Below are 144,179 nucleotides of genomic sequence, written 5' to 3' on the forward strand. Positions count from 1 at the left end.
CTGCTCCTGCCATGCCTCCATTGTGTGGGAAGTGCATTACTTGTTGGAGCAGTGAGGCTCAACCAATGTGGAGAGCAGGCCTGGGAGGATTATGGTGAAGGGCAGTGAGGCTCAGCTAATGTGGAACATGGGGAGAGGTAGAGAGATGTCTAACAACACAAGCCCTGCTTTGCCTCACACAACCAGACCCAGTTGAAAAGCCGGTTCAGATTTTGGTGGACAACTCTATCGGCAAAAGACAGCTAAAGTTTTTCCAAAGCTGTTTCTTTTGAGCTCAGAGGAAACAGTGTTAGGAGGTGAATACCATTCTCTTAATTTCATTTATTGAAAAAAAAGGTGTGTGTGTGTGTGTGCATTCATCATTCCTTATGTTGGCATATAAACATGGAAGTCTTTTTTGGAAATAGTCATAGAGTGCTATGGGATAAAGGTATTTCATTGATATTCTTCTTGCACATAAGACACGTAATTTAACCTGATAATCCTTTCCCATGGAAACTGGCAGTCATCAAACAATATAGCATTGGTTTCTGATGATAATTAGGGTGTGTGAGGGTCCACATCTTGATTTAAGAGTTTATCTACATGTAAAAGCAAATAGTCTATAGCACAGTTAAAACAATCAGTATATATTGACTATGAATTTGAAATAGTTTCATAAAAATCATTATTTGTTAACTGAAATAGATATGCTAATCACATTGATCATGAAAACTGGCCTTAGAAAACCACAGGGATCATTTAAAACATGCAGAATTTAACAAATTTAACTAGATCCACTCATAGATGATACCCCACTTTTCTTCATCTCTCTGCCAAAGAAAAATTTAAATTCTTCAGTTGAGAATACCAAGTAAAAAGTTCATAGTAGCTTTTACTAGAGAATCTCACATGCACATTTTTTTTTAAGAGACAAGGTCTCTCTCTGTCACCCAGGCTGGAGTGCAATGGCACAATCATATTTCACTGTGGCCTCAAACTCCTGGACTCAAGGGATCCTCCCACCTCAGCCTCCCAAGAAGCTAGAACTACAGCTGTGTGCCACTATGACAAGCTCAATTTCTTATTTTTATTTATTTATTTATTTTTGTAAAGATAGGGTCGAGCCATGTTGCTCAGGCTGGTTTTGAACTCCTGGCCTCAAACTATCCTCCCACTTCGGCCTCCCAAAGTGCTGGGATTACAGATGTGAGCTACTATGCTTCACATGCACTTTAAAAAAGGAGCATTGAACAATAACAAAGGCTATTAATAAAAATAGCTACCATCTACTGAGTAACTACTGTGTGCCCTACATAGTGGTGTTTTACATATGTTATTTCAGTTAATTATCTCAAAAACCCTATATACTGATGAGGAAAATAAAGCCTATAGACTTCAAGGTCATATGGCTAAACTAAATGTTGGATTTAGGAATGCAACCAAAGAGGACTGATGCCTGGAGCTTGGCACTTAACCATTACTCGATCTTAAAGTCACTAACACGAACAGAATGCACAGATGTAGCAAAGGGAGTTAAATGGCTTGTCATATTGATAGATCTGGGGCAAGAGTTTCCAGATTGTCATTAAGAGTTACTCAGATTACATAAAATCAGCATTAAAACAAGCCGAGTAATCCTTCTTTTTTGCCAGCATGATATCAACAAAGAATTGACCAGGGAGATTAGATTTCCAGTTAATGTTTGTTAAAGCATGGCTGTTCCTATAAATATACAATGTAAGCACCACCTCACTGTCTAAAAGACCCCAGACATGCTCCATTACAACCTCCTGAAATTACTTTTAAATTAAGATTTGCTGTTTAGAAATATACTTTCATTATTTGAAAAAATATATATTCAATAAAAAAACACCTATCACCTCATCACCCAAAGACCACTGTTTACTTTTTGTTGTTCTTCCAGTTTGTTTGTATACTCTTCTAGTTTATTTCTGTGCCTATATATGCCTACTTTTAAAATAAAAACTAGATATGTCATAATATTATTTCATTTATTGTCTTTTATTATCAATATATGCATGATGTTATTAATATAGTACTTGCTTCCTCTACAACAAAGTATTTATTTGTTACAGAGTGCCATATGAATTTACAACCATTTCTTTCCACTTTTTTATTATAGGAACAGAGCCATAATGATAACTTCTTGTGTATATACATAATTACTTCTCAAGAATTTATTTCCAAAATTAAAACTATTGGATAGTGCAGTGATTAAGGACACTTAGATTCTGTAGCTATAACTCAGCTTCACACCTTAAGAACTGTGAGATTTTGGGAAAATCACTTAGCTTCTAAGTGCCTCCACTTGGTTTTCTACAAAATGAAGATATTAGTACCTACCTTATTGTGTGGTCATTATTTTGTTTTTTAGTATATGAAAAACACTTAGAGCAGTGACTGGCACACTGCAAATACAACGTAGATGTTTGTAAAATAAAAAAAGTACTGGGGCAAAAGATATGCATCTTTTAAAAGACTTTAATAACATATTACCAAATTACCTTCCAGAAAGATTCCACCAATCTTTATTCCTTACAGCAGCATGTAAGTGGAGTACTCATTTTCCTGCCCCCATGGAATAGTGGTTAAGAGTATGAGAGAACAGATCACCTTATTTCAAAATCTGGCTCAACCACCCAGTATCTGTGTTATCTTGGGAAAGCTATTTGAACATGCTAAGCTTCAGTTTTCTTTTTTTGTAAAATGGTGATGACAATAAATAGCTACCTCATAGGATTATTGTGAAACCAAACTGAGACAATATAAAGTGCTTTAAAAAGTGCCTAGTGTAGGCCAGGCTAGGCGGCTCATGCCTGTAATCCCAGCACTTTGGGAGGCCAAGGCAGATGGATCACCTGAGGTCAAAAGTTCGAGACCAGCCTGGCCAACATGGTGAAACCCTGTCTCTACTAAAAGTACAAAAATTAGCCGGGTGTGGTGGTGGGCACCTGTAATCCCAGCTACTTGGAAGGCTGAGGCAGGAGAATCTCTTGAACCTGGGGGACGGAGGTTGTAGTGAGCGGAGATTACACTACTGCATTCCAGCCTGGACAAAAGAGCAAAACTCCGCCTCAAAAAAAAAAAAAACAAACAAAAAAAAAAAACGGTGCCTACTAGTAAGGGATCAATACATGCTGATATTCTATATTTTTAAAAATGCCTAGTATAGAGTAAGGGATCAATAAATGCTGTTAGTCTATGTTTGCTGTCTCTTCATTTCAAAGATGAGGAAAATTAGGACCAGAAAATATGGCATCTATGGCTGAAGTATTCAGGTAATAGATCAAAATGATGCAAGAAACCAAGTGGGAGAAAAGAAATATTTGGTTCTGGATGATAAATATTTTCTGCTTGACTGGCTAATATGGATATCTTTTAAAAAATGTCAGGATGCCTTCCTGTGCCTAGCGCTCAGCATGTATTTATCGGAGACATGTACGGGGGAACTGAAAGGATGGTTACTAAACTTGTCACTGTGCGTTCAGAAAGGAGGGAATTTCATCTTGAAAGAAAGAATCAAGAAAATATGATTTTACAAGGAAAAATGATAGTCTATGTATCAGAGTCCTTTGAATAAAATCAGTTTTCCAAGTATTAGATGTGGAACTAGTGATTGTGCTCAAACCAGTCAGCAAAGGTTGTATTAGCCATTCTGTGCAAAACAACAACTACAACCATCTGACAATAAACATAATTCCACAGATAAAATTTACCAATGATACTTGAGTAGACAGATTGAAACTAGGTAGTGTTCTGTTCTTTTTGGGTGCTGCTGGCCAGCTTTCTATGAAAGTTAAGAGGCAGGACTGGATTCCCTAATTAGAGATGGTCTTGTAGAGTATAAGACTCATCACAGGAGACCTACAATTCCGATGGTTTGAAAGATAAAGGATCTAGCATTATTCACTTTGGGGAGTTTAAGACAGATAATTTTGTTATTTTTCTCAAGTTTGGCCAAGATTCTTAGAAAGGAAAGTGTACAATGGTTTATTTCTACTGAGAATGGAACTGTAGGAAGCAAATTTCAAGCTGCAGCGTGAAAGATTTGTTAGAATGATTGAAAAAATTTTATTTGTAATATGCTCTGAGAAACACTGCAAATGATTAACAAGGAAAGCTATGCAAGATCTTCAGAAGCATATAAAATAGGACTGTTTTTCTGTTTGTTTCACATTATTTTTGTGGGTCTTAACTAAAGGCAGGAGAATAGGCTAGGTAGATGCCCAAGGTTCCTTTCTATGATTTGACGATAAAAAAAACTTGATTCTATAAAGATTGCTCTGGTTTCTTTTCTATTGCAGCTACCCAAGGAATAGCTGTTGCCTTGACAACAAGAGACATTCTTAGGTTCCTCATATGCTAATAGGAAAATGGCCAATTTTCTTGTTCATTAAAGAAGACTGTTGGTTAATGTGTGCATCTCTCTCTCTTTCTCTTTCTTTCTTTTCCTCTTTCTCTGTCTCTCCCCTACCATTACTAGCTACCCTTCAATGAACCTTAGTGAGAGTCAGGGTTAAAAGAAAATAAGAAAGGGTAGAATAGTTTGTATCTTCAGAAATCCTCACTGAAGCTTAAAGAAACTCACTCATAAAGGAGTTTGGAGTAAGATAATGATATGGGAATAATAAGAAATTGGCGTTGAGTGTGGAGAGAAGAAAAAAATTTGATAGCATAAAATTCTCAGCTTATGGTAGGACATGGTAGACACACTGACCGGATTCCAGGATGGAGTCAATGTAACTTCACAGATGTGTCAACATGTGATGGCATTTGTAAGACAGTTTTTCAAATAACTGCTTCCAACTATCTAGGTACATGAATACAGACAGTTCATCTGCTTTTGAATATACTGACTAGATTGTACTCAGCTTGAGCTTTACATAGGATTTATGTGAATAAAACCATAGAATATGGCAGAAGAACAGCAATTACTTCCACAAACAATTCACTAAAGTAACAAGCAACAATTAATTCCTCCAGGGCAAGAGCCATGGAATAATCCCTGTTTTCTCCTTTGCTACCTGAAATATAGCCAAATACAAGCTAAGAAACAGATTGACAGCTGATAAAAAGTGCTTTGAGTAAACTTACCCATATATTATGTGGAGAGCTATAGCTCATAGAATAAAAGCAAGCCACCTCTCTGCAGTGTCTCTTAAAGCCTTAGCTGTGAGAAAGCCAAGTGTCTTAGCCCAGTGGAGGGGTGCTTTTTCCATATAGCAGCATGGAATTTCAAGCTGAAGCCTCATACCAGCCTTGTTTTTGTGCTGTGCTCACATGGATGATGTGTACAGTATCATGACAAACACACATTTCCTTGTATCTTTACCCTGCATTTTTCCATATAGTGGTTACATGGTGGGTATGTTTTTTGTTTGCTGTTTTCACTACTTCTTGTTGCTCCAAGGACCTTTTTTTTTTTTGCATATTATTGTTGTTAGAAAGTATTTTTCTTTTAATTATAGGAGCAGTTCATGCTCATTGTAAAGAACATGAAAAAAGTTCAAGAAAGAGTAAGGAAGGAAATGAAAGATAGTGTAATTTCGAAGAGCAACACTGAAAGCAAAGAAAGCCATTGCCAATATTTCTTTTACTAACAACTAGTGCAGCATATGGGGCATAGAATTCCTGCCCCTTTTTTCTTTATTTCCTGTGCTGAGGCCTGGTCTTCCTGTGGACCCCGGAGAATTAGCTGATGTTTACAAACATACAGGTACTCCTAGGTGTTAACAGATACTCTGATGCCTTAAAGAGTGTGGTTGTTAGGAACATTGGAGAATATATAAGCATTTGAAAAGTTAGGCAAAACCATGTTTACACTTTATAAGGTGATTGTAAAGAGGTTTTGAAAACTTTGCTACTTGTGGCACAATATTGCTGGCAGATTTGGGGGTTAGTTTTTTCACCCCAAATCCCCTGGTCCCTGACATTTCCCATACAATGAGAAGAGCATCCTCTTGGTTGGCCCCACTTTAAAATAGTCACAAAGTCTTGCTTTCTGCCTCTTTTCTCTTCTCCTATTTCACATTCTCCTTTCCTCTCATCTTTCCCATTTAAAATTATTCAATTTATGCCCATTGTCTACAAGAAAATATTTTTGTGATCTGGTATCTTTCAGCTTTTCCTGTCTTATGTCATGTCATTCTCCCAGGCAAATGTTACCCCACAAAAGTCACCCTGTGACCAGCAGTGTTAAACTACTTGTATTTCTCCACTAATTACAAGTAGTTCCTTGGACTCCCCCAGCAAACTCAGGAGTTTCTACATTATTGTCTTTTTATTGTTATTCCTACCACCTGGAATGCACTTTCACCCAACTTTTTATGGGAACCTTTGTATTCCTATCTTAAAAGCTTCAGGTAAGAGGCTTTTCTTCCTGGGTGGCTCCTCTGCCTCTGCTGCCCTCCCACCTGGAGACATAGAAATGCTTGCCTTGATGAGTCCTGACAGCCTTGCTATACTGTGTGCACTTGGTCTGCTCTTGTTAATTTAACAAAAGTTCTGGAAGGCAACATTCTAGTCTTTTTTGTTCACAGATACATGTCCCCATCACCCTCTACTGAGAGCATGTCACATATTAGGTGCTCAATGACTGTTAATACAATGAACGCATGACTGTCTACTGGGTACCTCGTGCTAGGAAGCCAGTGCTAAATAAGGTGGATGCTGTCTGACTTATGTTGCTTTTAGAGTAATAGAAGACCAGGAGAAATAAAAAGTATAACAAATTCAAGGAGGCAGGACTGTGCCATGATATCAAAAATAATGTATTTAGGGGGCACATATAGGTTAGAGAAGGTTGGCATTAGCTGGGCAAATGAGAGAAGAGTACCCAGGCAGAGGGAACAGATGTGTAAAAGACTGAAGTGAGAGAGAACTTGAGGAAAAAAAAAAAATTTAGTCAGGCTAAAAATTGTAGTGTTAAGGTGAAGGTGAGTGAAAGATAAGGCTGGGGAAGAAGCAGGGCCCAGTTCAGTTCAGGAAGGCCTTATATGCCATGTTAGTGGGGTCACAGAGAGCCATGGAGGAGTTTTCATGGGGAAGGGGTGATGTACTCAGATTTGAGGTTTGGAAAAATCACTTCGACAGAGGTATGGAGATGATGTTAGAGAGTTCACTTATGGAGGTCAGGAGTTCAGATAGGAGGCCGCTTCTGTGATCAGTTCTCCACTTGATGGTAAACTCAAGGGAAAGGATAATCATTTTTTTCAGTGTTGTAACTTAAGGGCTTAGATCACTGTCTGAATGAATGCAACGTTTCTTTTATAAATGAAGAACTTTACTTATAACAATTATCATATCTCAAAAAAGTAAGAATTTAAAAGCTACTTCACTTGGGAAGTTCTATCACTTTACAACCCATCTAGTCATTGGGTCAATGTTGCCACCTCTAGTTAGGCTAGTTACACAAAGGAGGTGTTAGCAGCACCCTACTCTGACCACATCTACCAAGAGATATTTAAGTTGATTTATGTTATCCACTTTGCCTATATTATAATTGATCATTTAAATTGTATATATTTTTGGTCTTTTTCATTAAGTTGTCATTCTCTTGATGAAGATCATGTGCTTTTCTGTTTTGTGTAACGTACCTAGGGTTAACCGATTATTTCCTGTTTCCTTGAGTTTGTTCAAAGATAGGTAAAAGAGTTGATGGAGATATGAATGAAGGAAAGCATAAATGATAAGTTATCTGAAAGGTTACTTCTGATTTTCCTATACTTGTTTCAGAATTTAACCCTTAAATGGGTATAGTTCATCAACTAAAGCCATTTTATTAAGCCTTGTGTCAGCAGATTATGAATACCTGTATTATCTATAACACTGATTAGTGACCATAGCTCTCATTTTTCTTTTGAGTCAGTGAAAAGAGCAAAAGCATTTTCAAAAAATTTGAAAGAATTTCATGAAATTGCATCATAATGAACTAAATCAAAATGTAATATGGTAAACTAATACAGCAATGAAAATATTCTAATTTTTATTGTAATAGTTGATGTCTCCCTTATCCTTGATTTGCAATGCAATGACACTTTCAAAGCATTTTGAGTGTGTGGGATAACATAAATTTGCAAACTCAAAAGAGGCAAAAAAGGGGTAACTTCTGATTCAGATTATATGTCAAGTTTAGTTGTATTTAGAGTAAATAGGAAACATAAATTAATTTTTTGTAGGTTGCAGAGTGATATGGACTATTTGTGCTGACACTTAAATATCATCACTGCTTTTCTAAAGCTTTCTGTTTTTTATGATCCATAAAGAAACATTAATTTATGTGACTAGATTAATCACTGATTCAACAAAAAACTTCATGTTTATAAATTTTTATATATCTAAGTTTATAACTTGAGTAACAAGCTGATTTATCCATTATGATCCTGAATTTAAACTTTTATTGCTAATTATTATCATTATTATGATTGCTTTAAAACAATAGCAACTAGCAGTTTTTAGAAGAATAAGAGGGACTATAATTTTGCATCTAGATGTTTTTCATGGATTGACACAGAGTTCTGTGTGGGGTCAAAGATTTGTCATTTTAAAGTAAAAATGAACTGAGGGGAAAAATGTTAATAAATTGTTAGGTTGGTATCTGGTCCAAAATTATTTCTAGGGGGTTTTCTTCTTAAGTACATCTTTAAAGCTGCACCCAAAGATTTGGCTCAGATGTCAGGAATAATGATCTTCATTATAATAGTAGACCTTGATGAGAGTTCTGGCTTAAAAGAAAAAAGAAAGAAAGAAAGAAAGAAAAAAGAGAGAGAGAGAGAGAAAGGCACTGTGGTACTTTACATATACAGACATGTAGCACCATCTACTGGATTAGAGTAAATGAATAAAATCTGTAAAGTGTGTTTTTTTCCACTAGTAAAAGTGTGGACCTCTGAATATCAAAGCTTCTTAGAGTATTCGTTTAGCCAATTCCTTTGATTTCTAGGACTATTTTACTTGTATGTGAAAATACTTTGATACAAAGAGTCTTCTTTTCTTCTTTGTCTTGGGTTGTAGGAAATAGTCACAGAAAGTTGTTAGCTTTTATTTCAAGTTACTCATCTACAGAAATTAATTACACACACACACACACATGCACACACACCCCTGTACCCAGGTTAATTACATAATGATAGACATACACATCCTTAAAAATATTAAGTAAATTACATAATTTTTTCACAAGGCAATGGTTATCATGGGCAAAAACAAATTGTGAATGTGTATTTCCCAGAAAAGGATATTGAAAATCTGTAATTAGAGAGGTCTTTACTGTACCTCTGCATTAGAAAATTTTTTAATGTATTTATGTCTCTCTGTTATTAGGAGAAATAAATCCATAAGAATGATCCATTCATTAATTCATTATTAATTCATTGAGTATTAATGAAGAGATTACTATGTGCCAGGAACAATGATTAAAACACTGAAAAAAGTAACAATGATTTCAGAAATATTGCATAATATTTGGCTGTGAGTTTAATGTCCCTTTGTAAAGACTTACATCCATCTCTTTCATTAACAGTGCCCAACAGAACAGCCAACAATCTGATACAGCCTTGTGAAGTGTACACGTTTAAAGATTTTTATACTTACTGGTCAAGATAATCATCACTAAAAAAGCACTTTGTGTAGATAAGGAAATTATGAAATAGGACAATTACAGGACCCCTCTGACATTTTCCCTGTGTGACTTATTTCCTTACCCAAGTCATTATCTATTTCATTATCCATTGTTATAAAATGCATTTCCTCAGGAGGTAGTGAGTACCTAATCAGTGGAAGTGTAAAAGCACTGCATGTTGCTGATGTACATTTTGTAGTCGGGGCAATCTTGGTCGTTTCTTCTAATTCTGGGGTTATAGGAATGCTGTGAATCTGGTCATGTGCAACTATATTAAGAATTAATTACATAAAAGAAGATCTGAACAAACAGAGACATTTACATATTTCTGGGTAGGAAGACAATATGATAAAATTTCAGTTCTTCAGTTATTCTGTATATTCAAGAAAATTTCAGTGAAAATGCCTAGGGCTCTTAAAAAAAACTTGACAAGTCAATTCCAAAGTTTGTTTGGAGGTGTAAGTGTGTGATACTAGACAGAATAATTGTGATGGTGGTGATAGTATGTTTTGCACTACCATACTAAAAAGCTATGCTACTCAAAACAGTGTGGCACTTTTGTAAAGATAAATAAATCAATGAAACACTAGACATCCAGAAGCATATCTTTCCATGTATGAGAATTTAATATAAAAAGGATGCATTTCAAATCAAAGGAGAGATATAAACTATTTAATAAATGGTCTATTGCTATTTGTTTTGAAAAAAGAGTTATGAATCTGCTTCCTCTCACACACAAACATACATTTCACGTGCATTATAAATTTTGCTGTAGAATATGTAATTATATAAATATGAGAAGAAATTATTGGAGACTTTTAAAATAATCTGGGAAAGGCCTTCCTCAGTGTAGCACAAAAAATAAAAATCACCAAAGAAAAGACTGACAGATATAACTACGTACAAATCTAAAACTCTTGTCGTTCTCTTGTCATGCCTATTCTTTCTACGGATTTTTATTGAGCACTGTTATGTTCCAGGCATTACTCTAGATTCTGAATATAGGGTGAACAAAATGCACATGCTTCTTGCCACTAAGCTTAAGCAAATTTTTTTAAATGCATATGGTTCCTGTTGTCATGCATCTTGTAGTCTAGTGGAAAATACAGAAAATAAGCAAATAGAAATGTAATTATTAATTGTGGTAAGTTGTTTGAAGGTAATTACTAAATGTGGAAAGGTTCCCAGGAGAGAACATAACTAGAAAAAACTGTATCAAATTATATGGGCAGTTTAAATTTATATATAAACTGAAGAATATGGGGCCCTGGTGAATAATAAGGAACTAGCCATTAGGGAAGGAAAATGTTGTGGGAAGAGAGACGAGCATATCTGAAGACACTCCTTTTGTTTGTTTGTTTGTTTGTTTTGAAACGGGGTCTCACTCTGTTGCCCAAGCTGGAGTGTGGTGGCGTGATCTCACTGCAACCTCTGCCTCCCGGGCTCAAGCAATCCTCCCACTTCAACCTCCCGAGTAGCTGGAACTACAGGCATATGCCACCATGCCTGGCTATTTGTTTTATTTTTAGTAGAGACAGAGTTTTGCCATGTTGCCCAGGGTGGTCTTAAACTTCTGGCTTCAAGTGATCTGCCCACCCCAGCCTTCCAAAGTGTTGGGATTACAGGCATGGATCACCATGCCCGGTCAGTGTTTTGAGGCTCTGGAGAAACAATTTTGAAAAGTCGGTGTGGCTGAAATGTAGTTAGTGAAGGAAGAGTTGGCAAGAGATGGGATGAGAAAAATAGGCAGAGGTCAGATCACATAGGACTTTGCAGACCAGTTAAGGAGTTTGGATTTAATTCTAACTAAACTAGGAGTCCATTGAAGAGTTTTAACCCAGGAAAAATTTGATTTAACAAAAGACAACTCTTAAAATGGCACAATTACTTTGGAAAAAGGTCTGGTGTGTTTTTATAAAACTAATCATGCATTTATCTTTTTAAGAACAATTTTATTTAAGAAACAGGGTCTTGGTACGTTGCCCAGGTAGTCTCAAACACCTGAGCTGAAGCAATCATCCTGCATCAGCCTCCTGAGTAGCTAGGATTATAGGTGTGTGCCCCATGCTGGCCCAAACACCTATGTTTGATCAGCAATTGCACTTCTTGGAATTTATTCAAGAGAAATAAAAGCATACGTCCATGAAAACACTTGTGCTGGAAGTACAGGTTAATAATTCTGAAACTACTTTAAATGTATACTGGGGCTGAAAAGTACATGAATAATGGATCATAGGAGCAAGATTTCTCAGGACTAGCAGGGAAGTTATAAATAAATAAAAAGGGAAGGCTAGTACAAGCTTTATGGTACTGGGTGAGAGTCAGAGATAGCAATATGTGCTAGTGTTTAGCTTATGCATACAGAGGCAAAAACAATGATAGATATGTGTGAATTCATGGGTTAATAATGTACATATGTATATTATTTAGCTCTGACTCTGAGAGGACCTGAAAGCAATGACACCACCACAAAAACAAACATACCCAGATTCCAGATATTGGTTTCTACACACCATTCTCCCATAAAAGGAACCAGGGCTCCTTGGAGAAATAGCTGATTCTTGAGCTGGGTTAGGAGAAATACAAGATGAACCTGAAAAGTCATGCAGTACCAGAAAGTAAGGAGGTGCTCAAAAACAAACCAAATGAAACAAAAACAAAAGGATGAAGGCATGTCAAAGACACACAGGGGCCAATGGCCAGGGCTGGAACAAATTGAGCCACAAAACGAATAACATTGTTTGGATTATAACCCCAAATATAAAATATACATTTGTCCATAGTAACATAAAAAGACTGAGCAAATAAGTGCTCAGTCTTTAAATGCCATGATAGTTGTATTAGTTTGTTAGGAGTGCCATAATAAAATATCATACACTAGGTGACTTAACAGAAATTTATTTTCTCACAGTTCTGGGAGCTAGCAATTCAAGGGCAAGGGATAAAGAAGAAATAGTGTTATTTACAGAAAAATTTTAAATAATATATGTAGATACTATTCTTTTAGGAGATAGAGCTTAATCTCCCTCTTTTGAGACCAGGCTGAACTTAGTAAATTGCTTCCAAGGAATTGAGTATGGATGGGAAAAAATAGTAACTTCACAGTGAAGAAACCTGGCAAACATTATCATAACAGAATGACTGAAGGTAAAATCACAAGTGATGTCATGGAGACATCATATACCTCTGATATCATGTGATGAGGACACTTCACCTCTGTGGTTTTCTTTCCAAAAACCCCTAACTGCAGCCTAACCATGTGACAACCATCAGACAAAATCAAACTGAGGGATATTTTACACAATATTGGATGAGTCAGTGCTTCTGAATACTGTCAAGGTAATGAAAAAGAAAAAAATTGAGAACTTATTACAGACACAAGGGAGATTAACGAGATAAAACAATAAAATGCAGTGTGATATGCTGGATTGGATTCTGGAACAGAAAATGAACATTAATGGAAGAACTAGAAAGTCTGGGTTGGGCGCAGTGGCTCACACCTGTAATCCCAGTACTTTGGGATGCTGAGGTGGGCAGATCACGAGGTCAGGAGTTCGAGACGAGCCTCATCTCTACTAAAAATGCAAAAATTAGCCAGGTGTGGTGGCGGGCGCCTGTAATCCCAGGTACTCTGGAAGCTGAGGCAGGAGAATCACTTGAACCTAGGAGGCAGAGGTTGCAGTGAGCCGAGATCATGCCACTTCACTCCAGCCTAGGCGACAGAGTGAGACTCCATCTAAAACAAAACAAAACAAAAATTCAAGTGTAGCCTATAGTAATGTAGCACAGCTGGCTTCTTCATTTTGACAAATGTACCATGATAATGTGAAATAATAGCATTGGGGAAACTAAAACTTGGTGAGGGGTATCTGGAAACTCTGTTTACTATCTTTGTAAATTTTATGTAAATCCAAAACTATTCTAAAATAAAAAGCGTGTTAAAAAGACTGGTACAAGGATGTTTATAATAGGTTTATTCATAGTTGTCCAAACCTGGAAACAATACAGCAATAAAAAGAAACACAAACTATTTCTATGTACCACAATTATGGATAAATATCAAAAACATTATGCAGAGTGAAAAAAAGTGTGTTATTTCAAAAAGTACAAACTGTCCTTGTATGAGTCTGGGTCCAGTGAGGAGAAAGAAACCACATAGTAACTTAATAGAGAAAGTTTAATATAAAAATTGTTCATTATAACAGACAATAAGAGTCACAATGGTTGACTATTAAGATGTAAAGAACTCTAAGGAATATAAAAATAGCAGCTATAAGGAGCAGCCAGTATCCCTAAAGCTGAAATACAGTACCTAAGGAAGAGACCTTTCCTCCCCCACTGCAGGGTTCAGAGAATGGCTGAGTTGTTTTGGTGCAGTGGAACTGACTGAAAATCTATTCTTTATGATGCCAGGAAATCTGTTAATTGGAAGCTGTCTCACCAGAGGCACTCTGCTAAGGAACTGCCCAAGTGAAGAGTTCAGAGTGGGGTGGGGTGCTAAGGAAAGCTTCTGGATGCTGCTGCCTGCTACACACTGCAGGAGCTGGGAACTGGAGAAGTCACAAGCACTGCAGGAGCCTAATGCTGGAGAAAATGCCTGTGATGCAGGGGCTGGACGCTGGAGAAGCTGTGTGCAACACAGGAGCCAGGAGCTGGAGAAGCTGTGTGTGCTACGGGAGCCTGCCAGGTGAGCTCATGGAAACCAGAAAGAAAAACAAAGCAAAAAAAAAAAAAAAAAAAAAAAAAAAAAAAAAAAACCACACACACAATAAACTATTTTCCTTCTGCAAAGTATCTCCTGTACCCTCTGTTGATTTTATGCCAACAGCCAAAAGAGAACTCTGTAAAGAGCCCATACTGTTTTAACAGAACAGGCAAAATGGGTGAATTTGGAGCTGAAAGGCAATAAATTATTAACTGGTACAATATGGTACCTTTCTGTTTATTTGGAATTTTAAAAGAAAGAAAACTTAAACAATAGAAAAATAAAATCCTGGAAAAATAGTTGTCTCTGGGGATTTGGGGAGGTGAGAGCAGAGACTGACTAGAAAGAGGCATGAGGGAATGTTTTGTGGTAGTGGTAATATTCTGTATCTTGAGAGTAGTTTAGGTTAACCAAGTCATGCATTTGTCAAAATGCGAGATTTGTGTATTTCTTTGTGTGTAAATTTCACCGTAGAGGAAAAATGTAAACAAAAGTAAACATATGCATGGTAAAGTATTTAAGAAGGAGGCATATTGATTCTTACAATTTATTTTGAAATGCATGAAGAAATAATATGGATTGATGGATGAATAGAGAGATAAATGTATGATAACACAAGAAGAGGCAAATATTAATGGCAGGATCTAGGTACCAACTAGATCTAGAGGTCATTGGTGCTCATGGTAAAATTATTTCAGCCTTTTTTATGTTAAAAACATTTTAGAATTTGATGTCAGAAAGAAAAGATTACCTTAATTGCTGAGGGGAGGATGGATTTTAGGAGAACAAGAGCAGAAGTGGGCAGATTGATGGGGAGACAATTTTGGTAATCTAATGACAGGTGATGAAAGCCTAGATTAGAGTAGTGGCAGTGGAGATGGAGAGCAGTAGGATCAGTACAGCTTCGGGGGCTGAAAGTGAGATGTAATAGTGATGGATTGAAGATGGGAGGTGAGGAAAAGGAAGGAATCAGTAATCACAGTCAGGATTTGATTTTATACAGTTCAGTAGATGGTGGTGTGTTGGCTGTGTAGAGAAGACAGAGAAAGAGGTTTGAAATATGTGCAGTTAAAATCAAGAATTCTTAGACCTGTGAATCGGGTTTAAGATATCTATGAGACATCTTGACGGAATTGTTTAGTAAGCAGCTGGATGTACGTTTGGAGAACAGAAGAGTGATCTGGGCTAGAGAAATGTTAAGAGTAAAATCAAGAAAATATCAGCGATTTTGGACTGAGTTGGGCCCTTCCCCTGCCCAAATCCATATGTTGAAGCCACTCCCAATTTGACTGTATTTGGAAACAGGGCCTTTACCAAGGGAACTAAGGTTTAAAGAGGTCATAACTGCGGAACCCTCATCCAACAGGACTGGTGGTATCCTTATAAGAAGAGAAAGAGACACCAGCAATGCATGTGCACAGAGAAAAGACCATGTGAGGACACGGCCATCTGCAAGCCAAGGAGAGAGGCCTCACCAGAAACCATCCCTTGCCCTTGAATTGCTAGCTCCCAGAACTGTGAGAAAATAAATTTCTGTTAAGTCACCTAGTGTATGATATTTTATTATGGCACTCCTAACAAACTAATACAACTATCATGGCATTTAAAGACATGAAAATGGATATCATCACCTAGGAAGCAAGTGTAAGAAGAGAAGAGTAGAGGGATCAGCTTTGAGTCTTGAGGAATACCAATGTTGAGTGGTCAAATGAGCCAAGATAAAGCAGCAAAGGAGATTAAGAAAGTTAATGGGAAACTGACAGGAAAAAAAAAGTTATAAAAGCCAAGAGAGGAAAATGTTTTAACAGGGAAGGAACAGCTGAGTTTAATGCTGCTGCTAGATTGGGTAAGTTGATGATGAAAGAGTTCGCTGAATAGGAAGCATGCTGATGGCAACAAAGGTAGTTTCTGAGCCGTGTATGGCAAAATACACTAAAAACAAAGTTAAACAGAAGCCTCCAAAAACAGACTGGGAGAAAAATATTTACACACACACACACACCACACCACACAGAAAGAGACAGAGAGAGAGAGAATACTCTCCGTAACACAGAAAGCACTGCTATAATTCAATAAGATCACTGAATAGGGAAAAACTGGGCAAAGAATATGATAAAGAAATTCTTAGAAGAAATTTGATGCTCGGTCTCACTTATTAGGGAAATGTCCATTAACTACGAGATACCGTATTTTGTTATTTATATTGTAAAATATTTAATATTTCATAATATCCAGGTATGCAAAGATACTCTCATATTTTTGGAGAATATGTAAAGCCTTTTTGAAGAATAATTTAGTGTTACCCATCAAAATAATATTGCTTATATCTGTTTTCCATTAATTTTACTTCTAAGAATGTTTCCTGCAGAGACATTTACATAGGTATGCAAGATTATATCTTATTTCACCAAATCTAACTTCATTGATTAAAAAGATGCATCTCAATTTCAGAGATATTAAAATGTGAAAATAAGTATAACCAGAATTGATGAAATGCAGTATTATCAAGATGTGCATTGCAGCATTGTTTAAAAGTTATAATTGATAATACTGAATTTTAAGTTTCTATAAAAAGACTAAGGTAGATTCAAATGTACTGACATGGAAACATGGCCACTATTGTTAAGTGAAAATAATGGATTTGCAGAAGAATGTTTACTATATGATTATATTTATGTAGGACAAAATTGACATATGTAAATATTTAAACCTTCATTTAAAAATGCTGGTTAGGTAAACACTAAACAGTGGTACTCTCTTACAAGGAGGATTGGCATGGAGGTGAAATATATCTTTTTCTTTTACTTCATAAATAGAAGTATTTTTTTCTATCTTTTTAAACAAAGATAACATTATTTTTGCAGAACAAATAAACTTTATGTTTTAGTCTTAGCAACTTGATCTGGTAAATTTAAGGGGATAAGATAGTAAAAGGGTAATACCTTCTTTAGCATGTTAGAAATACATTGAGCATTTCAGCAACAAAGCTTATAAAACTATGGGTTTTGTTTCCAAAGCTAGATCTGGATGAATACAAATAGAGTTATGGTCTAGAACTTGAAGAATTCGAGTGAGAACTAGGTTATATGAGATGTCGTGATGATGAGGTAGAGAAGCAGGGATACCATTTTAAGGCAGAATTGTAGAATTTGGAGAAAGCATGGACATTTCATCTAGAAGTAAATATCACATAATTGTTATCCTCAAATTCAGGAAATGGAATCTTTGAGAAATAAGGCATGGGACTCTCAGAGCTTCAGTTGCTAGACTTCTTATGCCCATGTGGTGTAAACGCATGGAACTTACCTATGTAACTGTTTCTGCAGGACATATTCCTAGAAGTAAAATTAATGGAAAGATGAAAAAGACTCCACAGTCATGCATTTGGCAGCTACAGCTGACACTGAGAGGGGTGCTTCAACTCATTGGCACAAGTCAAGGCAGCTCAGTATTCATATTAAAAACTGGGATGGTAAACTAGGTAATTTTAAGATACATGGGTGGTAATAATACCAATTATTTTATTTTATTTTTATTTTTTGCTTTATTAAAATGTAATTAAATGTGACTGGTTTCCTTAGCTCTTGTGAAGGTATTTTCGTAGGTGCAGAGTTGTTCAAATGATGTTTCTGTGAGGGCTGATTGCTGGAAGTCTTTTGTTCTGCCATTTTCCTCCCCACCTTTGACCCAACATCAATAATTGTAGGAAGCCGCATTGCCACAACAAATCTCAAGTATAAATAACTATGTACCATCTTAACATAAGCTGAATACTAACATTTTCATTAGTTGGAATGACTAAACTATTATAAAATAAGCAATGATCATTTATAAAGGATTAAATATCATTATATCTAAAATTCCACTATTCCGTACAGGTCAAAATTTCTTCTACAAGTTGAGCCTTTCTCCCCAGCCTTTAATCATTGTAGAAAGGGGAAATAAAATGCTTTGCTAATTCTAGTCTTTACAGGCACAAAGTCCACAAGATTAAGTTTATGGAAAACAATGTAGGCACAAAGAGACAAAGCTCCTACAGGAGGATTCAGAACTATAGTAACAAATCGACTGTAAAAATACATTTTTAAGACAGTCGAAATATGAATCTGAAATGGTTATTAGATGATATTGAAGAATCGTTGATTTTTTTTTTAGATCTGATAATTATATTATGCTTGTTAGATAACATTAACCACTCTTCTACCAATACATGCTCAAGTATTTAGGGATGTAATGTCATGATGTCTGTGATTATCTTTTACTTGAGCAAAAGATACAGATGATGCTAATATGGCAAAATATGAATGCTAAATCAAGGTGATGCGTATATAGCAGTTATTTATACTCTGCTTTCTATTCCCATATACATTTAAAATATTTATAATAAAAGTTTAATAATGTCTAGGTAAAATAAAATTCGAAAGAGCAAAAAAAGGTTAGAGGTGGCTATTGGATACGTAAAATTAATTCATGCACAACATCCCTTCTTTAATCACTTTGCCTAAAGAAGCCTCAGTTTAACTTACCCAGAAAATGAAAGGATTAGATTAGTTGATTGTTTTGTCCTTTCCAGTTCTGAGATACTATACAAGACAGACTATAACTCAAATGCCTACCCGTGCCAAGCAGGTAATTCAAATTAGTGAATTGGTAAAGTGCTTGTCGGTCTAAAGGGGGCGGCTCTCTAGCGGAACATTGCCTTTTGATAATGGGGATTGTGTCACCTACCCTTTTTCTAAGCGGAGGAAATACAGACGTTTATGCGAAATTCCACACTTAAATGTTAGCAAACGAAGATGCAAAGGAAAATGCAAGTATGGGAGTGGTGCCGGAGGGGCCACCATACCGCGCTACAAGTGTGCGGCCTCCCAGCGGACCGCGTCTGCGGTCGACCGCAACGGGGTGAGTAAGCGCGGTGAGGAAGGCTGGCCGACTGAAAGAGGCGACGATCAGAACATCCCAGTGATGCCAGAGAAAGAGTTCCGTTTCCAAACACCAGTTCACCCCAGTCTACTTTCACCTACTGTAGTAGCTGAAATCTACACAACACAGCAAACACAACTTGAAATGAAACGTAGTTTATTATCTCTGTTGGCTTCCGTCTTCCCCCAGGCAATCGGAGGATCTTGTGGTTTACTTCCAGTCAGCTGCCCCGTGGTCCTCCAGCCCGCTCCGGGGGCCACAGGTTTCACACGCTCCGGGAGCGATCCGAGAGCCGCCTTTTCGTGGAAAGTTATGCTGCCGCTTGGCAAGCTCGGGAACCTCGGGAGGGGTAAGTTGCTGCTCTTCCCTCGGTGCTCAAGGTGAAAAAAATAAGGTTATGTGGCCTGGAGGCGGGGAGTTCTCAACCGGAAGTTTCGCCTGTGGTCTGGAGCGCTTCCTGTTTGGTAACTAAGGACGCGGGAAGGTTGGTAGGGCTCCCGCGGCAATTACCGCGGCGCTGTGCAGGTGCCTGGGCTTGACGCGGGTGCTGCTCACCCGATGTACAAGAAGGCGGATCTTTGTTCTGTACCTTCTCTATCTGTTTGCAGTCATGAGTAGCGAATTCCTGGCTGAGCTGCACTGGGAGGATGGGTTCGCCATCCCGGTGGCGAACGAGGAGAACAAGATACTGGAAGATCAGGTGAGATCAATTGAAGAAGGCGGGAGGAAGCAGAGAGGGCCTGCTGGGGGGCGTTTTCTGGTTGGCAGTACTACCCCAGCCCTTTTATTTGTCTCCTTTCCTAATCCTGTGCTTCCTCTAAAACTCCCCCCACCATCGCCCTCGTCCCTTACCCTATTTCAGTAATTGTTAAGCGTTTAAAAATGTTATTAAAACCATAATTGACATTTAGGGTTATAAAGCTCGAATTATTACTCCCTCATGCCCATTCCTCTTATTTCATTCCTTCTGGCGGGAGAGAAAGGCTGGTTCTGACGCCCGCTTTTTGCTTGCTCAAAAATTAAAGAGCTGCTTGGAAAAGAACTTCTGAGGTTTGCATAGCAACGGTTATTTGCACACGTTTATAAATTAAACACTAGAAGGTTCATATTTCTTTGTGAGTTTCCGTCTATAATGTTTAAAGCTGAAAGTGACTTGAGATGTTTTCAACAGGAGCAGCCCAGTAAGAATGTGAAATGTGCAGGTTACAATTTTTCAAAGAGAAGATTGAGTTGTCACAGATTGACATAAGAAATTTTACGTTGTAAGGACGAACTTATACTCACTACAATTCATAGCAGTTGTTAAAAAAAAAAAAAAAATTGCAGGCCGGGCGCAGTGGCTCACGCCTGTGATCCCAGCACGTTGGGAGGCTGAGGCGGAGGGTCCCTAAAAGCCAGAAGTAAACCAGCTTGAACAACAAAGCGAGACCCCCCACAAACCCCTCCCACCTCGTCTCTACGAAAAAATAAAAATAAAAAAATAAAAAGTTGCAGCCGGGTCAGCAAATTTTGAAAAACTGTGGTGGTGATTTGTGTAGAAGAAGGTCCAAGAATAACAGATGATGCTTACACAACTTTATAAAATGGAACAGAAAGTTTTCTCAGCTCTAAAAAAGGAAAATGAAAATCCCGTGACTCTACCTTTTGAAAAGAATGGAAATATTTTTTAAAACGTTCTGACCTATTTACTCATGTGTAATTTAGAAGACTGCAATTTTTCCCCAAAGAAGGGCAAATATTAAGAAATAGAAGAAATCTAGCACTGAGTACTGAGGAATTAATACTAAGTATCCAGCCCTGGGTTCAGATCCTACTTACCAACCCTAATCCTGCTTCTTTTTCTGTAAAGTGGAGATGGAGATAAACAAACTAATTACTTCGCAGGCTCTAGGAACATAATATGGGTTAAAGTTCCATCCAAATTTTAGGTTTTAGTGTTACTGCTTATTGTGTCTCACAGAATTTTTATGTACATATTACCTATATTAGCCATTTTTAAAAATTACAGAGCCGTATAAAGAAGAAAAAAGAGGACCACAATTGCATTACATAAATAAACTCTGACATTTAAAAAGCAACTCCTGTAAATTTAAGATATTCAAACAGAATAGAAGGGTATGAGATAAAAACATAAGATATTCCCTCCCCAAAGTGTCCGCTGTACTGTAGAAATGACTATCGTGGCATTAAACACACATTTCAGACATCTTGGTATACAGATATACAGAAAGAAGAGAAAAATGAGGAGTATTATAATGGAATTCTATTATATATATGCTGTTTTTAACACAAAATATTAATTTTAGTATTTGAGAGAAGAAAAAGCAGTTGTTGAATTTCAGGTAAATATTACTTGATCACAAAAGGTGCTGATAGCTAAAAAATTCCTCTAAGTTAAGAAAAACTACTTAAAAAATAGTTTTTAAGAACTCTATATTTCAATTATAGATTACTGAATGTCTTTGATTTTAAAGAATAAGTTAGTACTCTTACACATTTTCCCATGTCCTCTTCCCCTATTAAAAATAATGGTTTTATCATTTTTAATATTATCAAGTTTTATCTGCATTTGATCCAATGCCCTTAATTTATTACAAGTGTTTAGTGTTAGTTTTATACTTGATTTGCTTTAATGGTCCTTACTGCAGTCACTTTTATTCAGTTTATCTTTCTTGAACTTTTCTTTTGATTTGTCTTTTGGCTGGCTGGATTTTATCCTCAAATGATTGTTGCAAGAAGGGCTCGTAGTACTGTGATTTTAATTTCTTGCATCCTAGATTGCCAGTCTACTTCCTTGCATTGCCTGCTTTAATTTATACATCTTAAATCAAAGTATCAGATCTTCAAGGTACTCTTCTATTCCTTCTGCCCCTTACTTCCCACCCACTTCCTTCTGGAGTACCTTATTTTCCAATATGTACAGATTTCCCCACAGACCTGTTTTACAACTGTTACCTTAGAAATTCTCTTTATTCTTCTGCTGAGTTGAGACTGTATTTCGTAGATCACATACCTCCATTTTTCTTGTATAGGCATACCTTCAAGATACTGTGAGTTCAGTTCTAGACCACTGCAATAAAGCGAACGTTGCAATAAAACAAGTCACACAGTGCATGTAAAAGTTATGTTTACTTTTACTTCAGTCTATTAGGTGTTCAATAAAAAATTAAAAATGTGTACATACCTTAATTAAGAATACTTTATTGTTAAAAAATATACTAACAAGTATCTGAGCCTTCAATGAGTTGTAACCATTTTGCTGGTGGAGAGTCTTGCTTTGATGTTGATGTTTGCTGACTGATCAAGGTGGTTGTTGAAGGTTCAAGTGGCTGTGCCAATTTTTTAAAATAAGAGAACAATGAAGTTTGCTGCATCAATGGATTCTTCCTTTCATGAAAGATTTTTCTGTAGCGTGCAATAATATTTGATAACATTGTATGCACAGTAGAACTTTCAAAGGTGGAGTCAATTCTCTCATACCCTGCTGCTGCTTTATCAAATAAGTTTATGTAATATTCTAAATCCCTTGTAATTTCAACAGTGTTCACAGCATCTTCACTAGGAGTAGATTCTATCTCAAGGAACCGCTTTCTTTGCTCATCCATAAGAAACAACTCCTCATCTGTTCAAGTTTATTAAGATTGCAGCAATTCAGTCACATCTTCAGGCTCCCCTTTTAATTCTAGTTCTCTAGCTATTTCTACCTTGTCTGCAGTTACTTTCTCCATTGAAGACTTGAACCTCTCAAAGTCATCCATGAGGGCTGAAATATTCTTCTAAACTCCTGTTAATACCGATATTTTGGTCTTCTCTCATGAATCATGAATGTTCTTAATGGCACCTAGAATGATAAATCCTTTTCAGAAGATTTCCAATTTACCTTGCTCAGATCCATCATAGGAATCACTATCTATGGCAGCTATAGCCCAACAAAATGTATTTCTGAAATAAGTCTTGAAAGTCAAAATTTCTTCTTGATCCATGGACTGCAGAATGGATGTTGTATTAACAGGCATGAAAACATTAATCTCTTTGTACGTCTCCATCATAGCTCTTGGGTGACCAGGTGCATTGTCAATTAGCATTAATTTTTTTGTTTGTTTGTTTGAGAGGGAGCCTTACTCCGTTATCATCCAGGATGAGATACAGTGGTGTGATCTTGGCTCACTGCAACCTCTACCTCCTGGGTTCAAGCGATTCTCCTTCCTCAGCCTTCTGAGTAGCTGGAATTACAGGCATGCGCCACCATGACTGGCTAATTTTTGTATTTTTAGTAGAGATGGAGTTTCACCATGTTGGCCAGGCTGTTCTTGAACTCCTGACCTCAAGTGGTCACCTGCCTTGGACTCCCAAAGTGCTGGGATTACAGGTATGAGCCACCACACTCGACCAATGAGCAGTAATATTTTGAGAGGAATTCCTTTTTTTCTGAGCAGCTGGAATCAAGAGTGGGCTTAAAATGTTCAGCAAACCAAGTTGTAAACAGATGTGTCATCCAGGCCTTTTTGTTCTATTTATAGAGCACGGACAGAGTAGATTTAGCATAGTTCTGAAGGGCCCCAGGATTTTCAGGATAGTAAATGAGCATTGGCTTCAACTTAAAGTCACTGGCTGCATTAGCCCCTAATGAAGAGTCAACCTGTCCTTTGAAGCTATGAAGCCAGGCAATGACTTCTCCTACTGAGCTATAAAAGTCATAGATGGCATCTTCTTTTAATATATGGCTGTTTCATCTATGTTGAAAATCTGTTGTTTGGTGTAGCTACCTTTATCAATGATCTTTGTTAGATCTTCTAGATAACTTACTGCAGCCTCTGCATCAGAACTTGCTATCTCACTTTGTATTTTTGTGTTGCGGAGATGGTTTCTTTCCTTAAACATCATGTACCCAGCTCTGCTAGTTTTAAACTTTTCTTCTGCAGCTTCCTCACCTTTCTCAGCCTTCATAGAATTGAAGAAAGTTAAGGGCCTTGCTCTGAATTAGGCTTTGGCTTACAGGAATGGTGGTGCATGCCTGTAATACCCGCTACTCAGGAGGCTGAGGAAGGACAATTGCTTGAACCCAGGAGGTGGAGGTTGCAGTGAACTGAGATCACACCACTACATCTGTAAGCTGATTGTGGCTGATTTGATCTTCTATCTGGACCACTAAATCTTTTGATGCAGGGAAGGTGAGCTCCAAAATTGAGGCTTAGCCCTGGAGGGTTCTTGGCTCCATTCAGGAAAGATTTCAAGGGTGAGTCAGTGGTGTTAGACAGCAACTTTTCTTGAAGTGGCAGGATGCAGCAGCAGAGGTACTTTTCCTTGTGGAGCAGGGATACTTGAAAACAGGTGCCCAGAGTAGCAGCTCAGAGGCAGTTCTGCAGTCATATTTATACCCACTTTTAATTATACATATACTTAGGGTCAGATTATGCAGCAATTTCTAAAACAAGGGTGGTAATTTCTGAGTCATTGGGTTGTTACCATGGAAACAATTTTTTTTTTCGAGACAGTCTTGCTCTGGGGACATTATGCAATTATAAATGGCATAACTGATGAAGCAAATAAAAGTCATAAAGCTCTATGCACTAAACACAGCAGCTAATTACATAAAAGCAAGACCCATTATAAATGCAAGTAGAATTTGACAAAAGTACAGTTACAGTGAGCTATTTCATTGAGCACCTCAGAATTAGACAACTCTACTAGACAAAAATAAGGATATAAGGGATATAATACAATAAAAATAAAAACATAGAGACATCTATCTCTTGAATAGAGAATATACACTTTAAAACATACCCATAAAACATTTACAAGAGTGGATCATATACTATACCAAAACAAAAATCTTAATGCGTTAAGTCAATGATGAAACTTGAAAGCATTATGCTAAGTGAATAAGCCAGAAACAAAAGGCCAAATATTGCATGATTGCACTTATATAAGGTACCTAGAGTAGTCAAATTCATAGAGATGGAAAGTGGAATGGTGATTGTCAGGGGCTGAGAGGAGTAGGGAATGGGGAGTTAGTGTTTATAGAGGTTCAGGGAAGATGAAAAAGTTCTGTAGATGGATTGGTGGTGATGGTTGTATAACAGTGTGAATGTACTTGATGCCACTGAACTGTACCCATAGCAGTGGTTAAAATGGAAAATTTTATGTTGTTGTATATTTTACCAAAATTAAAAAATTATAATCCCTAAAATGCTATACAAACAAACATTTTGTAGGTCACATTATTTGATAATAAGCCAATATAATTTATAATAATTTAAAACTTATTTTTAAAAATTATGTATTAAATAATTAAAAATGATCCTCCATATTAAATACTTAGGCATGTTTCTGAGAAATATTCTTTGGTGGCCCTTATATGAAAAAGAAATTGAAACGGAAAAATCACCTTTTAGAAAACAATAAAAAGAGACTGCTTCATGCCCAGATCCATGGGAAACAGCAAAAATTTTATTTAAAGAAAACATATAGCCTTAGATGCCTTTTTAATTCAATCATTAAGACAAAAAGTAAAGAAACTAAGAACTCAGTTTAATAATTTTTTTAAAAAAGAACAAGAAACGAGAGGGAATTAAAAGTAAAAGTTTGATGACACAAGCAAAAAAATATGTATGTAATATTAGTATAGGACGTACAAATGAGTAAATTAGTATTTTTTTCTTAAATAGAAATTCTGATATTTCCTTTCACACTGCAGTGGATTGTGTTGTGTACCCTCAGGAGATATCTCTGACTGTGGGGACTGTAGCTCCAGACCTTAAGAAAACATATTTTTATTTTGTTGAGCTTATATTCTGCTTTGAGGGATAGTATATTCTAATAATCCTGAGAATCTGTCTTACAATTTCCCAAGGATTTATTTTATTTGTTTAACATTTACACAGTTTTGTTTCTAGTCAGAGTTATAATTCAAAGGTAAACAAAATAAGAAACAGTTTCTAGGTACATGAGAGTCAGTTGTTCTGTTCTCTTAAGCTTAGCCCAGTTCAATGGGGTTTGAAAAGGAGTTCTTGGAGAAGAAATCATGCTTGGTGCCTAGCGACTATTCAAATTTATGGTTCCTGCTCTGTGTTTTTGTTACATCTTGTTAGTATGCTCTTGTTTACTTAAGATACCTTGTGGTTTAGGCCGGGCATGGTGGCTCATGCCTGTAATCCCAGCACATTGGGAGGCTGAGGCGGTCAGATCATCTGAGGTCAGGAGTTCAAGACCAGCCTGTCCAATATGGTGAAACCCCTTCTCTACTAAAAATACCAAAAAAAAAAAAAAAAAAAAAAAAAAAATTAGCCAGGGGTAGTGGTGGGCACCTGTAATCCCAGCTACTCAGGAGACCGAGACAGGAGAATCTCGCTTGAACCCGGGAGGCAGAGGTTGCAGTGAGCTGAGACCGCGCCACTGCACTTCAGCCTGGGTGACAAGAGCAAGACTCCATCTCAAAAAAAAAAAAAAAAGATACCTTGTGGTTTAATAATGGAATAGAATCTCATTTTTGCCCTATAAAAATATAGTATTGCTGTATGAAAAATGCGTTTTTGAGTAGATCTACTACTGCTGCAAATCTGAGAGATTTCTTTTTTTTTTTTTTTTTTTTTATTTATTTATTTTTTTTTTTATTATACTTTAAGTTCTAGGGTACATGTGCATAACGTGCAGGTTTGTTACATATGTATACTTATGCCATGTTGGTGTGCTGCACCCATCAACTCGTCAGCACCCATCAATTCATCATTTATATCTTGTATAACTCCCCAATGCAATCCCTCCCTCCTCCCCCCTCCCCCCTCCCCATGATAGACCCCAGTGTGTGATGTTCCCCTTCCCGAGTCCAAGTGATCTCATTGTTCAGTTCCCACCTATGAGTGAGAACATGCGGTGTTTGGTTTTCTCTTCTTGTGATAGTTTGCTAAGAATGATGGTTTCCAGCTGCATCCATGTCCCTACAAAGGACGCAAACTCATCCTTTTTTATGGCTGCATAGTATTCCATGGTGTATATGTGCCACATTTTCTTAATCCAGTCTGTCACAGATGGACATTTGGGTTGATTCCAAGTCTTTGCTATTGTGAATAGTGCCGCAATAAACATACGTGTACATGTGTCTTTGTAGTAGACTAATTTATAATCCTTTGGGTATATACCCAGTAGTGGGATGGCTGGGTCATATGGTACATCTAGTTCTAGATCCTTGAGGAATTGCCATACTGTTTTCCATAATGGTTGAACTAGTTTACAATCCCACCAACAGTGTAAAAGTGTTCCTATTTCTCCACATCCTCTCCAACACCTGTTGTTTCCTGACTTCTTAATGATTGCCATTCTAACTGGTGTGAGATGGTATCTCATTGTGGTTTTGATTTGCATTTCTCTGATGGCCAGTGATGATGAGCATTTTTTCATGTGTCTGTTGGCTGTATGAATATCTTCTTTTGAGAAATGTCTGTTCATATCCTTTCCCCACTTTTTGATGGGGTTGTTTGTTTTTTTCTCGTATATTTGTTTGAGTTCTTTGTAGATTCTGGATATTAGCCCTTTGTCAGATGAGTAGGTTGCAAAAATTTTCTCCCATTCTGTAGGTTGCCTGTTCACTCTGATGGTAGTTTCTTTTGCTGTGCAAAAGCTCTTTAGTTTAATTAGATCCCATTTGTCAATTTTGGCTTTTGCTGCCGTTGCTTTTGGTGTTTTAGACATGAAGTCCTTGCCCATGCCTATGTCCTGAATGGTACTACCTAGATTTTCTTCTAGGGTTTTTATGGTATTAGGTCTAACATTTAAGTCTCTAATCCATCTTGAATTAATCTTCGTATAAGGGGTAAGGAAAGGATCCAGTTTCAGCTTTCTACTTATGGCTAGCCAATTTTCCCAGCACCATTTATTAAATAGGGAATCATTTCCCCATTTCTTGTTTCTCTCAGGTTTGTCAAAGATCAGATGGCTGTAGATGTGTGGTATTATTTCTGAGGACTCTGTTCTGTTCCATTGGTCTATATCTCTGTTTTGGTACCAGTACCATGCTGTTTTGGTTACTGTAGCCTTGTAGTATAGTTTGAAGTCAGGTAGCGTGACGCCTCCAGCTTTGTCCTTTTGACTTAGGATTGTCTTGGCAATGCGGGCTCTTTTTTGGTTCCATATGAACTTTAAAGCAGTTTTTTCCAATTCTGTGAAGAAAGTCATTGGTAGCTTGATGGGGATGGCATTGAATCTATAAATAACCTTGGGGAGTATGGCCATTTTCACGATATTGATTCTTCCTATCCATGAGCATGGTATGTTCTTCCATTTGTTTGTGTCCTCTTTGATTTCACTGAGCAGTGGTTTGTAGTTCTCCTTGAAGAGGTCCTTTACATCCCTTGTAAGCTGGATTCCTAGGTATTTTATTCTCTTTGAAGCAATTGTGAATGGAAGTTCATTCCTGATTTGGCTCTCTGCTTGTCTGTTGCTGGTGTATAAGAATGCTTGTGATTTTTGCACATTAATTTTGTATCCTGAGACTTTGCTGAAGTTGCTTATCAGCTTAAGGAGATTTTGGGCTGAGACGATGGGGTTTTCTAAATATACAATCATGTCATCTGCAAACAGGGACAATTTGACTTCTTCTTTTCCTAACTGGATACCCTTGATTTCTTTCTCTTGCCTGATTGCCCTAGCCAGAACTTCCAACACTATGTTGAATAGGAGTGGTGAGAGAGGGCATCCCTGTCTTGTGCCAGTTTTCAAAGGGAATTTTTCCAGTTTTTGCCCATTCAGTATGATATTAGCTGTGGGTTTGTCATAAATAGCTCTTATTATTTTGAGGTACGTTCCATCAATACCGAATTTATTGAGCGTTTTTAGCATGAAGGGCTGTTGAATTTTGTCAAAAGCCTTTTCTGCATCTATTGAGACAATCATGTGGTTCTTGTCTTTGGTTCTGTTTATATGCTGGATTACGTTTATTGATTTGCGAATGTTGAACCAGCCTTGCATCCCAGGGATGAAGCCCACTTGATCATGGTGGATAAGCTTTTTGATGTGCTGCTGAATCCGGTTTGCCAGTATTTTATTGAGGATTTTTGCATCAATGTTCATCAGGGATATTGGTCTAAAATTCTCTTTTTTTGTTGTGTCTCTGCCAGGCTTTGGTATCAGGATGATGTTGGCCTCATAAAATGAGTTAGGGAGGATTCCCTCTTTTTCTATTGATTGGAATAGTTTCAGAAGGAATGGTACCAGCTCCTCCTTGTACCTCTGGTAGAATTCAGCTGTGAATCCATCTGGTCCTGGACTTTTTTTGGTGGGTAGGCTATTAATTGTTGCCTCAATTTCAGAGCCTGCTATTGGTCTATTCAGGGATTCAACTTCTTCCTGGTTTAGCCTTGGGAGAGTGTAAGTGTCCAGGAAATTATCCATTTCTTCTAGATTTTCTAGTTGATTTGCGTAGAGGCGTTTATAGTATTCTCTGATGGTAGTTTGTATTTCTGTGGGGTCAGTGGTGATATCCCCTTTATCATTTTTTATTGCATCTATTTGATTCCTCTCTCTTTTTTTCTTTATTAGCCTTGCTAGCGGTCTGTCAATTTTGTTGATCTTTTCAAAAAACCAACTCCTGGATTCATTGATTTTTTGGAGGGTTTTTTGTGTCTCTATCTCCTTCAGTTCTGCTCTGATCTTAGTTATTTCTAGCCTTCTGCTAGCTTTTGAATGTGATTGCTCTTGCCTCTCTAGTTCTTTTAATTGTGATGTTAGAGTGTCAATTTTAGATCTTTCCTGCTTTCTCTTGTGGGCATTTAGTGCTATAAATTTCCCTCTACACACTGCTTTAAATGTGTCCCAGAGATTCTGGTATGTTGTATCTTTGTTCTCATTGGTTTCAAAGAACATCTTTATTTCCGCTTTCATTTCGTTATGTACCCAGTAGTCATTCAGGAGCAGGTTGTTCAGTTTCCATGTAGTTGAGCGGTTTTGATTGAGTTTCTTAGTCCTGAGTTCTAGTTTGATTGCACTGTGGTCTGAGAGACAGTTTGTTATAATTTCTGTTCTTTTACATTTGCTGAGGAGTACTTTACTTCCAATTATGTGGTCAATTTTGGAATAAGTGTGATGTGGTGCTGAGAAGAATGTATATTCTGTTGATTTGGGGTGGAGAGTTCTATAGATGTCTATTAGGTCCGCTTGGTGCAGAGATGAGTTCAATTCCTGGATATCCTTGTTAACTTTCTGTCTCGTTGATCTGTCTAATGTTGACAGCGGAGTGTTGAAGTCTCCCATTATTATTGTATGGGAGTCTAAGTCTCTTTGTAAGTCTCTAAGGACTTGCTTTATGAATCTGGGTGCTCCTGTATTGGGTGCATATATATTTAGGAGAGTTAGCTCTTCCTGTTGAATTGATCCCTTTACCATTATGTAATGGCCTTCTTTGTCTCTTTTGATCTTTGATGGTTTAAAGTCTGTTTTATCAGAGACTAGGATTGCAACCCCTGCTTTTTTTTGTTCTCCATTTGCTTGGTAGATCTTCCTCCATCCCTTTATTTTGAGCCTATGTATGTCTCTGCATGTGAGATGGGTCTCCTGAATACAGCAGACTGATGGGTCTTGACTCTTTATCCAGTTTGCCAGTCTGTGTCTTTTAATTGGAGCATTTAGTCCATTAACATTTAAGGTTAATATTGTTATGTGTGAACTTGATCCTGCCATTATGATATTAACTGGTTATTTTGCTCGTTAGTTGATGCAGTTTCTTCCTAGCCTCGATGGTCTTTACATTTTGCCAAGTTTTTGCGATGGCTGGTACCGGTTGTTCCTTTCCATGTTTAGGGCTTCCTTCAGGGTCTCTTGTAAGGCAGGCCTGGTGGTGACAAAATCTCTAAGCATTTGCTTATCTGTAAAGGATTTTATTTCTCCTTCACTTATGAAACTTAGTTTGGCTGGATATGAAATTCTGGGTTTAAAATTCTTTTCTTTAAGAACGTTGAATATTGGCCCCCGCTCTCTTCTGGCTTGTAGAGTTTCTGCCGAGAGATCTGCTGTTAGTCTGATGGGCTTCCCTTTGTGGGTAACCCGACCTTTCTCTCTGGCTGCCCTTAAGATTTTTTCCTTCATTTCAACTTTGGTGAATCTGGCAATTATGTGTCTTGGAGTTGCTCTTCTGGAGGAGTATCTTTGTGGCGTTCTCTGTATTTCCTGAATTTGAATGTTGGCCTGCCCTACTAGGTTGGGGAAGTTCTCCTGGATGATATCCTGAAGAGTGTTTTCCAACTTGGTTCCATTTTCCCCCTCACTTTCAGGCACCCCAATCAGACGTAGATTTGGTCTTTTTACGTAATCCCATACTTCTTGCAGGCTTTGCTCATTTCTTTTTCTTCTTTTTTCTTTTGGTTTCTCTTCTCGCTTCATTTCATTCATTTGATCTTCAATCGCTGATACTCTTTCTTCCAGTTGATCGAGTCGGTTACTGAAGCTTGTGCATTTGTCACGTATTTCTCGTGTCATGGTTTTCATCTCTGTCATTTCGTTTATGATCTTCTCTGCATTAATGAGTCTAGCTGTCAATTCTTCCACTCTTTTTCAAGATTTTTAGTTTCTTTGCGCTGGGTACGTAATTCCTCCTTTAGCTCTGATAAGTTTGATGGACTGAAGCCTTCTTCTCTCCTCTCGTCCAAGTCATTCTCTGACCAGCTTTGATCCGTTGCTGGTGATGGGCTGCGCTCCTTTGCAGGGGGAGATGCGCTCTTATTTTTTGAATTTCCAGCTTTTCTGCCCTGCTTCTTCCCCATCTTTGTGGTTTTATCTGTCTCTGGTCTTTGATGGTGGTGACGAACTGATGGGGTTTTGGTATAGGTGTCCTTCCTGTTTGATAGTTTTCCTTCTGACAGTCAGAAGGACTCTCTGTTGGTCTGTTGGAGATTGCTTGAGGTCCACTCCAGACCCTGTTTGCCTGGGTATCAGCAGCAGAGGTTGCCGAAGATAGAATATTGCTGAACAGCGAGTGTACCTGTCTGATTCTTCCTTTGGAAGTGTCCTCTCAGGGGTGTACTCCACCCTGTGAGGTGTGGGGTGTCAGACTGCCCCTAGTGGGGGATTTCTCCCAGCTAGGCTACTCAGGGGTCAGGGACACACCTGAGCAGGCAGTCTGTCCGTTCTCAGATCTCAACCTCCGCGTTGGGAGATCCGCGGCTCTCCCCAAAGCTGTCAGACAGAGTCGTTCGCGTCTGCACCGGCTCCGGCTACTTCCCCTGTTGGTCTTCAGCTGTCCGCTGTCCCCAGAGGTGGAGACTACAGAGACAGGCAGGCTTCCTTGAGCTGCTGTGAGCTCCACCCAGTTCGAGCTTCCCAGCGGCTTTGTTTACCTACTTAAGCCTCAGCAATGGCGGGCGCCCCTCCCCCAGCCTCGCTGCTGCCTTGCGGATAGATCGCGGCAGACTGCTGTGTTAGCAGTGAGGGAGGCTTCGTGGGCGTGGGACCCTCCCGGCCAGGTGTGGGATATATTCTCCTGGAATGCCTATATGCTTACAGCGCAGTATTGGGGTGGGAGTTACCTGATTTTCCAGGTGTTGTGTGTCTCAGTTCCCCTGGCTAGGAAAACGGATCCCCTTCCCCCTTGCGCTTCCAGGTGAGGCGATGCCTCGCCCTGCTTCAGCTCTCGCTGGTCAGGCTGCAGCAGCTGACCAGCACCGATTGTCCGGCACTCCCTAGTGAGATGACCCCAGTACCTCAGTTGAAAATGCAGAAATCACCGGTCTTCTGTGTCGCTCGCGCTGGGAGTTGGAGACTGGAGTTGTTCCTATTCGGCCATCTTGCTCCGCCCCCAAATCTGAGAGATTTCTATTCCGTATAATATGGTGCTAATTTTCCCACAGTAATCTCCAAATCACAACACTATTTTATAATATTTAAAGAATTAGTAGATTTTAGAAGTTCATGTGGACATTTAAAGAAACAAAATGCTATGTTTTTAATGTTTGTGTCCTCCCAAAATTCATATGGTGGTCTCAGTCCTCAGTGTGATGGTATTTGGAGGTGAAGCCTTTGAGAAGTAAATAGGTCATAGAGGTAGCACCCTCATGAATGGTGCTGGTGCCCTTTTAAGAAAAGACAAGAGGGAGATGATCTCTTTCTCTGCCATGTGAAAATACAGCAAGAAGGCATCTGTCTGCAAATCAGAAAGAAGGCCCTTACCAGGAACCAAATTAGTTGGCACCTTGATCTTGGACTGCCTATTCTTCAGAACTGTGAGGAATTTCTCATGAATCAAATTAAATTTTGTTTAAGCTACCTAGTCTATGATATTTTTGTTATGGCAGTCCAAATTGACTGAGACAAGTAAATGAAAATTTAATTTTCTTCGATTTTAGGTCCTTCATATGGTAAAACTTAATAGAACTTTGGTTAATCATAGTATTTATTATTTACAGTTGTCAAAGCTGAAGGATGAAAGAGCAAGCTTGCAAGATGAGTTACGTGAGTATGAAGAGCGTATTAATTGTATGACTTCTCACTTCAAAAATGTTAAGCAAGAGCTCTCAATTACACAGGTACAGTAACTGAAATTTATGTTGATTATATCATGTGTAGTCATGGAATATCTCATAGTGCATTTACATCTGTGATTTTTACAGCTCTAATAGGAAGGCTTAGCATAATAAACTACTGTGAACATAACCTTGAACATGAAAGTAGATAGAAAAAGGCTTAGAGGAACTAACTACTGGTCCATTTTATTTATTTATTTATTTTTGAGATGGAGTCTTGCTCTATTGTCCAGGCTGGAATACAGTGGCATGATCTCAGCTCACTGCAACCTCTGCCTCCCGAGTTCAAGTGATTCTCATGCCTCAGCATCCGGAGTAGCTGGGATTACAGGCACCTGCCACCACACCCAGCTAATTTTTGTATTTTTAGTAGAGACGGGGTTTCACCATGCTGGCCAGGCTGGTCTCGAACTCCTGACCTCAGGTGATCTGCCCACCTCAGCCTCCCAAAGTGCTACTACCTCTCCAATTTTAAACAAAAAATTAATCCATATGAAAGGAGAAATCATTATTCAAACAGTCTGTATTAGACAGCAGGTTATTTGAGAAAGGTATAATGATGGTGGTGAGAAATGATGACTATAAGCAGAAACAGAGCTAATATAACACATAATAAAATTTCTGTCTCCTTTTTAATTTATCAGCACAACTCACTGGGGCCATTTGGAGTGGAGGCCAGTAGTCTACACATATGGCATTTTAGCATTGTTCAGGAATTGAAACTCATAGTAATAATCCTGAGATTAAAAAGTTAAATTATACTCAAGAGACTTTATTTAAGATAACTAGGGAAGACATTAGGCATCTTAGAAATGTTAACATAAATATAATAAAAATTAAAACTTGCGGTGATTAAGTAAGCTTGTTTTATAAATAATCTGTTCAAGTATAGAAACTCACTCCCTAATGATGCCCAGCAAACCAGGCAGCTCAGCAAACAGCATTGGAAAGTTTTCTAACTTCTATCTCAAACTAGTTTTTTTTTTTAAAGTGCATCTACTGTCTGAGAAATAGTATGCAGTTTCAAAAAATGAACAGTGCCATATTTTAAAAAGCAATTTATAATCAATATAGATAAGTAAGTATTGCATGGCTTACAAGTCTTATTAGAAAGTTACAAATTTAATAAACTCAAAAACAAACTCAGAATTCTTGAATCTCAATGTGGTTGAGTAATTGATTAACTATTTGGAACAACACTTTTCCTTAAGTTATTGAACTACTGAGCTGGGGATTTGAGAGGCAGAGACTCTGTAGTTGTATCTTACTATCATCAAACTTCAAATAAATAGAGTAATAGAGACAAAAGAATAATAAGCCTCCAGCAATGGTAGCTTTAGTACTGTAAAATTAATACTAAATTATAACTTTGAAGCACTGTAAAATTAGTTAACACATACTCTTTTATTACATACAACTGAACACAAAGGTGTGATTATATGCTAATATATTCTAGGGAATAGTTATAACCATTGGTGTTTAAATAATTATTTAAAAATAATGTCTTAATTGGAATATTTCATCAGTTCATATAAAACATCTCATTTCTCAATTGTTTTTTAATGGATATTTCTTATTTGTAGATAATGTTTTAAGTCTAACCAAACCTTTGGTTTTCTTTCGTTTTCCTAGATCAAAGTAGATGTGAAAACTATTGACAATATTTTCTCCTAGCACAGTTCATTGACTTTCTTACAACTAGTGAGCAACACCAACTATATTGTAATCACAGTCTAATGTAATGTAGGTTTTAGACTAGTGGAATTAATAGTACTTAATGTAAGCAATTTATGGGAACTTTGTTTTAATCTAATGGATTATTATAAATATTTTTATTCAAAATTTCTAAAATTTTAAAAGCCTTTTCATCTTGTGTGTTATTCTGTAGTCTCTTTGCAAAGCAAGGGAGCGTGAGACTGAAAGTGAAGAACATTTTAAGGCCATTGCTCAAAGAGAATTGGAACGAGTGAAAGATGAAATTCAACGACTGGAAAATGAGATGGCTTCAATACTGGAAAAGAAAAGTGATAAAGAAGTATATGTTGAAATATTACTTAAAATTCTGTGCTACTGCTCATTCTTCCATCACCAAATGAGCATTGGCTTTTTTTTTTTCCCTGTATGGAAAAGGCATACATTAGTTTCCTAGTGTTTCCTTACATATTTTTTGGACAATGAAAGACACATAGAGCTGTGATTTGAATGAAACAATAATGGAATATTACATTTTTCCCATTATTCATTCACCAGCTACTTATTGAGACTTACTATAAGTACCATACTTGCTGCCTGTTATAAAATACCAGGCATGGTTTATATGTAAGTGTAATATTTTTAATAGCCACATTTTAAAAAATCACTTTTAGTTTTGAATTTCATTTAAAATGCTGACCTTTCATATTGATTTATCAGTTTTGTGACTCTAACATTAAACTACTTTAACCTATTTCTGTCTTTTCTTTTGTTTATAGTTACTTGATTTGGGAGCTCTTTCCAAATTCTGATTCTTCTCTTTACATGTGCATATACATATGGAAATATATGTACATATTTTATAATGTAATCTTTGTATATAGTTACATACTTATTAATTTGTATTTGTTTATATAGTCTTCTCCGTTTTTTTACGAGTCGAGATTTGTTAAGTGACTAAATTTAGTACATAAATGTTTTTATCTCTTTTACTATATTTACTTCAATTGGAAATGTTTCCAACATTTCTCTATAAGAGACTTCATAGGGGCAAACAATATGATTGGAAATGGGGCTGAAGGATACTTGTCTTGGATTTGAGTTAGTATACCAAACATATTATTTTAACTATGATTGCATATATATTTGGGGTAGCTTTGGTGGAATGATTAATGCAGTTGCTGTGAGGGAGCTACCTTAAAGCCTAAAGCCTTTTAAAGCAACCTTTGGCTCAACTACTGTTCTTGACTTTGTATAGTCATTTCTCCTCTATTTTACAATCAAAGAATTAAGATACAAGTGTAATAGTTATATAATTAAAATATGGCATATTATAAACATCTGGAAGGCAGGGACAGGATTTCTTCTTTTTAAATTTTGCTTCATAGTATATAAAGGTATGTTTTATTTTAGTCTGTATAATAAATAATGTTTTGTAATGTCCCCTTTTCTCTCTCTCTTTGGAAATTAGAATGGCATATTTAAAGCCACTCAAAAATTGGATGGTTTGAAATGTCAAATGAACTGGGACCAGCAAGCATTGGAGGCCTGGTTAGAAGAATCAGCTCATAAAGATAGTGATGCTCTCACTCTTCAGAAGTATGCACAACAAGATGATAATAAAATCAGGGTGAGAAATTACAAATTGTAACTGTTAAGTTTTCTCTAAATCTATAGTATGTCAACCTATTTACCTAAAGTTATACTTACGATTTTTAAGGGAGCAATTCTGAAACTTCTGAGTCAGAGGCTTGTTGGAGAAGCTAATAAAGCCAAATGTCTTCTCTGTAGGAAAAAATGACTATATTCAAAAACCCATAAAATATTGCTGACTGTTTTATAGATTCTCTGATTCCCTTTGATTATTTGAGGATCCACGAACTGCAGGTTAAGAATATCCTGATTTATAAGGATGCTCAAAAGCATTTCAGAAGAGAAAGTTTTCTACTAGAAGTATTTTAATGTATTTTAGCTATTTTGCCTAAAATGTGGTTTGAATATTACATGTAGTTTTTGCTGATTTGAGACTGTAGTGCTATTGATTATGTTACAAAAATCACTTAAAATCTACTTATATCTGGTGATACTAATAAAGCTAGTATTATAAAGCATGCTATTTTCTAGTAGATTTAAAATGCATTATTTTAAAACTTTCAAATAGCAAATTATAGCAAGTTTTTTCTAATTTACTTTAAAAATATTAAAAGTCATTTTAGAAACAGTTTAGTTTTTATGCACCTATGTGCAAACACATTACACTAGCTTTTTGGGATTAAAAGATAAGAAAGATATTATTTCACAGTTGTTTTAGATATCAAATAAATGTATATGTATAGTGTAATACTATTTAATGTTAGATACACTAATAACATTTAAATTAGTAGAATGAGAATTTTAAGTATCTTTGTATATAATTATATTATAGGCACTGACTCTGCAATTAGAAAGACTAACTTTGGAATGTAATAAAAAAAGAAAGATACTTGACAACGAACTTACAGAGACTATAAGTGCACAGGTTAGTTTAAGGAAGATTTTTATTTCTTAATTTCCAAGGTGATGTTTGCAAAACCACTTAAATTTACAGAAATGTTGTCTGCTCTCTATTTGACAGTTAGAATTGGATAAAGCGGCACAAGATTTTCGTAAGATTCATAATGAAAGACAAGAACTCATTAAACAGTGGGAGAACACAATAGAACAGATGCAGAAGAGGGATGGAGACATAGATAACTGTGCTTTGGTAAAGTAGTTGTTTGGTCCTTGTAATGTTCAGCTGTATTTGTCTCTTTTGTATTTAACTCATTATTCCAAATGTAAATCACATTGTTATTTGAAAGTCAATTTTGTAGCAATATTGAGTAGTTTTGGTAAATATTTTTGAAAGCTGACTCTATATGCATTTGGAAATGTGATGAAGATTATTTGCATGTAGTATTATAACTCCAAACACTGGATCCTGTCGTCTTAGAATTGTGGAACAAGAGAAAGTCAGTAGATACTGTTGTTGCAATAAAACTAACGCCCTGATTTACACATGGCTGTCCAAGGTCCCTTGGATTTAATGTGTATGCTATTTGGCAGTAAGTTACAATAGGGAAATGAACCTCCATGAATAGCCAAGGGACAAGGAGAGAGAGTCAGAAAAGAAACCTAGACTACAATTTGAAGCTGAGACACTAATAAAGACATAGAGGCTTGGAAGTGGGGAATAGTGCACTGATAACACAGACCAAGTGTTATCTCCTGTTATTTTCAGAGGTAATTTAGGAGAATGTTTTTGGAAAATCATCAAGGAGTAAAATAATGGGGAGTAAAAGTAGGAAGATTTGAGAAAGAGAAGGAATTCGGAGTCAGATGAGAAGATGGGTTAAATTCCATCTACTCCATGGAAAGGCATTTGGCAAGCAGCTCAGCCTACTGGGAGTTTAAATTTTGGTATCTGGGTGTAGTTTACTTTCGGTTGTTATATTTTCAATTTCTGTAAGTAACCAACATTTTATCAACAAAATGGGTTATACCTCCGTAGGAGGGACAAAGGACAGCCAATCTTAACTATGAGGTTCTCTTAATTCTTTTTTTTTTTTTTTTTTTTTTTTTGAGACGGAGTCTTGCTCTGTCGCCCAGGCTGGAGTGCAGAGGCGCGACCTCTGCTCATTGCAAGGTCCGCCTCCCGGGTTTACGCCATTCTCCTGCCTCAGCCTCCCAAGTAGCTGGGACTACAGGCGCCCGCCACCACGCCTGGCTAATTTTTTTTGTATTTTTAGTAGAGACGGGGTTTCACTGTGTTAGCCAAGATGATATTGATCTCCTGACCTCGTGATCTGCCTGCCTTGGCCTCCCAAAGTGCTGGGATTACAGACGTGAGCCACCGCACGCGGCCCAGGTTCTCTTAATTCTTAATGCTGATACTACTTTTTTTTTTCTGAGACGGAGTTTCACTCTTGTGGCCCAGGCTGGAGTGCAATGCTGTGATCTCAGCTCACTGCAATCTCTGCCTCCCGGATTCAAGCAATTCTCCTGCCTCATCCTCCCAAGTAGCTGGGATTACAGGCTCCCACCACCACGCCCAGCTATTTTTTTTTCTTTTTTTTTTTTTCAGTAGAGACAGGGTTTCATCATATTGGCCAGGCTGGTCCTGAACTCCTGACCTCAGGCCATCCACTCGCCTACCAAAGTGCTGGGATTTCAGGCGTGAGCCACCACACCTGGTCTGCTATTAATATTTCTTAACTTCTCATTGCTTTCAAACATTAAGCTGTCAACTTACAAGGAAGAAGCTGAAGCAAAATTAATGGAAGCAGAGTTTCTTTGGGCCAAGCTTGAGGATTGCAGCCTGGGAGTATAGATTCAAGTTGCCCTGATATACACTCCAATTAGCAGTAGTTACAAGTAGATTTTTAAAGGGGGAAAAAAGAGGAAGTTCCTGATTTGTTTTTCAAGAATTTACATTGAAATAACATCAGCTATTGATTGGCTATACATTGTTAAGCTGTGGGGTGTGGGTTATAGCATCTGCTGAGGCATTATTAGGTTAATTTATAGCTACTTGTGGCAATCGCAAGCTGTATCAAGAGATGAATACACAGCTCATAAAAGGGGTTGAGTGGGATGTTATTTCTGTCTAATTTTAATGCCTTTCTGGGCCTGATAATGTAAAATTCTCAGATAAAAATTCTTTTCTCAAGTCATGACTGCTTCCTCTCTGTAAGTCATGTGCCAATTATGGATCCACAGTCAGTTTTCTCACACAACCCCATGGCTAAAGTAACTCAGTCAGCTGATTTGGCAGAATACACAACTAATAGCTCCCTAGTTACATTCACAGAGGTTCCTTTCTTACATGTTGACATCTCCTCACTGTGCTGTCAGAGACTAAGGAGGGTGCTAAGAGGTGGTTCCATTGGCAGCGGGATGCTTCTAAGTGTTTGACAACTGCTGTCTGAGAATAAAACAAAACAGAACACTTTTTTTTTTTTTTTTTTTTTTGAGGCGGAGTCTCGCTCTGTCGCCCGGGCTGGAGTGCAGTGGCCGGATCTCAGCTCACTGCAAGCTCCGCCTCCCAGATTTACGCCATTCTCCTGCCTCAGCCTCCCGAGTAGCTGGGACTACAGGCGCCCGCCACCTCGCCCGGCTAGTTTTTGTATTTTTTTAGTAGAGACGAGGTTTCACCGTGTCAGCCAGGATGGTCTCGATCTCCTGACCTCGTGATCCGCCCGTCTCGGCCTCCCAAAGTGCTGCGATTACAGGCTTGAGCCACCGCGCCCGGCCCAGAACACATTTTAAAAAAATCCCTGATACATAGGATTTCTGATTTATATGGTTTTATTATTTTCATACTGTTACCAGAAAGGGGTCCTGATCCAGACCCTGAAAGAGTGTTCTTGGCTCTCATGCAAGAAAAAATTTGAGGCAAATCCACAGAGTAAAAGTGAAAGCAGGTTTATTAAGAAAGCAAAGGAATAAAGGAATGACTGTTCCATAGGCAAAGCAGCCCTGACGACTGGTGGTTGCCCATTTTTATGGTTATTTCTTGAACATATAATAAATAAGGGGTAGATTATTCATGCCTCCCCCTTTTAGACCACATAGGGTAACTCCCTGACTTGCTAGGGCATTTGAAAACTGCCATGGTGCTGGTGGGAGTTTCTTTTAGTAGGCTAATGCATCATAATTAGCATATAATAAGCAGTGAAGATGACCAGAGGTCACTCTGTTTGCCATCTTGGTCAGGGGGGGGTTTAGCTGGTTTCTTTACTGCAACCTTTTTTTATCAGCAAGTTCCTTATGACCTGCATCTTGAGCCAACCTCCTGTCTCATCCTATGACTTAGATTGCCTGTCTGGGAATGCAGCCCCGTAGGTCACAGCCTTATTTTACGCTATTCCTCTTCAAGGAAGATGGAGTTGCTCTGGTTCAAATGCCTCTGACAGTAGCATATCTGAGGGTGGCATATTTTATCTCCTAACTGAACTCTTTTTTTCCTCTTCCTGCAAAACAATTCATTCCTGCCTTCTCAGCATTTTCTTGTCAGGGGTCTGGTCATAAAATCCTGAAATTGTATTCTTAAAAGAAACCATGTGGAGAAGTAGAAAAATATTTTTCTACTATGCTTTTATTACAGTGTAGAAGTTTTAAAATATTACTTAGTATTACCTATATGAAAAATTTATGATGAATAACACTATTAAGTATGATATTGAAGTAGAATTAAAGCATCTGATTAAGTGGTAGAAAAAAACCATAAGGCAAGAAACTCTGGATTCATATTTTGAAATATTTAAACTTAGGAAGTTTTGACATGTCTTTTGAGTGAATGACAGTAAATATTTAGAATGCTACTATTATGGAATGCTAATTCTATAATCAAACAACTTAAAAATTGGATTAAACAACTTGAAAATTAAACAACTTTAAATTTTCCTTTTTAAAATATGTTATATCTCAGATGTGTAGTCATTTAATATGCTAATATGTATACATGCAGCATTTCTAAAATCTACTGATTTCAGAACACATACCTCCTCCCCCAATCTCCTGTGATTAGTTGTTTGGAAGGACCTCATTTTGGAATACATTCAAGTAATACATATTAGGGTAATTTTTTTCTCATTCATCCAACTTATTGCCATGAGCATCACTTGTAAAAACAACATCTAATCTTTTTATTTCCCAGCTTTGAAATCTTTTTGTTTTACATTGCTTAAAAGGTAATCTTTAACATGATATTTGAATTTTTTTCACAGTTTGGCCCAAAACCCTACTTTTCTAGCTTTATGCCTTTCATCTGGACCCCAACCCTTCTTAATATATTCCCTTTGCACCCCCGCCTTCCCACCCTACACTTTAACTACATTAGAGTATTCATGCAACCCCATTCATGTTTGTAAGCCTGACTCAAATGATGCCTCTTGGGCACGTCTTTTTTCTTCTACTTTTTCTTTTTCTTTTCTTCCCTATCCTGGAAAGCCAGGAAAGTGTAATGTCATCTAATGACTCCTCTTGGAAATAATTCATCATCTCTTTGTTTCCATGGTACTTTGTCCACATTTCAGTTACAGTGTTTTGTGTATTCTATTTATTATTGTCTCCATGACCAGTGAAAGGCCTGAATGAAGACATTCCTATTGAAACCAGTAACTAAAATGCTATTTTCAAAACATGAAAAAAAAAAATCTGTAAAATATTTGGGAAACTTCACTGAAACCCCACTTTCCAGTTGAAAAATATTCAACACTGTTACATTTGTAGGTTTTACCTTTCATATATAACTGTTTTCTCATCTCTTTAGCAAAATACCAGATATATGAAAGAAACAGAGACATTTAACAATATGAATTCATAGACATTAACATGTAGCATACTAATATTTTGTTTTTATTAATATAAAAGTATTTAAAATGTTTTCTAAGAAGTTTTGGTAAAATAAGTACTAAATGTAATAATAGAAAAATAGAAACTAAATTCCTTTTAGTTTTGTCAGTTTAAATATATATTTAAGTAAATACTTTGTTTTTATCCTAGGAATTAGCAAGGATAAAGCAGGAAACAAGAGAAAAAGAAAAGTTGGTTAAAGAAAAGATCAAGTTTTTGGAAAATGAGATTGGGAATAACACAGAGTATGAGAAAAGAATTTCTGTGGCTGATCGTAAACTTTTAAAAGGTAGAACGGCATATCAAGACCATGAAACTAGTAGAATTCAGCTGAAGGGTGAGGTATGTCAACTAAAAAAGACTGGCTTATATGTTCATGACAAATTACTATAAAATATAAAATAAGCATAAAGCTTTTCCTGTGATGAAGAAACAGTTTCTAGTTTTTTGTTTTTTTTTAATGTCTGTTTGTGGAACTTTTGGGATACTCTGATTAAGCCCCTAATTAAGCACCACGGGGTGCCATTCACATCACACGTAAATGGTTTGCAAATATTTTCTTCCATTCTGTAGGCTGCCTTTTCATTTTACTGGTGGTTCCTTTTCCTTAAAGAAACTTTTTAGTTTGATGTAGTCCTGCATGTTTATTTTTGCTTTTGTTGCCTGTAATTTTGGTGTCAAATTCAAAAAATCATTACAGATACCAATGTCAAGGAATTTTTCTCCTATGTTTTCTTTGAGAAGTTTTACAGTGTCAGGTCTTATATTTAAGTCTTTAATCCATTTGGAATTAATTTTTGTATGTGGTACCAGAGAAAAGCCCAATTTCTTTTTCTTTTTTTTTTTTTTTGCGTGTGGCTATCCAGTTTTTTTAATGCCATTGATTGAAGAGACTATCCTTTCCCCATTGTGTATTCTTGACACCTTTGCTGGAAATTAGTTGATCATATATGCATGAGTTTATTTCCGGGTTCTCTATTCTGTTCCATTTTTCTATGTGTCTGGTGTTTTTTTGCCCGTACAGTCAGCCTTCCTTATCCGTGGATTCTGCATGTGCAGATTCAACCAACAATTGATGAAAAATATTCAGAAAAGAAACCCAATAAAAATAATAATATAACAATAAAAAAGATATAAATTTTAAAAATATGAAAAGTGTTTACATAGCATTTACATTGTATTAGGTGTTACAAATAATCAAGAAATTATTTAAAGTATACAGGAGGATGTACATAGGTTATATGCAAATACATGTCGTTTTATATAAGGGACCTACACATCTGGTAGATTTTGGTATCTGTGAGGGATCCTGGAACCAATCCCCTGTAGATGCCAATGGATGACTGCATCATTTTGTTTTCATTAGTTTGGCTTTGTAATACAATTTTAAATAAAAAAGTATGTTGCCTCCAGCTTTGTTCTTTCTGCTTAAGATTACTTGAGCTATTTGGGATCTTTTATGGTTCCATATGAATTTTAGAATTGTTTTTCTATTTCAGTGAAGAATGACATTGGAATTTTGATATTGTATTGAATCTGTCAACCTAAATAACAGAGAGAGGCCCTCTAAAAATATTGAGCTTAATTAGGAATAAGCAGGACATTTGAAAATCCAGTATATACAGGCTATGACAGATTATAGGCATATCTAGGGAGATAAAGGAAGGCAAAAGTTTTTAAAGGTAAAATGAGTAAGTTTACCTAAGTTGTTTAAAAATAATAACCCTTGGCTATAGGAATCAATAAGGGTAGTGTCAGTCCAAGGTTGATCAGTCAGTTACTGGGCAGATGTCTTTGTAGAAGGGTTTTTGTGCAAGGTTGCAGTGGTCTTTATGCAAGGCTGTGGTTCTGGCAGAGTCTCTTGGGATAGCTCTTGTTATTGGGCAAATATGTGTGAGAACTCTGTCTTCATGGCCTTCCCTAGTTCAATTTTGTCAGGGTTTGACACAAGTGATTTCATTTTGATTTTGACAACTTTCACAAATCTGTAGATCGCTTTGAATAGTATGAACATTTTAACAGTATTAATTCTTCCAACCCATGAACACAGAATATCTTTATGTCCTCTACAATTTCTTTCATCAATGTTTTATAGTTTTTAGTGTACAGATCCTTTTCTTCCTTTATTCAATTTATTCCTAAATATTTTATTCTTTTTGATGCTATTGTAAATGGGATTGTTTTCTTGATTTCTTTTTTTGGATTGCTTGTTGTAAGTGTATAGAATATAACTGGTTTTGTATATTGATCTTGTATCCAGAAACCTTACTAAATGTGTCTGTTCTGAGAGTATTTGGTGGAGAGTTTAGGGTTTTTGCAAAGGTCCTTAATGAAAAAGAAAATTTGTATCTTGGATTTTCTGTTTTAATAATTTCGACTAATAGTAAAATGCAGTTTACTGTTGATTAACAGTAAAATGTAGTTATAGGAGTCTGATGTATTAGAATCTTTTGAGATTTTTCAAATCCAATTAAACTTATAATTCTTTTTTTTTTTTTTTTTTTTTTTTTTGAGACGGAGTCTGGCTCTGTCGCCCAGGCTGGAGTGCAGTGGCCGGATCTCAGCTCACTGCAAGCTCCGCCTCCCGGGTTTACGCCATTCTCCTGCCTCAGCCTCCCAAGTAGCTGGGACTACAGGCGCCCGCCTCGTCGCCCGGCTAGTTTTTTGTATTCTTTAGTAGAGACGGGGTTTCACCGTATTAGCCAGGATGGTCTCGATCTCCTGACCTTGTGATCCGCCCGTCTCGGCCTCCCAAAGTGCTGGGATTACAGGCTTGAGCCACCGTGCCCGGCTAAACTTATAATTCTTATGAGCACATATATATTAGCTTATCTTGACTTTGGGGATGTGCTCTTTCTGAGCAGGTCTAGTGATATTAGACATTTCTGCATTTACTTTCAACACATATGTGTTCTCTATAATTTTCTAGGATTATAGAACAAAGCCAATTACAGTTTGGTATCAAATCAGTATGGAAATCTGTTTATATATTAAATATAAGAAAATGGCTACTATTTTTGTGGGTGTGATGTAGGTTAAAACTTAAAGTGGGCAGAATAAAACTCAGAAATGAAATTAAGTTATAAGATACAGAGTAAATATATAATTTCTGTCTGTTAACTAATAAATAGCTGGATTCTTTAAAAGCCACTGTGAATAGAACTTCCAGTGATTTAGAAGCTCTGAGGAAAAATATTTCCAAGATAAAGAAGGACATTCATGAAGAAACAGCAAGGTAAGGAAAAAGCTATTTAAATATGTTTATGATTAATTCTACTATATCTAGAAAATTATTAAATATTTAAGACTACTTGTTGGTTAAATAACTGCAAGATTTTAGCTACTACTTTTTTTTTTTTTGAGCTGGAGTCTCACTCTGTTGCCCAGGCTGGAGTGCAGTGGTGCAATCTCAGTTCACTGCAAGCTCCGCCTCCCAGGTTCATGCCATTCTCCTACCTCAACTTCCCGAGTAGCTGGGACTACAGGTGACTGCCACCACGCCCAATTAATTTTTTGTAGTTTTAGTAGAGACAGGGTTTCACCGTGTTAGCCAGGATGGTCTCGATCTCCTGACCTCATGATCCACCCGCCTTGGCCTTCCAAAGTGCTGGGATTACAGGCGTGAGCCACCGCACCTGGCCAGCTACTACATTATTAAACCTAAAAAAATTTTACTCATATTTTCATCACAAAGACTCAGTAGCCATATTTTTATGGTCTATTAAATATGTAGTGGTAATAAAAAGGTTTACAGCAAAAAACCCCTTCAAGTTATACAAATAAATATTAGGATAAACTATTATTTGTTTGTATTAAATGCTTTTTAGGCACGTTTTCTATCTTGTGATAAACCTTCTTCAGGTTACAAAAAACTAAAAATCATAATGAGATAATACAAACAAAATTAAAGGAGATAACTGAGAAAACCATGTCTGTAGAAGAGAAAGCTACTAATTTGGAAGATATGCTAAAGGAGGAGGAAAAAGATGTGAAGGTAAAGTTTAGTTTTAATTTTTTTAAAATCACAGAAAATTTAGTAAGATTGAATTAATTAGACTCAGGATGAGAGGACGAGGAGGTCTTGTCCAAAAAGCTCTGCTTTTCGGTATGATCACATTTATAATCTGGTTTTGGACTTTTGATGCATTGCTTCTGAAGTTATTCTCAGTCTCCTCTCTTCTTTTCTTCTTCTTCTTCTTCTTTTTTTTGAGACGAAGTCTCGCTCTTGTCGCCCAGGCTAAAGTGCAATGGCAAGATCTCAGCTCACTGCAACCTCCACCTCCCAAGTTCAAGAGATTCTCCTGCCTCAGCCTCCCGAGTAGTTGGGATTACAGGTGCCTGCCACCATGCCCGGCTAATTTTTGTGTTTTTACTAGAGATGGGGTTTCACCATGTTGGCCAGGCTGGTCTCGATCTGCCTGCCTCAGCCTCCCAAAGTGCTGGGATTACAGGTGTGAGCCACTGTACCCGGCCAGCCTCCTCTCTTCCTAAACTACTAATTTTGATGTCTTTGTATTTATTTAGTTTTTATTTTATTTTATTATTATTTTTTTGAGACTGAGTCTCACTCTTTCCCCCAGAGTGGAGTGCAGTGACATGATCTTAGCTCACTACAACCTCCGCCTCACAGGTTCAAGCGATTCTCCTGCCTCAGCCTCCCGAGTAGCTGGCATTACAGGCACGTGCCACCACACCTGGCTAATTTTTGTATTTTTAGTAGAAATGGGGTTTCACCATGTTGGCCAGGCTGGTCTCAAGCTCCTGACCTCAAGTGACCTACCCTCCTCCACCTCCCAAAGTGCTGGGATTACAGACATGAGGCACCATGCCTGGCTTGGTGTCTTTTTAAAAAAGTAGCTCCCCCACTGTGCCCTGGATTCCATTCCTTCCCAAAGCCTACTGTACCTGTGTCCCTGCCATCATCCATATATCTATTAGTATATTGCATATAAATAGCTTGAAAAGTGGCTTTTACAACTGATTTCTACATGATTATCACTGTTTTTTTTTGTAATCAAATTCCCACCATCATCTACATTTCTGATTTGTACTTCTTCATCATCTACTATCTCTTTAACCCCTTAAAATCTGGCAAATTTTTTTGGTAAATGGGCTTTGAAATGTTATCACTTTGCTAACTCTACTGGCACCCTCTTCTACCTCAGTCTTTTTGGCATGTTGATGGCATTAAAGCCAATTTTCGAGGAACTGGAAAAGGCTGGTGCACCATTTCCTCTTTGAAAACTTCAAAGTGAACCATAAGTGTGAACTTTAAGTGTGACCTGACACTACTTCTTGCTTTTACTCAGTTCGGGGGGTTGAAAAAGGGGTAGTTGAAGATGGTGGCAAAATCTCCCAATCTTATATTTCATCTGGCTCCGCTTATATTTGGATGGGATCCAACTTCCTCAGTGTGCTGTAAAATTTCTAAGTAATAAAATCATGCTGCAGTCTTGACATGAATGGTATTCAAATTACACATTAGTTTTTAAAAGTTTTGGTGTTTTTTTCCTAAGAGCATGATTCCCTGTAACAGATGATATGTATTAGTAGTTATCAGAAACTTGTAAACATTGTGAAATTTATATGAAATAGACCTTTTCACCACAGAGAATTAAAAGCTTCAGACATTTTTGAAGAACTAGCTAAATTAGAAAAATTAATATTAGTAGCAGGGTGTACTGATTGTTTGTTCAGCAGGGCTGTGTTCATAGTCTTGGGGTTTTCTTCATTGCTGTTGGTTTTTGTTTGTTTGAAAAAATCCCAACCCTATCTTTTTTGGAGATATACTGTGTTATTCACCACTAAGCATTGACTTTAAAATTCTGCCAGGCAATCTTTGAGAAGATCTTAAATCCATTGAAAATTGTCTATTATATGTAAAATAATGCATTGAATATCAGATTATATTTCTTGTTTATGCAAATATTTAAATGTACCAGTCTTGTACAGACTTGTTTTGTGTCATATTCAGGTTTGTTGGTTGCTAAAGGAAAATATGCTTATTTGGGTATAAGATCACAGAGACAAATTATTTCAGCATTTAAGAATGATAATTTTCAATTGATCATGGCATGGTAGATCAATTTAAAGCCTAGAACACATTGGTCGTGAGGCTTCCAGGACAAGACAGGTTTGCTTCCTGAGAGAGGAGCAGTGGGATGGGGGACTCATTTCTATTTCCTAGAGCTGCACATGGTAGAGAGGCCAACTGGAGGCAAAGAGTGAGTGACAGGTAGTTCCTGTAGTGTGCTGGGGCCAGCTCCTACCAGCTTACAAGAGCCAATAGTTAAATTTTTAGAAATTTTCCTAAATACACCTATGATTAAAAATGAAAATATATAAAATCACAGTTAAATAAACGGCATTTACAAAAAAAGTAATACATACTCAGCACTCATTACTTCCAAATATTTTATTATTCTGTACTCTTAAGGTTACTTATGTCTGTTTTATCTGTATGTTGGAAATAGCACAAAATGGTCTGCTTCTGTGAATTTCTTCCCAACTCTACCTTTAGTGGAATCATGTTAGTAGCATGAAATTGGCCATAGTGGGAGTATTTCTACCATGGAAATCAGATTCTCCCCCTCGCCTCTCATCTCCTGGAGAGATGATGGTTAAACATTTACCTGCTCACCACTGGGATACTGCCTGAAAGGTGGGAGATTGAGTGACGTGATTTCTTCTCCATAGCACCCTCAAGACTTTAGTAAACTCTGCGAATGTACAGGCTGTATGTTTCCAGCAGACTTTATTTTTTGAGGAAATCAGTGGAATGGCCAACTGCTAGGCTAGGGGAGCATGGGATGAAATTAAGATGACAGGTCAAGGTGTATGACACAGGTATAAAAACTACCCTAGTCTACTAGAATAGAGTAGACCATAAGAAATGTTAGGGACTTGTTAAAATTGTGGGAAGAGCTTTATCTTCTAAGGGGCTAAAATGGTGGAGGGTTCAAATTTATTTGAGTTTCTAAGTTATTATGTTCATATGAAATACAACATTTCAGTATATTTAATTTCATTAATCACTTCCTTATTATCAGGAAGTAGATGTTCAACTGAACCTCATAAAAAATGTGCTGTTTAAGAAAGCTCAGGAGTTACAGACTGAGACAATGAAAGAAAAAGCGGTTTTATCAGAAATTGAAGGAACTCGTTCTTCTCTGAAACATCTCAACCATCAGTTACAAAAACTGGATTTTGAAACCTTGAAGCAGCAAGAAATTATGTACAGTCAGGTAGATATTATTTTATGAATATCTTCCATATTGATTTATTACAGTTGTGATGGTCAAGATACACCATGTTCTAATAAAACAAAGAATTCTAAGTACTCCTGTGGAGGACAGACAGATGCTGAAGGTGAGACATCATGTTAGATTAGTAGTAGGGTGAGGGAGCCTTAAAAATTATTTTTTTCCTCTCAGTCTGAAATAAACAGGCAAGAGGAGAGAGAACTCTAGTTAGAGGGAGAACAGTGTTTTAAAGGAACCTGAGACATTTGCATCCAGAGTAAAACAAAAGAAGGCCTGAGATATCTGAAACTGAGAAAAAGTGCATGTTGATTCTTAGTTATGCACCACCACCCTCACTCCCATGCTAATAGAAGCAATTTTTTTCAGTTTTTCCTTATTTTGTTCTATTTATATATTTGTGTTAATGTCTTACTATTCTCCATCTCTACATCTTAATTTCCTCATCTAATACATATTCTTAGTTTTTAAAAATTGCAGATGTTAAAATATAATATTAAGAATAATTAATTAGATGTTATTTGAACCTTTCATGGCTAACAATTAGTGACTACCTGTTTTGTATCCCTTAGATAATGTGCCCTCAGAAATCCCAATTCCTGTAAATCCAGTGAATTTACTGAGATTCCATCATGGTAGTATGATAAACATCCCCCAACTTTGTCATATTTTCAGAAGATTATTTCTGTGTCTATCATGGACCTTGATTGTTGAGATACAGTTTATTTTTGTTCCTCTTAGAGTGAAAAGGATTTTATCCTGAATTACTGAAAAACTAAAGTGACTTTATTACATGATAATGCCCAGTCCAAACTCATAAGAAAGTATTCACTTTGTTTTTACACTTATAGAAATGCTTTTGTTTGCTTCTTTGTAATAACTTTTTTTTTTTTTTAATGGTAACAGGATTTTCACATTCAACAAGTGGAACGGAGAATGTCACGGTTAAAGGGAGAAATTAATTCAGAAGAAAAACAAGCCCTTGAAGCAAAAATTGTTGAACTTAAGAAGTCTTTGGAAGAGAAAAAATCTACATGTGGCCTTTTGGAAACACAGATCAAGAAGCTTCATGTAACTTAGCCAAAATACATTTTATGTTTCAAATATCCTAGTCATTCTGTTTTAAGATATATTCCTAAGACTACTTTGAATAGGGTGATTGCCAGTCTACACACATACATAACAAATGTATGAACAATGTTCTTATTTTTGTACTATTAGTGTGTAATGTTACCATTGATGATGCATTTAGTATATGCTAAATATTGTATGACATGCCTCTAGTATTTTATTTCATATAATTCTTATAAATGTGAGGAAGATACTATTATCTGTTTTAGAGAGTAAGTAATTTGTCCAGGTTATACACCTAGTACACAGAGAGCTATGATTTGACCCCTCCTGCATTTGACTTCTAAATACTCTTAAAGAGTACACTGTTTAGAACATTGATAAGTTCTAGTTTTCTATTTTATAACTGCCATAAGAAATAACTTGATTGCCCTTTGTCTTTAAAACACCATCTAAAAAGAAACTGCTCTTTAATGAGTCAGCAGTTGTTATTCAAATCTTTACCTAGTTATAATATTTGAAATGATTGGATTCTGTTAATAAGGTAAGAATGTCTTCATCTTTAGGAATTTTATTATGTTTACTGTAATATAAAAACTGTGTTAAAGTTTGACTAGAGAGTAAAAGTGAGAGACTAAGCATGGACCTGAATGGGGTGAGAACTTAGCAGGGTCTAAATGTTATTTACCACTGGAAAGACTATTGATGTATCCTCTGGTGGTTATAAAAAGAATTGCCCTATCCTTGAGGGCTGCAAAAGGTGGAGAGGTATTACTTACTTTTTTCTCTTATTTTGAGAAGACAAAATTTTGGTTTGGAGTAATTTGTAGTCTGATGAAATATTTTAAAATGGTTATCTTTGCTTAGTGGAGAAAAACACTGGTTTTGGATCAGATAGAACTAGTTTTAAATTTCAAGGCTATACCACTACTACTATTTTAACTTTTCTGAGCTCTAGTTTACTCGTCTATTAAATGGGGGAAAATTATTATTTTAGGACATTTGGGAGAACTAGAAGCAATTTATATCTTATTAGCACAATACTTTAGTATGTACTCAATATGTGGTATTGTTTTGATTATTTAGAACATGAAAATATTAATGCTATAGAATGTTAGAGGTATGACTTTGTTCCTTGCCCCTGGCCTGGAGTGTGTCTGTTTTGCTGTGTGGGGATGGTTATAGTTCTTCCCCCTTTGAACTACTCTGACTGCTCCCTCCATCATACCACTGTCAAGTGCTTAAGCCTATTCCAACTCTGGTTTTAACAGAGAGATACGTAAATTAATAGAAATGTAAGTGAATTAATAAATTATATTAAAGCTAGTTAGCCTTTGGTCATTATGAAGAGCTGCTCTTTTCAATAGTAGCAACAGATACAGTCATCCTGTATGCCCTCTCACATGCCACTCCATCTAATTTTACATACAGAAACTAGTTTCTTCAGGTTGAAAATCACATTGTTTTAACTCTTTTTCTCACATTTAATTTTATAAAATCACATTTTTATGCAACAAATTCCTCTTCTTACTATCTTGCTGAAATCTTAGGTCCCAATACTTCAGAGAAATACAGGCAATTAAAAAGACAGGAGAGGAGGAACTGATGGAGGGAGGAAGAGAGAGAAAGAGATCTTGGAACTGGAAAGTTCAGATTCAGGAAACAAGGGAATAAGAGCACAAACCTTATTCTGGGTTCTGGGTGGAAAGAGATATAAATAGGTATAAAACTAGAAAACTGGTATCTGCATATGTATGATCTATTTATGCATATGATGGAATTGGATCTAACCAAACATTTTTCTCTTTAGCAATATGCAGTTTTGTATGTAATTAATAATAGCTGACATTTACAGGGCAGTTCTATGTGTCAAGCACTGTTATACACACGCTTTGACAGTAACATCTTTAATCTTCACAATAATGCAGGAAGGTAGGAACTGTCCTCATCTCCAGTTTAGAGATGAGGAAACTGAGGAAGAGTACATCATACTAGGGTCAGATGGCTAGTATGTGATTAAGGCCATCTAATTCTAAGAGCTGGTACTCTTAAACAGCACCCTATGCTTTCTCAGACTGTTGGTGTCCTTACTATCTGGGACTTGCATAGAATCAAACAATGAACTCCAGTATGGGAGTGGTGAACCATGTAATGAGCCAGTGTATGCTCCCATCTCCTCATAAATGGCAGTCTCCTAACACAGTCAACCCTCTGTATCCACAAGCTCCGCATCTGCAGATTCATCCAACTGCAGACTGAAAATACTCAAAAAAATGGGTGATTTGCGTCTGTACTGAAAATGTAGACTTTTTTCTTGTCATTATTCCCTAAATGATACAGTATAACAACTATTTATATAACATTTACATTTTATTACATAAGTAATATAAAGATAATTTAAAGTATACAGGAGGATGCGTGTAGATAACATGCAAACACTGCTATTTTATATAAGGGACTTGAACATCCATACCTTTTGGTGGTGGTAGTGCTGTTGTCCTGCAACCAATCCCCAGAGAATACTGAGGGATGACTGTGATTCATTAGGTTGAACTGGAAGTATATATTTCCTAGAATTACTGAACTCATACTAAATCCAAAACATCAATTGATGATAAAAATGAAAATGTTCCTATGTGACTATCCATGTATATTATATTAGAGACATAGCAGGAAGAGAGATAATAAAACACAGGATTATTGTAAATATCTGAGTATATAATTTAATGTAAGATATATATAATACAGTATGTATTTAATACTTTTGTTAATATTTAAAACATACATTTATATATCTTTTTTCTTTTTGCAGAATGATCTTTATTTTATCAAGAAGTCGTATAGTAAAAACAGTGAAGAAAAACAGTCCCTTATGACCAAAATAAATGAACTAAACCTTTTCATTGACAGATCAGAGAAAGAACTTGATAAAGCCAAAGCTTTTAAGCAGGTGCAGTAAAACTGTATGCATATATAGTATTGAAAACCATGTTTCCATGTTAATCATAGACAAATGAAAAAATATAGCAAATTCTGAAAAAGAAAATGTCACTATAATCATTATACCCAATATAAACAGTGTTAAGTCTGTTATTTCCCTCCAGTCTTTTAAGAAATTTGGCTTTTTATGTTGTATTAAAAAAATTTCTATATATCATATGTATCCTAAAACATTATTCTTTCAAAAACATTTTTGAAGGCTTTCTATAAGTCCATTGCATGAAGTTACCATAGTGTATTTAACCATCCCCTATTTTTCAGATTTTTGTTTCTTTCCAATGGTTGGCTATTGTAATAGTACTACATGTATAATGTAGTTGTTCAATTAGTTGTTCATTGTATAGTTCTATTCAATTAGTTCCTTTGGATAAATTCCTAGCTATATAATTATGGTTCAGAAAGAAATATTTTTAGTGTCTCAAAACTATTTTTAAGCCCAATTCTCTTCTAGAGGGTACCTACTATTAATACTCCTATCAATAGTGTGTAAGCATTCTATTTTATTCACTACCACTGAGGCTGGATATCCTAATTTAGGAAATTGTTGCCAATTTGATAGTCAAACATGGTATCTCTTTGTTTTAGTCTGCATTTTTAAAATTGGTGGTTTAAAAATATTTTAATGATAAATTTTCAAACATTTATGTTTAAATAAAAATGTTTAAAACACTTTTCTCTGTTATGTCATGTTCCATACTTTTTTCTTTGGAGCTCTAGTTTGTATTCTTGGCCCATTTTTCCACTGGGAGGTTTACATATATAAATTATAAAAAATTTTCATATGTAAAAATATTATCTCTGTCATAAATATTGTAAATATTTTCACCATTTGCCTTTACATTTTTATGCAGTTTGTGACATAAAAGTTTTTTTAAACATCAAATCTTTTAGTTTTATTTTCTTTTTAATTTTTATGCTTAGAAACTTCTTGGTTACACTAAAAATCAGACAAATGTTTACTATTTCTAGTAGTTACATTGATTTCATCTCTTAAGATTTTTCATTCATCTAGAATATATTTTTGGTGCACGTGAGATGTAAGTATGTAATCTCTCCAAATGAAAAGCTATGTTTATGAAACAATAAAATCTTATATTCTGGCGTGTTTTTCTTCTGGGGTTTCTATTCTGAAAATTGATTGATATGTGTACTCTTATGTCTTAAAATAACAATATATTTCCACATTATTTTGTGAGATTCAGAGTATAAAAATGGCCATTCATAGGGCTTTATGTTTTTTGGATGGTGTAAGTTTAATTTCAGGAATAACTTCTTCCCTTTGTTTTTTATAATAGCAAAGCTTGACTTTAAAACTGAATTATAAAAAAGATTTGGAATAACTATAAACCCTTTTCTTAAAAAAAAAAGGCTATGACTCTGATCAATTTAATTTTAGCCCTAGTTAATATCTTAGTCAACGGTTAAATTAGAAAAATATATATTTTCAAGTTTTACTTATATAGCCATAAAAGGAAAAATATTTTGGTTTTGCAATAAAAAATAATTTCAATATTTGACCATTTTGTTACGTTGATAGGATTTGATGATAGAGGACAGTCTTTTAAAACTTGAAGTTAAGCGTACTCGAGAAATGCTTCACAGTAAGGCAGAAGAAGTTCTTTCCCTAGAAAAAAGAAAACAGCAATTATACACAGCAATGGAAGAGCGAACTGAAGAAATTAAGGTTCATAAAACAATGCTTGCATCACAAATAAGATATGTTGATCAAGAACGGGAAAACATAAGGTAATTTTTAGTTTTAAAATTGCTGAGGAATTAAAAAAAAGTGAGGGTGATGTCAGGAGAACTGGCTGTGCATCTTTTTCTTATTCATTTGAAATGGCTTTTCATACAAGAAAGACATAGGGCGTGTTATAGCCATAAATCTACGCTCTTCTTTTGGTTAATTCTTCATTCTTTAGGCTGTCCCTTTTACATTAAGATCACTCTACTTGGAATTACTTTTTATGTATGGTTTTTGATAAAGTCCAATAACATGTCTTTTTAAAAATAGATATTCAATAGCTGCATCTATTGAAGTGATTTTACCATAGAGATTTTGTACATCTTTTATAAGATTATTTCTGGCTACATGTTTTTTCTTTAATGTTACTGTCAATTTCATTTTTGGTTTGTTGCTGGAAAGTAGAAATGCAGTTAATTTCTGCATATTAAGTATTCAGCAACCTTACTTAACAATCAATCTTGTTCTAACAATCAGTAGATTCTAATTTTCTATAAACTGTATTTCATTTATATTATTTTCAAATAATAATAAGTTTTATTTCTTGCTTCCCAATCTTTATAACTTTTCTTTTTTCCCTAGTTCAATACTGAAGAGCAGTGTTGATTACAGGTATCCTTGTCTTGTTACCTGATCTCAAAGGGAAAGCTTTCGTTGTTTTTGCATTAAGTATAAGGTTTATTGCAGTTTATTTCTATTTTTTAGATATCTTTTACCATATTAAGTGATCTCCTATCTATTTTTGTCCTTTACGAAGAGGTAATTTTGTTTAATCAAGAATGGATGTTGACTTTTATTTATTTTATTTATTTATTTATTTATTTTATTATACTTTAAGTTCTAGGGTACATGTGCATAACGTGCAGGTTTGTTACATATGTATACTTATGCCATGTTGGTGTGCTGCACCCATCAACTCGTCAGCACCCATCAATTCATCATTTATATCTTGTATAACTCCCCAATGCAAGCCCTCCCTCCTCCCCCCTCCCCCCTCCCCATGATAGGCCCCAGTGCGTGATGTTCCCCTTCCCGAGTCCAAGTGATCTCATTGTTCAGTTCCCACCTATGAGTGAGAACATGCGGTGTTTGGTTTTCTGTTCTTGTGATAGTTTGCTAAGAATGATGGTTTCCAGCTGCATCCATGTCCCTACAAAGGACGCAAACTCATCCTTTTTTATGGCTGCATAGTATTCCATGGTGTATATGTGCCACATTTTCTTAATCCAGTCTGTCACAGATGGACATTTGGGTTGATTCCAAGTCTTTGCTATTGTGAATAGTGCCGCAATAAACATACGTGTACATGTGTCTTTGTAGTAGAATAATTTATAATCCTTTGGGTATATACCCAGTAGTGGGATGGCTGGGTCATATGGTACATCTAGTTCTAGATCCTTGAGGAATTGCCATACTGTTTTCCATAATGGTTGAACTAGTTTACAATCCCACCAACAGTGTAAAAGTGTTCCTATTTCTCCACATCCTCTCCAACACCTGTTGTTTCCTGACTTCTTAATGATTGCCATTCTAACTGGTGTGAGATGGTATCTCATTGTGGTTTTGATTTGCATTTCTCTGATGGCGAGTGATGATGAGCATTTTTTCATGTGTCTGTTGGCTGTATGAATATCTTCTTTTGAGAAATGTCTGTTCATATCCTTTCCCCACTTTTTGATGGGGTTGTTTGTTTTTTTCTCGTATATTTGTTTGAGTTCTTTGTAGATTCTGGATATTAGCCCTTTGTCAGATGAGTAGGTTGCAAAAATTTTCTCCCATTCTGTAGGTTGCCTGTTCACTCTGATGGTAGTTTCTTTTGCTGTGCAAAAGCTCTTTAGTTTAATGAGATCCCATTTGTCAATTTTGGCTTTTGCTGCCGTTGCTTTTGGTGTTTTAGACATGAAGTCCTTGCCGATGCCTATGTCCTGAATGGTACTACCTAGATTTTCTTCTAGGGTTTTTATGGTATTAGGTCTAACATTTAAGTCTCTAATCCATCTTGAATTAATCTTCGTATAAGGGGTAAGGAAAGGATCCAGTTTCAGCTTTCTACTTATGGCTAGCCAATTTTCCCAGCACCATTTATTAAATAGGGAATCCTTTCCCCATTTCTTGTTTCTCTCAGGTTTGTCAAAGATCAGATGGCTGTAGATGTGTGGTATTATTTCTGAGGACTCTGTTCTGTTCCATTGATCTATATCTCTGTTTTGGTACCAGTACCATGCTGTTTTGGTTACTGTAGCCTTGTAGTATAGTTTGAAGTCAGGTAGCGTGACGCCTCCAGCTTTGTCCTTTTGACTTAGGATTGTCTTGGCAATGCGGGCCCTTTTTTGGTTCCATATGAACTTTAAAGCAGTTTTTTCCAATTCTGTGAAGAAACTCATTGGTAGCTTGATGAGGATGGCATTGAATCTATAAATAACCTTGGGGAGTATGGCCATTTTCACGATATTGATTCTTCCTATCCATGTACATGGTATGTTCTTCCATTTGTTTGTGTCCTCTTTTATTTCACTGAGCAGTGGTTTGTAGTTCTCCTTGAAGAGGTCCTTTACATCCCTTGTAAGCTGGATTCCTAGGTATTTTATTCTCTTTGAAGCAATTGTGAATGGAAGTTCATTCCTGATTTGGCTCTCTGCTTGTCTGTTACTGGTGTATAAGAATGCTTGTGATTTTTGCACATTAATTTTGTATCCTGAGACTTTGCTGAAGTTGCTTATCAGCTTAAGGAGATTTTGGGCTGAGACGATGGGGTTTTCTAAATATACAATCATGTCATCTGCAAACAGGGACAATTTGACTTCTTCTTTTCCTAACTGGATACCCTTGATTTCTTTCTCTTGCCTGATTGCCCTAGCCAGAACTTCCAACACTATGTTGAATAGGAGTGGTGAGAGAGGGCATCCCTGTCTTGTGCCAGTTTTCAAAGGGAATTTTTCCAGTTTTTGCCCATTCAGTATGATATTAGCTGTGGGTTTGTCGTAAATAGCTCTTATTATTTTGAGGTACGTTCCATCAATACCGAATTTATTGAGCGTTTTTAGCATGAAGGGCTGTTGAATTTTGTCAAAAGCCTTTTCTGCATCTATTGAGACAATCATGTGGTTCTTGTCTTTGGTTCTGTTTATATGCTGGATTACGTTTATTGATTTGCGAATGTTGAACCAGCCTTGCATCCCAGGGATGAAGCCCACTTGATCATGGTGGATAAGCTTTTTGATGTGCTGCTGAATCCGGTTTGCCAGTATTTTATTGAGAATTTTTGCATCAATGTTCATCAGGGATATTGGTCTAAAATTCTCTTTTTTTGATGTGTCTCTGCCAGGCTTTGGTATCAGGATGATGTTGGCCTCATAAAATGAGTTAGGGAGGATTCCCTCTTTTTCTATTGATTGGAATAGTTTCAGAAGGAATGGTACCAGCTCCTCCTTGTACCTCTGGTAGAATTCAGCTGTGAATCCATCTGGTCCTGGACTTTTTTTGGTGGGTAGGCTATTAATTGTTGCCTCAATTTCAGAGCCTGCTATTGGTCTATTCAGGGATTCAACTTCTTCCTGGTTTAGTCTTGGAAGAGTGTAAGTGTCCAGGAATTTATCCATTTCTTCTAGATTTCCTAGTTGATTTGCGTAGAGACGTTTATAGTATTCTCTGATGGTAGTTTGTATTTCTGTGGGGTCAGTGGTGATATCCCCTTTATCATTTTTTATTGCATCTATTTGATTCCTCTCTCTTTTCTTCTTTATTAGCCTTGCTAGCGGTCTGTCAATTTTGTTGATCTTTTCAAAAAACCAACTCCTGGATTCATTGATTTTTTGGAGGGTTTTTTGTGTCTCTATCTCCTTCAGTTCGGCTCTGATCTTAGTTATTTCTTGCCTTCTGCTAGCTTTTGAATGACTTTGCTCTTGCTTCTCTAGTTCTTTTAATTGTGATGTTAGAGTGTCAATTTTAGATCTTTCCTGCTTTCTCTTGTGGGCATTTAGTGCTATAAATTTCCCTCTACACACTGCTTTAAATGTGTCCCAGAGATTCTGGTATGTTGTATCTTTGTTCTCATTGGTTTCAAAGAACATCTTTATTTCCGCTTTCATTTCGTTATGTACCCAGTAGTCATTCAGGAGCAGGTTGTTCAGTTTCCATGTAGTTGAGCGGTTTTGATTGAGTTTCTTAGTCCTGAGTTCTAGTTTGATTGCACTGTGGTCTGAGAGACAGTTTGTTATAATTTCTGTTCTTTTACATTTGCTGAGGAGTGCTTTACTTCCAATTATGTGGTCAATTTTGGAATAAGTGCGATGTGGTGCTGAGAAGAATGTATATTCTGTTGATTTGGGGTGGAGAGTTCTATAGATGTCTATTAGGTCCGCTTGGTGCAGAGATGAGTTCAATTCCTGGATATCCTTGTTAACTTTCTGTCTCGTTGATCTGTCTAATGTTGACAGCGGAGTGTTGAAGTCTCCCATTATTATTGTATGGGAGTCTAAGTCTCTTTGTAAGTCTCTAAGGACTTGCTTTATGAATCTGGGTGCTCCTGTATTGGGTGCATATATATTTAGGAGAGTTAGCTCTTCCTGTTGAATTGATCCCTTTACCATTATGTAATGGCCTTCTTTGTCTCTTTTGATCTTTGATGGTTTAAAGTCTGTTTTATCAGAGACAAGGATTGCAACCCCTGCTTTTTTTTGTTCTCCATTTGCTTGGTAGATCTTCCTCCATCCCTTTATTTTGAGCCTATGAATGTCTCTGCATGTGAGATGGGTCTCCTGAATACAGCAGACTGATGGGTCTTGACTCTTTATCCAGTTTGCCAGTCTGTGTCTTTTAATTGGAGCATTTAGTCCATTAACATTTAAGGTTAATATTGTTATGTGTGAACTTGATCCTGCCATTATGATATTAACTGGTTATTTTGCTCGTTAGTCGATGCAGTTTCTTCCTAGCCTCGATGGTCTTTACATTTTGGCATGTTTTTGCAATGGCTGGTACCGGTTGTTCCTGTCCATATTTAGGGCTTCCTTCAGGGTCTCTTGTAAGGCAGGCCTGGTGGTGACAAAATCTCTAAGCATTTGCTTATCTGTAAAGGATTTTATTTCTGCTTCACTTATGAAACTTAGTTTGGCTGGATATGAAATTCTGGGTTTAAAATTCTTTTCTTTAAGAATGTTGAATATTGGCCCCCACTCTCTTCTGGCTTGTAGAGTTTCTGCCGAGAGATCTGCTGTTAGTCTGATGGGCTTCCCTTTGTGGGTTACCCGACCTTTCTCTCTGGCTGCCCTTAAGATTTTTTCCTTCATTTCAACTTTGGTGAATCTGGCAATGATGTGTCTTGGAGTTGCTCTTCTGGAGGAGTATCTTTGTGGCGTTCTCTGTATTTCCTGAATTTGAATGTTGGCCTGCCCTACTAGGTTGGGGAAGTTCTCCTGTATGATATCCTGAAGAGTGTTTTCCAACTTGGTTCCATTTTCCCCCTCACTTTCAGGCACCCCAATCAGACGTAGATTTGGTCTTTTTACATAATCCCATACTTCTTGCAGGCTTTGCTCATTTCTTTTTCTTCTTTTTTCTTTTGGTTTCTCTTCTCGCTTCATTTCATTCATTTGATCTTCAATCGCTGATACTCTTTCTTCCAGTTGATCGAGTCGGTTACTGAAGCTTGTGCATTTGTCACGTATTTCTCGTGTCATGGTTTTCATCTCTGTCATTTCGTTTATGATCTTCTCTGCATTAATTAGTCTAGCTGTCAATTCTTCCATTCTTTTTTCAAGATTTTTAGTTTCTTTGCGCTGGGTACGTAATTCCTCCTTTAGCTCTGATAAGTTTGATGGACTGAAGCCTTCTTCTCTCCTCTCGTCCAAGTCATTCTCTGACCAGCTTTGATCCGTTGCTGGCGATGGGCTGCGCTCCTTCGCAGGGGGAGATGCGCTCTTATTTTTTGAATTTCCAGCTTTTCTGCCCTGCTTCTTCCCCATCTTTGTGGTTTTATCTGTCTCTGGTCTTTGATGGTGGTGACGTACTGATGGGGTTTTGGTATAGGTGTCCTTCCTGTTTGATAGTTTTCCTTCTGACAGTCAGAAGGACTGTCTGTTGGTCTGTTGGAGATTGCTTGAGGTCCACTTCAGACCCTGTTTGCCTGGGTATCAGCAGCAGAGGTTGCCGAAGATAGAATATTGCTGAACAGCGAGTGTACCTGTCTGATTCTTCCTTTGGAAGTTTCCTCTCAGGGGTGTACTCCACCCTGTGAGGTGTGGGGTGTCAGACTGCCCCTAGTGGGGGATTTCTCCCAGCTAGGCTACTCAGGGATCAGAGACACACCTGAGCAGGCAGTCTGTCCATTCTCAGATCTCAACCTCCACGTTGGGAGATCCACGGCTCTCCCCAAAGCTGTCAGACAGAGTCGTTCGCGTCTGCACCGGCTCCCGCTACTTCCCCTGTTGGTCTTCAGCTGTGCGCTGTCCCCAGAGGTGGAGACTACAGAGACAGGCAGGCTTCCTTGAGCTGCTGTGAGCTCCACCCAGTTCGAGCTTCCCAGCGGCTTTGTTTACCTACTTAAGCCTCAGCAATGGCGGGCGCCCCTCCCCCAGCCTCGCTGCTGCCTTGCGGATAGATCGCAGGCAGACTGCTGTGTTAGCAGTGAGGGAGGCTTCGTGGGCGTGGGACCCTCCCGGCCAGGATTGGGATATATTCTCCTGGTGTGCCTGTATGCTTACAGCGCAGTATTGGGGTGGGAGTTACCCGATTTTCCAGGTGTTGTGTGTCTCAGTTCCCCTGGCTAGGAAAACGGATCCCCTTCCCCCTTGCGCTTCCAGGTGAGGCGATGCCTCGCCCTGCTTCAGCTCTCACTGGTCAGGCTGCAGCAGCTGACCAGCACCGATTGTCCGGCACTCCCTAGTGAGATGACCCCAGTACCTTAGTTGAAAATGCAGAAATCACCGGTCTTCTGTGTCGCTCGCGCTGGGAGTTGGAGACTGGAGCTGTTCCTATTCGGCCATCTTGCTCCGCCCCCACTTTTATTATATGCTTTCTCAGCACTTATTGACAAGATGTAGCTTCTTCAATCTGTTAATGTGTTTAATCATATTGCTCAATTTTTCAGTCAAACCAACCTTACATTCTAGAAAAAACCCAACTTGTCTGTTTCATATTGTCTTTTGCATACATCTAGATTTTGTTAGGGAATATTTTAATACAATTTTTGCATCTATGTTCATGTGTACAAATGACCCATAATTCTCCTTGCTCTACTGTCCTTGTCAGGTTATCAGGCTATTAAGGTTATGTCTGCCTTCATAAAATGACTTTTGTGTATTTCTTATTTTTCTGTACATGGAATATGTTTCTAAGAGAGTGGAATTATATCTTTTTTTGTCTTTCAAAGACCTTACTGGAAAAAAAAGCCATTGGGAGCTCGAAGTTTTCTATGGGGGAACATTTTCAACTATTGGCTTATATACTGGTTATAGGACAATGCAGATTTTGTATTTATTATTGATTCTGTTTTGGTAAATTATATTTTTTCTCTAGGAAAAATTTTCTATATTCAAATTTTCAAATTTATTGCCAGTTATTTGTAATTTATAAATTGTAAACAGTTGTTTATAATTTTATTTAATAGTTATAGTATTTTTAGAGATGACTTCTTTTATATTCCTGACATTGGTTATTTGTGCATTCTTTTGGGGTAGGATAATTCTCACAAGTTAATCAGTTTTAACATTATTTGGAAAGGATCTGCTTTTACTGATATTTTCTACTGTCCATTATTTCATTAGTTTCTGATCTTGCCTTTACTACTTTTTCCTTCTTTTATATGGGTTTTTAATGTTCTTTTCCTAAATTCTTCAGATGCTTAGCTTATTAATTTTCAGCTTTGAAGTCTGAAAAAAAAACTGAGTATTATATTAGCTGCATCCCATAAAAAATTAATATTGCCATTTTTTTCTTTTTTGCCTTTCCTGTCTTTCAATTGTCATAGACTTTACTTTTTAAACTTTATTGAGGTATACTTGAGATATATAAGTTGCACATATTTAAAGTGCACATTCGATAGGTTTTGACATATGTAATATACCAGAGAAACCATCACCACCATCAAGATAAAGTATCTGTCACCCCTACAAGTTTCCTTGTACCCCATTGTAATTCCTCCCTTCAGTCCTTCCCCAGTGTTTATCTCTCCAGACAACTGATCTGCTTTTCATCCATATAGTTTGGATTGCATTTTCAAGAGTTTTATGTAAATGGAATCCAATAGTAGGTCTGCCTTTTGTCTGGCTTTTTTCATTCAGCGTAATTATTTTGAAATTCATCCATGTTGTGTATATCAATATACATTCCTTTTTATCAGGGGTTGACACACTTTTTCTCTAAGAGCTAGGTAAGTAACTTACAGTTCCTTGCAGGCCATATGGTCTTTGTTTTATTTTTTAACTTATTCCTAAAATTTTATTTCAATAATTTTTGGAAAACAGGTGGATTTTAGCTACACAGGTAAGTTCTGTAGCAGTAATTTCTGAGATTTTGGTGTATCTGAACCCAAGCAGTGGACACTGTACTCAAAGTGTAGTCCTTTATCCCTCAGGTCCCTCTCACATTCCACCCCCCACAAGTCCCCGAAGTCCATTTTATCATTTTTATGCTCTTCCATCCTCATAGCTTAGCTCCCGCTTATAAGCGAGAACATAACAATATTTGGTTTTCTATTCCTGAGTTACTTTACTTAGAATAATGGAGTCCAACTCCATCCAAGTTGCTGCAAATGCCATGATTTTGTTTCTTTTTGTGGCTGAGTAGTATTCCATGGTGTATTTTCTTTATCCACTTGTTGGTTGATTGGCATTTAGGCTGCTTCCAGTCATTGTTTTAATAACTCAACTTACTCAACTCTGTCATTGTAGACTGAAAGCAGCCATGACAATATGTCCAAAAATGAGCATGGCTATTTTCCAATAAAACTTTATGAATATTGTAATTTTAAATTTTCATGAAATATAATTCTTTTATTTTTCTAATCACTTAAAAATTTAAAAGTCATTCTTTGCTTGTGGGCTATCCAAAAACAGGTGGCAGGCAGGATGGTTTGCTGACCCTGGCTTTCTCTTGTTAAATAGCAGTATTCCATTCCATGTGTTTACTCCAGTTTGTTTGTACATTTACCTGCTGATGGACATTTGAGTTCTTTAAAATTCTTAGCTATAAGAAAAGGTGCTATGAACATACGTGTTCTTGGTATGAATATATGCTTTCTTTTCTCTTGGATACTTAGGAGTAAAATTGCTGGATCATGTGATAGGTATATATTTAACTTTTCAGGAAACATTAAGAAATTGCCATGTATTCATTATTTCTGTCTTTCCAGCTTTTCATTGTTTTTACTGAATTTTGTTTTGCCTTTTATTTGGAAAGTAAACATTCTAATTTTAATTATTTTGTTGGTTATTCTTAGATTTAAAAGAAACTTTAATCATTTCTGTATGAATACTGAAAATTGATTAGCTTCTATTATTTTCCCCTTCCTAAAAATACTACATTTGGCATCTTTTACCTCTTCTTTTCCTCTTCCCATCTTTCACATATTGTTGAAATATTGATGATACTCTCTTGCTATTGTTTTTAATATTATGTCTTTACTTTTTAAAAAACTCCTTAATGTGCACTAAGCTGTAGATCCAAATGTCAGCAATAATTTAAAATTACCTATGTGTTTTGTTTCTTGATTTTTTTTCATGTATCCCTTGTCATCATTCTATTTTCTTGGATTTCATTTTTTGGAGTATGATTTTGAATGTTTTTTCAAACTGATGTTTTCTGAAACTTTGCAGTCCTTGTATGTTTAATATATATTAATTCTCCCTTAAACTTGAATGACAGAACATTGTAAAACATTGACTACAGTGTTGTTTATGAGAAGTCTGATTATAGATTAATGAAATTTATCTTGTAGGGAAACCGGGCTTTGTTTTCTTTCTGGAAGCTTTGGGACACTCTATTCTTGGTGTTTCATAATTTTCTTGTATGTTTCTGGGTGTTTTGTCATTTTAAAGTTTCTCTTGCTTTACCCTTCCTGGGTGAACTCTTTCAGTGATTTAAAAAAAAAAAAAAAAATCTTAGGTTCAGGGATACACGTACAGGTTTGTTATACAGGTAAACTTGTCATGGGGGTTTGTTATACAGATTACTTCATTACCCAGGTACTAATCCTAGTACCCAATAGTTATTTTTTTTGTTTCTATCCCTCCTTTCACCCTCCACCCACCAACAGGTCCCAATGCCCATTGTTTTCCTCTTTGTGTCCATGAGTTATCATTTAGCTCCCACTTATAAGTGAGAATGTGCCGTGTTTGGTTTTCTGTTCCTGCATTAGTTTGCTAAGGATAATGGCCTCCAGCTCTATCCATGTTCCCGTGAAACACAGTATCTTATTCTTTTTTATGGCTGCATTGTATTTCATGGTGTATATGTGCCACGTTTTTAAAATCTCATCTGTCACTGATGGGTATTTGCTTGATTCTATGTCTTTGCTACTGTGAATAGTGCTACGATGAATATTTATGCACATGTGTCTTTATGGTAGAATGACTTATATTCCTTTGGGTATATACCCAGTAATGGGATTCCTGGGTTTAATGATACTTCTATTTTTAGTTTTTTGAGGAATCACCACATAGCTTTCCACAGTAGCTGAACTAATTTACATTCCCAACAATATTGTATAAGCATTCCTTTTTCTCTGCAACCTCACCAGCATGTTATTTTTTTTTTTTTTGACCTTTTAATGGTAGCCATTGTGATTGGTGTGAGATGGTATCTGTGGTTTTGATTTGCATTTTTCTAATAATCTATTGAACTTTTCTTCATATGTTTTTTGGCATATGTAGGTCGCCTTTTGAAAAGTGTTCATGTCTTTTGCTCACTTTTTAATATGGTTGTATTTTTTTCTTGTAAATTTGTTTAAGTTCCTTATAGATATTGGATATTAGACCTTTATCAGATGCAGAGCTTGCAAAAATTTTCTCCCATTTTGTAGGTTGTCTGTTTTCTCTGTTGATAGTTTATTTTGCTGTGCAGAAGCTTTTCAGTTTTAATTATATCCATTTGTCACTGTTTTTTTTTTTTTTTTTTTTTTTTTTTTTGTGATTGCTTTTGGCATCTTCATCATGAAATCTCTGCCTTTTTCTCTGTCCAGAATAATATTGCCTAGGTTGTCTTCCAGGGTTTTTATAGTTTTGGGTATTACGTTTAAATATTCTATCCATCTTGATTTTTGTATGTGGTGTAAGAAAGGGGTCCAGTTTCAATCTTCTGCATATGGCTAGCCAGTTATCCCAGCACCATGTATTGAATAGCAAATCCATTCCCCATTGATAGTTTTTCTCAGTTTTGTTGAAGATGAGATGTTGGTAGGGATGCAGCCTGATTTCTGGGCTCTCCTGTTGCATTGGTCTGTATGTCTGTTTTCATACCAGTACCATGTTGTTTTGGTTACTGTAGCCCTGTAGTGTACTTTGAAGTTGGGTAACGTGATGCCTCAAGCTTTGTTATTTTTGTTTAGGACTGCCTTGGCTACTCAGACTCTTTTTTGGTTCCATATGAATTTTAAAATAGTTTTCTAGTTCTACAAAAATGTCATTGGTAGTTTGACAGAAATAGCATTGAATCTGTAAGTTGCTTTGGGCAGTATGGCCATTTTAATACTGATTCTTCCTATCCATGAGAAATCAGCTTTCTGCTGATTTCCTTGAGCAGTGTTTTGTAATTCTCATTGTAGAGATCTTTCACCTCCCTGGTTAGCTGTATTCATAGGTATTTTATTCTGGTTGTGTAATGGGATGGCGTTCCTGATTTGGCTATTGGCTTGGCTGTTGTTGGTGTATGGGAATGCTGGTAATTTTTATATGTTGATTTTGTATCCTCAAACTTTGCTGAAGTTTTCTATCAGCTGAAGCAGCTTTTGGACTGAGACTATGGGGTTTTCTAGATATAGAATCATGTCATCTGCAAACAAGGATTTAGATGCTCTTTCATTCTCTTGCCTGACTGCTCTGTCCAGGACTTCTGATACTATGTTGAGTAAGAGTGGTGAGAGAGGGCATCCTTGTCTTATGCTGGTTTTCAAGAGGAATGCTTCCAGCTTTTCTCCATTTACTATCATGTAGGTTTGTCATAGATGGCTCTTACTATTTTTGAGCTATGTTCCTTCAGTACCTAATTTATTGAGAATTTTTAACATGAAGAGGTATTGAATTTTATCAAAAGCCTTTTCTACATCTATTAAGATAATCATGTCATTTTTGTCTTTAGTTCTGTTTATGTGATGAATCAAATTTATTGATTTGCCCCAAGCACCCTGAAAAGCTGCAGGCACTCAATGTCAGCCCACGGAAGCAGCCAAAGGGGCTGTACCCTGAAAAGCCACAGAAGCAGAGCTACCCAAGGCCTTGGGAGCCCACCCCATGTATCAGTGTGCCCTGGATGTGAGACATGGAGTCAAAGGAGATTATTCGGGAGCTTAGTGAGTGCCCTGCCAGGTTGTGGACTTGCATGGGGTTTGTGGCCCCTCTGTTTTGGCCAACATCTCCAGAACAGGAACATTTACTCAATGCCTGTAACCCCATTGTATCTTGGAAGCAACTCACTTGTTTTTTATTTTACAGGCTCATAGATGGGACTTGCTTTGTCTCAGATAAGACTTTGGACTTGGACTTTTGAGTCTTAACTCAAAAGTTAAGACTTTGGAGGATTGTTGGGAAAGTATGATTGGTTTTGAAATGTGAGGACATGAGATTTGGGAGGCACCAGGGGCAGAATATGGTTTGGCTCTGTGTCCCCATCCAAGTCTCATCTCCAACTGTAATCCCGTGTTGAGGGAGGGACCTGGTGGGAAGTAATTGGATATTGGTGGTGGTTTCCCCAGTGCTGTTCTCATGACAGTGAGTTCTCACAAGATCTGATGGTTTAAAAATATTTGGAAGTTTCCCTCTCTTTCTTTCTCCTGCTGCCTTGTAAAGATGCTGCTGCTTCCCTCTTGCCTTCCATCATGATTCATGATTAGGTTTCCTGAGGCCTCCCCAGACATGTGGAACTGTGAGTCAATTAAATCTCTTTTGTTGTCAATTATCCAGTCTCAGGTAGTATATTTATAGCAGTTTGAAAATGGACTAATACAATAGTTATTCCTTTAACTGTGGTGTAGACTGAGTACAGTCAAGACTTCTTTTCTGGATGTTTTCACAGGGCCAAGGCTTTGTGTGGGGTCTTTATTTGTAGCTGACTTCTTTGGTTTCACAGGAGGATATGTTAGGAAGTTATTTTTGGTGTTGAAGCTTTGGGGTGTGATCTAGTAGGTGATGCTTAGGTGTAGTGGTCAATAGGTAGGCTCTTGCTTGGCTGTGTGGTTCCTCTATATTTCCTCACAGTTGTGTCATGCTCTTTCTCAATGCTCTGTAAGTGTGGGCTCCTCTCTCACCTGAGTGCTGGCTGTAGATCATGGCTTGGTGCTACTGGGCTGCCCACCACAGCTCTGGGGTGATCTCAGGGCTTATGTTTCTTTCCCAACTTGGAGGCAGCAGAGGAAGGTACCTTAGTAGTGGTTGTGGCTGAGGGTCTTTTGGTTGTCTCCTGAGGGCTTCATCCCAGAGAGGTGCAGGTCAGCAATCACTGAGTGCAATAAACCCAGGATGAGGTGGTCTGTGCTATGGGCCCAAGCTGGGGACACCCTGCCTGGTGATGAGCAGTAGGGGTTTATGTGATCCATGGGAGATGGACTGGCTTCCTCTGCTTGGGTGGATTACAGCTTGTTGCAAATACGGATGAGGTACTTAGGGTCTTTGCTCCTTGGTTAATCTGAGGATAGCTGGGGTAGTACCACTGCAGAGCCAGTGGCAGAGGCTTTTGGTTGCCCCTGGCGGCTCTACCTCTGAGAAGCATTTAGCTGCTGTTACTGGTAGTGTTCAGCTGGTGGGGTAGGAGGCTGTAGTGCTGGTGTGAGCTTGTGGCTTGCTGGGGAGCACGGAGTTAAGGGAGTCGGGAGAAGACAGTGGTGTCTTCTCTGCATGGTGCCTGTAGTGTGCTGTAAGCTCAGGCATAGACCTCAGGTTGTTTTTTCCCCAAATCAAGGGCAGCAGGAATAGAACTGCTGCTGTGGTCGTGGCAGAGGGGTTATCATATGCCTCGGGGAGTCTCCAGCAAACTCCAGTCCACTACCAGTGGGTATGCTCAGCCATGGGTGGAGCAACCGTTCTGTGGTCACGGGCTGGGGCCCCTGTCTGGTGAAAAGTTGGGATAGGGGTTTCCAGGGAAGAGGTGCTGAACTCCTTTCTGTGTGGTCTCTTTTAGTTATTTCACTCAAGTTTTTCTTCAGGTCAGGAGAATATTTTTCTATTTAATTTTTTTCTTACCATCATATTCTCTGTTTTCTCCATTTGTTGCTCACTTTTAGTAGATGTTGGCCCTTTTAGGTCTGTCCTCCAGGTTTCTTTTTTCTACTTGTATTTTACTTTCTCAGATATTCTTTCTCTCTCCCTATTTCCCTCTCCTCTGCCTCATCTCCCCCGTCTCTCTCTCCAGATTGCTCATTAAATCTTTATTCTTCACTGTTCTTACATTGAAAACGAAAACTTATTTGCAAGCACTGTTGTTTCATTAGTCCTTTATTTTCATAGCAGCCCATCTTGTTTTATGGGTGTTTTTGGAATCAATATCCTCTTCTCTTTTAGAGGGTACTAATTAGAAGACTGAACATTGTCTTCTATGCATTATGTGTTAATCTCAGGTCTGTTCTTTGTTCATTTTGTTCATTTATGCTGTTTGCTTTCCATAAATGTTTGATGGTCCTTTGTTTTCTGTTAATATTTATTAATAAATTCTTACTAATCAGTGGATATTGGCAGCTAACTGGTAAGGGTTTCCTCTGCAATTAAGCGGATTTCTGGTTTTCTCCAACAGATTACTCCTCTAAATGGGAGGGCTGATTGTAGGCTCTTGAGCTAGTTTGTCCTGTAAAGAGCATAATAGCTATTAAGCAGGGTTAGGATTTCATGGTTACAAAAAGTTATGAAGTGTTTGAGTGATGAAGACTTCATCTCATTCCTAAGTAGAACTGCCTTTCTTTTTCATTTACTTCCACTGTTGGGGAAGCCTAGACTTACTTCATGTTTTTACCTCTTTCTCTAGCTTCAACATGTATGCTAGGAACTGTGGTAACTTTCTGGTTATCACTGGAGCAGAAAGCATTCCTGGCATTTCTGTATGCTTTGAGGGGTTGAGGGGAATGGCCCAGAGGTGTTGATTATAGCCTCATAGATCACTCTTGTTCTTTTTCTTATTTCTGTGTTTGATTTTTTCAGACTTCTTTGGTGGAAAATGGCTTCTGCTTCTGCAGTGGTCTTCCATGTTTTTATCTTTTTTTCCCATTAATCTTACCCCATCTGTTTCCCATGAATTCATGAAAAAATATTGTACCTTTCTGGTTCTCAGAACTGCTATGTTGCTGTTTTTTTAAAAAAAAAAAAAAAATCTTTTTTTTTTTTTTTAATTTTAGAAAGGAATAGCAATATACTGTGATTGGTCCACAATCTTGAAGTCCAGCAAGGTTTTATGATCATATACAGGATGAGTAAATATTTTCTGAGGAAATGAGTGATAATTAAAAATAAGAAAAACTGTAACTTCTGACACTATTTAAACATATTTTACCATGAGTTTTCTCTAGCAGTAGAAAAATGGGTAGGTTGAGGATTTCTTTTTCATCATGATAGCTTACTTTCATGAGTTTGTGGCAGGCAATTGTGTCACTCTCCATATTGCCATGCATATATTAAGGTTACTAAGTTCTAAAAAATAGCTCAAAAATATAAATTTACTGAAATAAAAGGAGAAATTAACCAATAGATTTAAGAATCTCAATCTGAATGCTGGAAGACAATTCTCAACCGCCCTGTTTGCACTATCTTTTTAAAGACGTTTGAATAGCCAACAGCCTCAGAAACTAGAGGTAACATCTCCTTCTGGAGCAAAAGTTAGGCATGTTTGCTTATTCCCCACTATAAAATATTTGGGTTACCTAGGCTTGAGATTCCTCAGCTGTGATGCAAATCTACCGTGTGCAGCATCCACTCGAGCCCCTTCTTGCCCCCATGGGATGTAGGGAGCCAGGGGAACCAATGGCTGTGTCATGAGAAATAAAGTCTTTTGTCTCTGAAACAGGAATTGCGTCTTTTGCCAGCAAAAGACACAGTGAAACTGTGGCAGGCTAACTTGTCAGCTTTCAAGTAGGGTAAATATCAGATCCTTCACACCGAATTAAAATGTGAGAACAAATTTAACCTGTTTGAGTTTAGTAGTGACACAAATCCAAATGTCTTCAATAAGAACACCTGATAGTCCTTTAAAAATTCTAAAGTATGTTATTCATTTCTCAGTGTTTTTTTTTCTTATTAGCACTGAGTTTCATGAGCGGCTAAGTAAAATTGAGAAGCTGAAGAATAGATATGAAATTCTGACTGTCGTTATGCTGCCTCCAGAAGGAGAAGAGGAGAAAACACAGGCCTATTATGTAATAAAGGTAATTTTAATTGATTCACAGTTGTGATGGTATGTTTTGTTAACTCATTCATTGTAATCCTCTGAATTAAAAAACAAAAAAACAAAAAAACAAAATTGCAACTTTCCCTCCATGAAATCTAGCAACTATTTCACTTAATTAGGGCCACTGTTACACTTAACAAAGGCCAAAACATTCATTCCTAAATGGAGATACTGAAAGCACTATTCATTCTATATACCTCAGATACTGAAAGCACTATTCATTCTATATGCCTCCAGTCCGTGAGGTCAAGCACTGCCCTCCGATTCCCAAAACTTACTGCGAACTTACTCCAGAGCTCTTCCTCTTTTGAGTTCAGGTCATTCTACTTGACCATTCCTTGACTTTTTTCTTTTTGCTATCATTTGTGGCATGTCATTTCCCCTAGTCAAGATTCGTAATCTTTTTAAGACCTATTACCACTCTAAGTGTCTTTGGTATGCATGTGACAACCTGTTCAACACTTGAGGCTTAAAGCTTTCCTTTACTTCACTATAGCCACCCACTCTTATGCCACACCCTGGCTGGACCTTAGCATTTCTTGGAGCTACACCACTTCTGAATTTTAAACTCCAGTTTACCATTATAGTCCTGGTAAGGCAGCTGTTCAGATAAGAAGAGGGCGCTTCCCTGCCCTCATATTATAGGGAGACAGACCAGGTGAATCTGTTTTTTTTCTTCTTCTGATGTTTGACAGTAGTCTGTCATCCCACAGTTATCTTTAACCCATAAGGGGAAATGCATTAAGTGATGTGGAATTGAATGCTATTCCCTTTCTAAGCACTGCTATAGTCATTTTTCCCATGTAGAAAATACCCTGAGCAGGAGTAATTTCCTTTATAGAAAGGTCTAGGATATTACTCAAAATTCTACAAACAAGGGATGGAACTTGTAACTTTGACTTATTTCCCTGTACCCTACACGAATAGGGGTGAGATGATCTTCCAGTTCATACCTTCAGAGAATAGCTCTTGTGGATGCTCTCTCCATTTGACTTCTACCAACTTAATTAGCCAAATTTTCTCCTGTAGTTCTTCTTCAAATCTGCCCCTAACAAATACAGCAAGTATGGTATGCCTGTCACTTTGTTTGAAATTCTGCCTTTCCTATGAGAAATCAGTCCCAGCTCTCAAAACGTTCTTATTGTCAGTCTGTAATACCTCAGGCTTCTGCCCAAACACGACTTTTCTCCTCTCAGGTTTTAAAAGTTCCTGAAGGATATAGGGTAGACTCTTTTTAGGTGTTGGGAAATAGGGAGATGTTGCAATTCCAATTAAGTTTCTCTACCAAGTGGTGTGATGGGTTACCTAAAAGTACTGGTGTTAAGTGTGCCTTTGTCCATATCCTACCACTGCTTAGAGAGGTGTCCAGGAGTAAGCTACTTAACCGTGTGAGGCCTAAGTTTCCTCACTTGGAAAATGAAACAGGTAATACTGTTACTCTTGTTGGGAAAATACATGTAAAGCCCTTGGGATGGTGTCTGGCACAAAATGAGTCCTCAATAAATGTTAGTTATTATTGTTATTACTGTGATCATGCTGATTAACCTAACTCAAAGGAAAGAAGGCACGTTTTATATGAAGAATATTCCTTCTGTTTACAGTGAAAGTGCTGGATAAATATCAGAATAATGATTATGTTAAATGAACTGAGGCTATCAGTGACTTCCTCAATGTCCTGATGCCACATTTCTTATCTTCCATCTTATCTGGGATCCACAGCTTGGCACGCAGTTATTCCCATTTTTTTTGTTGTATAGCATATTTACACTTTTTACTGATAACACTTCACAAGTCTCAGATGTGTAAAAATGAAACAAATAATAACTAAACTCAGTCTAGCTTGTATCAGGAAAAATTATGGCCTGAAAAACAGAGAAAAGCAAACCATGGGTGCAATGATGCCAGTGCATGGTGAAACCAAAGTGCTGGCATTTTCTAGTGGGCCCTCCAGGTATTATCTGATTTACAGGAGTGCACACCTTTGACTCTCTACTGACTAACTTATTTTACAACTCTGTAGGTATAGATGATAACTTGTAGACAACTGATAGTAACACAAGTGATTCTTGCTGCTAACAATGTAAATGAATTTTGGCCAGCAGAAATACAACTCTGCTCTGTAGAAAAGATAACCCAAGCATCAAAGTTTATTACACTAAACTATATTAATATGTTTTGCATCTACCAGCAAATTCACTTCAGCATTTCTGATTCTACATGTCTATAAAATCTGTTCTTCATATTCTTCTTTGAAATAGTCTAAACATCTTACTGGCTCTTCATTAACAAGTTAAATAAAACCTTTAATAAATGCTCATTTCATATTTGTATGAGAATTTTTAACTATTTGAAAATAGTATCTTGGCATTTTCACTGCTGGGAAAAACCTTGCCAATTAGAAGTTAATTTTTGTTTTTTCAATGTAAATCTGTTTTTCAATGTAGTGGATTCTGTTTCTTGATGTAGTAGATTTAGGATTTAAATATAGTCAATTCAAAAATTTTCCCCTTCCCTTATCCTTCTTATGTTACCTACAAAGGGATCCCTCCTGATGGATACATATATTGTTTACAAACACATATTGTTTATGACTGTAATAGGAATTTGATTACAATGCTAACCACTGTTGTCTTTCCTGAATGTTGTGGATTAGGCCTCAGCAAAACCATGCACTGCAGCCAAATGCTGCCCACCACTTGTCTTGTAAATAAGTACTGGGAGACAAAATACACACATTTATTAATTTATACATTGTTATGGCTGCTTACATGCTACAATGACAGAATGAAGTAGAATGGCCCATAAAGTCTAATTACTATCTGGCCCTTTACAGACAAAGCTTGTCGAGCCTTTTTATTAGTTTCTGAGGGCTGCTGTTACAAAATACAATAAACTAGATGGTTTAAACAACAGAAATACATCTCTCGGGCCGGGCGCAGTGGCTCACGCCTGTAATCTCAGCACTTTGGGAGGCCAAGGCGGGTGGATCACGAGGTCAAGAGATTGAGACCACCCTGGCTAACACGGTGAAACCCCATCTCTACTAAAAATACAAAAAATTAGCCAGGCATGGTGGCAGGCACCTGTAGTCGCAGCTACTTGGGAGGCTGAGGCAGGAGAATGGCGTGAACCTGGGAGGCAGAGCTTGCAGTGAGCCGAGATCGCGCCACTGCACTCCAGCCTGGGCAACAGAGCAAGACTGTCTCAAAAAAAAAAAAAAAAAAAATGATGAAGGTGTTGATAAGGTTGGTTTCTTCTGAATGCTATGAAGAATAACCTGTTCTATGTCTCTCTCCTAGCTTCTGGTGGTCTGACAATCTTTGGTGTCCCTTAGTTTGTAAATGCATCACCCTGAAATCTGCTTTCATGTTTACATGGTGTTCTTTCCTGTGTCTCTTCACATAGTTTTCCCTCTGTCCAAATTTCCCATTTTAATAAGGACACCAGTGACATCAAATTATGACCAACCTAATGACCTCATTTTAACTTGACTATATCTGCAAAGACCCTATTTCCAAATAAGGTCACCTTCTGGGGTACCACAGGTTGGGACATCAACATAACTTCTTATAAGGGACACAGCTCAACCCATAGCTCCTGTCTTTGGTCGTGTAGTAAGCTCCTGTCTTTGGTCTTTGTTCTATGGGGGTGTACATGGCTTTTTCATCAACTCTAGTATCTTCTAATATCTGACCCTTAAGGGCCAAACTGAAAAATATAATTAGTAACCAATGAAGGACTAGTATTTTTCAAACCTCATTTCCAAGTTCCTCTTAGTCTTTGCAAGGAAACAGTCTAGTTCTGACCACAATTTAATGAAACTGTCCAATTAAGTTACTTGAAAATGTTGGACAGAAACTTTTGAAAGATATATCATCTCTGATTTAGAAGTGAATGGAATCAGAATTTTAGAACTTCAGGCTATACATGGAATTCTATCAGGATTTGGCATAAAATGAACACATTCAACTCCTTCATTTGAAAAATGAAGAAACTGATCCAGTAGTCCACAACTAAAATCTGTTTGGCTCATTCCAGCTCGGTCTCCCACTATACTATTATATTTCAAATGAAATGGGGTTACCAATTTGAGACTCACAGAAATTAGATATAATTTCTATAATTTTTTTTGCTAAACTTTTTAAAATTATGTAATACTTATCACAAAGTATGTGTAACTAATGATCTGAAGCACAATAAAACAAATGCCGGTGAAAATGTTAAGAATGGAAATATTACTAATAAAATTTACCTTTACAATTCCCCCTGCCCTGCTGCAGGCTGCTGTGAAACTGACATATAAGCAGACGGCACTCCCCACAGCTTCCTACCCATGTAAATCACCTGAGGAACCACAACCTCTCCAGCCCTGGGCCCACAGCTGGTGCCATTTTGAGAATTTAATGCTGGGCTGTGCCTTGACACACTATTGCAGCTACCACCTGTCCAAGGTGGGAGGGGGTGACCAGGCACTCCAGTGCACCCCTAAGACAATTCTCACGACCTTGCTACTGGCTGTTGTGAGACGGAGGTGTGAGAAGACTGCACTCCTCACAACTTCTTACCCACCTGCACACCTCACCTAAGAGGGACCCTGCACTCTCTGGTTGCAAGGCCACAGCCAGCACCATTTGGAGCATTTAATGCTACACTGTGCCCCATATTTGGGCCAAGTGCAGGCTGACTTGCTCTAGCTGTCTCCGATCCAAGGAGGGAGAAAAGAGACCAGGCACGCCCATGTACTCTGGTGACAATTCCTGCCATTCCACGATGGCTGCTGTGGGACTTCCTACAGCTTCTTACTCATGCTGTTGCACCTTTGAGAAAGGTTGCACCCTCCCTGGTGGCAGGCCTACAGCACAGCCACCACAGCCCATACCTGAGTATTCTGCCAATGTCTCGGGAACCACCCCATCTCTGACTGTCACAGCCAGCACCTAAAGGTACTACCAAGGGGCCTGAGGACTAGTCTGCTGGCCCAAACCCATCCCCCAAGTCCTCAAGTATGCCATCCAGGGGTCCAGATAGTTACCAGCCCAGTGCATCACTGTTGGCACATGATCAGTCCTGCTATAGTGTGAAGTTGGGGCAACTTAACCTACCAATACCACCACAGCTGACACCCACTCACGTGCACTACCAAGAGGCCAGAGGACCAGCATGTCCAACCCACTGCAGCTACCAGCAACACCAGTGTGGACCTTCTGGGTTCCAGTGAGTTGCTTTACTACCACTACTGCCATTACCTGCATCACACCAGCTGCCCAGGGGCCTGAAAACCTGCCTACATGTCTGGCCCATCATTCCCAGTACCAACATCTGAGCAAGCTACCCAGAGGCCCAAGAATCAGCCTTCCAGGACCCACTAACACCAGTGACAGCACAAGCTACTCTCGGGCCTAAGAATAGATATACTCAGCCCACCACTGCCACCAATGGGACCCAAAGACAGGCTTACCTGGCATCCTAGACTGCAGCAAAACTTCAACAAAGGTCAACTAATAACCATACCTTAACTCACTGAGGAAATCACAGATACCACTGACCCTGTGGACCGCTAAGAAATCATACAAAGACCACACTACCACAGGCACCCCATATCAAAGCATCAACTACGTATGTACATCTTCAGAAAATCATCCCCTAGGAAAGCAATTTCAAAAAAATGAGCAGAAGCAACTGTTACATGAGATATGCATCTATCAATGGAAGGACACAGGAACCATGAAAAAGCAAGGAAATGTGAACCACCATATGACAACTATTCAGCAATAGATCCCACTCAAAAAGAAATCCTTGAAATGCCAGATGAAAAATTCAAAATATTAATAGAAACTCAATTAGATGCAAAAGAAATCTGAAAACCAACACAAGGAAAGCAGAAATCAATTCAGGGTATGAGCAAAAAATTTACCAAGGAGATACCTAAAAAAACAAAACAAGAAAACAAACTAGAACTGAAAAACTGAAAGAACTATAGTACACACTGGACACTTCAATAATAGACTACACAAGGAAAAGAAGGAGTCAATAATAGATAAGACAAGCAACAGAGAGAATCTCAGACCTTGAAGACAGGTCTTTTAAAATAATCCAGTCAGACAAATTAAAAAAAAAAAAAAGAATAAAAAAGAATGAACAAGGCCTTCAAGATGTTTCGAACTAGTAAAGTGACTGAACTTACAAATTATCAGTTATGCCTGAGGGGTAAGAGAGAGAAGAAAGCTTAGAAAGCCCATTTAAGGAAATAATTGATGAAAACATCTCAAGTCTAGTGAGAGAGTTAGACATCCAGATACAAGAGGCCCAGCAATCCCCAGGAAAATACATTTCAAAATAATACCTCATTGTGGTGTATTGTAATCAGAATGTCTAAAGTCAAAGTGAAACTGCAAGAGGAAAGTTAAAATTTGCAAGAGAAAAGCATCTAGTCACCTATAAAGGAAACCCCATCAGAGTAACAGCAGACTTCTCAGCAGAAATCTTACAGGACAGAAAAGAATGGGACAGAATTTTCAAAGCACTAAAAGGAAAACAAAAACAAAACAAAACAAAAACACATCTGTCAGCCCCCAATTTTATATCCAGCAAGAATAAGCTTCATAAAGGAAGAAGAAATACCCAGCCAAGCAAACACTAAGGGAATTCTTCACCACTAGACCAGTCCTCTAAGAAATGCTCAAAGGAGTTTTAAAATGGAAACAAAAGGTCAGTATTCACCATCATGAAAACACACAAAAGTATAGGACTCAAAGGTCTTATAAAGCAAACACACAAAAGAGGGAGAGAAAGGAATCACTGGCAACATAACAGAATTCTACCAAAACACAGACAACCACACACAGAAAAAAAAGAAAGAAATAATTTATAAACCAACTAGATGAAAATATGACAGGAAAAAACAAACATATCAATATGTTTGAATGTAAATGGATCAAATGACCCAATTAAAACATATACATGGTGGAATGTATAAAAAAATGTGATCCAACAATATGCTGCTTATATGAAACTCACCTTATCTGTAAAGACATATATACTGAAAGTAAAGGGGTGGAAAAAGACATTCCATGGAAACCAAAGCAAGTAGGAGTAGCTTTACATATATCAGATAAAACAGTAAATCAAAACAGTAAAAGAAGACAAAGAAGGTATTATATAATGATAAATGGATTACTTCTGCAAGATGATATAACAATTCTAAATATATATGCACACAACACTGCAGCACCTAGATTCATAAAACAAGTATTACCAGACTGAAATAAAGAAACAGACAGCAAGACAATAATGGTGGGTCAACACCCCACTGACAGCACTAGGCAGATTATCAAGACAGAAAATCAACAAAGAAACACTGGACTTAAATCGGACTTTAGACCAAATGGACGTTAACAGACATCTACAGAACATGCTACCCAACGATTGCATAATGTACCTTCTTTTCATAAGCACATGGAACATCTCCAAGACAAACCATATATTAGGCCAGAAAACAAGTCTCAAAAAAAAAAAAAAAAAAAAAAATCTTCTCAGACCACAGTGGAGCAAAAAACTGGGAATTAATGCTCAGCAAAACTTTGGGCACTTTACAGATATATGGAAATTAAACAATATGCTCCTAAATGATCACTGGGTTAACAAATAAATCAGGATGGAAATTTAAAAATTTTTTGAAATGAATGAAAATGGATACACAACATACCAAAACCTGTGGGATAGAGCAAAAGGAATGCCTGTATCAAAAATGTAGAAAGATCAATTAACAACCTAACACTGCACCTCAAGGAATTGGCAAAACATGAAGAAAACAAAAAACAAAAAACAAAAAAAAACAAAAAAAGCAGAACAAAAGCAATAACAGATCAGAGCAAAACTAAATGAAATAGAGACAAAAAATAAATTTACAAATGATCAAGGAAATTAAAAGTTTATTCCTCAAATGACAAACTAAATTGATAAACTGCTAGCTAATCAAGAACAGAGATCCAAACAAACAAAATAAGAAATCAAAAAGGAGACATTACAACTGAACTACAGAAATATGAAAGATCAGCAGGAACTATACTAACTTATAAATTAGAAAACCTAGAGGAAATGGATTCCTGGAAACAGATTAATTTCTGGAAACATATAACACAACTTTGCAAGGTTGAACCAGGAAGAAACAAAAATCCTGAATAAACCAATAATATAAATAGCAAGAATTAATCCATAATAATCATAAAAATCTCCAAACAACAACAAAAAAGCCCAGGATAAGATATAGTAACAGCCAAATTCTACCAAGCATACAAAGAAGAACTAATACAAATCCTCCTGAAACTGTTCCAAAATATTGAGGAGGGAATTCTCCTTAACTCATTCTATAAGGCCAGTATCACACTGATGTCAAAACCAGACAAGGACACAACACAAAAAAGAAAATGATAGATCAATATTCCTGATGATCTGATGATCATAGACCACAGACACAAAAATCTTCAGCAAAATACTAGCAAATTGAGTCCAACAGCACATCAGAAAGAGAATACACCATGATGAAGAGGGTTTTATACCAGGGATGAAAGAATGGTTCAGTATATGCAACTCAATAAATATGATACATCACATAAACAGAATTAAAGACAAAAATCATATAATCATCTCAATAGATGCAGAAAAAGCAATGTGATAAAATTCAGCATTCCTTCATGACAAAACCCTCCATAAAGCAGGCATAGAAGGAACATACCTCAAAATAATAAAAGCCATCTATGACAAACCCGAGGCAACATCATACCGAATGGGGGAATTGCTGAAGGCATTACCCCTAAGAATTAGAACAAGACAAGAATGCCCACTTTCACCACTCCTATTCAACATAGTACTGGAAGTCCTAACCACAGCAATCAGGCAAGAGAAATAAATAAAAGTCTTTCAAATAGGAAAAGAGGAAGTTAAATTATCTATGTTCACACAATATGATCTTACATCTAGAAAGCCCTAAGAACTCCACCAAAAAATATCTTAGATTGGATAAATGAATTCAGCCAAGTTTCAGAATACGCAATCAAGGTATAAAAATCAGTAGCATTTCTATACACTAATAATGATATAACTGAAAACCAAATGAAGAAGGCAATTCCATTTATAATAAATACAAAAACAGTACCTAGAAATGTATTTAACCAAGGAGGTAAAAGATCTCTACAAGGAAAACTGCAAAACACTGATGAAAGAAATTACAGATGACACAAACAAAGGTAAAAACATTACATGCTCATGGATTGCAAGAATTAATATTGGAAAAATGACCATGGTGCCCAAAGGAATCTACAGATTAAATGTAACCCGTATCAAAATACCAATTTCATTTTTCACAGAATTAGAACAATCCTAAAATTCACATGCAACACAAAACCCCAAATAACCAAAGCAATCCTAAGCAAAAAGAACAAAGCTGGAGGGATTACATCATCTGACTTCAAATTATACCATAAGGCAATAGTAACCAAAACATCAGCGGTACTACTGGTATAAAATGAGACACAATGATCAATGGAACAGAATAGAGAACCCAGAAATAGACCCATACAGCTAACTGATCTTGGACAAAACTGACAAGAACATACACTGGGAAAAGTATGCTTATTACCTGTGTGACAAAAACATCTGTACACCAAACCTCCAAGACACACAATTTACCCATGTAACAATCCTGCACAGGCAGCCCTTGAACCTAAAAGTTGGAAGAAAAAAAAGTGGGCTAAGGACATGAACAGACATTTTTCAAAAGATAAACAAATGGCCAACAAGCATATGAAAAAATGCTCATCGTCACTAATCATTAGAGAAATGTAAATTAAAGCCAACAATCAGAATGGCCATTAAAAAGGCAGAAAATAACAGATGTTGGTGTGGATATGGAGAAAAAGAAATGGTTATACACTGTTGGTGGGAATGTAAATTAACACAACCTCTATGGAAAACAGAATGAGGATTTCTCAGGTAACTAAAAATAGAACTACCCTTTGATCCAGCAGTCCCACTAGCTGGTATCTACACAAAATAACAGAAATCATTAAATCAAAAAGATACTTCCACCTCTATGTTTATTGCAGCACTGTTTACAATAGCAAAGATGTGGCTTCAATGGAAGTGTCCATTGATGGATGATTGGATCAAGAAAATGTGGTATATATGCACAATGAAATACTATCCAAACAGAAAAACGAATGAAATCCTGTCTTTTGCAGCAACACGATGTAACTAGAGGCCATTATCTTAAGAGAAACAACTCAGACACAGAAAAACAAATACCATATGTTCTCACTTATATGTGGGAGCTAAATAATGCACACACATGGAGGTAGAGTGTGGAGTGATAGACATGGAAGACTCAGAAGCATGGTGGGGGTATCAGAGGGACATGGATAATGAGAAATTACTTAATGTGTATGATGTACAGTATTCCAATGATGGGTAGTACACCAGTCACCACTACACAATATATCCATGTAACAAAATATATTTGTACTCCATAATTTTTTACAAATAAAAATAATTGGAGAAAACTTTATATTTTTAATTGACTACATTCAAGTTTAAATACATACATCTCAGAACTGAATAAATTAAAATGAAATTATTAGTGATTCTGACTAGAAATTTTCTGGCATATATATACACACATATATGTATATATATGCATACTATCTATGTCAGCCTTTAGGACGTTCTTTGGAACTGTTTAGGTACAGCTCTACAGAACCTAGCCCAGTGATAGCATTACCCTACCCTGGTAGAAAGTCACCGAGTATGTCCACTCTTAGAGGAAATAATTTTGGTCTTTAGCAATTCATAGACTTCATCTTTTTCAGCCACATTTATTACAACGATCTTTTTTTAAAAAATTATTTTTAAAATTGTGGCAAAATATCTCTTACTCCTAAATTTTGAAATAAAGTGTTCCTGAACCTCCTTCAGGCCAGAAACATTCTTCTGGTTTAATATCTAGTATCACACCTCCCTCCCTCTCTTCCCAGTAATATTTATATTTGATTAACTCTTTGGCAATTTTTGCTGGAAAATTTTATGTAAGCTTTGGTTAGTTACTACATTTCCATGATGGTTTTGAATTCTGTATCCTATGTGCCATATTTTGAAGGCCTGATAATTTGGGCTTCCACTGTAAATCAAGTGCAAGAAATAAATGCTTGGTGCCATATGTAGGCCACAAGATAAAATGTTATTGTCACAAGTTAACTATTTTCTGCCCCAAAGACAGCCATTAGGCATTTCTTCCCCTAGTAAATGCTTTTATTCAACCAGTTCTATTCTGTACTTCATAGGCTGCTCAAGAAAAAGAAGAACTTCAAAGGGAAGGTGACTGTTTGGATGCTAAGATCAACAAAGCTGAAAAAGAAATCTACGCTCTAGAAAATACCCTGCAAGTGCTGAACAGCTGTAACAACAATTACAAGCAATCTTTTAAAAAAGTTACTCCATCTAGTATGTAGGAGTTAAAATTTTTTATACATATATACAGTGACAAGTGCATAGTTAAAAGGAACACTGTGAGACATGAAGAACAAAAGTATACTATGTTTGATTGGGTCAGAAAAACTAATCCCTTTTCTTTCTTCCCCCCATGCCGTTTTTTTGCAATGCGGTTTTCTAGGGTGTTACTTCCATTATTAGTTCAGGTTCTGTATGGCATATCACCTCTCTAGGGTAATTAATTCAAAAACTGAAAAAAATGGCAGCATATTGCTCCTCTATGTTGACAAAACAAGAAATGGCTACTACATGCCCATAGTGTTTTTCTACAAGTGGATATAAAAGATTTAACCTTTCTTAACAAAAATATTGGTGCAATTTACATAACACTTTAAAATTGATTTCTACATAGCATGTTGAAATTTTAAACTAAAAATGTTCTACATTTCAGGTGATGAGTATGAGCTAAAAATTCAACTAGAAGAACAAAAAAGAGCTGTTGATGAAAAATACAGATACAAACAAAGACAAATCAGGGAACTTCAAGAAGACATCCAGGTAAATTCTACAGACATTTTAGTAATATGCCTTCAATAAAAGTCAACTATCATTACTGCTACTTCTATTCTCTTGCTCTTCCACCAAGAAGACAGTTATTTAGAATCTCTTTTAGGGAAGCAGATAGTAAGAGATAACAGTCTCTATATAAAGGAGACAAAAACAAGTGCTCAAAGTCTTAGGTAAGTTAGTTAAAATCCCAGTGCTATGCCCTGACAATTACTTGTTATTAGTTGGTAGATCATGGTTATTATGATCTACCCATTAACCCTTTAATGAACTTTAATTTCTTAAAGATCACATTAAGATTGCTCCTTAAAACAAAAAAGTTTGAAAGAAAAAATAATAATATAGTAGAAAGTAGTTACTAGAGCAAATCACTGAAAGATAAAAGAATGTGCCTCGTAAGCAGGCGCTAAACATTGACTTTACTAATAAAGCTGAAGAAGAGATACTGTGAATCTTTGCAAATTCCATGATTTCAATTGTCATTGTTGTTTTATTTTTTCCAAAATACCATAAAAATACTTTCCGGTTGAATTACATACAAAATTTAATCCACAAAACCATTATACAGTCTTGCACTGCAATGGGAATGCGTTCTGATGAATGCATCCTTGGGTGATATTGTCACTGTGTGAACTTCGTTAAGAGTGTACTTACACAAACATAGATGGTATAGCCTATTGTTGCTAGGCTGTAAGCTTGTAAAGTGTGTTACTGTACTGAGTACTATAGGCAACTGTAACACAATGGTACTTGCGTATCTAAACAAATCTAAACAGAGAAAAGGTACAATAAAAATATGGTATAATGGATTAAAAAAACAGTACACCTGTACAGGGCACTTACCATAAATGGAGCTTGCAGGACTGGAAGCTGCTCTGGGTGAGTCAGTGAGTGAGTGGTGAGACAATGTGAAGACTTAATTGCTGTACACTACTGTAGACATGATAAACCATGTACACTTAGGCTACAGTAAATTCATAAAATAATTTTAGTTCTCCAATAATAAACTGACCTTAGCTTACTAGAGCTTTTTAACTTTAAACATTTTTAATTTTGTAAAATTTTTTGACTCTTTTGTGATAACACTTAGCTTAAGCACACATTGTTCAACTGCACAAAAATTTTCTTTATATCCTTATTCTCTAAGCATTTTTCTATTAATTTTTTTTTACTTTTTAACTTGTTTTGTTAAAAACTAAGACACATACACACACATAAACCTAAGCCTACCCGTGGTCAGGATCATCAATACCACTGTCTTCCACCTCCATATCTTGTCCCACTTGAAGGTCTTCAGGGTCAGTAACATGAATGGAGCTGTCATCTATGATAACAATGCCCTCTTCTGGAATACCTCCTGACGGACCTGCCTGAGGCTGTTTTATAGTTAATTTTTTAAATAAATAGGAGTACACTGTAAAATAATAAAAGTATATTGTATAGTAAATACATAAATCAGTAATATGTTTTATTATCACTATCAAGTATTATGCACTGAACATAATTGTATGTGCTAGACTTTTATATGACTGGCAATGCAGGTTTGTTTACACCAGGCATCACCACAAACTCATGAGTAATGTATTGTGCCACAACATTACAATGTCGCTAGGTAACAGGAATTTTTCAGCTCCATTATAATCTTATGGGACCACCATCATATATGCAGTCCATCATTGACCAAGACGTCATTAAGAGATACATCACTGTACTTATTACTCACCAACAGAAATAATGTATATTATGTACAAAAATAAATGAATTAAAATTAAACGAATACTTGATAAATGACAAGTTATATAAAAGTCAATTTCTGATTCTAAAAAATACGTATGTTAATACTTTTTCTACAGAGCATGGAAAATACATTAAATGTTATAGAACATTTAGCAAATAATGTCAAAGAAAAGTTATCAGAGAAGCAGGCCTATTCATTTCAACTAAGTAAAGAAACGGAGGAGCAGAAGCCAAAATTAGAAAGAGTGACCAAGCAGGTATTGACATCTTTTAGAAACTGACCTTTCATATTTACATTTTTGAAGTCCCAAATCCTCCTTCATCTATTAAAAATGTTAAATTCTGGAAAACAGGTTTATAGAATAATTGACTATTATTTACCAACAGTGTGCAAAACTCACAAAGGAAATCCGTCTTTTGAAAGACACAAAAGATGAAACACTGGAAGAACAAGACATCAGACTTCGTGAGGTGAAACAGTTTCACAAGGTTATTGATGAAATGTTAGTTGATATCATAGAAGAAAATGCTGAGATCCGTATTATCCTTCAAACATACTTTCAACAGGTAATACAGCACCTTCTATTAAATATCTTAAACACTTCATGAAAATAAAAACTTTTATGACATTCATCATGAAGTGAAAGCTAATTAAAAACATTTCTCTTCTAAAAACCGGTAAGTAGTACTAATGATTGCTATTGAATATTCCTCCAGAGTGGGTTAGAACTACCTACGGCTAGTATTAAAGGCAGTCGTCAGAGTTCTAGATCTCCTTCACATACTTCACTACTATCAGCAAGGTAAGTGGAAGGTTAAAAAAAATCTGCTAAACTCTCACAGCTGTACACTAAGTGATCCCAGCCACTTCTACATTACCGCAGCTGTTGGACAGGCCCACAGACTCAAGGCCAGTGCTCTTTTAACCCTCAGACATCTCACTAGTCAGCATCAGATAGATTAGATGCAGAAAGAGCCAACAGATCAAGAATTTTCTTCTCACTTCTGCTGGTGTCACTATTTCCAGTATAGCCCAAGTGCTCTGTGACTATCAGTTATTTCAGTAGGATAAAACAGAAATAAATTTGGGGGCTACATCTAGCATTTGGGGGTGAACCCCAAGTTGGGGGAAATTTTTAAAAAACATATAAGGGCAGCTTAGATGTAGACATATAAAACATGATTTTTGTGATTAAAACCACATTGTGGTATTTTACATAATCAGGATTTGACTTTATGAAGCTTTATTTTGCTAAAAAGGAAACTTTTTTTTTCTTCTGCAGTTGTTATCCACAGTTCTATCACCAGATGCTTAAAGCAACATTCTTGTGCTTTGCTGACAAAAACTTATTAATAATGATCCTGATTTTAGAATTCACAATCTCCTGCATTCAGCAGCTACTTATTAAATTACTATTCCTTAGTCCAGGTAAAAATTTCATGAAGAGGCCCCTAAAAAACAGTGTTTCATTTAAGTAAAAAAACTGTTTCTATATAATTGAACATCCCTGTACTTTCATAAAATACATATTTAAAACTTATTTCACAATTATATAGCTAGTTGTTTTTCAAATGACCCGACCTCTTTATTCATCAATATGCCTCTCACTCTTCTCTTCAGCATAAATTACAAAAGGTATCATTTTATAACTTTTGCCAGCACCAAATCCTCTTGGCCCTCTTTCCTCTGTCTTGGAAACTTTCAATGCTTAATGATTCCAACTCTAAAAAACTGATTATAGTTCAAAGCATTTTTACCATGTAGGAACATACTTACTGAACTACTTTTCTACTGGTTTGGAACTCATCAATGTTCATCTTTCTTTTCCTCTTTAAACTTTTTGTTATCTATTGATGGTCATTTAAAAACTTATTAACACTACTAATATGCACTTTTTTGATCTCTTTACTTATGGAATCATTATTTTGCCAATAATGAGAGGGTCTATACTGAAATACAAACTTTGCATTAAATTTATAATTCTGGTTTTTCTTCTAGGTCATCTAGGAGTACAAGTACATCTACTTCTCAGTCTTCAATTAAAGTACTGGAGCTTAACTTCCCGGCCTCCTCTTCACTAATAGGCAGCCCTTCTAGGCCAACTAGTGCTAGAAGTAGCTCTAGTAATGGTAAGAGCAAAAAGACCAGCAAATAAATATTTTAATCTCTTCTGAAAAAGTTGTAAACACAAAAACAAAAGTATACTTTAAAATACAAAACGACTCAACACATTTTATCTAGTGGAAAGTGTAAAAACTTAGTGGTAAATGTAAAACCTGTTTTTTATTTTTAAAAAAAGGAACGTTCTCATTTTCTCCATACTGAAGAAAAACATTAACAGCAGATAAGGCACATATTATACCAGCATAGAAAAAATGCTGTATTTCACTGTAATTTTGATGTTCGTAGTGTTAAAAAAAGTTTGCTTCATTATTTCACGAAACTACACTCATTTCTAATGTAACAATCTTTCAAGAAGAAATGTCTAAAAATTTACTGTACTATTATGAGCTTATTACAATGTGAAAATCTCATTTACCCTACAAGACACCAAAATTAGGTTTTCTTTATTCAAAGTAACTTTTTCTCAGACTTTTGGGGAGGAAAATTGTTAAAGGCAGTTTCTTCTTTTGCTGTAATTTTTAACCAAAAAATAGCATCAACCCCCCACACCCCCCCCAAAAAAAACCAACTGATAAGAGAAACACTGTATATCAATTTTAATATGCAGCTTAAATTTATAAAAATCACTTCTGACCTTGAAAGAAATCAAACGTATTAAAGATTTGCCAACCAAGTATAAAGAATATAATTTTGAAATTTTCTTGATTTAATAAACAATTTAATGAAAACTAGATAGGACATGATTTACAATAGAAATTTCATTTAGTTTGAGGTAGACTGCCAAATATAGTAGTTTTTCCAGTTAATACTTTATTATAACATGTGACCAACACTTTGTATTCTTGGAATGGTGTGGAATATTAGAAAACTGGATTTTAAATAAATGTATTAGAATTCATGAATGTAAATATTGTCTCCTTCAAACCTTGGGAAAAAATACTCATTACAACTGTCATTATTTTAGAACTCTTGTTTGTATTTCTTTCTGAAAAGCAGTAGTGGTAGTGAATAGTTCTCCTGATTATTGTTTGTTTTGTTTTAGATATAAGAAAAGGCATAGCAAAGTCCAAAGAATAAAGTGGGCAGAAAAAAACGCTAGGTAATAAAATTTCTGGCTAAACTACTGCTCTAATGTATGAGATCTTAAGACCTAAAAACGGATTAAAGTCACTTTGCTCATCAAAGTTCTTATTCTCAGCCCTATGCTAGTTCAGGAATTACTTAAAACTTGAAATAATATTAAACACTGTTCTATGAAGGCAGAGGTTGTATCTTACTGCCTCTGTAACCTTGGATAGTTACTTCCCTGTTTTCCTCATTTGTACTATAAACACAGAAAGTTACCTACAAGTTTATTGAATTGGATAATATAAAAAAAAAATGCACAGGGCTTGACAAACAGAAATTGCACTAACAACCTCTACTTACCGAGTTGCCACCTGGAGCTTAGCACAGTATTTGTGGAATGGTTTGGTTCTTAGGCCAGCATACAAATCTACATTTAATCCTTAAATAACAGTTCTAACTTCAGTGTACTAATGATAAATGGTAAGACAGGGGATCAACCTATCTCCAAATCTGGACACTTATCCTCATATCCAAAAGTCACGCTTCATCTGCTTATGGAGACCAAGATACGGCAAGATATGATCTTGAGAAAAATTACTGACGATGTCGCTAGGGATTCTTGACAACGTAAATCCCCAGTAATTTTTGCTGTGATGAGCTTGCTTAGGAATTGGTTTGTATACTCTGCTTAACATGGCAAAAACTGCAATTACTTTTGCACCTACCTAATAAATTCAGGCAGCGTACAGGCTAAGGTACTATTCTCTTACACTGAATGGGGTGTAACAGCCATTCAGACTGATCAGAGATATCTCATTTGGTTTTAACTTGCATTTCTCTAATTAGTGATGTTGAGCATTATTTTATACGCTTCTTGGCCATTTTTACGTCTTCTTTTGAAAAATATCTATTCATGTTTTCTGCTCACTTCTGGATAGGGTTGTTTTGGTTGTTGAATTCCTTGTAAATTCTGGATGAGTCCCCTGCCTGATGCATAGTTTGTATATTTTGTCCCATTCTGCAGGTTGTCTGTTCACTTGTGTTATTTCTTTTGCTGTGCAAGAACTTCGTAGGTTACTTAAGTCCCATTTTGTTTTTGTTGTGTTTAAGACACCAGTCTGGCTGTCACCCAAGCTGGAGTGCAGTGGCACAATCAGAGCTCACTGCAGCCTCGAACTCCTGGGCTCAAGCGATCCTCCCGCATAGCTGGGACTATAGGCATGCACCACCACACCCAACTTATTTGTAAATTTTTTGTAGAGATGGAGTCATGCTGTATTGCCCAGGCCAGTCTCAAACTTCTAGCCTCCAGCAATCCTCCTCCTTCAGCCTCAAGTGCTGGGATTACAGGCATGAGTCATTGTACTCAGCCCCTCTTGCTTGCACTTTTGAGGTCTGAATCATGAATGTGCCTACACCAATGTTGGTAGGTTGGCAGGGGGTGAGGGATGAGAAATTATGAAATGTGTTTACAATGTACATCATTTGGGTGATGGTTACACTAGAAGCCCAGACTTCACCACTATACGATATATCCATGTAACAAAAATGTACTTGTAACCCTTAAATTTATATGAATTAAGGAAAAAAAAATTTTTTTACCACCATTATCTATTGCTCTTGAGCAGGGTTTCTTTTCACTGTTCCATTTGCAAAACAAATGTCAGATTTTTCACTAGGCTCTCATCACTGGAGTTTGGTAGACACAAATAATACACACTCAGTACTTAAGGCCTAGACATTTTACTGTTGGCAAGAACTGCAAGACAGAACAAGGAATAAGTCTCTTCTTCCTCTATTATTCTCCCTCACTTAGACCTCTGCAGATACCCAGCTACCCATCCACTTATCTAGTGTCACTGTGACAGTATCTAAAGCCCATTATAATTTACAGCTTTGAGAATCTTAAAACTGCGAAGACTCCAATAACATCATAAACCCAGTACTTATGATTCCTATCTCTATCTCCCAAAGAATATACTACCCTATTTTCACAATTTCGGGAGGATCTTTATAATCCAAGTCTCTTTGTTCGTCAGCTGTAGCTGCTGGAATTTATTCTGAGTAAAACCAGGCTCTAGTTTGTCTATTTATTTATTCAGACTCTGAGAAAGGGGTCATCAGAGAAGCATCAAGGCACAGGAGGCAGTAAGGAGAAATGCAGGTCAGATTTAAAAACATGCCTAATGCCCTCTGGACTGAACATCTGCAATACGAGGACAGTTTCCCAATTTTCTTTCCCTAGAAAAAAGCCAGATTTACAATGTGCTTCTCTGCTACTGCTATGTTTTTGCTAAAAGGATTCTTTTTCTTTTCTGATTTACCCTTGTGTGGAATACAGGCCTTAAGGGCCTTGCAAATATTTAAAGTTAAAAAGCATTTTATGGCTATGCTAGCAATGAGGTAAAAAATAATAATGGAGAAATAAGCAAAATGGGCTCCTATTCAACTTTTATGATCTTATTCCTAAGGCACTTATGCTGGGTGGAAGCCAATGACTGTTCACAAACCACTTTTAATCAAATCAGGCTTTAGAGGAAAATTAAGACATATAATCTACCATTTAAAAATTAAAAAAAAATTGAGCAAAAAATGTAATATTTAAACTGATAAATATAGAAGTGTTCAAGAAACATTCGAACATATAATCTTTCAAAAGCTGACGATTTTTAATTTAACAGAAAAATCAATTTTTATAAAAATGATCCAAGTGTTCAATGCACAAATTTTTCTCTCAAACAGCAGGATAAGATGGACCCAGGAATTCTCATATACCGTAATCGAATGAAGAAACAGTACTTTCAGAGAATTATCTTTAAGTGAAGAAATTCAAATTGTCAGAGTAATATACTGTACATAAACATATACATAAAAAGTCTAAAAACCAAGCTGTGACAAGGGACCTACAACTGAAACAAAATTTGAGAAAAGCTTAAAAGCATTTGTTTCCTGTAATCTCTACAAATAATTTTAGGAGCAGAGATTTCTGCACTGAACTGTTATGACTAAAACACCCAAAAACTTAATGGCATTCTGTGTAATGGTGCTGATATCCTTGGTGTATTAATTTTTTGACTTATTTCCTTTTTCTTTTTCAAATTCAGCTATCTGATTAAATATATTCAGTAAATTCTGAGGTAAATTTTTTTTAACACTGCTTTCTGAGTGTTCTTTGCTACTTAGTGCATCTTCTTCTGGAACCTCTGTTTTGATATCCTCCCCATAATTGTCCTCTCTTTCATATTCTCCTTGATTTGTATTTAATCGGTATCTTTGCTCATGTCTACTGAAATCACGTGGTCCAGAGTGAGTATATTTTTTGTATTTCTCAACTGACTTCCACGAGTAGTCTGAGCTTGCTGGCGAGGTAGAATGCCTCACAGAACCTGGTTCCCACCTTCTGTAGTGCTCTTTTCTTCCCTCTATATCCTTTTCAAATCTCCTATAACCATAAATCTTGTCCTCTGAATTCCTACAGAAGGATTCTGAGGAATTTCTTCTACTGGAAAAATGTCTTTCTGATTTATATGGCTTTTCTGTTTTGCTACTACCTGCTTGGGTTCTACAGCTATTATAAAAATCTCTTGGATCTTCAGACCTACCTCCAAAATCATCCGGTATTTCAAGTGAAGATGAAGAGAGAGGGCATCTATCTTTCTCTTTTATCTGTGTCTTTTCATACTGTAACCTATCCTGCTTCCCCAGTAGTTTCTCCACTTCTTGTTTATGGTTAAGAAAAGATGCTGAAGTATTAGCTGGAACTGGGTAGCACTCATCTTTCCTATTCTGATCTATCTGACTTGAGGATGCGCTAGATGAATGCCTTCTGGAACTGCGAGAAGACTCTGAACGGTTCCTCTTATGTTTCTTATGCCTTTTGTGACCAGAAGAGGAAGAGGATGATGATGAAGACACTGATTCATCAGCAGAAGAAACACTTGAAGAGGAAGAAGTTGATTTTCTTCTTTTCTTCTTTAGCCTAAAAAAAAACAGTTAACCTGTCATATATGTACAAAAATGTTTCTAAATTATTCATAAAGATGTGGGCCCGATTTGTTTCCTTTCAAGATTTTATAAAAGCTGTGGTTCAGATAAATTATACAATAATCCCGGCTATTACAAGATCTGATTTTACTATTAAGCACTTTTGGGGGAAAAATGCTTGCAGACAGGTATCATTGTAAGCAAATCCATCATTTCTGAAAGACAGACTTTTTTCAATACTACCTTAAAAACTTAAGACTACTGAACACATAAAGGAGAACTCAAGTTTTTTATTTGGCTACCTCTAGTTCATGGTTTCTTCACCTGATTACTGGTATTTTCAGCCAAATAATTCTTTGTTGGGGGTAGGGGTGGGAGCTGACTTGTGCATTACAGAAAGTTTAATAGCATCCCTGACCATTATACACTAGATGCAGTAGCACCCTATCAGTTATGGCAATCAAAAATGTCTCCAGATCTTGTCAAATGTCCCCGGGGGAATAAATCCCCTAGTTCAGAACCACTGCTCTAGTTCTAAAACATTTCTTCCTAAAATATAATTAAAGTAACTTATTCTATATTTTAATTCTAAGATACATTTCTTTTGTAGAATTCTAGCCTTAAATTCCACTTCATCTCTTTAATAGGAAAATACATGGAACACATATTTGCTAAAGATTCTTAACAGTCATTGATTATCACTTGAAATACTTCTATATTTTTATTTACTTTACCTCCAGTATGGCACTTTGGGTTCAATTCAGTAGTTGCCTTAAGTTTAAAAATACTGAATATTATAGTTTACCTCTTCTCTTCTTTTAAGAGCTTACGCAACTTTTCTGCACTTGTTTCTATTTTCTTTGTTTTCTGCTTTTCTTCCTTTTCAGCTTGTTTTTCTCTTAATTCCAAAGATTTCTTTTAGAACCCAGATATCGAAAAAACCACACGTTAAAAATAGCAGCATATATAAAACCCAGTATTCAAAAGACCACCCCCAGTCAGAAACCCAATTTAGTAAAACCAAATCACCATAGAGCCAGCATTAAACAGTATTTTTTTAACATAAAATTAGTCATACAGATGTTTGGCATTAGTCATTGAAATGGCCAGGACAGCATTGAGGACCATATTGCAGTTGGTATCCCATAAAAAAAGGGGAAGCCATTGCAGTGGTACCCATGACCCAGAGTGCAAGAAAGGTTAAAAAAAAAATGTACATAAAAATTATTTTTAAAAATTGAAAAATGTAAACAGGACACATTTTACAAATAAAATTCAAATAAAGACATTCCATTAAGGTGAATTGAAGGAGGAATCACCATGTTCAAATACAAACCATTTAAAAAAATAGCACAGCCCAGTTGGATGCATGATTACATAGGAAATCATTTTCCAGTTTGTGGATGGGGATGAGCAGCACCAGATGTCACAGACACAGCAGCAATGGTCCAATTCAGAAGAAAATGCATGAGAAAACATCATCATCAGTATTACAGGAAAAGACAATTTAAAATATGTCTCATAAAGGTTTTTATAATTAACTCAATTATAGTAGCAACAATGGTAATTTAAAAACCACCAGGTAAGCTCACTACAAAGACATTTCTCAAAACAACATATCAAATTTAGGTAATAGTTTTCTCATAGCTATTTTTACTTTCGATTATGGACAAAAACAGGGGCACTACGAAGCAATGTCAAACCCAATTAGGCAGAACTGTACCTAAAAAGAAACTTTTCATAATGCCTTACTTAAGTAATCTAGAAGTTTCCCTTAGAAGAAAATTAAGTTTGGGCATTATTTCAAATTTCACTAAATTTCTAAGAGGAAATAAGGAATCACCTGCATATATTTATGAAGTTTCTGCAAAGCATCCTCTGCATCTTTAAAAGTCTCATCCAAAGTCAAAGCTTTCTTATAGTAACTTTCAGCATTTAAAAACTTTTCTTCTTCTTCTAACCTAAATTTAAAAGAAAGATTTAGCTTTTTTGTAAAAACAACAAAACTATCCAAATATGCATACAGGTCAGAGGCTTATATGAGAGAGCTTACTAGGGAAAAGCCACATTTAGTAAATTATTTTCCAAAATAAAATACCAAAATAATATGCTTTTTACTGTAATTTATTTCAAAGACCACATAAACAGAAATCCATTACTAGTAACTAATGTCCAATATTGGCACATTTTGGCAGTAATACATGAAAACCCATGATAAATGGGTGTCCACTAATTTAGTATAATCTTGAACTGTAGCACGTAATTATACCAGCAGGCTCTTTTTCCTTAGCAGTTTATGAAAAATTATCTATAGAAAATTTTGGAAATCTTTGGAAATACCAACATACACATATATCACAATGAGCCTGTAAATAGCATAATCATTAAATGAAGCTCACAAGTGTGTGTTGTGAAACACCAGAATGAGAAAGTTTGGACACAGAGAAGTCAAAGGACGTTGCAAAGTGCTTTTGGTTCTTAGAAGGAAAAAGAAATTACTGTAAAACAAATACAATGGGATTACTTTTGTGTCAGTAGACTGGATATGGGAAACAAAGGACAAGTCAAAGATGAGCAATATCTCTGGCTTAGGTAACTGCAACGTATTGCTATTCACTCAGCTAAAAGACACCAATACAAGGCTATAAGATAACCACATACAAATAGGTACTAGTTGTCTACCTAGTAAGAATGTAAAAAGTTGCTCCAATCATTACATAGAAGTTCCTATGAATTATAAACGACTATTGCAAAATTTAATTAACTTGGAATTTGTGATCACAAACAGGAATGACTATACAAATAGTATAGCCCTTAAACCAAAAAATCTGAGTATATTATCCAGGGAAAGAGTATTTGCCTAATCTCTTGTACTTTTCCATTTATTTATTGAAACCAAGAGTGTTCTATTAAGTGCTTAAGAAACTATTTCCTTATGTTAAGTTCAAAATTTTTTAGTAGTTGGTTGAACATTAGACCTCTACTATTAAACAAAATCTGATACTTACTGTCCTCCTCTCTCTACAAGTGTCTGGCAGAGGTATTTTCTTGCATTTCTGTGAGTTGGACAGTTTTCTAACGCAAGCTCAAAATCTTCTATTGCTTTGTTCAAACTTCCTTTTGTCGCATATCTAGAGACATGAAACAAAATTAGAGGGCTGTATCTGACAAGCTCTTCATAAATCTTGTTTGCATTTACCTGGTAAACATTCCTTAAAATCCAAGTATGATTCACTTACAGTGCTCCACGAGCTACCAAAGCTTCCACGTTTTGTTTGTCTATTTCCAAAGCTTTATTGTATTCATTCATAGCATCCACATGGCGTCCAACTTTAAAATAATCAACTCCAATCTTCACACTAAGACAGACATTTGTAAAGCATCACAAACACTTCAAACACTATCTAAATAAAATGTTAGTGTGAGGAAGTTTTAAAAGCAAATGTCATCAAACTTGGCAAATATTTAGTTTTCAGAATACTCACAATATAACTAAGGAGCATTCTTCTGCCTTTGGACATTTTCACAACAAATATTGGTGAAACCCAGATATCAATATACTAATTCCTTTTGAGAAAACAGAAATGCTAAATAAAACTTATCTGTTAAGTGTAAAACCTGTTAAGTGTAAAATGTAAGACTACTTACATCTATAAAAGAAAAGCTCATGTCAAAAAGGCATCACTTTAATTCATCTCAAATTTGTCTTACTGATGACACAAGCATGCTTGCCTTGCCCTAAGCTTTTAGACTAGATATAATGCAATTGTTGAAAGACAGTCTTCATACCATTTTAAAGCCCAAGACGCAGATTGTTTTTTTCTCAATGCAGAAGCAAAATCATCTTCAGAGAAATTTTTGCTATTAAAGAAAATAAAAATTAAAAAGTTAAACCACAAATATTTTTTAAGTAACTATACTTAATTCTGCTTGACAGGCACTCAACACTGAAAGTATGAATCCCAAGCAAGAAATTTGCATTCTATTTACATACCAAAATCTTTGAACTTTCGAAATGATTATTATTGTTAAACAGTATTTTTCTTGGCTGGGTGCAGTGGCTCACGCCTGTAATCCCAGCACTTTGGGAGGCTGAGGCGGGCAGATCATGAGGTCAGGAGATTGAGACCATCCTGGCTAAGACGGTGAAAGCCTGTCTCTACTAAAAATTAAAAAAAAAAATTAGCCAGGCATGGTGGCGGGCACCTATAGTCCCAGATACTCGGGAGGCTGAGGGAGGAGAATGGCGTGAACCCGGGAGGCAGAGCTTGCAGTGAGCCAAGATTGTGCCACTGCACTCCAGCTTGGGTGACAGAGCGAGACTCTGTCTCACAAAACAAAAAAAACAGTATTTTTCTTTAGCATACACACAAAATTCTTATAAAAAGTTTCTGCATCCTTCTCTACTTGTTTACATGGTACACATCTTAATCACTGATAAGACAGTACAGTCCAGAAGATGGGATCACCTGGTTCATTCAACCTTTGGCATATGCCTGCTACTAGGTGGCTTAGGACGGTCAAATATGTCTTTCAGCTATGCAGCTTCTGAGCTTACCACCACTCCCCTCACCATCTAAGAGAATAATATTGATTTACTATACCTTTGTAGGCCTCTCATTAAAGATGGTGGATTAGATTCATCTATTCCTAGTTTTTCTAGAAGGAATTCAACTACTCCTGGATTAACAAATCCTAAGGAACTCTGCATGATATTTTCATAGGACTCCAAAGAATTGCTATTCAGTTCAACACTTCTCCTTAAAAAAAGAAAATACAAACACAAAAATTGTAAAATGACTAATCTGACATTCTATTTCAGACAAATAGTAAAGAATAAAGAAATAGTATCACTTGAGTTTTAAACACTAATACCATTTTTTGCATAAGATGGTGTGGCAATATTATGATATGGTTACCTTTTCCCAAGTCTGAAGTAGTTTAACTGTTATAAAAATAACATGAACACATTTTGCAATAAGAGACATTAAAATTCCCCTTTGTTGTCAAAAGTTTGATAAAATTTGGTATTCCTCAATGCAAGAGACTTTCGTAATGAACTGTTGTTGAAATAATATAAATTACCTGTAGTATAAAGGAAGCTCTTCAGAGCTAATTACACCTAATTTAATACCAGATAGGTGTGGTGGAAGAGAAGAGCTATACAGAGATACTGCCAGCTTTTCATGGTATCTGTCAATATCCTTGATTCCAGCTTAAGAAAAAAAAAAAGAGAACTAAGCTGATTAGTAAGAAAACATAAACTAACATAAAAAATATAAACTTTCCCAAACACTACCCACTTAGACTGTATTTTTTTAAATTAATAAAAACAAAAATTCAACAATCATTACTTTTTTATTAGTATGATGAAACTAATCACCTCGAATGATGTCACCAGTTTGGTAATACGATAAAGGATCCCCATGGTTACTGTGAGATGGCACATCTCTTAAGGGACAAAGAGCCTGTAATGAGAAGTATTTTAAAACACTAGACATTTCAAGCTTTGGTAGGAACAGTGTCTTCTTTTGTCTTCGCTATTTGGTATGAAACAGCTAGTAGCTGAACAACCTAACATAAAAATTTAAATAAGGATTTAGTTAAAAGTAATTTTCGTGTCTAAACACAGTAAAATATGTTTGCTGGTTCAGTTAAAAAACTAAAATCTCATGAAACTTTCCATCAGTTTAGGAACCAAATATGATGGCTTATGACAGTATACTACACGCATCAAAAGCAAACCAAAATTTGTCTAAAAGGTATAAGGATTCTAGTGAAAATGAAATGTGAATTCTCCAAAGTTTTTGTCTGTTATCCAGTCTGTAATACCTTCTGCTTTTCTTCCTTTTTATCCACCTGGATAGATGGCAAATACCCAATCTTTTATCGTGACACATTAGTTCAAATTCAGGACTATCCATCTTGGACAAAGTATTATTGTAAATATATAAATAACAGAAATTTCTAAATTATCCACATGAAAATATACAATGCCAAATATTAACTAATTAAGAATACATATGTTCAACTACAGAAATAAGTCTGAATACCAATCAACCTCACCATGTCCACTGATACCTCTATGAGCACTTAAAAAAGGACACTGTGCCTGCCAACCAGAGTTTAAATTTAAAAAAATCCCCAAAACCAGAAATGGAGGGACAAACTGGGTAAGTAACTTTCACTAATTTTTGTTAACGATTTTTCTCCAATTAACATTTAATTTCCAAAAGTATCTTGGCGGGTATACTCGAGCACAACTGCATGCAAACATATAATTCTTGCATTGAGGTGAATTAACAAAAACAGAAGCAATCCAAATAACAAAAATAACTTACTGTGATTTCTAAGTGGGCTATATCTCTCATGATACCACTTCCTAAACAGATCAACACCATGAAAAAACCGAATTCCCGAATAGAACTAATTCTTCCAATCACTATATCACCACGCTCAATATCTCGGAAAAACAGCTCTCTTCGATCCATACTAGGTATCTCCATGAATTGCTCTAAAGGTGGCATGACTGCATAATGATCTAAAAAAAAAAAATTTTAACAAAATCACTAACGATAGTTTTGAGTTCCGTTTCACCTGAAGTACTGTTAAACCGAATGGCAATCTTAAAGGTTTTAAGGCTAAACTCACCTTCACTATCTTCATTAATTTCAGAAGTTGCAGGTGCATCTGATTTCCAGGAAAGTGCAAAAAGCAGATCCGCTTTTTTGGAGATGAATTTCTGTATCTCGATGTTGTCAACTCTCTTCTCTTTTCTTAAAAAGAAAAAAAATATGAAAATTGGTTTATCTGCAAAGCCTTTTTACAAACTCTAACCTTCTGCTTAGGGCTTTCATCGGCCATTCCTCTCCATCCCAAGCTCCAGATCACACAACCTCAGAGAAAAAGTTTTAACTAGGCATTCCCTCATTAACCAACCTGGAGGTGGAGAGCGGGGAAACTTAAAAAATGACGCCTCCAACCCAGATACGAAAGCTTAAGGGATTTTAGCTAAGGAATCTGCGCCTCTAGCAAGCAGCGCCATAGAAAAAGTTCAGCCCGCAAACCGCACTGCACACCTCAGGAGCGCCCTCCCTCCACCCAGCCCAAGGCACCAGCCCGCGATCCTCCTGTGCTCACGGCCGCAGCTCCACTTCCTCTAGACGCAGACTCGGGGCTGCGGTAGTGGCTTCCAGAGCTGCGTCCCCTCTCCCATGACGCAGTGGCACCAACGTCGCATTACCTGCCCTGCAACGGTTGCGGGGGCGGCGGGCCCCGAGTTGGCTCGGCGGCCGACCCCAGGAGGCTCCGGAAGTGTGGATTATCCTGCTGTTCGCTCCGGAGTAGAGAGAGCAAAGAAGACCCATGGCAATTTAGCGACTGCCGCAGAAGGTCCCGGTCCATGGCTAGAGACTGCAGGGCCCGGAGGCTGATGGGCTGATGGTCCTCGGTTCCGTGTCCGCTATTTGAGCCGGGTGGTACGGGAAGCAGAAGAAACCGTCTAGAGGCTGCCGGAAGTACACAGAGAGCACAACCAGTTACACCCGGAAGTGTTCTGGGGCGGCGCGGCGGAGCTCAGCCTTGATCTCGCGAAACCGAGCGAGACTACGGAAGGCCGAAGGATTGGGCTCAGCGTTGCTTGAGCTAAAGGCTGAATAGGGCTTCCAGGAAGTGATGTATGTGAGAAGTTTGATTTTTCAAATGTACTTGGGGTCGCTATTACGTCGAAATAGCTCCAGCGCTAATCTAGGGTAAACAATAATTCCTTTTCGTATTCATCAAGGTGCTTCTAAGTGCCAATGCCAGGGTAAGAACCCCAAACGAGTCGCACAAGCTTCTTCCCTCGAAGTACTCTGCGTGAATCAATACCTATGTCCCTGACGTAGCCGCATTCAGCCGGCTGCTCCAGGAAGGTTTCCAGGTCTTTTAACGTACAGAAGGAAGGAAGGACACGGACATTTGTTAAGCACCTGTAGTGGTGTTCTCCATCCATACCCCATGTACTGTTAGTGATTGTGAGTTCTAAAACCAGGATGGCTTTAATGTCTCGACATGTGCATATGCCATTCAAGTTTTACAGTAACTATAATGTATACATTCATTTCTTATTTAATCTCAATGGTTGCTCAAAATTTAGTGTCTGTAGGACTTACTGTATAGTGATGTGTACGCAAAAGTCAATGTACTGTACTTATGGACAATTGAAGTGATTTTCAAAGGGAATTTCAACTTAGGTCCGTGGGGTTCAAGCGATTCTCGTGCCTCAGCCTCCTGAGTAGCTGGGACTACAAGCATGAGCCACCACGCCCGGCTAATTGTTGTATTTTTAGTAGAGACGGGGTTTTGCCAGGGTGGCCAGGCTGGTCTCTGAACATCCCCTTACTTACTGACTTGAGAACCCAACCACTGCGGTAGCTATTGTACTTTTTCATTTTAGAAGACGAGGAAACATGCTCAGAGAGTCTCAGTAAATTGCTCAATGTCACACAGACAGTAAGAGGCTGGAGTTAGGGTTCCAAACGAAGTATTAATTGATCTTCTCAGGCAGAGTTGCTGGATTGAGTACTTTATCATATAGAAGGTCTCAACCCTAATTTTGAGATAATGTAGCTTCATTTTATTCCAGTATAAAATTTGTACCATTTAAATATGTGCAGTGCAAATAGTTCAGTATAGTCCTCTTGAGCAGAAATAAACGGTGGCAGTTAGTCTCCTCGCTTCCCAATGTTTGAGGAAATCAACTTGCCCTTCACTGTGTTACCACTTTTGTATAGGAAATCTAGTCCAGAATATAATCGATAGTGACACACTGTTTTGTGGAAAACCCAGGCAAATAGGTAAACAGTTTACTGAAATTTGAGAAAATGCAACAAACAAGAATGCAACTGTAAAAGATAAATTTGGGCTAGGCGCGGTAGCTCACACCTGTAATCCCAGCACTTTGGGAGGCCAAGGGCAGATCACTTGAGGTCAGGAGTTCAGAGATCAGCCTGACCACTCTGGCGAAACCCCGTCTCTATTAAGAATACAACAATTAGCCGGGCGTGGTGGCTCATGCTTGTAGTCCCAGCTACTCGGGAGGCTGAGGCACGAGAATCGCTTGAACCCCGCGGTCAGAGGTTGTAATGAACTGAGATCGTACCACTGCAGTCCAGCGTGGGCGCTGGAGGGAGACTCCATCTCAAAAAATAAATAAATAAATAAATTTCAAGCTTCTATAGGCATATCAACTTTAATAAATGGTACAGACTGGTTTTAAGCCATAACTCTAGAGAATGGTTGTTTTTAGGAAAGAATGCTGTCACTGAAAAGGAAAGCTGACCACTAAAAATGATTATAGACAGCTTGGTAAATACGTGATTTGTGTTAGAGTCAATCTGTGATCAAGGACCTCATTTTTTGGAGGGACTAAGAAACCAGTGTCTGAGAACCAGATGCCAAACAGTGTTACTTAGCCTGGGAATGTCACCTTCTGAGGCCATTCTTCAGTAGCACATGGTTTTATCACTATGGGATAGTCTATACTTTTCCTAATTCCAACACTAGGATAACCCTCCCCCACCTCATATCTTGAACACCTAAAATGGCCATGAACATAGAAAGCAGCTCCTTTTAGGGGGTATGCAGCATTTATCTGGAGTGATATTTTTTGTATAGTAGTGACAGAAGAAATGAACTTTAAGCAAATGTACTCAAAACTCAGGGTGGGATTTTCTGTCTTTGGTTAGTTCCTTATGTGAAAGTAGCCCCATTAGTTGGGTGCCAAAGGCAGTCTTATTCTTTACTTCCAGAATATCACTCCCATCGCAGAGGATAAAGCCTTTTACAGTTACAGGTGTATTTGAATTCATTTTCTTTTGAGACAGACACCCCTTTGACTTAGAAGGGGATAGAGCACTGGATCTTTGACATAGGACTGGAGGGGGTGAGGAAAGGAAATGGGACCAGCTTTGCTTCTCATTTTAGAAAAACCAGTCTCATATGTGGGCCTTCTCAAATGGGTGAGGAAGAAAATACTGTTTTTGTTTTTTACTTCTTGCCTTACCTTAAAAAATATCTTTTTCGAGAAATGTTTCCAGATTAAGCAATATGAATAACTAAATGAATATGTTGAGGAGAGGGACAGGGGAAAGTGTGGGATGGGGTTGAGGGAAGAAGACAGGACATTTAAAGCAGTCAGATCTTTGATGTCTGGTTCCTTTGCCTATTTTTATTGTAAGTGTTAAATTCCATTTCTAAATAAACACATAGGTACATTCTTTAATAAACACTCTAGACCCTAGAGATGTAAAGGTAAAGAAAACAATTCTGGTTCTTGAGTGGTTCACAGTCCAACACAGGATTAGACATAAGAAGAAACACATAATGGCACAGTGGTAAGTGCTATTGTGGACACCTGCTAGGGTGTCTGCATAGATCCCTCTTTTCTGTGAAATGAGGTAGTGGGAGTTGCTGGGGGTAAGAGGAGAGAGGGGGAGGCAACTATGTGCAGTCCAGGCACAGAGGGCAATATAATTAAAGAAGTAGAGGTGTGAAAAAGCAAGATGCATTCTGGAGACAGTAAGTGTGAAATGGAGGTAGGTAGGGATATTTTAATTATAGACATTTGGTTATGTAAGTGTGTCATTTCAGGTAGGCTATAGATTGGTGGGAAGAAACCCCTGGTGCCTCTCTGTGCGTACAACACACACACATACACCCCCACACACAGAGTAAATTCCTGATTTCTTTAGCAAAGAACACAGAAACTTAGGGGAAGCAAGGTAGCCACATAAAGAAGTGGGAGAAGCAGCATATCTCATTGTAGCTTTTCTTGGATCTCCCAAGTTTCCCCAAATAACTTGTACAGCTAGTGACATCATCTGCAAAAGATAGTCTTTTTCTTTTTTTTTTTACATCTCAGAAACTTTTATAACCAATTGTTAAGGATATACAAATAATCCATGACTTTATGAGAAATATTTGTAGATAGATTGTTTCTGGTTCTTGATCCTGATGCCAACAGTTTCAACAAGGCCTCACCTTTAGCTGGGGTTAATGTTGGAGTGTGTGTCTATCAGGGATGGTGGGTACCAAATAAGGTCCTAGAAGTCTATTACGATACTTCTAACTTTAATATTTCAGTATCTTTTAAAGGCTGTCTTCTTTTTAGAAAAAATGGACTTTATTTTTTAGAGCAATTTTGGGTTAAAAGCAAAAGTGGGGAGAAAGTAAAAAGTTTCCCATGTATCCCCTGCCCCAACACATGCATAGCCTCCCTCATTATCAACATCCCCCACCTGAGTGGTACATTTGTTAAACTGATGAACCTACACTGACACCTCTTTATCATCCAAAGTCCATAGTTTATTTTAGGTTTCATTCTTGATGTCATACAGTCTGTGGGTTTGGGCAAATGTGTAATGACATATTCACCATTATAATGTATTATAAAGTGGTTTTGCCACCCTAAAAATCCTCTGTGCTCTGTTTTTCTTTTTCTTCTTGGAACCCCTGACAACCACTGATTTTTTTTTTTACTGTGTCCGTATTTTTGCCTTTTCCAGAATGTTATATATTTGAGATCATATAGTATATAGCCTTTTCAGACTGGTTTCTCAGTAATATGCATTTCAGTTTCCTCCATGTCTTTTCATGGCTTGATAGCTCATTTATCTTTAGTGCTGAATAGTATTCAATTTGCTGGATTTATAAAACAATTTATCCATTGTCCTATTGAAGGACATACTAGTTTCTTCCAAGTTTTGGCAATTATGAACAAAGCTGCTATAACATGTGCATGTTGTTGGTGAACACAAGTTTTCAACTCTTTTGCATAAATAGCAAGGAGTACAGTTTCTGGGTTGTGTGGTAAGAGTATGTTCAGTTTTGTGAGAAAGCACCAAACTGTCTTCCAAAGTGGCTGTACCATTTTATATTCCCATCAGCAATTAATGAGAGTTCCTGTTGCTCCACATCATCACTGGCGTTTGATGTCAGGATGCTGAAATTTGACCATTCTAATAGATTTGTAGTGGTATCTCATTGTCATTTCCATTTGCATTCCCCTGATGATACATGATGTGGAACATCTTTTTATATGCTTATTTGCCATCTGTATATTTTCTTTGGTGTGGTGTCTTTTAAGGTCTTTGGCCCATTTTTTAATTGGATTGTATGTTTTCTTATTGTTGAGTTTTAAGAGATTTTTTTTTGTGTGTGTGTATATATATGTATATATATATTTGAAAATATTTTCTCTTGGCCTGTGGATTATCTTTATATTCTCCCAGTGGTATCTTTTGCAGAGTAGAAAGTTTTAATTTTAATGAAATCCAGCTTATCAGTTTTTTTTTTCTTTTATGGATCATGACTTTGGTATTGTATCTAAAAAGTCATCACCAAATCCAAAGTCATCTAGATTTTCTTCATTTTTTTTTTTTTTTTTTTTGAGATGGAGTCTAGCTCTGTCGCCCAGGCTGGAGTGCAGTGGCGTGATCTTGGCTCACTGCAAGCTCCGCCTCCCGGGTTCACGCCATTCTCCTGCCTCAGCCTCCCGAGCAGCTGGGACTACAGGCGCCCGCCACCGCGCCCGGCTAATTTTTTTTTGGTATTTTTAGTAGGGACAGGGTTTCACTGTGGTCTCGATCTCCTGACCTCGTGATCTGCCCGCCTCGGCCTCCCAAAGTGCTGGGATTACAGGCATGAGCCACTGTGCCCAGCCGATTTTCTTCTATGTTATCTTCTAAGAGTTTTATAGTTTTGCATTTTACATTTAGATCTATAATCCATTTTGATTTAATTTTGTGAAGGATGTAAGACCTGTGTATAGATTCATTTTTTGCATATGGATGTCCAGTTGTTCCAGCACTACTGGCTGAAAAGAGTATCTCTTTTCTCCATTGTAGTGCCTTTTTACTTTTGTTAAAGATCAGTTGACGGTACTTATGTATTATGTAGGTCTATTTCTGGGCTCTTTATTCCATTCCATTGATCTATTTATCTATTCTTTTGCCAGTACCATACTGTCTTAAGTACTATAGCTTTATAGTAAGTCTTGAAGTCAAGTAGTGCCAGTTCTCCAACTTTGTTCTTCTCCAATTACTCTCTTTATTTTCCTGAAAATAGTCCCTTTTTGTTGCTTAAGCAAGATGAGGAAATTTGTAGTTTGGAACCAAGGATGTTGACTAATACACTAAGAAACCACCAACTAGTAGCCTTTGCTTTTTCTACTCTGCCATTTTAAAAATGAAGAAACAAATATGGAGAGGTTAATAAATGCTTTCATTTTTCAAAAACTAACTTTAGAATACATGTTGTCTAGCTGTGTTTCTAGTACTCTTTCTACCATACCATGCCATTTAGAAGGTCAGTGAAACCATGCTCTTTAATGATGTAGCTTTAAAATATTGTATGGAACTTATTTTATTTAAAAAAATTATGACATAGGTCAGGTATCCCTTATCTGAACTGGTTGGGACCAGAGTGTTTTGAATTTGAGATTTTAGAATAATTGCATATATATAATGAGATACCTTGGGGACTCAAGTCTAAACAAAAAATTCATTTATGTTTTATATGCACCTTATACCCATAACTTGAAGGTAATTTTATTTTCCCCTTGGGACGCTGAGTAAACATGGTGTCATGTTCCTACATTTTGACTGGGATCTACCACATAAGGTCAGGTGTGGAATTTTCCACTTGTGGCATCATGTGAGTGCTCAAAAAGTTTCCAACTTTGGAGCATTTTGGATTTTGGATTTTTGGAGTAGGGATGCTCAACCTGTAGTTAATTTTATGTGTCATCTTCAGGGGATCAGGGGATGTCCAGATAGTTGGTTAAAGACTATTTTTGGGTGTGTCTGTGACAGTGTTTTTAGATGACATTAGCATTTGAATTGGTGGACTCAGTAAAGTAGATTGTCCTCTGCAGTGTAGTTGGTCATCAGCATATCCATTGAGGGGCCAGGATCAGTGGCTCATACCTGTAATCCCAGCACTTCGGAAGGGCCAGGAGGGCAGATTGCTTGAACCCAGGAGTTTGAGACCAGCCTTGGCAACATGGCAAAACTCTGCCTCCACCAAAAATAAAAAATTAGCCAGCTGTGGTGTCACATGCCTGTAGTTCCAGCTACCCAGGAGGCTGAGGTGGGAGGATCATCTGAGCCTGGGAAGTTGAAGCTGCAGTGAACCCTTCCCAGCCTGGGTGACAGAGTGAGAGTGTCTCAAAAAATTCAGGGCCTGAGTAGAACAAAAGGCAAAAGTAGGGAAAACTTGCCCCTTTTTGGCCTCACTGTTTGAGCTGGGACATCTCATTTCATCTTCTTTTGCCCTCAGAGTAGGATTTATATCATTGGTTCTCGTTGACCTTTGGACTCAGACTAAATTATGCTAGCAGTCTTCCTGGGTCTCCAGCTTGCAGATGACTGATCACGACTTCTCAGCCTCCATAATCCTCTATAATTGTATGAGCTAAGTCTTCATTGTGTGTGTGTGTGTGTGTGTGTGTGTGTGTGTGTGTGTGTGTATCTCCTGTTGTCTGTTTCTCTGGTGAACTCTAATACAAATATCCATCATTATGTTATTATCTAAAGATCGCCATGAACTCTTTTTTTCCTATAATGGGGCCACTTGATTTGATTTCTAAGCACATGGTGTAAAAGGTTTAGATTACAGATTTGCTACCATATAAGGTAGCTATCTATGTTCAACACTATTCAAAGCTGTCCTGAAGTGACTCAAGAAAGAATGAGGAATACTAAATGGAAGATATGGCTAACTCAGCCAAATATCTATCCCCATTGTTAGAGGAATAATTCAAACTGCAAGCCCTTCTGATAAATCTTGGCACATCTTCATTCGTTCCAGTAGTTTATGCTTGAAAAGATTCTCCCAGCTTTTATTTCTTTTTCATATCACAGGCCAACACCTTTCTTCAAGAAGAAAAACATTGTCAGTCTAATCCACTTGAGGGTGCTATAAGATCATCATGGTATCCAGTTTTATATCCTCCACCAGAAAACCTGCTAACTAAACAAGGATTTAGGGATGAGGAACTGTGACCCTATTATATACAGTCATTTTGAGATAATTGTATCTCTAACACTGTCTCCACCTTTTAGTGACTGATAAATGTTTTGAGGATATTATTTTAATTTAAATCAGTTCATATCCCATTAGAATTGATTAACTTAGTAATCTTGAGTTATTTTTTTCTAAGAAGAAAGATTACTGATTTCAATTTCAATTCAACATGGTTCTAAACAGACCCAGAGGTGAATATTGCACAAATTCAGGACAAGGGGCCAGAATAGTGATACAGTTACATTATAATCCATGTTCAATATATGTGGCATTCCTGGAGATGTGCAACTTTAAACCAGCTGTAGTGACCATCTGCAGTGCTAGTCTCAGCTAGCATTTCTTTCATGTTTGTCTTTGTTTACAAAAAGGATGAGGAAATAAAATGAAGGTATTTCAGATCAAATCTATCATGATTGTTAGAAAAAAAGTCGAAAGATGTATGTAATACTGATAAGGAATAGGTTAGGATGCTTATTATCAGGTTCTTGGTCATGACTGCTCATAAAGACACACACACACACACACACACACACACACACACACACACACACACACCCCTCTTAGATTCTTAGATTCTTGTAGCAACTTCTCAGAATGCTATATCAGAGAACATGTCAGGATTATCATCAAAAGAATTGAAAGTTTAATGCTAAATAAATAGTATTCTTTGTCCATACATTCTGTATTGCTTTGATTTTTAAAATGCAATTTAGATATTCCTTTAAATGAAAGCAATTGGTCATCTTCTAATTTTTAAGCACTAATTCTTTTTTATTTTATTGACGGCAGCACTAAAGGAGAATTTCAGGGAGTAGAAATATATTACTGGCTTAGTATATTGCCCTTCTTAATGGAATTCATTGGAAGATCCAGGATATCAGGGAAATGATTTAACCTTGATCTGGGCCACATTATACATAGCCTTTGATTATCTGTAGACATAATGGTCAAATTGCCAAATGCATTAATTTATTCATTTAATAAATATTTGAGGCTTAGGCTGTATTTTAGATGTAAGGGATATAATAGAGAAAAAAATATACCAACCTTCCTTCCTCTCTGGAGTTTATATTCTGGAGGGAGACATATAATGAGTAATAAACATAATAAGTAAGTAAATGATATAGTGCATGTATTAGAAGGTGATAGAGCCTATAGAGAAAGAAGTAAGTCAGGGTAAGGGGCATTGGAAGTACAGGGGGATGGGTGTAGTAGTTTTGATTAGTTATAGCAAATCTAATTAAGAAGGTGACATTTGAGCAAAGATTTGAAGTAGATGAGGAGTCAGTCATTCAACTTGTTTGAGGGAAAAGAGTTCCAGGCAGAGGGAACAGCCAATGCAAGTGTCCTGAGACAGGAAGGTATTTGATGTATTTGAGAAAGAGCAAGGAAGACAGTGTGGCAGGAACAGAATGAGCATGGAGGATGGAGGTGTGGGGCATTGTAGGCCATTGAAAGAACTTGACTTTTACTGCTAGTGGTTGGGAGTAGCTTCAGGGTTTTAAGGAGGAGGGCATATTATGCCTTTCATTATAAGAGTATCACTTTGGCTGTTATCTAGGCAGGAATTGATTAAATACCTATTGCTCATAATAAAATGGAGAAAGTTTTATAAGATGTTTTCTTATTTCTTAGGAAACATAATTTCGTTTAAAAATTTACCTGTCAATGCATAGAATAAGAATATGAAGTTTCAACAGCTGTAAGAAGATTAAAAGTGTAGGGCTGGGCGCATTGGCTCATGCCTGTCATCCCAGCACTTTGGGAGGCTGAAGTGGGAGGCTGAAGTGGGCGGATCACTTGAGATCAGGAGTTCGAGACCAGACTGACCAACACATGAAGAAACCCCGTCTCTAATAAAAATGCAAAATTAGCTGGGCGTGATGGCGCATGCCTGTAATCCCAGCTACTCAGAAAGCTGAGGCAGGAGAATCGCTTGAATGCAGGAGAATCACTTGAACCCAGGAGGTGGAGATTTCAGTGAGCCAAGATGGCACCGTTGCACTCCAGCCTGGGAAACCACAGCGAGACTCTGTCTCAAATAAATAAATAAATAAATAAATAAATAAATAAATAAATAAAGAGTGTGAGCAACTATTGTGAAATAGGAAGTTATCACAGTGGAAAGAGCTTAGCCCAGAGGTCCCAGCTGTATTTTGGGTAAATAATCTAATCTTCCATGCCTTTCTTGCCACCTTTAAAACTAAGGGGTTGAATGAGATGAACTTTGAGATCTAACCCTTAACATTCACTGTTCTATGATGAAAACAGTTCAGGTGCTAAAACTGCATGTCTCCCTTTAAGCCAGTGTGCTTCTTTTTCTATGAAATCAGTATGAAGTTATTTTCCTATTGTATTGCAGTACTGGTAAGTGTGGATTCCTACTGTGGCTGGTCTCTTTAAATGAATGAAATTCTTTACAGTTCCTTTAGTTGTAGTTAGAAAAGGGACCAGCCACAGAAGTCACAGGCAGAGACTGGCTGATCACTGTTTGGAAGTATCAGTGTGGCAGTTCCATGAGGTAGATTGAGTTTTGGATACCGATCCTAAGTTTTTCAAGTGCAGAAATTCAAGTAAGGCTCAACATACTGATACACACTAACCAAACTAAACACTGACTTAGAAATCACATTGACAGTGTATTAAGGGTGAACTATAAATGTTATGTGAATCAGAAACTCATATTGAGTATCAATATATTCTCCTGTGAAAAGCCAACTTCAGTCAGAAGCTTGTGAGCCCAAAATAAGAACAAAAGCAACCTGTTGGGTGTTTTTAATGACTGATTTCATCAAACTATGTAATCTTATGCATTCATTTCCTCTGCATGTGTATTTCTTCTAAGACAATCAAAAACTGTGCTTACCTGGCATCCTTTTCTTTCTCTCTTTAATCTCTCTTTTACACACACACACTTGTATATAACATATAAAATATACATGTATACATATGCTATATATATAACTGATTAATAGCAAATATATTGGGAATATGACTGCTACTATGTGTATATTTGAAAACTGCTTTCAATTTTGTTTTAACTTTCTTAAAATGGAAGCCCAGTATATAAAATAGACAGTAAGATACTGAGAACTCAGTTGAGTAATATATTTTCCTTTTTGTCTCCAACCCCCTCTCCCTCACACAGAACAAATGATGGCTGGAGAGGTTACCTTTAAGTCAGCGATCCTCGATCCCCAACCTTTTTGGCACCAGGGACCGATTTCATTGAAGACAATTTTTCTATGGACTGGGGCAGTGGGGATGGTTTTGGGATGATTCAAGTGCATTACATTTATTGTGCTCTTTTTTCTGTTACTATTACATTGTAATATACGATGAAATAATTATACAACTCACCATAATGTGGAATCAGTAGGAGCCCTGAGCTTATTTTCCTGCAGCTAGATGGTCCCGTCTGGGGATGGTGGGAGACAGTGACAGATTATCAAGCATTAGATTCTCATAAGGAGTGTGCAACCTAGATCCCTTTCATGTGCAGTTCACAGTAGGGTATTCACTCCTATAAGAATCTAATGCCGCGGCTCATCTGACAGGAAGTGGAGTTCAGGCGCTAATGTGAGTGATGGGGAGTGGCTGTAAAAATATATGAAGCTTCGCTCTTTTGCCTGCTGCTTACCCCCTGCTGTGCGGCCTGATTCCTAACAGGCCATCGACTGGTACCTGTCTGTGGTCTAGGGGCTGGAGACCCCTGCTTTAAGGAATATCTCAGACTTTTTAACAGGTTAGTTCTTCTGGCAGGATTCTATATCATTGATTAGGTTTCAGCTTAAGTTATAATAATATACTAATCAATGTTTTCTATGGCTATACTTTAGTCACTAAAGTATACTCTATGTCTAGATGGCAGTCCTAGACATAGAAAAAAGAACTGTACATTTCTCAAATTCTACACACATACACTTTCTTTTCTGACTGTAGTCATTTCCACAGATGGTGTTTCTTATTCATTATGCTTTGATCTTTCATGGTTTCACTTTCTCAGAAAGTAATTTTATTTCTAAGTTCAGGAGGGCTCCATTCTTTGCCCAAGTAAACTCATTATAAAGCCCTCCATGATCTTGTCTCTGTCTATGTTTCCTAACTCATTTTCATTTTCAACCCTTTTCATCAATCATCAGAATTCAACCACATAGATTTTCTGGTATTTTCTAAATACACCAAATTTTCCCCACCTCATAGCTTTTGTACTTGTTTTTTCTCTTTTTTTTATTCTTTTTTTTTTGTACTTGTTTTTTAAAATACTCTTCCCTCACTTTAATTTCTCTTTATCTTCAGTTCTCAACTTAAGGGTACTTCCTCTTTCTCACAGCACTCCATTTATTTCTAGCATACATTTATCATAATTTATTTCCTTATTGATTGTCTGTATTCCCCACTAAAATATAAGATTCATGAAGGCAGGGCCATGTCAGTCTTGTTCATGGCTCTGTACTCCATACTTCATGGCTCTGTGCTCAGTGCCTGGCACATAGCAGATACTAAATAAATGTGTTTGAATGAATGAGTGACTATGTACAAATATTTGTGTGTAAATGTCACACTCAGAGTAATGGATGGGTCATAGTATGTCATATATGTGGGTGAGAAAGACTTAGTTAACTAGGTTGGATGGAAGTGGGGGACTGGAAATAAACTTCAGTTCTGGGCAATGGGACTATCTGTTGGCTTGGAGGTATTTATGGTAAACAAAACATGTCATTGGGTATTATAGCAACTGGCAAAGGGTAATATAACAAAAAAGTAGCCCATATTGCAGGTCAAACCTGAAATAAAAGTGCTTTCTAGACAGGCTCAGGCAGCATGGTGAGTAGATACTTCAGAAGCAGGGAGGTGGATTTTTTTTTTTTTTTAACTTGACTTCATGGAAAATTTTTGTTTGTTTGTTTTAAAATAAGCTCAAATATGAGTTGAATGATGTGCCAACTAGAAACAAATGTAATCCTCTGGCTTTGTTCCTTTATCTGCCACTCCAGGTTTACATTTGGATTTTGTCTTTTATCTTGTGTTAATAATTGTTTATTTCATGGTATCTGTGACTAGGGATAGTCTCTCTGTGGTAGTCCAAGCTTATGGGACAAATATCTGCATATTTCTCATATTATGGTTCTTCAGGGAAGCAGAACCAATAAGATGGGTATATGTATATTTAGAAGGAAATTTATTTTCAGGAATTGGCTCATGTGATTTAGGTGGCTGGCAAATGAAAGTATACAGGGTAGACTGGCAAGCTGGAGACCAAGGAAAAGCTAATGCTGCAGTTTAAGTCTGAAGGCTATCTGCTGGTAGATGGCCCTCTTTCTTGATAGAAGTCAGTCTTTTGTTCTATTCAGATCTTCAGCTAGCTGGATAAGGCCTTACTTGGATGATAGAGGGCAATCTGCTTTACTCAGAGTTCATCAATTTAAATGTTAACCTCACCCCAAACACTCTCACAGAAACATTTTGAATAATGTGCGACTACCTATCTGGGCACTATGGCCCAGGCAAGTTGACATAATTAACCATCGCAATTATGTCCTACTTCAATGTCATATTTTAAGACAATGAAGCCTATTTAAAGCATTACAGCCCCATGATGGTGAAGCAGCTGGAAATCACATGATTTGAGGAACAGCTGAAGTCGCTAGGAATGTATAGAAATTCTGCCTCATTTAATCTACTGGGTTCCACACTTACAGCCAATATCAATCTGAGTTGCATCATCATTTCTTACTTATATCAGAGTTATAATATGAATGGTAGAGATTTCATAGTCTTTTGGTCTAAAATTGCTTTAAGTTCATTTAAAGGCCTTTATCAACAAAATTTCTAAGCTTATAATGCTTTTTTATTTTGCCCCTTTCAAGGTCTAGAACTTAAAGATATTCCTTATCCTCCATAGTGGTTTCTGAACAATAATTTATGTGTCAAGCATTGAGTAAAAAATTTTGGGTCATGTGATGACCGATTTTGCATGGGTCATTGACTCCAGGTGACTTCCTTTTCTGAGTGATCAAAGCCATTCCTAATTGTAGCAGCCTAGAATTTTGCTGTTAACCATTTCATGTCTGTTTCTGTGGCCACATTTTACCTCTAACAAACAAAAGAAACACCATTATCTTAGGAAAGTTGTTTGGCTATGTTTTTATTTTTATTTTTTCAGAGACTTTTCATTAGCCAACAGTCCAGAATTTATTGTATTCATTTTCATTGGCATCATGGTGACTAGCATGAATGTGAGAATTGTAACTCAGAAATTCGCCTAACATTTGACTATCTCTTTGTTCCAAATAGCTGTAGGTGCTGGGAATTCAGTAATGAACAAATCATAGGAAAATCCCAGTTGAAAAAAGATCATGTGAGTGGTTATTACTGATGTTTTACTTTCATCCTGAGGAATCTTTTCCTCAATTCTAAACCTATGGACTTGGATATGAAAGGAAAAGTATACTGTTTTTTATAGCTTCCATCAGCTCCACAGAATAAAATAACTAGTAGTCTTTTATAATTTAAAGATATAGGGAAGAAAAAAATTCACAATAAAATAGTATAATTTCACAATAATAAATACCATCACCTTGACTATCTCTGTATAATTAAGATATTTCTAAGCCATTGTCATTGCCTTTTATTTCAGGCTAAATTAAAGATAACTCATTTTCTGAACTGCATAACAAAATAGTCTCTGTAGGACCCTTGGAGCTAGTGTTGTGCAACCTGTATCAGTGAAATTTCTGTATCATTTACTAGGATATTTGTTTTGTGGAACAGTCTTGGTTTACATAAACTCTTTTCCCAGTTCTCATGGAGCAAGAGAGTTGAACTAGGAGACAGATTTTCTTATGATAGATTCTATTAAAATTATTTAAAAATATGTTTTGTATAGATAATACTGAGTGGATTGACAGGATATTGCTGCTGAGATATCTCTGGACGGTCTGTCTTTTACAAACCTCTTTGTCTTTTTCAAACATTGATGCCTTATCTGTTCTGAGAACTCATATGTGATATTTTTGGCATGCTTGTCCATTTAGGTTGTATGTAACTTTCAGTTTTCCTAAAACTCTGTCATGGATGTTCATTTCAGTTTCTCCAAGATCCATGCAAGACCCATGTTCACTTGGGGCATATGACACACTTCCTCTCTAAGGCTGGCCTTACCATGTCACATCTTAGGTCTTAGAGGGAGTTATGAAAATTGTCTTAGTTCTTCCTCACTTTAGCATCCATTTACTCTCTTCCACACACTATGTTTTATTTTCCCAAACACCATGAAGTGATCAAATACCAGCTCCCCAAGGAACTTTTTTCAGTTTAATTAGAAAAGAACAGTACTCAATTCCTTTACTGTTCTTCTGGAAGTAATTTCTAGCTCCTGTACCCATCTTCTTCCTCTGTTCCAGTAAATTATCTTTTGTCCTGTATTGTCAATCAGACTTCTAGCCCTATCTTACTATGTCACATACCTGGATTATAGTCATTGCAGTAGTAATAGAATTTGACAATAAATCTAGTTTGCAGACCTATGGCAACTGGGGATAAGGTATGGCGGCATGACTTAGGAATTATTGATGTTTTTTCCTGGTCTACATGATTAAATGGTGATGCTTTTCTCAGTGGGTCACTTACCATAGAAGGGTAACTATTGTTTTACAGACTGTCAATAATAGTATACATGAAGAAAGTCAAAAGCCTTGACTCCTGATTGCAGCTATGACTGAGGAACTGGTACAAGACTAACCCTTCTGCCATAACAAATCCCCTGCCACAGAAAGGAAATAACAAAATTATATGAAACAACTGCTTTTAGATATTGGACAACAGGCCATGAAGTATTGCACTGTCTGAGAGAAGAAAAATACACTAGATAACTGTTATTAGTGCTGGGTTTTCTGGTTAGAGCCACTTACTGGGCAAGGTGCAGAGAGGTAAAACCCAGACAGAGCATGGCAGCTTTGCTGAGATGATGAGACAGATATTAAAGTTTGGAGAGGCTCAAACAGCTGAAATTTATGGGCGGGAGACCAAAGAGGAGAGAGCTAAGCAGCGAAAGAACTCCAAAAATCTGCATAGGTTCCTTTTGAGTATTTGATTACTAATCTGCACAAATATAGGGTGAGACTCCACAAGACCAAAGAACAATTACCAGGGAAAGAATAATTATTGGGAAGCTATAAGCTGAACAAGTATCAGAATTTCACAGGACTGAACAACTAGGGTGGAAAGACCCTGTGGAACACTCAGACAATTCATTAGAGATTGCCAAAAGGCCATACCCCTTTTTGGTTTTAGTCCTAAGAAGAAGGGCTAAAAGTAGTCTTCTGGTAAAATCTATTCTAGACCCTTCTTAACAAAGTTGAAAAGGAAGTTTCAAAATAAACAATGCAATTCAACATGTCCAATATATATATATAGATATCAAAAGTTATTAGACATGCAAAAACAAACAAACAAAAAAAAACCATGAAAATGTGACCCATAACCAGGTTTGAAAAATCCATTCATAGAAACAGTTCTAGAAACAGGCAAAATTAATGGACTTGGACTTCTAAAGAGCTATTTTAAATATGTATACAAATTGAGGCCGGGCATGGTGGCTCACGCTTGTAATCCCAGCACTTTGGGAGGCCGAGGCTGGCAGATCATGAAGTCAAGAGATCGAGACCATCCTGGCCAACGTGGTGAAACCCCGTCTCTACTAAAAATACAAAAATTAGCTGGGTGTAGTGGCGCACGCCTGTAGTCCCAGCTACTCAGGAGGCTGAGGCAGGAGAATCACTTGAACCTGGGAGAGGGAGGTTGCAGTGAGCCGAGATCACGCCACTGCACTCCAGCCTGGCAGCAGAGCAAGACGCCGTCTCAAACAAACAAACAAACAACCAAACCAAAAAAAAAAAAAAAAAGCAGAGTAGGAATGGAGATAGAAGAAAGGAAAAAGAACTTAGGTATTTTTTTTTTTCCTGTTGGTTTCTGCCTTGGAATAAAATCTGGTGCAAGCACAATGAAGGAAGAGAGTAGAGGTAAATTTCTTCTCCCCGTCTTCCTCTGATGAGTCTAGTCTCTGTGTCGTACACTTTCTCCCTGGAGCTCTAGTAGACTTGCCGAGGTTTACCATGCTGTGGCAACTTGAAAAAAATGAATCAGAAAATGCATAAGTGATGCTTTAGAACAGTGAATACCTGCTGGACAACCCTGGGACCCTGTGGAGTCCAAGAGGCATGGAAAAAAGCAGTGAATGTTTCTCTGTGTCCGCAAGAAAGAAGGGGCATAGAATATAGGTGAGAAAGTGGAACTAAACAGACTTGGGGGAGACTTATTCGCTTCCTCAGCCAGGATGAGGAAACCCCTAGGGAAGATGCGAGATCAGAAGAAAATGCTGCCACATCTCAGTAGATTATCAACACAGTGGGGAGACATGATCTCCAAGGACACCAGCTCCTAAGAATGAGACCAGTTAAAATTCAAAGTACACAACTCTTCTATCAGGATGGCATGGTGGCATTTATTAAGACTCCCAGGTCAGCAACAACTAGGGAAGAGGAAGAGGGCAAAAAGAAAGCAATCTTAAATAGTGCTAAGTGCACTATTTATTTTGGTACATCTCAGTTTATTTCTTGTTAAACAGGCTAAAATAAAATGATATCCTGCTCCCCAGTTGCTCTTCTAAACATGTAGCTTTAGATTCATTACTGAATAAGTTTAGAAATGTACTTATTCTGTAGAGAAACATGAAACCAGCCAACAAATTTGTGCGGAGCTAATGCACTTTGTGTAGGTAAGCAATTTACAAAGTAATATGTAGGTATGTTATTGAAAGGAAAAGTAAAAAAAAAAAAAAGCATAATAGACAGCTAAAAAGAAATGATCTTCTCTATCATTTTAAAGATGGGATGATTAAGTACTTGCATACTTCACTTTGTCTTATCAGCACGTACGCAGCTACAATAAAAATCTCCATCTACCCTATCAGTGTGATCTGAGAGAACAGAATACTGTGTCTACTTGGTTAAAGCTTTTCTTCTCTAAACATCAGGATGATTTAAGGAAAATACACATCTAAGCTCAGTTCTAATAGTTCCTTGCCACTCACTTGGAAAAATTCACTGTGAGTTGCAAGTTCATATAGTAGTATACCTGGTTAAAATACAGCAGCTCTACCACTGTTTCCTCATCATACTATAATTTCTTTGGGACATGAACTTACATTTATACAATATTTTATTATAAAATGCTATATAATTTAGGGTTACTTCGTTTTTTTTTTTTTTTTTTTTTTTTTTTTTTGACAGAGTCTCACTCTATTGCCCAGGCTTGAGTGTAGTGGCATGATCTTGGCTTGCAACCTCTGCCTCCCGAGTTCAAGTAATTCTCCAGCCTCAGCCTCCTGAGTAGCTGGGACTACAGGCCTGCGCCACCACACCTGGCTAACGTTTTATATTTTTAGTAGAGATGGGGTTTCACCATATAGTCCAGGTTGGTCTCGAGCTCCTGACCTCGTGATCCTCCTGCCTTGGCCTCCCAAAGTACTGGGATTACAGGCATGAGCCACAGTGCCTGGCCATGGGTTTCATTGGTTCTTAATGCCTAAAATAACTTGTACATTTCCAGCTTTAAATTTCTGTGACTATGTGATCTTTAGTTTTCATAACCTTTGTTTTGGGAAAGAAGTTACACTTCCTTTTCAGAGTAATATAGCCCAAAGTGTCATTTATTTTATAACTAACATCAAATTGACTCATTAATTCACCCTCCTGTGCCAATAGAAGGAGTTTGGGGAAGAAAATATAACTAACAACAAAAATAGAAATGGCTTTCTTTTTTCAGGGATTAGCAGGCTAAACAGAATGCTTATGTTGTGGAAAGTGCTTATGAAATCAAGAAAGGCAATAGAAATATTTAATAACACAAATCAAATTATTGCATATGGCAAGTTTTATATACATATATCTATATATAAATGTATATATATAAATATTTGTTTCATGTCTTTATTGGCATAAAATGTGGAAATTAGAAGGTAGAAGTTGTCACCATATTTTTAAATGCTACTTAGCCTAAACTGGTAGGTTCATATATTCCTGAACATCATGTTACTTGACAGCTAAGAAGAGAATCAGATTCCAAATACGGTACTATGGGCTTTAGTGGTTATTTGTTGTTTTTTGGTTGCCTAGTATCTATTTTTCCTAGCTTTGGTAATAGTACTCAAGGGCTCACCCTTCCTCCACTCTCTGTCACTGGGCTGTGGTTGGCCTGTAGCACTGAGTCTGAAGACAGGCCAATCATCTTGCTTAATACTTACGATTAAATCGATTGGGTTAGGAATGGGCAGGTGACTTGATTTAGGACAACAGTAGTCAAGCCCAGGATCTCCGATAAAAGTGTTGAAAGGACCTTTTAAAATTTTATTAGTTTAATTTAAATTATTATTTATTATTTTTTTGGAATGTCAAGCTGAAATTACTATCAGATATCTTGCCACCACATGGAAGCTTTGAGTGAAGTCTACATGGAGGAGAACAGAACTGACAGATGGAAAGATACTGAATCCCAGTAACATCCTTCGAGATGCTGGATCAGCTGAGCTGGGCTTGAAGATAGAGCTACTCCTATACTTTTAAGGTACATAAGTCAATGAATTCCCTTGTTTGCTTGTATTAGCTTGATTATATTTTCTGTTACCTGTAGCAAGAGTACTACTACCTTGAATATTTCCCACTTGCTCTCCAGATTCACTCTCTACTTTTTTTTTTCCCAACCTTCTCTGTGCCCGGGGACTTACCTATAAGGATTGTATCAAAGAACACATTTGCCCTCTGGCTTCTGATTGTGTTCAGCCAGTGGGAATCTCCCTAGAGAGGGAGGTCAGAACATATATACTCTAGGGGCTCTCCCTGCTATATCACAATAGGTTGAATGGTTCCTCTTTTAAAGGCTATTGATCCTGTCAAGTGCCCTCTCCTCTCCAGGTTTGAGTAGCCATCTTCTCCCTGTGCACATCAGATCCAGGGGAGTTATACCTTCTCACAGTTGCAAGCTCTGGAATAAAACAGTATCCCTAACTGGTTTCCCTTAGCCCTTCCCATATTTCTGTAAATAGTACCTCTATTAAATTCTTCTCAATTATACAGTTTGAGTGAGCTGTCTGTTTGTACCAGGAGCCAGAGTGATACATACTCCATTCATTTTGGTATTCAAAATAAGTGGAAAATGCAGTATTTTTAAAAGACAAAATCAGATTAGCCATTTGAACAATTTATTGCTTGATGGTGAATACCCAATTTAGTATCATGATAAGATTTTAGAATTTTTGCAATACATGAAATTTTAGGAAGTCTGTAGTGAAGGGAACTGAAGGCTGTTGCCATCTACATGAGTGGGGTCTTATTCTAAGATTTTGGATTATTTTCTAGTCTACCACTCACAGAAACTACCTTTTAGTGTAACCACGGTGGAACCCTGCATTTTTCTTATCCATAGTATCTCTAGGTAAGCATCACTGTGCTCTTATAAATGTATATTTTCACTTCTCTAGGTCTTAGAAAGTGGACTGCTTGATTTTTTTTGTGAATAAATGAATAAAGGAAATAATTTTAAGATGCACACTGAAATCTATGCTCAGTGAATTTACATCTCATGATTTATTAGAACGAACTTTCCAAAGGTCTTTTATAGTTCACAAGGACACAGCAACAAGTATGTTAATTTCGAATTTATTCACTGAAGCAAGTTCTGAAGAAGTCAACTAGGTATCATGTAATTACCCTGTGTATTTTAGGTATTAAGATTAATTTAAGATGATTTATCACTCTAACTGTTTACCATGTTAGGCTTTTCTTCAATTAGTCTAAATTGATGAGCCCTGATGAGCTTTTGTAGTGATACAATATTTAAAAGATTAATTACATTGAACATATGTAATGGATTAACAGCAGTGTCTATTCAATATTAGCTTGAGGCTATGGAGTATATTCAATAGTCAACATGAAGCAAAATATTATTTATGCTTTGAATGGAGAATACTTTACTAAACCAGTCAAGACACCTTCTCATCTGGCTTTCCCTGGTTCTTCACTTGCAGTACTATTTTATATTGGACGATAGTTCAAACTAGTAATAAATATATGATTGCCATATTCTTCTGAACCACAGTATCTACTAATGTTGCTAATCAAACAAAATATTTGGATTGCCCCAACCTAAGAAAAAAAAATTTAGGCCATAATGTTGCTAGGTGTATCCTGTCATATGTGTAGCATGCTTCCTTTCAATCCATTTCAACAACAAGCTTAAAAATATGTGCCAGTCTTCAGGGAAATATAATAGATAAAACAGCTAAGAATATAAGTGTTATAATTAACATTACATAAGAGTTCTGTAATAGGAATTAGAGATGCAGTTTATGCAAGTCAAAAGGTGGTAATAAGTAGCATATTTTCATCTTCCAAATAAAGGAAAAGCTCAAACTTTACAAACATGGTAGGGTTTTTATTTTCTCCAGAGTCGTAAGTAAATGAATAGATAGATGATTCTTATAGTGTAGAATTCTGCTAGGCACCTTTGTTGATTCAAGAGCACAAAGAAATATGATTCCTGCTTTTAAGGACAGTGAAATGAACTATTAACACAAGTCCTCTAGTAATCTAGCCCTCTGAAATGCTATGGCTTCTTATACTGCCTTGTGTTAATAGTTCACTTCTCTTAAATTAGATTACACTTGATGAACCAATATTGACACATTATTATTAACAAAAGTCTGTAATTTACATTAGGATTCACTCTTTATATTATAAAGTTCTGAGTTTTGAGAAATGTATAATATCATGTGTTCACCATTACGGTATCATACAAAATAGTTTCATCACCCCCCAAATCTCCAATGTCCCACCATCCCTTCATTCCTCCCTTAAGCCTGGAAACCACTCATCTTTTTCCTGTCCTCATAGTTTTTTCCAGGATGTCATATAGTTGGAATCAAATAGTATGTAGCTTTTTTAGACTGCCTTCTTTCACTTAGCAATATACAGTTAAGTTTCCCCCATGTCTTTTGTGGCTTGATAGCTCATTTATCTTTTTAAAAATCACTGAATAATAGTATATTGTATGATGTACCACAGTATGTTTATCCATTCACTTATTGAAGGATATCTTGGTTGCTTCCAGAAAGCACAGTGCTGAGTGATGAGTGCTGTAAGAAAGATATGCAGGGTGTTAAAATGAAGAATGAGTTTGGCATTTAGAGGAGGCTTCACAGAGGAGGTGACACAAGCTGAGTCTTGAAGGATTAGTAGGAGTAGAAAGGTATACTAGGGCAGGGGTCAGGGGAACAGTGGACTATAGGTAGAGGAGAAAGAATACAGAGATGTGAGATAGCATGGCACATGTAAGGCACTGCAGAAACCCAATATGGCTGTTTCATAATGCAGATTGAGGCTGGGCTACAGGAGGCATAAGAGACTATCCTAGAAGGACTTTGTATACTAAAGAGTTTAGATTTATTCTGGATAAATGGAGAGCTGTGGAAGGATTTTAAAGGGAAGAGTGATTTAAAAAATAATAACGTGGCTAATAGAAAATTTTAAATTACATATGTGTTCACATTATATTTCTATTGGCCAGTTGCTATTTGGATATCCTATCATCAGTTTGAAAATTCCATGTCTAAAATGAAATGTTTCATTTTGCTCTCAAAACCAGTTCTTCTCTTTTCTATTTCTGCTGGTGGTGTCATAACCTGTCTTCCCATTCCCTCATTACCCTAAAATCTGGCTCTACTAAAACATACCAATAGCCTCCTAATAAATATGGAACGCTTCATGAATTTGCATGTTCTCCTTGCACAGGGACCATGCTAATCTTCTCTGTATCATTCCAATTTTAGTATATGTGCTGACAAAGCAAGCACCTAATTTTTTTGTGATCCTCATTTTCACTGGTCTTTTTTTCCTACTGCTTCATGCAACTGAATCTCTACTTTCTTGATTATCTTCCTCCTTTGACTTCTGTAACTCTGAGCTACTACAGTTCCTATCCAGTTTCTCTGATTACCTTTCCTCTCCTTTCTTTCACTGGCTTCTCTTCTTCTTCATACCTTAAAGATCTAGCCACATGCTCTGCTTTGTCTCCCTTCCCTCCTCTTCAGATATCTCATCTATTATAATAACATAACCATTGCATAAATGAAAATGATCACATTACCATCTCCAGTCTCAACCCTTCTTTTTAGCTGCACTATTGCATTTGCAGTTTTCTGCCAGATGTTTCTATTTGGACATCCTGTCATCAGTTTGAAAATTCTGTATCTAAAATGAAATACATCATCTTGCACTCAAAACCAGTTTTTTTTTCTTTTCTGTCTCTGCTTGTGGTATCATGATACTCTTTATCACCCAGCTTGAAATCTCTGATTTAAGTTGAACTCTTTCCTTTCTCCCTAGCCTTTCCCATTCCTCCAGTCATGAAAACCTGTAGGCTCTTCCCTCCTAATGTCCCTTGTATCCATTCCCTTTCTCTGGTCACATGGATAGGTATCCTCACGTGCTACACGGTCAGCTGCTGCTTTCTGAACTCAGAGTACCTGGGAGTATGAATGGATAAGAAACACCAAGGTATGGGGTGGGGAGTGAGAATGGCAATTCCTTAGATAAATGCTCCAAAGTGATTTATTCACAGTACATTTTGAAGTTGCTGACAGGACATGAATGAAACTAGTGATTTAAAAAAGAGCTGTTCTTATGTAGTCATGGTCAGAGATGACATTCTTTATTTGGAGGTAAAGAGTTAAATGTAGATATACAGACAGGAAAAAAAAAACAGCATGAAAGCACAGTATGTACATTAGAAGAGCTGAAGAGAAATGAGCCTTATCATGCAAACCACATTGACTTTGAAACATATTGAAGTCATAATATTCTGAAATTCTTATTGTAGGGTACATATTGAGATTGTCAGAAAAGCTATGTGACCACTGGGGCTTTTGCAGCACTGACAACATTTTTACCTATTTTGTTGCTTTGGCTTTTGAACTCTCTTCCCTCCCTTCTTTCTTTCTTTACTTTTTTTTAATGGAAAGGTAGTTCCTGAAGAGACAAAAACCACTCCATGCATTCTTTAATTGCTTGACACCTTTCATATGTTATGGCCACATGACACTCCATAATTCTCAAAGATATGAGACAGAAAACTGCAAAGAAGCAAAGTGTAAGGGTCTTTGGGTAGCCTTAGATAGAAGTTAATTAGCCAATTCAAATGAAATAAAAACACTGTATAATACAAAGTTGTATTTGAGTTTGGGCAGGCTGGTCAGAGATGACAATGCAAAGAGACTGCCCTGTTTTTGTTCCTACCATGACATACTAGTGACGCATGACACAGTATACAGGTCCTTCACATTCTCCAAAAACCCTTAAGACAGATTGTTATTTTTAGTGTATCTCCCAGTAAAAACTTTTGCTTCTTTGTTGTGTAAGTCTCTGACATCATTCTGATGTTATTTATCTTAGTTAAAGAATCAGTGAGTACAAAACTAGGCTTGGGCAAGGATGTGTTATCATTTTTGATATACCCAGTCTCATGTTTCTGCCCTCCAATCAGACTCCCATTACTCTTATGGTTTTTCATCTTTTCATGCATTTTTAAGGAGAAATATTCCTTATACTTGTATCATTCACTTATGTTTTAGTTTACTGACCCTCAAACTTGTGTATGCATAAGTGTAACTGGAGGAGCTAATGTAAAATGCAGGTTACAAGTCCCTAGTTCTACAAATGCCAATTCAGTAGGTCTGGGAGAGGATTTTTTACTAGGTTCTCTAGTTATTGTGATGCAGTATGCTGCAAGATCATACTGTGAACAACACAGGTATAGTGAACTTGAGAAAATTTCTTCTAATTCCTAAGTTATTGTGTGCATATTATTTCCTGTTTTTCATTTTGGAACACAAGTTTTATGTCCCTGCACATAGAATTTCAGATGACAAATGGTGTGGGAAATATTTAGGAACAGAGTAAGTAGAAGCCTATGTGGTATGTGAAGGTGATGCCAGTTTAAACAAAAGTTTAAAGTATTAAAATGGTGTTGAAATCCATTTCCTCTAGATGGATTTTTTTAAATTAAATGCCTTAAGTAGAAATTATTTATATAACCAATCAGTGAAACAGCGAGGCTAGGATGAGCCAAGGGAAGAGATGGGCAGGATCCTATGTTTACTTGCTGATTCATTTTTCCATTATTTTTGAGGAAAAAAAAGTATTACTGACATTGATCAAGAAAGGCCCCCCTTTTTATTGTGGAAAAATGTGTATAACAAAATTTACCATTTTAACCATTTTAAGTGTACAGTTTATGGCCTTGAGTATATTGACATGGCTGTACAACCATCATTTGCAGAACTTTTTCATCTCCTCCAACTGAAACCCTAGACTCATTAAACACTAACTCCCCATTCCTCCCTTTTCCCAGCCCCTGGCAACCACCAGTCTACTTTCTGTCTCTATGAATTTGACAGCATTAGGTACCTCATATAAATGAAATCATATAGTATTTGTCCTTTTGTTGCTGACTTATTTTCACTTCACAAAATATCTTCAAGGTTCATCTAGGTTGTGTGTGTTGGAATTTCCTTCTATTTTAAGGCTGGCTAATAATATATCATTGTATGTATGCACAATATTTTGTTTATCCATCTATTGATGGACGCTTGGGTTGCATCCCTCTTTCACTATTGTGAATAATGATGCTGTGAACATTGATATACTATTAGAGTGAGAAAGCCCCTTTTCTAATTTAGAAAAAAAACCCTAAAAGGTCATTTCTATGCTTTTTAGATACATAAAATTTCTACATCCTCAGCCACCTACTCATAAAGTAGGTATAATGCTACCGCTTGCTTGCAGAACACACAAATCCCTAGGTTGTAGGTCTGCTGCATTATTATTTATTTATCTGTTCTGACACAAATAACATACTTGCTCAACAGACGGTGAAGTCTGCAAGTAAAATACCGTTTGAAAATCGGAGTTCAGTTTTGCCAACCAGTGACCTGGAACCAATCCATATGTAATAGTACCACAGCATACATAATACAGACATATAAGAGAAAAATAAAAATACAGCAGAGATCATTAAACCTATAGCAGACTTGTTTTTAGCTCAGTTCTTTCTGCTCTTGCAAGAAAGAAAGGAAGGAAGTTTCATCAGTGATGCAAAAGCAAAATGATTGAGTATTAGGTGAATGTGTTTTCAAAAAAAGAGGTAAGTGTAGGCAGAAAGAAGACAAAAAGAGCCAGAGCCTTTGCTAGATCATTGGGTTGAACAGAGAGGCCTAGCTATGTGTGAGAGAATGTTGCTTTGGGGTGTCTCCCATGGAGGTTTTCCTGACTCCACCCATTTGTGTTAGTGTACTGAGAAGACCCTATGAATAGCTCCTATAACACTTCTCTCCTTAGTTTGAAAGGAAAAGAAGCACTCTTCTAGTCTTCCTGGAATTTATACTCTGGTTATGGAGAAGTAGAGAAGTGAAACAGCTCAGTAAAAGCAAACAACCAAGAAATAAGATATATGAGAGACAGAGACAATGATGCTTTAGAGAAAAGGGGAATTGATATAGACTGATACATTTGGAAGGCAACTCAGGAAGAAGTTGGATGGGGGAGGGTTTGATCTGGAATTGAAAAACAGACAGGCTCTGGATCAGTGGAGAGGTGGGAAGCTTCTCTGAGAGATGTTATGTTGTAGAAGCTACACTAAAGACAGAAGGCAAGACTTGAGCAGGCTTTGTGTGTGTGTGTGTGTGTGTGGTGGGGTGGGTGTGTGGGGTGTGGAACGGATATACTAGAATGTTCCTCTAAAATAAGGAAAATACAAAAACAGTTTTAATTCAAGCAGCACTTCCTTTTCCAAACACTTGCACACTTATAACACACACATACACAAGCTTCCGTTCCTTAAGTTTTTTTCTTGCGATAACTAGACATCACAGCTTGACAAGATTATCTCTTTTCAAAGAGTTGTTACAGACTCAGGAACAATTTAGCCACCTCTTTCAACTCTGCAAATTGGACCAACCTATGCAAAACTTGCAGATTAAATTCTGAGTACATATCAGAGTAGCAGATTGGAGTTTGGCAGAACTGGGTCATTAGATTCATTGATAACTTTGTGCAGAAGATGGCAAAAGACTAAAGAACATAAAGGGTTTCAGGAATCTTTATGTCTGGTGAACTTGTGGGTAGTTTTGCAGTTTTCCTCTTATCTCCAAATCAGCAATTCTAAAGAGCAGCTTGTGTAATGTGCACAATAAATAGTCACTAAAGAGCAATTAGAACAAATAACCATTGAACATTCAATGAACAGGGAGTTAATACATTTTCCTGAAGTAATTAACATTCCCTTTCCTTGTTTTGTTTAAATTTTGTTTTTACCTAAATTACCTTAATGCTGCCCTTAATGAAATAGTTTAAAATTAGAGTTGTTGGAATTGGATCTTTCTTGATTAAGTGCTAGAAATACTGAGGTTAATTAGATCAAATCTATATCTGGAGCTGTTGAGTACAGATCAGTGGTCCTGACGTTTTCCACGGAAGCCTTTCTCCTATCTCACAGTAGGCCCAGATTTTAAGACACAAAGTTCTGCACCATTACCCCTGGAGCTCCCTTTTGTACATGCATGTCTGTAAAAACAAAATACACAGAGACCTAATGATTTGGAAGCATTATCTTGGAACTCCTATCTTCTCACATTTTGCCTTAGAAACAGCTACACAAGTTGCATCACCTTATGTGAGCTGAGGTAAGGCTTAGCAGAAATGTTCCAAAAGTGTAGCCTTGTGGTAAAGAAGAACCAATTTATAAAAACCAAATGTCCATGGACCCCTGAATCAAAGGGTGTCAACTAAGTGAGATATGTCTCTGTCATCACCATTTCTTGCAAATTCAATGGCTGTCAGGCTTCTGCCTATTTTCCAGTGGAATAAGAACTTGGAGGTAACAATAAAGATCTCTGTTAACTGCTCCTACTCCTCCCACATCCCAGGAGTAAATTTTATCTGGCTGTTTTAGCAATGGAAATATGAATAACTCAGAAACATATTTCATACTTTTCTTAAAGACGAGTGTAGAATTATAGACCCAAAATACTGCTGGTACAAACATTCATCATTATAAGCAATAGGATAATCAAATAATTACCAATAAACTAGATTGATAATATTGAACCTAAGTGAAAACCTCTTTTTTTAATTGTTTTGTTATTTTTTATTTTTAAATTATTTTTGTTTGTTTTTATTTTTTATTTTATTTTATTTTTTTTTGAGATGGGGTCTCGCAGTCTCGCCCAGGCTGGAGTAAAGTGGCGTGATCTTGGTTCACTGCAAGCTCTGCCTCCCAGGTTCATGCCATTCTCCTGCCTCAGCCTCCTGAGGAGCTAGGATTACAGGCACCCACCACCATGCCTGGCTAATTTTTTTGTATTTTTAATAGATACGGGGTTTCACTGTGTTAGCCAGGATGGTCTCGATTTCCTGACCTCACGATCCACCTGCCTCGGCCTCCCAAAGTGCTGGGATTACAGGCGTGAGCCACCGTGCCCAGCCTGTTTGTTTGTTTTTGAGACAGAGTCTCACTCTGTGCCCCAGGCTTGAGTGCAGTGATGTGATCTTGGCTCACTACAACCTCCCAGGCTCAAGTGATTCTCCTGCCTCAGCCTCCCAAGTAGCTGGGGCTACAGGCACCTGCCATCACGCCCGGCTAATTTTGTGTTTTTAGTAGAGGTGGGGTTTCACCATGATGGCCAGGGCAGTCTTGAACTCCTGATCTCAAATGATCCACCCACCTCGGCCTCCCAAAGTGCTGGGATTACAGGCGTGAGCCACAGTGCCTGGCCGTGAAAACTTCTATATAATAACTTCTATATAATTAAATAGTAAGAATTGCAGCAGTCAACACCAGAAGTAATTCATTCATTCATTCTTTTAGCCCACAAGTATAGACGTGTATATGTATATATAAGCACACAGACATATATATACATTTGCATACTGTACAAGACATGCTATGGGCTGGGTTCATATTGGTGAAAAAACAGACATGGTTACTGACCTTATGAAGCGTAGTCTACTAAAAGCAACAGACTTTAAACAATTTAATCAATTACAACTATGGTAAGTGATGTGGAATAAAAGTATAGTATGTTATGGTTATGATGGTATATAATGTCTTTGAAGTAATGTAGGGAGTATAACATGTAATCTTTGTACTGTTAAAGCTAAACAGGCTCAGAGGTGGAGAAAAATCCTAGTTTTAAATTGGTTTTAGTTTGTTATAGTCAAATTTAAGTAGTGCTTAATAAACCATTTAGTTTTATTAAGCATTATTAGATTACTAATAAGTAGTTTATAGTACATAAAGATAAATATATAGCACTTGGCTCATTTATTGAATCCTTAATGACCAAAGAAAGAATTCACAATTTTGAATCAGATCCTACCACAGGGAACCTTGCAGCTCTCAGGAGGCCAAATATTATAGTTTAAGAGTTGTCACCTTAGACCAGGGATGACCTGTATGAGCAAGCAATAACAGGCCCCTGGGCTGTTATTGTATGGCTTGTGAGATAAGAATAATTCTTACGTTTTAAAATGTCAAAAAATGAATAACAAGAAAGCTTTTTTTGTGACATGTGAAACATACGAAATTCAAATTTCAGTGTCCATAAGTAAAAGTTTATTGTAACACAGCCATACCCATTTGTTTGTGTGTTAGCGATGCTGCTTTTGTGCTACAATAGCAGAGCTTTGTGGTTGCTACAAAGATCTTATGATCTGCAAAGCCTTAAATATTTACTATCTGGCCCTTTACAGAAAAAGTTGACTGACCCCTGACCTGGAGTATAGCACTTTAAAAGACCCCCTTTTTGCAACACTACCAGTCCCCAACTTTAAAAGCTTTCTGTATTAGAGTTTTCCAGAGAAACAGAACCAATAGGGTGTGTGTGTGTGTGTGTGTGTGTGTGTGTGTGTGTGTGTGTGTAGGGAGACAGGTTTATTTTAAGGAATTGGCTCACATGATTGTGGAGGCTGGCAAGTCCAAAGTCTGAAGGGCAGATTGGCAGGATGGAGACACCCAGGGACGAGTTGATGTTTCAACTCAAGTCCAAAGGCAGTAGGGAGGCTGAGTTCCCTCTTCCTTGTGAGATATGAGTGTCTTTTTTTCCTCTTGAGGCCTTTACATGATTGGATGAGGTGTACTCACATTATGGAGGGTAATCTGCTTTGCTTATTTAAATGTTAGTCTTATCTTAAAAAATACCTTTACAGCAACATCTAGAGTGGTGTTTGACCAAATATCTGAGTACCATGGCCTAACCAAGTTAACAGACAAAATTACCCATCACATTTTCTTAACAGATACTAGAAATATGATCCCCAGAATATTAAACAAAACTCTTATTTGTAAGTGTCTAATGATTGGGATGGATGAAGACAGTGAGCCCAACAATAATCAATTGGTGTGGGGCAAAATTAGTTAAGGGTTTTTTTTTTTAAAAAAAAAAAAAAAAACATGGTATGCTAATTCATAAAAGGGAAAACTTGACTGCATATACCGTCAATCAGTTGCCAAACAATATGGTTCTGAACCAAGCAGAGATTTTAGCAGAGGCCTTAACTCAGTGATCTGAATTTCCTTAGAGTTTTTTTCCTTGACGATCAGAAGACAAGGAGAAAACGAGCTTTCCTCCAGGCTTCAGGAGGTGTAACCTCAGACTTTGTCCATCTAGCAAAAGTAGGGACTTGCTGCTTTCCTCTAGATGCTCCCAGACCTCTGGTTATTGGCCACATGAGCCTGGGGATTCGGTGTGGGGAGTAAATCTACTTGAGCTTCCATACTGTCTCTGAGGGTTGACCTCTAAGGGGAGCTTCCATCCTTTCTGACTAGAGGCCTCTTAGAGAATTCCTTTGGTTTTACCACTCAGTGGGCCATTGTCTCAGTGCATCCACTTTCTCCTGTGAGCCTTAATTATAATACTACAATTTGTAACTTGAGGTTTTATGCCACAAAAGAAGCAGTAATCCAACTAGCTTCATAGCCCATCCTCTGGAATTCCCTTTTCAGCTTTTTCTCTTGGCAGCCCCACTTCTCACTCTACTGTTCATCTCCTCTGAGTCCTTTCCAAGGGAGTGCTGCAAAGTGAGATTGCCGTTAGGTCTATGGATATCTCGACCCGAGAACAGATGCCAACTCTTTCTGTTCCTCCTTCGGTTTCAAGCCGCACCCACCCATAGGCCCAGTCCTACCCTCAAAACCTCCAGGTTTAAAATTTATTTTATTCTGTTTCATCAGACTGTCAAGGCACATTTCTACAACATCAAATTTTGGTGTAGTTTAGACATTTAGCTCGCATTTATTAAGTGCCTAGGATTTTTGAGGCACTTTATATTTATTTGAATCTTATGGCAACCAGCAGGTTAAACATTACTAAATTATTTTACCAATAAAGAAACTTAAGTTCTGTGAGGTTAAAAATATTTTTCAAAATTACATAGCATGTAAGTGGGAGGCCCAAGATAGTGAGCTCAGGCTTGTTTAAATCCAATGTCTGTGTTCTTTCTATTGTTATACAGTATCTGAGAGATCAGCTTCAGCTTTTGAGTTCCTGGTTAGATAATGCCTTATAGGACTAGCTAGCACAACTTATTGATATGCAAAGCCACTACCTATGCAATTTTGTCAGCTGTATTTTTTTTTGGTACTTAGAGTGGAATATGGCAGATGTCAGGAAGCAACAGGCATCTGCTGTAGCCAGAAATCGGCACCCACATAAACATCAGTTGCCTAAACGTTTTCTTTAATATATCCTGATATTTCCTCAGAAGTACACCATCTGCTCATGAAATAGATAACCTGAAAAAATCTGACGCAGTTTTTCTTAAGTTATCTCTTTTCTTATAATGCATTACTTTGGTTCTTATGCATACCTAATCCAATCCTGTACAGAAGCACTAAATATCTGCCAGCTTATCCACATAAAATGGATTAAACATGAGAAGAAAAATAGGTAGAGATTAAGAGCTCAGTCTCTGCTCTTTGACAGACAGTATTTGAAACACTTAGCACAGTGACGAACCTATAGGAAAACTCAATAAATGCTAGATATTTTTATTAGTATCTTTTTTTTAGTTGCAGAACTTTCTCCCTTACTGTGAGTGGACTAATAATAATAATGAAGTCAGTTTAATTGATCTTTTATTTTGCCTTATGTAGCATGTAAATTTAAAAAATCAAACTAAGTTTTCCATTCATTTTATTAAGAATACTTATTGTGCATCAAATATTTTTCTTTCTTTCTCTCTCTCTTTCTTTCTTTCTTTCTTTCTTTCTTTCTTTCTTTCTTTCTTTCTTTCTTTCTTTCTTTCTTTCTTTCTTTCTTTCTTTCAGACGGAGTCTTGCTCTGTCGCCCAGGCTGGAGTGCAGTGGCACGATCTTGGCTCGCTGCAACCTCCACCTCCAAGGTTCAAACGATTCTCCTGCCTCAGCCTCCTGAGTAGCTGGGATTATAGGCACACACCACCACACCCAGCTAATTCCTTTTTGTATTTTTAGTAGAGATGGGATTTCACCATGTTGGTCAGGCTGGTCTTGAACTCCTGTCCTTGTGATCCACCTGCCTCAGCCTCCCAAAGTGCTGGCGTCAAATATTTTTCTAGTTGCCAGGAAGAAAATGTTGAGCAAAAAGAGAAGGTCCCTGTGCTCAGGGCCTTAGAGTCTAGTGTGAAAAAGAGAGAGAAAGCAAATGACCACACACATATATGTGTACTTACAGAGAGAGGGGAGTGAGAAGAAGTAGGGTAGAGGTTTCTGTTGGTAGTGGGGAATTTGACTGCATATATGACATGTGAGTTGAGATCCATAAGATGACTGGGATCTCACTAAGGGAAGAGAAGTGAAAGGTGAATTATTCTAGAGGAAATGACATGTTCATTGCTCCTCCTTTCTCTTCCTTTCCTCCTTCCTCAGTTCCTCAAAGCTCATGATAGCACCAAGGGTAATGCACTGTATATCTCTTCCAGGTGTTAAAAATACTAAAAATCTTTCATTACTGGTTGGTAAAGAGTTTCTGCAGCAAAATCTTTGAGTGGGTCCTCCCTAGTCTTCCCTCCGCCTTGGCTGCCCTAGACCCTTTCCCAGAACCCAGCAGAGCTCCCCATAATCAGCAACTAAATGGTTGATGCCTGCTGCAGAAGAGGCTCTCGGTGACCTAATTCCTCATTCAGGCTGGAGTCTACTCTGCTAGATTGGTGCTGGTGCCATATTAGTTGTGAAATATTTCGAATGTCACTCATTGATACAATATCCACAGTTTCTCTATTTCATCTCCTGGGAGAGGTATGAAGAAGTGATAAATTACCTACCTAAATCAGTCTCAAGAGTTATTTGCTCTTCTTTTAATTTTTTAAATTTGCTTATAGTTTTTAGTTTATTATCTATAACCTTTGAAGCTAACAGCAGAGAAACTATCTTGCCCTTTGCATGAATTACTAAGGGTCTCACTTTCATTCCTTGGTTCATTGTGATTATATTTTACTTTTGTAAATAATAAGTACTTATGTTACTTATTTTAATGACAGAGTCACAGAAATTTTACTCTATCCTTCAAATACAGTTTAAAATGTATAGATTTAATCACAGTAGAAGGTAAGCAAGAGAGCACAACTTCCAATCTATTTCTAGAGGATTAAATTCACAGTTCTGGTTAGCAAATAAGAAGACTATTGCTTTTCATACTGCTTTGAAAATTGAGAGCTAACTGTTGTGGTTGAACTGAGATATCAGCCAGTGTAGAAAATTTTAGTTATATTATTGCCTGTACATATGGATGTCAAATCCTAGATGTTGCAGTGGGATATTTAATAAAAAGAAAAATGGGTTACATCCACTATATTGTCCTTTAACTCATTAAATTTTCCTTATTTCTGTAGATGTCTAAGTGAGGAATGGATGCTTTTAGCATGTGAACAGAATCTTCTAAAGCCCTTTCCTGAATGATCACTGGAAATAAGGGCTTGTTTTTCAATTTCTCTGTGTTAGCTGTGTTTAATCTATTTGATTTTTCTTTATGAAGAAGTCAGGTTCGTGGAAGCAACAGCCTTACCTTTCCATACATTATGTATGCACACCACCTAAGTTAGCACAGGTTTTAACAATACACAGTATCAGTAATTATTCCAAAGTTTCCATCTGAGCTAACAAACTTTAGTCTTAGCCAGCAGCTTCTCACTTTTAATGATGAATAGTCAATACCTACAGAATAAAAGACTGCTGCACAGGTTGTGTTTGTTATTAACGGAAATTCTCAGGGAATCCTAGAAAGTTTTCAGAGGTTGCGATGAGCAGAGGAAGCAGGGGGCAGCTTTCATTTCTACATCTCCACATGGCAGAGGATTTTAATGCAGTAATTATCTTAGTGTTTAATGCTAATGAGTTAACTCTCATCTAACAGATATATAGCAGTTATATTTTGGTAGGAAAGAATACAGAACATCACCACAGAAGTTCAAAGACTTCAGGAAGTTTTATTTAGATAGCAAAATATATTCCATGACAAAAACAAACTGAATAATGAGAAATGAAAAAATGTGTCTACCTCAAAGGAAAGAGAAAACAGCAAAGCCTCCTCACACCATCACCAGGAAAAGAGAAAACGAGAGAGGAGTGCTACTGCAGGTGGGGCATTTACCTCCATAATAAAGGTGCTGTTATGGGCCACTAATTCCAGGCAATCTACCCTAACATAGATGAGTGGTGAAGTCTATTCAGAATCTTGACAGGGCCAGGTCCTGTGAATATCATGGTATCAAAAAATGATGGAGCTTGGAATTGGAGGAATTAATTCATTTGGTTAATAGTTATCGAGCATTTACTATTATAGCTGCCACTATGCAAGCACTGAAGGTAAAGCAGTTAAAAAGGTACCCTAGGCTTGTATCCTCAAGGTTATTATCAAATAAATTTTGAATGTAATTTCAGGTAACTGCAAATACTATGAAGAGAAATGAAGTCCGAGGTGTGGGGATTGTGAGTGAAGGGCTGAGTTGTTTTAGTGAGGGTAGTCAGGAATTGCTGTTTGTGGAAGAGACACTTAGTCAGGGGCCTGAATGATATGAAGGTGTGAAATGTATAAATGTCTTTGGGAAGAACATTCCAGGCAAATAGAAATGCCAGTTCATGGGACCTGAGGTAGGGGTGAGTTCACATATTTGAAGAACAGCCAGAAAGAGAGTGGAGTAAGTTAGGAGGGGTGGGTAAGGGTGAGATGAGAGAGGTAGTCAGGCTACATCATGTAGTATTTTATTCCAAATTTGACGGGAAGTCACTGAAGGTTTTGAGTAGGGGGAGGGGTGATGTGATCTACTCCATGTTTTAAAAATGATTACTCAGTATGCTATAAGGAGATGAGACTATAGAAGGGTAAGTAGAAAAGCAGGAAAGCCAATAGGGAGGCAATTGCAATATTCCTGGTGATGATGAAAATGGACATGCACTAAGTGGTAGCAGTAGAGTGGTGAGAAATGGTTGGATTCTGGATTTATTTTGATGGCAAACCTAATAAGACCTGCTAATGGGCTATGGGGTGAAAGAAAGGCAAACATCAATAATGATTCTTTGATTTTTAGCTTGAGCACCTGGGTGAATATTGGCAACTTACTACTATAAACTGGGAAACCAGCCTTAGGAAGGATGCTGTTATCAGAAGTTATTACCTACTTTACCTCAAAAGACCAGCAAAGTCTCTTAATCTTTGCCATGACCAGCTACCTGAATCTGTCAGGTTACCCATCACCAGAGGGGCATAGCTCTGGAGTCAGACTGGGTTCAAATCCTAGCTCTGCCATTTACTATATGTGTAGCATTAACAAGTTACTAACCTGTCTGTGACTCAGTATACTAATCTGGAAAGTGGGGATGAAAACAATGGTGCTTGCCTCATTTAGTTTGTGTGGCAGTTATTGTATGAATTTACATATAGCTCTTCAACAGTGTGGCATATGGTTATTGTTCTCTAAGTTAGCTGTTATCACACAGACTTTTCTGTCCATAAGCCATGCTTATGTCTTAGACCCTATTATTGCTAATAATTGGAGTACAGTCTATATGGAGTTCTGGAGGCTTCATTTAAATTCAGGAATTTTTTAGGCTATTCAATTCAACGATTTCAACTTGTTGAAAAAATTGTTTTTGACAGAGGTGTAATCTAGGCCATAGGGAAGTTAAGTGAGTTGACAGAGGTCCCAGAATTAATTAGTGGCTGAGCTGGAATGCCTACTGGGATCATTTTCACTGTATTTTTACATCTCTGCCTTTCTTTTAATTTGAATTTCTTGACTTTTCTGTATCCTATCAAATTTCATATCCCTTATTGATAAAGTCACTTAAAGATTTTTGAATGTCGGCCGGGCGCCGTGGCTCACGCCTGTAATCCCAGTACTTTGGGAGGCCAAGGCGGGCGGATCACGAGTTTAGGAGATCCAGACCATCCTGGCTAACATGGTGAAACCCCGTCTCTACTAAAAATGCAAAAAATTAGCCAGGCGTGGTGGCGGGTGCCTATAGTCCCAGCTACTCGGGAGGCTGAGGCAGGAGAATGGCGTGAACCCGGGAGGCGGAGCTTGCAGTGAGCCGAGAACACGCCACTGCACTCCAGCCTGGGCGACTGAGCGAGACTCCGTCTCAAAAAAAAAAAAAAAAAAAAAGATTTTTGAATGTCATTGGTCATTAATAGTGTCTATCACACATAAATCATATTTGACAATTTTTGAGTCATATAGGCTCATAAATGTATAAACCCATTGGACATTACATTTGTGTTGTGTTTTATTTTTAGCAATAACAAGCAAGATTCAGAAGTCCAACAAGTAAGGTATTGATTTCAGTAAGAGAGAACTAGTAAGCAAGCTATTTGAGAAATACACTCTTGTAAGAATATTGTTTCATGAAGTCTTGAGCAACATAGGAAATAGTAAGTAAGGAGAGCAAAATGAGGGAATCACTGTGCAGGGAAAAAGAAAGTACTTACTAGGCATGAGTTCCTCTCATAGATTCTAGTCCAAATGTTAACTAGTTGTGCCATGTCAAAGAAGTCATTCAACCTCCCTGTTCCTTAGTGTTTTGCATGTAAAATGAGAGGAGGGAGCCAGATGATATTGGGATCTGTGCCATCACTAGACCGCTAAGGTAAGGCTTAAGTGATCTTGTCACCATTTTACATTTTGTTCATTGAGTCTTATTCAAAGGATTCATATGTAGAACCATTTGAAAAATATTGGCTAAAGATAGCTTAGGAGTTGAAGGAAAGTGTTAAAAATAGAATCAAATAAATGGATTTTCTCTGGGCAAAAGGCAGTCATCAGTTTCACAGACTCTGAGGACTGGTATAAGGAGTGAGCAGCAGGGTGATTTTAAGAGCTCTTCTTGGAAAATTTCGTGACTATCAGACTCAACATTAGTCTATCCTTGCTGTGTCCTGCCCTGACCTTGTATGCTATTTGTAGTTATGCCTCTAAAGTCTGGCATTTTCCTCCCAAGCCCTGACTAATACTTTATTTGCCTGCACAGGTCTGTGAAGTGCACTGCTGTCAGACTCCCACTAAGAACACTTGAACTGCTCATGAAGCGGGGGGCCTTAACTGTTTACTTCTTTTGGAAGCCTCCATCTGGCCCATCTATCTTTATTCTCCCAGGATCCCAGGTACATTGTAATTATTGTACTTTCTTTTGCTGACCAAAGTCAGTTTTATCTCTCAGTCTGCTCATTAGATGGGGCCATCTAGTCCCTGGACTCTGTCATCCCTGCTGGAACTTCTGAACCCATTCTGACAGCAGGGTCCCAGAGTTGTGTTTATCTTCTCCATAGTTCCTGGGTCTATAGGGGTTGGACCATTCACCAACACTTCCCAACACTGTCTCTAAAAGCCTACTTCTTCGTCATGGGCTATCTGGTGAAAGGCCTGGTCTATTTGTTCATTCTATTTTCAGAAATGAGCTGAAAGTCACTGGGGCTATACTAAGGAACTTCGGGTACTATCCCTTAACACTCTTACCATCCATTCAGTTCCACTGACTCTCATGGAAGCAGTCAGTTACTATGGCTTGTTTAAATAGACAGATGGTGGGGGGTTTGGTATATTGTCAGTAGTAGAATTAGAACCTCTGATCCACAGAACACTGTTCTTTTATTAAAGATGTCCTATAGAAGTTTGAAGTGATATAAAGCTCATTTATCCAACAGATTTATTATTATTCTTTTAACACAAACTATATATGAAGCATATACATGGGACTAGGGTTAAAAATAGTGAAAAAGGCATTTAACCCTCTTTGGTAATGTCTGAGGTATCCAGAGGACCTGGGAATAGTTACAGATACTCTTCACATGTCTTCCTTAGAGCATATGCAAACTGAGCCATAGAAATTGTCCTAAACATGCTATAGTTGCCCCAGGTAAATATGCAAACTACTATTGGTTATATTTTCTTTGGTTATATGAGACTATATTTAAAGAAATGAACAAAATTCCCTGTCATGTCGATTACATGAATAAGTACTCAGTAAGAGTTTATTGTGTAAGTAAATCAATAATCAAATGTTTTTATGAAATGATCACAGTTAAGTTCACTACCATGGAAGTTAAAATAGAACTGAGTAGCTGCAACTCTTAGCTATTGTTTGTTAAACACAGGAAAAATCCAAGTTTGGGTATTTTACAGACTGCAGGCTTTTGAGACTTGAGTGGTAACTTCACTGACAAAGGCTGCAACTGAAGAGCCAGCAGGAAAATTTCCACACTGACCAAAACAATGATAGTTTTCCTGTTACCCCTGTAAAATATATCATGACGTTGGCTGTTGGCAGGGGCTACAGATGAGATTGGGAAACATTGCTGTCAACAGCAAAAGTACTTTAATATTTATGCTTTTGACCTCAAATGAAATTTAGATGGCTAACTAAAAAATGATTTATATTTACCTTAACAGATTATTGATTTATGCTTTGTTTGGCACTCTCAATATCTGTATTCCTTCAATCTTGAAATGCTTTTAGGTGGTTCTTGTGGTATAAAAGAAAAAAATAAAGTCAGATGTAAATTCAAATCCTGGCACTGCCACATATGACAAGTTATTTAACCTCTTCGGCTTCCTATTTTTCTTCTGTAAGATGGGGACAATAATAATAATAATACCTATAATTATTATTCATAATATCTTTGATATAATGTGTGTAAAATATATAGTGTAGTGCTTCACACACAGTAAGTGCTCAAAAAATACTAGTTAATTATATTGGGTTGGTGCAAAAGTAATTGTGGGTTTTGCCATTAAAAGTACTAGCTCTTGCCTGATTGCCCTAGCCAGAACTTCCAACACTATGTTGAATAGGAGTGGTGAGAGAGGGCATCCCTGTCTTGTGCCAGTTTTCAAAGGGAATTTTTCCAGTTTTTGCCCATTCAGTATGATATTGGCTGTGGGTTTGTCATAAATAGCTCCTATTATTTTGAGGTACGTTCCATCAATACCGAATTTATTGAGCGTTTTTAGCATGAAGGGCTGTTGAATTTTGTCAAAAGCCTTTTCTGCATCTATTGAGATAATCATGTGGTTCTTGTCTTTGGTTCTGTTTATATGCTGGATTACGTTTATTGATTTGCGAATGTTGAACCAGCCTTGCATCCCAGGGATGAAGCCCACTTGATCATGGTGGATAAGCTTTTTGATGTGCTGCTGAATCCGGTTTGCCAGGATTTTATTGAGGATTTTTGCATCGATGTTCATCAAGGATATTGGTCTAAAATTTTCTTTTTTTGTTGTGTCTCTGCCAGGCTTTGGTATCAGGATGATGTTGGCCTCATAAAATGAGTTAGGGAGGATTCCCTCTTTTTCAATTGATTGGAATAGTTTCAGAAGGAATGGTACCAGCTCTTCATTGTACCTCTGGTAGAATTCAGCTGTGAATCCATCTGGTCCTGGACTTTTTTTGGTTGGTAGGCTATTAATTATTACCTCAATTTCAGAGCCTGCTATTGGTCTATTCAGGGATTCAACTTCTTCCTGGTTTAGTTTTGGAAGAGTGTAAGTGTCCAGGAAATTATCCATTTCTTCTAGATTTTCTAGTTGATTTGCGTAGAGGTGTTTATAGTATTCTCTGATGGTAGTTTGTATTTCTGTGGGGTCAGTGGTGATATCCCCTTTATCATTTTTTATTGCGTCTATTTGATTCTTCTCTCTTTTCTTGTTTATTAGTCTTGCTAGCGGTCTGTCAGTTTTGTTGATTTTTTCAAAAAAACAACTCCTGGATTCATTGATTTTTTGGAGGGTTTTTTGTGTCTCTATGTCCTTCAGTTCTGCTCTGATCTTAGTTATTTCTTGCCTTCTGCTAGCTTTTGAATGTGTTTGCTCTTGCTTCTCTAGTTCTTTTAATTGTGATGTTAGAGTGTCAATATTATGCAGCCATAAAAAAGGATGAGTTTGCGTCCTTTGTAGGGACATGGATGCAGCTGGAAACCATCATTCTTAGCAAACTATCACAAGAACAGAAAACCGAACACCACATGTTCTCACTCATAGGTGGGAACTGAACAATGACATCACTTGGACTCGGGAAGGGGAACATCACACATCGGGGCCTATCATGGGGAGGGGGGAGGGGAGAGGGATTGCACTGGGAGTTATACCTGATATAAATGACGAATTGATGGGTGCTGACGAGTTGATGGGTGCAGCACACCAACATGGCACAAGTATACATATCTAACAAACCTGCACGTTATGCACATGTACCCTAGAACTTAAAGTATAAAAAAAAAAACTTACAAAAAAAAAAAAAGTACTAGCAAATGCCATTAAATGACAATTAAAAGTAATGGCAAGACCCGCAATGCCATTGAAAGTAATGGCAAAATCCACAATTACTTTTGCACCAAAGTAATATTAATGTCAATTAAGATATTGCCAATATGAAATACCAATTAAAATATAATGGCAAATGCCATTAAATGCCAATTAAAAGTAATGGCAAAACCCACAGTTACTTTTGAACCAACGTAATATTAATACAGTACCTTATATATAATAGATTATTATGAATTATTATTAATTGAAAGAAAAAGTGAATAACTTTAGTATCACAGGATCTCAGGAATATTTTACCATTTATTATAATTTTACCCAGCTCTTTTTCATAGATCCAGCACATCACATTTTTCTTTTGTGAATATGTACACTCTTTCTTTTTTTTTTTTATTTATTTTTATTTTTTTTATCTTTTTTTTTTTTTTTTATACTTTAAGTTCTAGGGTACATGTGCATAACGTGCAGGTTTGTTACATATGTATACTTATGCCATGTTGGTGTGCTGCACCCATCAACTCATCAGCACCCATCAATTCATCATTTATATCATGTATAACTCCCCAATGCAATCCCTCCCTCCTCCCCCCTCCCCATGATAGGCCCCAGTGTGTGATGTTCCCCTTCCCGAGTCCAAGTGATCTCATTGTTCAGTTCCCACCTATGAGTGAGAACATCCGGTGTTTGGTTTTCTGTTCTTGTGATAGTTTGCTAAGAATGATGGTTTCCAGCTGCATCCATGTCCCTACAAAGGACGCAAACTCATCCTTTTTTATGGCTGCATAATATTCCATGGTGTATATGTGCCACATTTTCTTAATCCAGTCTGTCACAGATGGACATTTGGGTTGATTCCAAGTCTTTGCTGTTGTGAATAGTGCCGCAATAAACATATGTGTGCATGTGTCTTTATAGCAGCATGATTTATAATCCTTTGGGTATATACCCAGTAGTGGGATGGCTGGGTCATATGGTACATCTAGTTCTAGATCCTTGAGGAATTGCCATACTGTTTTCCATAATGGTTGAACTAGTTTACAATCCCACCAACAGTGTAAAAGTGTTCCTATTTCTCCACATCCTCTCCAACACCCGTTGTTTCCTGACTTCTTAATGATTGCCATTCTAACTGGTGTGAGATAGTATCTCATTGTGGTTTTGATTTGCATTTCTCTGATGGCGAGTGATGATGAGCATTTTTTCATGTGTCTGTTGGCTGTATGAATGTCTTCTTTTGAGAAATGTCTGTTCATATTCTTTGCCCACTTTTTGATGGGGTTGTTTGTTTTTTTCTTGTATATTTGTTTGAGTTCTTTGTAGATTCTGGATATTAGCCCTTTGTCAGATGAGTAGATTGCAAAAATGTTCTCCCATTCTGTAGGTTGCCTGTTCACTCTGATGGTAGTTTCTTTTGCTGTGCAAAAGCTCTTTAGTTTAATTAGATCCCATTTGTCAATTTTTGCTTTTGCTGCCGTTGCTTTTGGTGTTTTAGACATGAAGTCCTTGCCCATGCCTATGTCCTGAATGGTACTACCTAGATTTTCTTCTAGGGTTTTTATGGTATTAAGTCTAACATTTAAGTCTCTAATCCATCTTGAATTAATCTTCGTATAAGGAGTAAGGAAAGGATCCAGTTTCAGCTTTCTGCTTATGGCTAGCCAATTTTCCCAGCACCATTTATTAAATAGGGAATCCTTTCCCCATTTCTTGTTTCTCTCAGGTTTGTCAAAGATCAGATGGCTGTAGATGTGTGGTATTATTTCTGAGGACTCTGTTCTGTTCCATTGGTCTATATCTCTGTTTTGGTACCAGTACCATGCTGTTTTGGTTACTGTAGCCTTGTAGTATAGTTTGAAGTCAGGTAGCGTGACGCCTCCAGCTTTGTCCTTTTGACTTAGGATTGACTTGGCAATGCGGGCTCTTTTTTGGTTCCATATGAACTTTAAAGCAGTTTTTTCCAATTCTGTGAAGAAACTCATTGGTAGCTTGATGGGGATGGCATTGAATCTATAAATAACCTTGGGGAGTATGGCCATTTTCACGATATTGATTCTTCCTATCCATGAGCATGGTATGTTCTTCCATTTGTTTGTGTCCTCTTTGATTTCACTGAGCAGTGGTTTGTAGTTCTGCTCGAAGAGGTCCTTTACATCCCTTGTAAGCTGGATTCCTAGGTATTTTATTCTCTTTGAAGCAATTGTGAATGGAAGTTCATTCCTGATTTGGCTCTCTGCTTGTCTGTTACTGGTGTATAAGAATGCGTGTGATTTTTGCACATTAATTTTGTATCCTGAGACTTTGCTGAAGTTGTTTATCAGCTTAAGGAGATTTTGGGCTGAGACAATGGGGTTTTCTAAATATACAATCATGTCATCTGCAAACAGGGACAATTTGACTTCTTCTTTTCCTAACTGAATACCCTTTATTTCTTTCTCTTGCCTGATTGCCCTAGCCAGAACTTCCAACACTATGTTGAATAGGAGTGGTGAGAGAGGGCATCCCTGTCTTGTGCCAGTTTTCAAAGGGAATTTTTCCAGTTTTTGCCCATTCAGAATGATATTAGCTGTGGGTTTGTCATAAATAGCTCTTATTATTTTGAGGTACGTTCCATCAATACCGAATTTATTGAGCGTTTTTAGCATGAAGGGCTGTTGAATTTTGTCAAAAGCCTTTTCTGCATCTATTGAGATAATCATGTGGTTCTTGTCTTTGGTTCTGTTCAGATTTTCCCATTATCCCTTCACAGGTTAATGAAACTTGGCCTGAGAAATAAAATATCCCAAGG

General features: G+C 37.1%; 2 protein-coding genes and 1 non-coding gene across 4 annotated transcripts; 1 reads left to right on the top strand and 2 right to left on the bottom strand.

Moving 5' to 3' along the window:
• The first annotated feature begins 19,757 nt into the window (after window positions 1–19,757).
• On the top strand, window positions 19,758–89,415 carry CCDC39 (coiled-coil domain containing 39). The gene is made up of 20 exons (XM_010352521.2): window positions 19,758–19,950; window positions 33,638–33,757; window positions 35,643–35,789; window positions 36,918–37,076; window positions 37,872–37,964; window positions 38,061–38,189; window positions 42,971–43,162; window positions 45,952–46,055; window positions 46,682–46,814; window positions 49,870–50,064; window positions 50,986–51,150; window positions 53,963–54,100; window positions 55,688–55,896; window positions 72,323–72,446; window positions 83,803–83,962; window positions 84,402–84,508; window positions 86,371–86,511; window positions 86,642–86,821; window positions 86,972–87,057; window positions 88,254–89,415. Exons 1-20 carry the CDS (start codon window positions 19,861–19,863, stop codon window positions 88,408–88,410), a joined length of 2,829 nt encoding a protein of 942 aa, XP_010350823.2. The 5' UTR covers window positions 19,758–19,860; the 3' UTR covers window positions 88,411–89,415.
• TTC14 (tetratricopeptide repeat domain 14) lies at window positions 84,985–100,971 on the bottom strand. Of its 2 annotated transcripts, XM_010352523.2 has the most exons (13): window positions 100,675–100,965; window positions 100,083–100,207; window positions 99,773–99,972; window positions 98,815–98,899; window positions 98,517–98,646; window positions 98,036–98,191; window positions 97,221–97,292; window positions 96,671–96,790; window positions 96,440–96,562; window positions 95,275–95,392; window positions 94,237–94,346; window positions 93,050–93,426; window positions 84,985–85,931 (listed from the first exon to the last, which is right to left on the bottom strand). In XM_010352523.2, the coding sequence occupies exons 1-13, from the start codon at window positions 100,833–100,835 to the stop codon at window positions 85,744–85,746; spliced, it is 1,965 nt and encodes a 654-aa protein (XP_010350825.1). In that variant the 5' UTR covers window positions 100,836–100,965; the 3' UTR covers window positions 84,985–85,743. The 2 variants fall into 2 exon arrangements, with proteins under 2 accessions (XP_010350825.1, XP_010350824.1); XM_010352522.2 differs by lacking the exon at window positions 84,985–85,931 and having other exon boundaries at window positions 92,091–93,426; window positions 100,675–100,971.
• Window positions 100,972–123,298: 22,327 nt separating this feature from the next.
• Window positions 123,299–123,405, bottom strand: LOC115900826. The gene has a single exon (XR_004060476.1). It is a non-coding gene; the product is annotated as a U6 spliceosomal RNA (small nuclear RNA).
• Window positions 123,406–144,179: the final 20,774 nt, after the last annotated feature.

The sequence above is a fragment of the Rhinopithecus roxellana genome, chromosome 1 (assembly GCF_007565055.1).
Source record: "Rhinopithecus roxellana isolate Shanxi Qingling chromosome 1, ASM756505v1, whole genome shotgun sequence".
NCBI classification, from domain to species: Eukaryota; Metazoa; Chordata; class Mammalia; order Primates; family Cercopithecidae; genus Rhinopithecus; species Rhinopithecus roxellana.

Coding starts and splice junctions, on each gene's coding strand:
- CCDC39 (XM_010352521.2), top strand. CDS start 19,861: ATGAGTAGCGAATTCCTGGCTGAGCTGCACTGGGAGGATGGGTTCGCC. Junction 46,056..46,681: donor ATTCATGAAGAAACAGCAAG/GTAAGGAAAAAG, acceptor AACCTTCTTCAG/GTTACAAAAAACTAAAAATC. Junction 72,447..83,802: donor AGGCCTATTATGTAATAAAG/GTAATTTTAATT, acceptor TGTACTTCATAG/GCTGCTCAAGAAAAAGAAGA.
- TTC14 (XM_010352522.2), bottom strand. CDS start 100,835: ATGGACCGGGACCTTCTGCGGCAGTCGCTAAATTGCCATGGGTCTTCT. Junction 98,192..98,516: donor GAGCTTCCTTTATACTACAG/GTAATTTATATT, acceptor TCTTTTTTTAAG/GAGAAGTGTTGAACTGAATA. Junction 93,427..94,236: donor CTCTTAAAAGAAGAGAAGAG/GTAAACTATAAT, acceptor GTTTTTTTTTAG/GCTAAAGAAGAAAAGAAGAA.